Below are 144,179 nucleotides of genomic sequence, written 5' to 3' on the forward strand. Positions count from 1 at the left end.
TTTCTACGTGCAGGAAGCCTAAGCCTGAATTTGCAGTGCACGTGGCTTTTCCCTGGTCCTGGCTTCTACAAACATCTGTGGAACACAAAATTTCACCATCTTCCATGGGACAAGAGACACAGGGTGAGGGTGCTCCACGCTATCTTGTGTAGGCAGACACAAAGGAATTTCATTCCTTCTCCCCCTCCTCAGTACCTCTAAATAAATGCAAGTAGACAACCACTCGTTTTCTTTGATCCAGAAAGTGTCAGTCACTACATTAAAAGGCTTCCTATTTGGGGGTGCCTATTGTGAGAATTCTTCTTCAAAAAAAGAATGAAAGAATAAAATGCAACTGAAATTTAAACTAGGCTCCGTAATTAAGCACTTTAAATCTGCTCAAGATAATTTTCAAGCATTTACATGCTAACAGAAAACGTCTTAAAAAATATGAATAGACAAGAAAATCAGACCCAAGGTTCATAACTGATATAACAGGAAAAAATTTTATTGTAGAACTAGTAAAGGCCAATGACTAAAAAAAGGAAAGAAAACCATCATGCAGATTAAAAAGCTACGTTGGGTAGTTAATTGCGAAAGTGACCAGATAAACCGCACCTAAGCATACTGCAGTTATCAAGTAGGCTTAGAGGTGGAAAGCTGCCCTATATCTGATCAAACTACCTTGCCTTTTGAGAAAATCAGGGTGAAAGATAAGCATATACAAACTTGGATCTTAAAAAAAAAAAAAAAATTCTACTTACTATATTTTGCAACTATGATTTTTTAAAGTGGTGGCCTTAGGAAAATCTGCTTTGGCAAGCAACTGCAGAGGCTCCTGTGGAGAGGAAGTGAAAAGACTGGGCTTATATACAAGGGCTGCTGGCACATTCAAGGTGCAGGGGATAGTTCACAGAGTAAAATGTAGTCCTAAGTAAATGGGTTTCAGGCAATTTCAGTGTTAAGATAACATCATTAAGAGTAGAACAGATTGTGCTCAAACCCTGCTGTTTATAATTAACACGTTCCTTCCAAATACTCCAGGGTCCCTGGTAAATAGTCTTCTGCTCACATTCACCCAGACCAATCAGAGTATTTTCATCAGATTCCATGCTGGGCCAGCACCTGTCTGGACAAATCCAATAGAGCCAAAGAACTCCTCTCCCTGGCCAACTGAGTAGTTGGATGAACACAGCTTGGCTTAGTCATTGTCACAGTGTCCATATGGCTTTGAAGCTTGTTTTCACAAGAAATCATACAAGTATTTTATTATGTCAAAGTTCACCGTCCTATAAACAAAAACAGATAGTATGTTAGCATCCTCACTGCCTAGACTGCTCAGCTTTGTATGTATGATTCTGAGAATCACATGCAAAATAATTCACAACTACTGCTAAACAATCCTAAGATACTGTCAAAAGCATCATGATAGAATTGACATTATTTTTTTAAATGTCACTAGGAACAGAGTTTCTTTAAAAAGTTTTTTTCCCCAATGCATAAAGTTTGCTTTTCTAAAAAAAGGAAACGAAGTTAGAATTATCCAACATTCTGTATTTCTGTATTATACTACAGAAAGTTTGGATTTCATCTGAAAGCTATTTGCTTTTTGTCTAATAACCAGAATAAAGTAATTAGAGATGCAGAAGTATTTAAATCTTCTTTGCTTTTGAACATCGTTTATCTTCCAAAACACCTGTTTTATTATTACATAATGCATAGCTCATCTGTCCTCATTTGTAGTTTTCATTCTTTTCAGTCTTTTAACACTGGCTGACCTGCGTGTGTATTGTAACTAAATCTGTATGATCCAAGAATACGATACAACAAACAGACGATGTAAATGTATATTTTTGTACTCTGATAGCAGGCAGAATAAAATAGCAGGAGACAGAGACATATAATTATTTTCCTTTCTCTAAACTCATTCTTCACTATAAATATTCAGACTTGGAGGTTTATTATTTGAATAAATGGTCAAAATAATTAGATATAATGATCTAGCAATAAGTATAAAATTAAAGCCTTAAAGTATTCAATTCTGCAAAAATAATCATCCATGTGAGAACAGCCTTTAAAGATGCACTAATTGCATGCTCTTATTTATTAAACCATCATCAATTAGTGTTTTTGTCTATCATTTTGTAATACACTTTCTAAAAAAGTTTCTAAGCAAATGACTGACATATCAAATATTTTAAAAAATCTGGAATGGGGAACTATAGATACTGCTTATGAAAACACATTTTAAAATAGCTCAAATGAGATGCTATGGCTATTGTGGTACCTAATGATGGAATGAAGAGTACTTTAATTGTTTCATTACAATAGTGTCTCTCTGAAGAACACTAAAACTTTCCAAATTGTATAAAAACACTGCCAAAACAATTCTGTTATCATTAGCAGTAATAAAACAACTAAAAATAGTTACTAAAATAAAAACTTATCTCAGGCATAAAGACACAAAAGGTATGGTTATTATATCATAAAGCTGTTTATTTTTATGTGCTTTTCTTTCATTCAACTCTAGAGCCCCACCAAACTTACTAGTAACAAGGTACCACTAACAAACCATTTTAAAAAAAATCATGAAAAGATTTTTCATGATTGGTTGAAAAGATCTTTTTTAGAGGATTTTAGAAGGAAACAGAGATAGTAGGCTATTTTTAATCATAGGCAAAAAGGAAGGTTGAATTTGTGTATCTCTCCAGGCACATCTCCCCACAATGATGTTGGGTCTTAAGGTTATAAACCTAAAGTGACAAGGTAAAGTGAACTTAATGTTAAGTTTTATTGTCTTTTGGATTTTTTTCTTTCTTTCTTTTTTTTTTTTTGCACTGAGTGGAAAAGAAAAAGTTTAGAAGAAGCTAAGATGAAAACAAAATTCCCACACTATGGGACTAGAAGGCATTATTTGATAGACTATTACAAAGCCATACAAAATGATCAATATGAAGCCATAACTACAATATTAAGAGAGGTAAGGAGAAAAGAGAATTGCAACTATGTTGTGATAGCTACAGAGAAATGTTTGTATAATGGACTAGTACTAGAACATAAACAAATGAAAATACTGTGATTTGTTAGTGGTAGGACTCCTTCATCTTATCTAATAATCTATTTAACACTGCAGCATAGTTTATGCACTAAATTTTTCTTTTTAGAATGAATGGACTGACTTAAAAACACTAAGCAATTTACACTAAAAACACTTAAACACTTAAAAACACTAAGCATTTATAAAAGGTTCACTACATTCCATTTCTCTGCTTTGCCACTGGGAAGCACTCAAGCAAACTGAATCATACAGTTAAGATTTTTGGACTTAAAAAAAAACTAAATTAATTGTGAAATGAATATGTAAGATCATTCCTCTAAGAAACATTTACTGCCCAAGATGTATGACTACCTTTCTCTATCATCCCTCCACCCCCCAGTATAAACAGGTGACTTACCCAACTGATCCCCACATATATTATTTTAAGACACAGCAGAATTTGATAGAATAACCACAGGGCAACATCAAAACTTAAATCACACATCCCAAAGATAGTTTTTAAATACTACAGGAGATTCTCTCTCTCATAGAACACAAATAATTATTTTCTAAAGTAAGCATCTAGAAAGAAATAGGATAAACAAAAATAATGTTGGTGGCACTCTGCCTAGGAGTAATTCTTAAATCAGAATTTAGAATACTTTAATACGAGTTAATTACATGGCATATATCTAAGGATTTAATTTTGCCTTTATCCTTTTATTTCACTTTGTTGATGCTTTTACTACATTGAAATACTTTTTTTCTCATGGGATACTATTTTATTTCCTTTTACTTTTGTAGGCAGTTTGAGTTTTTCATTTTTAGCTTGGTCCTTCCGACAATTTGCAATCATACAACTTTAAGTTGCAATCTAAGTTATTTTGTAGCGTCTACCCACTGACTGTGGAGGGAAAAAATTAGAAACTTTAACTACCGTTAACATTAAGAACGACCCAGGGACAATATTTAATACGCTTCTTGGCATCTGTCCTCTCCCATACTCTACACCTCCATATTCTGTGCTCCTTTCTGGAACCAGCCTCCTACTGCTTCTCTGTCCAAATCTTTCCACTGTTCCTCGGTCAAGAACATTCTCTATGTCCTCTACCTCTTCCATGAATGAATGGTTTTTTTTCTCTTCCAGGCTTAACTGAACGTTGGCTCCCCCTGAAGGACCAAGCCTCTTCTTCAGATCTTTCCAATGAGGTTAGACTCTACTGTAGCCCAGGCAGTCCTGTCAGGTGGGCTTGGTGTCCCTGTGCAAAAAGCTCTGCTCCTCTGAGTCTCAGACCATTCCACTAGCCACCCTTTATCCCCCTGTCACCACCTCTTAGTCAGCTAATAATGCAGCACCCAGTTCAGTCTTCCTCTCCATCCCAAGATCTGCCTCAGCTTTAGTGACTTCACTGCACACTATCCCTCTCTCTTACCTCCAGAGGAGACAACTAGTTCACAAACCTCTCTTCGCTTTCTCCTGATCTACAAATAATTACTGAGTATTATGTGCCAGGCACTGAACTATTAGCCCTCTACTGGCTTTACTTCCTTCCTTCCCTTCCTAGCTTAGACTCCATAGTTTGTCACTTCAAGCATTCATTTGCTAGCATCCACTGAATTCACCTGGCAAAACCCCAATCCTATGTGATTTCAATTACAGCCCTTTGCTGTCCCAGTACCTGGCATATGGAATGCCGTTGGAGAAGATCACAAGTTTCACAGATTGCTGCCACTGTAAATTCAAGGTCAAGAACCTCAACTGGGCCCTCAACACTAGCATCAAGTTGCTTTCCTTGTCAGCACTTTCTCCCATTCCCCACAGCAGCTATTTCAAATATCCATATTCCTCTCAAACTGCTAGTACTTCTGTCCTTAGTCTCAATATTGCCTCCTCCTTTACAGGCAAAACAGAAGGCGTCAGATCAGACCTCCTTCAACTTCTTGCCACCAAATCTCCCAATTCAGCTCCATCTGAATCCATCTTTTCCTCTTGTTATAATGCAAAGGGATTCCCCTCTCTCATCTAGGCCTATTTCTTTAATGTTTCTAAATCCCATGTTCTACACCTTTTCAAGGACTTTGTGCTTTAAATTAATACCTCTCTTTTGTATCATTAACTCTCCTTCTCTATGAGTTCTTTCCTATCAGCATTTAAATATGCTCAAATCTTTAAAAAATAATTACCTGCTCACAACCCCACAAACTGTTTAGTAGGTAATAATCCTCTCTTCCTCTTTATAGCAAAAATATTCTAGAATGTAGGCACATGAGGACAGGATACAAATCTGTTATACTTCTTGCTATATCCCCAAAACCTAGCATAGGGATTATAATGGACAACACAATAAATCTTAAGTGAATAAAAAGCATTCTATTTGTTGCATCAACTTTCTTATAAATACTACTTAAATGCCCTATAACCTGACTTCTACCCCACTGTATCCCTGAAAGTGTTCTTGATAAAGTTACAAACGACTGCTTTACCATTAAATTGCATAGACTCGGCCTGATTTCTTGGCAGCAACTGACAATTTTGACCATTACTCCCTTGCCTTAGGGTTTTCTGCCTTTCTTGTATAATATACAACTTTTTATATCACTGTTTTATCCACTTAAGCTTGTATTATGAGTATTTTCCTGTGTTTTTATCCTTCAAAATTATGATTTTAAATAACCACACAATGGTTTTTTTGTAAGAATATATAATAAATAACCGATCCATCCCCTTACTTTGGATATTTAGGTTGTGTCCTGTGATCTAATTGTTCATTCTCTGCCACGGGTGTCTGGAACTAGGGCTACCTACTTCATCTTTGTTAACTATCCTTGGGATCTCCGATCTCCACCAAACCTCAATTTCGAATGAAACTCTGCCTCCTTAGTAGCTCCCTTCTTCTTGCTGCCCCCAGAGTCAAGACCACAATTGTTCCCTTTCATCTGAAATTTTACTGCTAATCGTGATTTTTAAGAAACATGCAATACTTTGGACATTTGGCATATATTAAGTTTAAAGTCTTGTGCTGGGTTTGAGTAAGGCAATGACTGACGCAGTCTCTGCTCTGAGTTTCATGGACTTATACTGTAGGGAGGAAGTTCTAATTACTGAATTAATTATTTATGTAAAATAATGGTAAGTCTGAGAAGATAAGGGGACCTGTATAACTGTTTATAGTGTGTGTGTGCAGGCGTGAGCGATGGGAGGTCATTGTATGTTTGAGATGGCTTCTTCAAGGAAGAGACATTTAAACTGAAATCTAAAGGTTACGCAGCAGTTAGCTAGATTAAGGAGAGGAGGAGTTGGGAAGTGCTGCATATGCAATGAATGGTGTATATGAAGAACTGAAAACAGCCAGAGCGGTTAAAGTGCAAATACCTAGGGGAGAAGATGTGCGTGGCAGGTGTGGCTGGGCATAAAGGCCGGGGCCAGGTCACTGGGGCCTCGCCGGCTATTTTAAACATTCTGTCTTTTATCCTAAGAGTTATGGGAAACTATTGATATTAAAGACTTTTAAGTAGGAAGGTGATATTAAATTTTTATAAGATCATTCTGGCAATAGTGTGGACAACAAATTATAAGGGAATAAGAGTAGACAGAAGACCAATTAGGAAGCTACCAGAGAAGAGATGATGGTGGCCTGGTCTAGAGGGCTAACAGAACAAATGACAAAAGTGAATGAATTTGAGATACAATAGGAGGGACTCAACAGGCTCAAAAGGACTAATGCTTGGATACTGGGAGTGTGGGAGTGAGAAATGTCAAAAATAACTCTCAGGTTTCAGGCCTGTGTAACATGGCAGACTGCAGTGCTAGTCACTGAACCAGGGAACCCTGGAGGAAAGCTGCATCACTCCTTTTTTGTTGGCAGGCAGAAGTAGAGGTAGGAATTCCTGAGTTCAGTTTTGGAAATACATTGATATAGGTGGGAAACATCCAATAAAGGTCAAGAATATTAGAAAAAAGGTCTGGCCTTTAAAAACTGGGGAGTAAGATCAGTGCACAGATAGATGTTGAAGCAGGGGTAAAGCTAAAATTACCTAGGAAAAAATATAATATGAAAAGAAAAAAGCACTCAAGGACCAGCTACATTTAAAGGTCAGGTGGATAGGATACGCTGGCAAATGAGCTTTAGAAGAAACAGCCAAAGAATAAATATGAAAACCAGAAGACTGGAATCATGGGCTCTAGAAGAAGAGAGTTTTGAGAGACACAGAGAGAGAGAGAGAGAGGTCAACCGTGTTGGGTGCCTGAAAGAACAGAACAGAGAGTCTGAGGACTGCAAAAGGTTCTGGGGAAAGGGAGGAGATGGAATTCAGAGCAGAAGTGGAAGAAGCCACCTTAGACAGTAAGAGGATCCCAACCTACTGATAAAGGAAAGACAGAAGATGGGCACCAATGTAGGTAGCTGAAGAAGTTCTCAACTGATAGTCTCGATTTAGTTCTGTGAAACTGAATGCTGAACAGAGTGAATACAGACATTAGGACTTGCGGTTTGAATAAAAGAAACCTATGAACCACGTGCTCTACTGTTCAATACATGAGGTGGAATGGCTGGGAGGCTGGTAGAAGATAATCAGTCATAAGGAGAAGAGGAAAATAGAGCCAGACTGCAAGAGTCTCAAACAAACCCACATTTTCACAAGAAACTGGGGGAAAGTAACAATCTAGAAATGGCAACAAGAAAAAAGGAGAGCACTTAACGAGCATCCAACCCTGAGGGACTGGGGTTTGAGAACGTAAGAAGCTACCACTAGAGATAACTCTAGGGAAAGTAGTATCTCCAGGTAAGAATCAGGTTTTCATTAAGGCAGTGACGAAGAATATTAGGGAAAGAGAGAAGGATGGGGGAGGGAGGGAAAAAATGGCAGGTTAAATCATCAGAAAAGAAGTACAAAAACATCACTGGGATGGGAGGGGGGATGAGGGCAGATGTGGAAAGAGGGAGGTGACTATTCTTTGGACACTGCCCATGGAAAGTAAGAAAGAGTAAACACATGTAACAAAGCAAGTTAGAGTTCCCAAGTTCTACGGCAAAATTCCAGGTCTACAATTCCTGCTCCCTTCTGAGGCTGTAAATGGAAGTGCACTTCTCTGGATGTGTTTATTATCAGTGATGCTGTGGATTAAGCAACACACAGTTCAGTTCGGTTCACTGCATATTCATCATATGGGGCACTCACAAATCTGTCCTGTACATGATTATGATGGGGCACAACTCAACACATACACAGTCATGACAAAATCCCTGAAGTAAACATTCAGCATTCAAAAGTTATGCCTTTGACAGAGGCTCTTAGGATACAGAGTTTTAAATACCATTGTTTAGAAACAGAACGTTCCTGCTTTATGGTCATGTGGAATGAACTCCAAAAAAGTTTCTGCTCAATTTCCTCAGTGTAAAAGTTTGCCCAGTTTTATCCTAACAACACATTTCAAAACCCTCATTTCAAGTTTCAGAGTCTACATGTCATCAAAATGTCTCAATACCTGCTTCATAGTATCACAGAACTTTTAATTCAGAAGAGACTTCGGGGCAGAGGCTGCCAACCTGTGGACGTCAGAAACTTCAAGAAACTGTAAAATTCATTAGAGGAGATCTGCAAATCCATACCTATGTCAAGCACTGGTTTTAGGCTGAATAATGTTCCATGCCTATATATTATTAATTTTGAAATATACATAAATACTTCCATGATTAATTTTAAAAGGATTTTAAAATGGAATCATCATATTCAAAAAGGTTGGGAAGACACTGCATTATGGCTTGTCTTGTTCCACCTACCAGACTACCCACACACTACCTCTTCTACTACAAGTCCTGACAAACTGTTATCCAGTTGCAACCATAATGGCTATCACATTTTGCCTAACAGCAAGTACACCTCTTCATGAGGAAACGCGTTACATTTTTAGATAGCTTTCATTTTGACAGACATACTTTCTTCCCTTGAATTTCTAATGCTCTAGAATTATCGAGAATTAGTTTCATCCATTTTGCACATGACAGCCTCTGAAATCTAGAGGTGGTTACCATATCCTTCCTAAGCCTTTTCTCTCACACCTTGCCCCTCACTCAGGGATGTGACATGGTTCCTCATTCTACTACTCTCCTCCTGCCCCCTCAGCATGTACCCATTCATTAATGCCCCCTTTTAAAACTCCAAGCACACCATAGCATACCACATTTGATCTGCCTATGGCAACACATAGTAGACCTATTATATCCCTTGAACAAGACACCAAGACTTTTAAAACCCTGTAGTCATCTAAAATACTTAGAACTTAAGCCAGGTCTCTTCCATCTTGTTTTAGTACCTATGAGGTTTTTTGTTTTTTTAATTGAGGTAACAATGGTTTATAACATTATATAAGTTTCATGTGTAACTGTATTTCGACTTCTGTATACACTACAGTACATACTAGTTTTTTGTAGTCAACTGCCCATTAAATCCTACCTTGCTACTATGTGACCATTATTCCAGTCTGTTAAGGTCTCTCAGAATCTTGATTTTTTGCCATATAACGTGTTAGCTAATTCTCCCAATTTTATGTCATTTGTAAATTTGATGAGTGGGTTCATTCTACAGTGAAACTTATGCATTCTTGGCACTAAAATGACCTTTTCTTGCTTAAATGACTAATGACATTACACTAGAAAGAAGATTAATTTTTATATTTAGTGTATCATTTACATAATTCAAGACATTTAACAATTATTCTACACTTACCTAGCAATAGCTCTGATGAAGTCTAGAGATACTGTGCATTTGTATTTTGGTCCATCAAGCTGATCATCATGGCCAACCAGGGTTAATAGCTGAAGAGTCACTAAAGAGGTAATCTAAAAATAAGAAAGCATTTTTATGAGAAAATGGTTTAATCAGATTACATGATGCCCTTGCTTCTGAAACATTTTATACTTTGATAAAGATATATAACTGAATTCAGAAGAACATCTGCAAAGAATATGACTACTTCGAAATTTGTATATACAAATTTGTACATATGCTTAAAGTCTTAGTTAAACCAATGATCAACCTTTAAGGACTCCACTAGAGATAAATTTATTTCATTTAATGACACACACATGACTGCTAACCTTTAAAAACTATAAACAAAGGACATTCCTTCTCTCCATAAAAAACTTATGAAGTTTCTATCTAAATAGCTCAGAATAGCAAATCTGTACTCCCTTGAGAATTGCGCAGCTAAAATGTGAAAGTGGGCCTTTTTCAGAGTTGGGTAGCTGGTTAGATGAGATAAGAAATACATCCTTCAGACCGGGACTTAGTCTTCTTTTAAAACTGATCACCAACTAGGTAGTCAGGAAAACACCGGGTGGATTAATACTGGCAAAAGCAAAAGTGTATTTTGACAGGTCAAAATCAAAATAACTTCACATGCATAATGCCAACAAAAGTGTTAAATGCTCTGAAACCCAAGAAAGCAAGCTGACCCAAGAGCTGAAATTCTTTGAGTAGCCCATTCTCTTCTCCCAATTTTTTATTCTCATCTCCTGCAGGCTAACAGAAAAAAGAAGCCAGCAATGGCAAGAAGATCTGGAGACTTGGTGACCTGTAACTGTCTGTGGCAATATAAGGCATAAGAGTTATACTATCCGTAATACCTAATCATGTGTCTTAGGAATAAAAAAATGCTCACTTAACTTGAGATCAATACCTTGAGATGCAGTAAACATTCTGAGTAATAAAAACAGTAATAGTAGTAGTGATTTGCTTGGTACCAAGTACCTCTACACAGCATCTCATTTATTCCTCTTGACACTACAAGGTGGAAGCTATTGTACTCATTTTATAAACGAGCCTTAGAGATGTTAAGTAACTTTCCTCAGATCCCAGAACTGGAGGTGGCTTAGCAAGAATTCAAATCTAGAGTCCTTGCTCACCGTATTACGCTGCAAAGACTCCACTATGTTTCCCATTACAATTTTATTTTTTATTTTATTATTATTATTTTTGTTTTGGCTGCACCACGCAGCTTGCAGGATCTCAGTTCCCTGACCAGGGATCGAACCCGGGCACAGCAGTGAAAGCGCCAAATCCTAACCACGAGACCACCAGGGAACTCCCTCCCATTACAATTTCAAAGGGAAAACTGTTATGCAGTGTTCAGTCAGCTGTCATTACTTTATTAACAATTTTTTAAATGAACATATGGATAGATTACCACAGTATTTTATGTATAGAAAATACTACATTTAGCAAATATAAAACATTTTTTCAATTAGAAAAACATTTTGTATCAATACATTGAAATATGAAGCTCTGCATTCAAAAGGCTAAGACTTTAATTTCTAATATTACAAATTAGATTATGTCTTGAAACATTTTTTTCTTTAAATAAATTTATTTATTTTTGGCTGCACTGGGTCTTCGTTGTAGCGCACAGGCTTTCTCTAGTTGCTGCAAGCGGGGGCTACTCTTCATTGCAGTGAGCAGGCTTCTCATTGCGGTGGCTTCTCTTGTTGCAGAGCACGGGCTCTAGGTGCGTGGGCTTCAGTAGTCATGGTTCGTGGGCTCTAGAGCAAAGGCTCAGTGGTTGTGGTGCACGGGCTTAGTTGCTCCACGGCATGTGGGATCTTCTTGGACCAGGGCTTGAACCCATGTCCCCTGCACTGGCAGGCGGATTCTTAACTACTGCACCACCAGGGAAGTCCCAAAACATTTTTTATAGATGTTCTATGTGTTGAAAAGAATATGTATTTTGAAGCTGTTACACTCTCCATTCTAAATATATTTATTAGATCAAGCTTGTTTGTGTTGTTGAAATCTTATAATTTTTTATCTACTTTTATCTATATTTTTTTATCTACTTGAGAGAGGTACTAAAATTCTCCCCTTATAATAAGAAGTTTGTCCTTTTCTCTCCATAATTGTTAGTTTTTGCTTTGTATTTCTGAATCTGTTATTTGGTGCATACATTTAAAATTATCATGTTTTGCTGGCAAATTAAACCTTTTCATTATTATCTAATGGTCCTTTTTTTCAAAAGTAATGGCTTTGCCTTAAAGTGCGTTTTTTTTTCTAATATTAATATACCTATATCAGCATTCTTTTAGGTGCTAATCTTTTTTCCTATGTACTTTTCATCATTTTACTTTCAGGTTTTGTATTTTCTTAACTTTAGATAGTGCTCACATAAACAACATATAGTGTGACTTTTTTTTTTTTTAATTTTATTTATTTATTTATTTATTATTTTTGGCTGTGTTGGGTCTTCATTTCTGTGCGAGGGCTTTCTCTAGTTGTGGCAAGCGGGGGCCACTCTTCATCGCGGTGCGCGGGCCTCTCATTATCGCGGCCTCTCTTGTTGCGGAGCACAGGCTCCAGACGCGCAGGCTCAGTAGTTGTGGCTCACGGGCCTAGCTGCTCCGCGGCATGTGGGATCTTCCCAGACCAGGGCTCGAACCCGTGTCCCCTGCATTGGCAGGCAGATTCTCAACCACTGCACCACCAGGGAAGCCCGTGACTTTCTTTTTATAGTCAGTCTAACAACAGTCCTTTTGGCTGGACTATATACTCCATTTGCTTTCACTGTAAAGATATTCTAAAATTTTATTTCTACCATTATGTCAAGCTTTCTATTTCTCCTTCTTCTATGTGTCTTTCTTATTCCTTTCTTGCCTTTTATTGAACTGAATTATAATATTTTGAGGACTGCCCTGGTGGTCCAGTGGTTAAGACTCTGTACTTCCAACGCAGGGGGCGTGGGTTTGATCCCTGGTGGGGGAACTAATGTCACACATGCCATGGGGTGCGGCTAAAAAAAAAATTAATCCCCACTGAGGTGTAGACATTCGAGAAAACACTTGAAAGAGATGGAAAAAAGATATGAATTATAATATTTTTTCATTCTATTGTTTTACTCTATTACCTTGGAAATAGTTTTATACTCTAATTTCCATTTTATTTTTTTCTTTGGCCCCCAAGCTATTTTAGAATTCTTCTTTAATTTTCAACTCATAAAGTTCCTCTAGTATTTTCTGATTTTTTTTAAAGGGGGGGATATCACAGAATGTGGTCTGTATACTACCAAAACTTTGAAATTTGATGAGAAAGCTGGATTCTTCAGGGGGAAAGAAGAGGGCACAGGGACACAAATGCCACTGTGGCAAAGAGTGAAACTGACCACAGTGGTCACTCTGCCTGTCATGCCTGCCAAGCCCCTTCCCTCTTTGTCCCAAGAATGTCTTCAGCTGATGGCAAATGAGTGAAAAATATGCCCACAAAATGGGATGACCCCATCATAGGCAAACAAGGTGGAGTGAGACAAGAGTTTTCTCTCTTACTTATACACATACTTATATCCTATCCTCCATTTTGCCTCTTGGACTGCAAAGCCTAAAATATTTACTATGTGGACCTTTTACTGAAAAAGTATGCCAACCTCAGCATTAAAAAAATTGCTATATTCAGATAATTAACTTAACCAATGTAGAAATCGAGATGTTCAGTGACTTGTCCGAAGTGATAACGACTAGATAATGACAGAAACTTACTTGACTAGGATTTAGGTCTCCTAACTACAACTCCAAAACTTATGAAAAGTATGACTAAAATGCGATCATAGCTGAGAGAGCTTACTTCTAATAAGCTGTATTATAATCTTGCCTGAATAAAGAATGAGGATGATCTGTAAAAAAGGGAGTGTTCAAGAGAACAGACCTGTCAGTGTGCCTCCAGCCAACAGGACCAAGGGATCCTTACCCATTAACTTGGAAATCTGGTATGTGCTGTAAGTTATGTGCTCACCGTAGAGGTGTAGTTGTCCAGCTGTCATTCTGTTAATGATTTTCTTAGTAATATTTTATATGCACATATGAGTAAAGTTGATGAAAAGGTAAAAAAATGTCAAGTTACTCAACATTTTTATAAATGTGCTCCCATTTACCTAGTTTAGGAGTTAAGTTAAATGAAACAGAAAATTAAGTTGGTTGTTAAAAATGTGTGAAATAGTGTTGTGCTCATTAAATGAGGTCATCTGTAAAGCAACTTAACACAGTGCTTGTAACACAGTTAGTATTCAATAATATGAGCTACTATTTATATTATTACCATGTATTAGCACTATTTTTTAATTTCAAATTTAATGAATAGCTTTCTTTTCTAATAGCCCATTAATTTAGTAAAAACTCACTATATTTTATTTGAAAACAGTTTCACATATATATATATCTTATAGCTTTCTGAATAATACGCCATGCTTGTTTAGAAAATAAAAAATAAAACTATCTGCAGATTTAAAATATCTTTACGAGATTTATAAATATTGACAACAAACTATTGGTTACCTGTGGGGAGAGAGAAGAGGGGAGGGACAAGAGTAGGGAATTAAAAAGTAAAAACTACTATGTATAAAATAAATAAACTACAGGATATATTGTAGAGCACAAGGAATACAGCCAATATTTTATAATAACTTTAAATGGAGTATAACGCCCCAAAATATTAAATCACCATGTTCTACACCTGAAACTAACATAATATTACAAACCAACAATATTTTAATTAAAAAAATACTTCTGAGGGGCTTCCCTGGTGGCACAGTGGTTGAGAGTCTGCCTGCCAGTGCAGGGCACACGGGTTCGGGCCCTGGTCTGGGAGGATCCCACATGCCGCGGAGCAATTAGGCCCGTGGGCCACAGCTACTGAGCCTGCGCGTCTGGAGCCTGTGCTCCGCAACAACAGAGGCCGCGGTGGTGAGGGGCCTGCGCACCGCGATGAGGAGTGGCCCCCGCTTGCCACAGCTGGAGAGGGCCCTCGCACAGAAACGAAGACCCAACACAGCCATAAATAAAATAAATAAATATATATATATTTAAAAAAAAAACAAAACTTCTGAACAGGTCAAGAAAAGTAATGTGCACATATATAAATTACTTAGGGAGAAACACTCAATGTGTCAATTTCACCAGGAAATGAAATAGATTAAAAAAATGAATTGACAGAAAAAACCTGTATGAAAATATAACAAATTAAAAATTATATGGTAGATTAGACCCTGATGTAGAGAAAATTAAGCAATATGAGGATAGTTCTGAAGAAATGATACAGAATGCAAACTAAAGAGGTTAAAAAAAGAGAAAATAGAGTCATCTCTACCCACCACCAGAGCCTCCCATCAAGCCTCTTAGATAGCCTCAACCACCAGAGGGCAGACAACAGAAGCAAGAAAAACTACAATCCTGCAGCCTGTGGACCAAAAACCACAGTTACAGAAAGACAGAGAAGATGAAAAGGCAGAGGGCTATGTACCAGATGAAGGAACAAGAAAAAACCCCAGAAAAACAACTAAATGAAGTGGAGATAGGCAACCTTCCAGAAAAAGAATTCAGAATAATGATAGTGAAGATGATCCAGGACCTCGGAATAAGAATGGAGGCAAAGATTGAGAAGATGCAAGAAATGATTAACAAAGACCTAGAAGAATTAAAGAACAAACAAACAGAGATGACCAATACAATAACTGAAATGAAAACTACACTAGAAGGAATCAATAGCAGAATAACTGAGGCAGAAGAACGGATAAGTGACCTGGAAGACAGAATGGTGGAATTCACTGCTGCGGAACAGACTAAAGAAAAAAGAATAAAAAGAAATGAACACAGCCTAAGAGACCTCTGGGACAACATTAAACGCAACAACATTCGCATTATAGGGGTCCCAGAAGGAGAAGAGAGAGAGAAAGGACCAGAGAAAATATTTGAAGAGATTATAATCGAAAACTTCCCTAACATGGGAAAGGAAATAGCCACCCAAGTCCAGGAAGCGCAGAGAGTCCCATACAGAATAAACCCAAGGAGAAACACGCCGAGACACATAGTAATCAAAGTGGCAAAAATTAAAGACAAAGAAAAATTATTGAAAGCAGCAAGGGAAAAACAACAAATAACATACAAGGGAACCCCCATAAGGTTAACAGCTGATTTCTCAGCAGAAACTCTGCAAGCCAGAAGGGAGTGGCATGAAATACTTAAAGTGATGAAAGGGAAGAACCTACAACCAAGATTACTCTACCCAGCAAGGATCTCATTCAGATTCGATGGAGAAATCAAAAGCTTTACAGACAAGCAAAAGCTAAGAGAATTCAGCACCACCAAACCAGCTCTACAACAAATGCTAAAGGAACTTCTCTAAGTGGGAAACACAAGAGAAGAAAAGGACCTACAATAACAAACCCATAACAATTAAGAAAATCGTCATACGAACATACATATCGATAATTACCTTAAACGTGAATGGATTAAATGCTCCAACCAAAAGACACAGGCTCGCTGAATGGATACAAAAACAAGACCCATATATACGCTGTCTACAGGAGACCCACTTCAGACCTAGGGACACATACAGACTGAAAGTGAGGGGATGGAAAAAGATATTCCATGCAAATGGAAATCAAAAGAAAGCTGGAGTAGCTATACTCATATCAGATAAAATAGACTTTAAAATAAAGAATGTTACAAGAGACAAGGAAGGACACTACATAATGATCCAGGGATCAATCCAAGAAGAAGATATAACAATTATAAATATATATGCACCCAACATAGGAGCACCTCAATACATAAGGCAACTGCTAACAGCTATAAAAGAGGAAATCGACAGTAACACAATAATAGTGGGGGACTTTAACACCTCACTTACACCAATGGACAGATCATCCAAAATGAAAATAAATAAGGAAACAGAAGCTTTAAATGACACAATAGACCAGACAGATTTAATTGATATATATAGGACATTCCATCCAAAAACGGCAGATTACACGTTCTTCTCAAGTGCACACGGAACATTCTCCAGGATAGATCACATCTTGGGTCACAAATCAAGCCTCAGTAAATTTAAGAAAATTGAAATCATATCAAGCATCTTTTCTGACCACAACGCTATGAGATTAGAAATGAATTACAGGGAAAAAAACGTAAAAAAGACAAACACATGGAGGCTAAACAATACGTTACTAAATAACCAAGAGATCACTGAAGAAATCAAACAGGAAATAAAAAAATACCTAGAGACAAATGACAATGAAAACACGATGACCCAAAACCTATGGGATGCAGCAAAAGCGGTTCTAAGAGGGAAGTTTATAGCTATAGAAGCCTACCTAAAGAAACAAGAAAAATCTCAAGTAAACAATCTAACTTTACACCTAAAGAAACTAGAGAAAGAAGAACAAACAAAACCCAAAGTTAGCAGAAGGAAAGAAATCATAAAGATCAGAGCAGAAATAAATGAAATAGAAACAAAGAAAACAATAGCAAAGATCAATAAAACTAAAAGTTGGTTCTTTGAGAAGATAAACAAAATTGATAAGCCATTAGCCAGACTCATCAAGAAAAAGAGGGAGAGGACTCAAATCAATAAAATCAGAAATGAAAAAGGAGAAGTTACAACAGACACCACAGAAATACAAAACACCCTAAGAGACTACTACAAGCAACTTTATGCCAATAAAATGGACAACCTGGAAGAAATGGACAAATTCTTAGAAAGGTATAACCTTCCAAGACTGAATCAGGAAGAAACAGAAAATATCAACAGACCAATCACAAGTAATGAAATTGAAACTGTGATTAAAAATCTTCCAACAAACAAAAGTCCAGGACCAGATGGCTTCACAGGTGAATTCTATCAAACATTTAGAGAAGAGCTAACACCCATCCTTCTCAAACTCTTCCAAAAAATTGCAGAGGAAGGAACTCTCCCAAACTCATTCTATGAGGCCACCATCACCCTGATACCAAAACCAGACAAAGACACTACAAAAAAAGAAAATTACAGACCAATATCACTGATGAATATAGATGCAAAAATCCTCAACAAAATACTAGCAAACAGAATCCAACAACACATTAAAAGGATCATACACCACGATCAAGTGGGATTTATCCCAGGGATGCAAGGATTCTTCAATATACGCAAATCAATCAATGTGATACACCATATTAACAAATTGAAGAAGAAAAACCATATGATCATCTCAATAGATGCAGAAAAAGCTTTTGACAAAATTCAACACCCATTTCTGATAAAAACTCTCCAGAAAGTGGGCATAGAGGGAACCTACCTCAACATAATAAAGGCCATATATGACAAACCCACAGCAAACATCATTCTCAATGGTGAAAAACTGAAAGCATTTCCTCTAAGATCAGGAACGAGACAAGGATGTCCACTCTCACCACTATTATTCAACATAGTTCTGGAAGTCCTAGCCACGGCAATCAGAGAAGAAAACGAAATAAAAGGAATACAAATTGGAAAAGAACAAGTAAAACTGTCACTGTTTGCGGATGACATGATACTATACATAGAGAATCCTAAAACTGCCACCAGAAAACTGCTAGAGCTAATTAATGAATATGGTAAAGTTGCAGGTTACAAAATTAATGCACAGAAATCTCTTGCATTCCTATACACTAATGATAAAAAATCTGAAAGAGAAATTATGGAAACACTCCCATTTACCATTGCAACAAAAAGAATAAAATACCTAGGAATAAACCTACCTAAGGAGACAAAAGACCTGTATGCAGAAAACTATAAGACACTGATGAAAGAAATTAAAGATGATACCAACAGATGGAGAGATATACCATGTTCTTGGATTGGAAGAATCAACATTTTGAAAATGAGTATACTACCCAAAGCAATCTACAGATTCAATGCAATCCCTATCAAATTACCAATGGCATTTTTTACGGAGCTAGAACAAATCATCTTAAAATTTGTATGGAGACACAAAAGACCCCGAATAGCCAAAGCAGTCTTGAGGCAAAAAAATGGAGCTGGAGGAATCAGACTCCCTGACTTCAGACTATACTACAAAGCTACAGTAATCAAGACAATATGGTACTGGCACAAAAACAGAAACATAGATCAATGGAACAAGATAGAAAGCCCAGAGATTAACCCACGCACCTATGGTCAACTAATCTATGACAAAGGAGGCAAAGATATACAATGGAGAAAAGACAGTCTCTTCAATAAGTGGTGCTGGGAAAACTGGACAGCCACATGTAAAAGAATGAAATTAGAATACTCCCTAACACCATACACAAAAATAAACTCAAAATGGATTAGAGACCTAAATATAAGACTGGACACTATAAAACTCTTAGAGGAAAACATAGGAAGAACACTCTTTGACATAAATCACAGCAAGATCTTTTTCGATCCACCTCCTAGAGTAATGGAAATAAAAACAAAAATAAACAAGTGGGACCTAATGAAACTTCAAAGCTTTTGCACAGCAAAGGAAACCATAAACAAGACGAAAAGACAACCCTCAGAATGGGAGAAAATATTTGCAAATGAATCAACGGACAAAGGATTAATCTCCAAAATATATAAACAGCTCATTCAGCTCAATATCAAAGAAACAAACACCCCAATCCAAAAATGGGCAGAAGACCTAAATAGACATTTCTCCAAAGAAGACATACAGATGGCCACGAAGCACATGAAAAGATGCTCAACATCACTAATTATTAGAGAAATGCAAATCAAAACTACAATGAGGTATCACCTCACTCCTGTTAGAATGGGCATCATCAGAAAATCTACAAACAACAAATGCTGGAGAGGGTGTGGAGAAAAGGGAACCCTCTTGCACTGTTGGTGGGAATGTAAATTGATACAGCCACTATGGAGAACAATATGGAGGTTCCTTAAAAAACTAAAAATAGAATTACCATATGACCCAGCAATCCCACTACTGGGCATATACCCAGAGAAAACCGTAATTCAAAAAGACACGTGCACCCGAATGTTCATTGCAGCACTATTTACAATAGCCAGGTCATGGAAGCAACCTAAATGCCCATCAACAGACGAATGGATAAAGAAGTTGTGGTACATATATACGATGGAATATTATTCAGCCATAAAAAGGAACGAAATTGAGTCATTTGTTGAGACGTGGATGGATCTAGAGACTGTCATACAGAGTGAAGTAAGTCAGAAAGAGAAAAACAAATATCGTATGTTAATGCATGTATGTGGAACGTAGAAAAATGGTACAGATGAGCCAGTTTGCAGGGCAGAAGTTGAGACACAGATGTAGAGAATGGACATATGGACACCAAGGGGGGAAAACTGCGATGAGGTGGGGATGGTGATGTGCTGAATTGGGCGATTGGGATTGACATGTATACACTGATGTGTATAAAACTGATGCCTAATAAGAACCTGCAGTATAAAAAAACAAACAAAACAACTAATACTAAACTTTCATTGGGTTATTTGTATGGAAATATGTTAATATAAATGTTTCAGACATTACATGAAATTTCTAAAAATCTTATATTTGTATTTGTATGGAAATATGTATGGAAATATGTTAATATAAATGTTTCAGACATTACATGAAATTTCTAAAAATCTTATATTTGTATTTGTATGGAAATATGTATGGAAATATGTTAATATAAATGTTTCAGACATTACAGGAAACTTCTAAAAATCTTATATGTTCTGGTATAATGTTATAAGTAATAATCCTAGTTATTACTTTAAAATGTATATCTCAGAAATAACTAATTTTCTTGTCAACTGCATTATTATGAACTTTCATCAAATCTTTAACCATGGTCATTTTTAAGTCTTTTGTCATTTACAGACAGTTCTGGGTGTACTCTGATGATTTTGCAAATATGTTCCTATAAAAGAGTTTCATCTTCAAGAAATTCATGGAAAAGACTCTGACAAGTACAGGTTTCTGGTAACTGACTGTACTGCTGAACTGAATGAATAAGCATTTTCAGAACTCTAATGAAAAACTGATGAACTCATAAAAGTGCTAACAAAAGATCAAGATGAAAAAAAAGAAATTAATTACATGGGACTGAGTGAACTGATGAGGATGAGTATAATTTTTGTGACTTTCTGTCTGAATTAAAAAAAAAAATCCCACAAGGACTCAGAGGAAAAGAATATACAAATCAATTTTCACTGCAAAGTAAAGGAGCTGTTACAGTGGAGGATTACTGGACTGAATGTCAATGTTATGACATAGTATAAGTGTGTTTCATGTTTGGTAATTGCAATCATTGTTGCTTTTGTTGTGGTCATCCATGTACAATGCTTGGTGTAAAAAAAAAAAAAAAAAAAGAGAAAATATGAAAGAGGTTAAAAAATAGAAAAGACAAGTGAGAAGATCCAACATATTTCTAATCAAAGATCGAGAAGGAAAACAGAGATGGAAAGAATAGGGCAGAAGTAATATCTGAAAAGACAATGGATGAAAATTCATTCAAAAAGATTAAAAACACCAAATTACAGAATTAAAGGACCAAATAAGTCCAAACAAGGAGAAATAAAAAGAAATCCATACCTAGACACATCATAGTGAAAGTATGAAACACCAAAGATAAAAAGTTCTTAAAAGTAGCTAGAAAAGGAAAAACAGATTATCTTCACAGGACTGGCAACTGGACTGACAGCTGTTTTAAGAACAATGATGACAGATGGTAATTGAGAAGCTAATTAAAAAAAAAAAAAATGGTGCCAGGTACCACAACAGTAACAGAATTTGCTGTTTTCTCAGGTTTTGTTTTTTACCTTTTTTTTTTTTTTTTTAATGGAGTGTGCTGGATGTCTCTATAATTTTGTTCAGATGACTGCAGAACCTGGAAAAGCTGTTGCTGCTATCGATGTAAAACATACTGCTATTGGTCTTTTTATATAAATAAATAAATCTATCTATCTATACACACACACACACACACACACACACACACATATATAATTTGAATTTTTGGAAACTTTAGCTGTGCTGTCAACTTTGGAGAAGTATCCCAGTTGTACTGTGTTGGGTTGGCATTGTACAGAAATCAACAGCCATATTGGTCTAGAAACGTTAAACATAATTTTTTCCATTTGTACAGGGGTAACACACTGTATTAAATATGTAAGGTCTTATCTACATGGGTTTGATTACAGAAACTAATAAAGTATTCTCTAAAAAAAAAAGAACAACAATGAAAGACATAAAACAGTGGTGTATTTTCAACATACTGAAGAAAGTAACTGTTAACTCAGAACCATATGGCCAGAAAAAACAATCGTTCAAGACTGAGAATGAAATAAAAGGCACATTTCCAAACTAAGAACAACCAGAGGTTTGCTATCAAAAGATCCTTATTCGGGCTTCACTGGTGGCACAGTGGTTGAGAATCTGCCTGCTAATGCAGGGGACAGGGGTTCGAGCCCTGGTCTGGGAAGATCCCACATGCCATGGAGCAACTAAGCCCTTGAGCCACAACTACTGAGCCTGTGCGTCTGGAGCCTGTGCTCCGCAACAAGAGAGGCCACGATAGTGAGAGGCCCGCGCACCGCGATGAAGAGTGGCCCCCGCTTGCCGCAACTAGAGAAAGCCCTTGCACAGAAATGAAGACCCAACACAGCCAAAAATAAATAAGTAAATAAATAAAATTAAAAAAAAAAAAAGATCCTTATTCACGCAAATTCCTAAAAGGTACCTCCGGGTGAAAGTAAAGGAATCCAAGTTGGAAGGTCTGAAGTGCAAGAAGGAATGAAGAGTGAAGAAACTGGTAAATGTGATGGTAAATCTAAATTAATTTGCCTGTTTAGGTGATAACAATACTCTATTATGGGTTTAAATATAGGATTAAAGTGCACAACACCAGTAATACATAAATTGGGAGTGGACAAAATGAAGTTAAAATGTCCAAGGTCCTATGGTATCTGAGAGAATAGAAGTACTCACTAAATTTTGACTTTGATAAGTATGAATGTTATAATATTTATAGTAACAACTAAGAGAACAGAAACAAGTGTATGTACTTCTAAATTAGAAGGGGAAACCTGAACTAGAAAATTGCAAAAGAAAGTAAGAAGAAGAAACAAAAATAGGTAAGACAAATATAAAGTATAAAACAAGATAATAGATATAAACAAAATTACATTAGTAATTATATTAAAAGTTAACTAACTTTTGCAAATAAAAGGCAAAGATTAAGTGACTGAAAAAATAAATCCAACTATATACTGTTTAGGAGAGATACATCTAAAACAGAAGAATATGGGAAGGTTAAAAGTCAAAGGACAAAATGAGATACATGAAGCAAACTAAAGAGAAAGTAAAATGATGAAGGTGTCTTCACGCAGACAAAAGAGAATTAAAAAGAGATTTAAAGAAGGGCTCACTTAGTAATGACAGAATGCAGGCCCTGAGCTCCTATCTCTCACAAGAGGAGTGGCTTGAGACCCTCACTATGAAGGGATGAGACACAGAACAGGATGAGCAGCCAGGGAATAATGGGATCTTTGGGGGAAAGTGAGTACTGCTTAAAGTCAGGACAAACTCATTTTCCTTCCCAGTTTAGAAACAGGTAGGGATCATGATGAGAAAGTAGGTCTGAAAGTTTAATGAATGGGAGGCTACATAGAAAAGAGCTGACACCGTCTCCTATGGCAAAATATACTCATTAACTTCATTCCTTTCTATTTTTCTACAAGGAATTCATTTGCTAAAGTAGGTTAGTAATAGACATTTGAAACTCACAGATTAATCTCCCTTTATTATTAAAAATAGATTTCTTTAGTAGTTCTTTTTCTTTTAATATATAAGACATTACTTACATTTTACCTTCCCACTGGCATTTCCTTATACTATTTCTTATAACTTCTACTTTCCTATGATTCAAATACTCTCACATATTTAATTCAATTCTTTAATCCAAACTGTATGCTATATTTACTCTTCTTCCATTTTCTTCATAAATACAAAATCTGTCTTTAATCTAGTTAAGTTAGAATTTCAAGAATATTTTCAGGTATCTCACTGTCTTATTACTTTTACCATATTAGTTACAGCAAATTACCAAAGGCAATTAAGTTGAAACAGATAGTCCCTCAAATCACTTTCAGTTCTACCAAGATTCCATAAAAAATGAATCATATAAATTACACAAAGGATATAGTACCACTTTAAGATGTAGCAGTCAAAAAACATTTCCAAAATATTAGTAAGATGACTGCTCAATTTGTTGGGGGGTGGGAGGGTAGGGTCTCATTTAGGAGAAGCTAATACACAAAAAATCTAAACCAAAGTGAAAACAATTAAATTGTAATGTGATTTTTCACATTAAATAACACTAATTTCAGAGATCTTTTACTCCTTGAACTTACCATATGAACAAAACCAACATACAAATACATAATTTAGGAGAACGTTACATAAAGCAGTGTACAAATACCAACAACTTAAAAGTACTTTGCCAGTTTATGAAAATAATGCTGAGTAAAACTGAAAAAATCAATTATGAAGATTAACTTATGGGTTCAACATTTTGAATCTCAAACATATTAATTTATGCCTAGATGAAAAATTCTTTAAAAAATACACGAAACTTTTGGAAAATTATTTCTATACATGTATAAGTACAAGAATACCCACCTTCCTCTCCATTATTGAATCCTTAAAATTATCTAATTTTTATTTCCCACTGCGTATCCATGAAACTCTTGGGGACTTGGTCTAGGTACTGTGCATTCAAAGATGAATACGATCATGGAAAATACTAATTTACTTCCTTGCCCAACGTTAAATGTTCATGACAAAATGATGAGGTCGCATCTGCAGGCTGGCATTAATGCCTAAATATTTTGATATGGTCAGTAGGAATATGGCAAAAGTCTGTAGACAGTAAGGGTACTCAGGACCTGACTCAGTTTTGTATGTGAGCATGTGCAAACATAAGACAGAGGTGGAATCAGAGTCTTTCTCATCTGCTGCAGCAGCCGAGGATTTAGTAACAAAGAAAACAGACACACAAGAGTCACTACTTTTGTTAAGACCCCAAATGAAGGAAGTGATTTAGTTCCAGCAAATAAGAATTAACTGGAATGTTTTGCAGGCTATAAAATTGATGTCTTAGAAAGATTTAATCTTTGTTGGGGAAAAGCTCTCTAAATAATGGCAAAATATATTTGAATATTTTGAAATCTTTTTTAGCACTGTTCAACTTACAGAAAGCTTTTCATCCAATTGAGCTAAAATAACCCTAAAACATATTTCATAAACAAATACTAAAAACAAGCCTAGCCAGAAGAAAATATATTTTAAAAAAAATATATAGGAGGACTTCTGGTCCAGATAACATGGCACAGATTCATATTTACAGTTCTTCCCTGCTAAGTGCAACTATAAACCCTGGAAATAACCTAAACAGCAACCAAAGGACTCTGAAAGGTGGAAAGAGGAAGGCAGACTGCTTAAGGACCCAGGAATGGAGGAATAATGTAGAGGCTGGAAGTCTGACGAATCCCCACACAACAGCACAAGGTGACCCAGGCTCAGCATCTCCTGACACCCAATCCAGAACAGAAAGCTACCCAGGTAGGCTTATTTCTCTCCTGGACTGAACAGGAGTCCTGCCCAAAGGCTGGCAGTTGTATGTTCTGTATCTGGCAAAACTATCCCTCGTGAATGAAGTGGAAATAAAGACATTCTCAAATGAGGGAAAACTAAAGAATCTGTCACTAGTAGACCTACCTTTGAAGCATGGCTAAATGGAGTTCTTTAAACTAAAGGGAAATAAAAAAAAGAAGGAACCTTGCACATCAAGACAGAATAAAGAACAACGGAAAGAGCAGAAATATGGATAAAGTAGACTATCTCCTCATGAGTTTTCTAAATCATATTTGATTAAAAACTGACACCATCTAATAATCAAGACAATGATATTTAAAAAGTGGGAAAGTTAAAATAACCTAAACGTAAGTAAGGTTATCGTATTTCACTGGAAGTAGTAAAACATTGATACCACTTATAGAACTAAACATGCAATTACCATATTACACAGAAATTGCACCCTTTGGGCATGTTCACACAAAAACCTGTATATGAACATTCATAGTAGTTTTATTTGTGACAGCCAAAAACTGGAAAGAACCCAGATATCCTTCAATGGGTGAACGGTTAAACTGTGTATTCCATATCATGGAATACAACTCAGCAGTAAAAAAGAATGAACTATTGGTACATGCAACAATTTGGATGACTCTCAAAGGAATTAATTATGCTGAGTGAAAAAAAAGCCAAACTCAAATGTACATACTGTATGACTCCATTTATACAAACTCTTGAAATGACAAAAATTTTAGAGGTGGAGATTAGTGGTTGCCAGGGATTAGGGGAACAGGCAAGAGACAGGTGGGTGTGGTTATAAAAGGAGGGGTCCTTGTGATGGTAGAACTGATATATCGACTGTGGAGAGAGATACACAGACCTACACATGGAATAAAATTTCAAATAACCAAATATGCACAGATATACACAAAAATGAATACATGTAGAAGTGGAAAATTTGATTAAGATCAGTAGATCACATCAATGGCCATTTCCTGGTTGTGAAACTGGGTAAAGGGCATGCAGCAAGAAAGAGCCCTTATTATTTCTTTCCACTGCACATGCATCTACAGCAACTCAAAAAAAATTTTTAATTAAAAAATAACAACACTGATAAAATACACAAAATATAGAGGGCTTTGAGAAAGACCTTATAAACTGCCAGAAGGCATTTTATCTCAAAATATTTAAGTACCTATGAAGTAGATACTTAAACCTACTCATAGAAATAAAAACATTTTTTGACCTTTATTTACAGGGATTTTAAAGAAACTACTTGATAAAATATTGCTCAAAGTGGGTAAGTTTGAGAATATTATTTCAATATTGATAGGTCACTGGAGTGAGGCTATATGGGTTTTTAAAAGTTTATAGATTACAGATTTTGCCACTGAAAGCCAGATAATTAGTTGTGACTTGTGGTTCAGCCACAAGGAGAATTTGTAGCTGCTCGTTTCATGCTGTGAGCCCATAAAAATATCACAGAGTTGCTCCAAACCTGTGGCTAGTACAACTTATCACCTCCTCTAAAGCATAGAAGGATTAGAACAAAACTGCTATTATGTAAATCCCAACCTCAGTGTTCTACATTTCCCCAAATTCTACCTTTTATTTCTATTTTTTTCAATGGTGAAAGTTTTGTTTTTGTTTGTTTGGAGGCTATAGCAACCAAATGAACTTCAAACTTATTAAATACTAGTGTTCCACTATAAAAATTATTATGAAATAAAATTATGAGCTAGCTCACCAGGACTGGAATCCTTGGAGATCAATGCCTCGTTTCACAGATGAGAAAACAGACATCATAAAAGGATGACTGGCATTATCAGCCCCTAGTCAGTCACCCCTAACAAATTAATATGTTGGACATGTTAGCAGATGTTTCAAATTATTAATCCAAAAGTCCCAATGAAAAAGAATATAACATATATACCATGCAAGAGGTTTACTAGAAAACATTTTAGAGTTGTGACAAATTTTAAATTAAGTACTTAATCCTAAGAATATTTAACGTATTAAAAATGCTTAGCCAAAATAATGCTTCATTTTGGGTGTTCATGAATATTAGAAGGTGGTCTGCCAAGACTATGACTACTGTAGTAAAGACCCCAGTCAGTGCTTTTATCTTTTCTTCTACTGCTCTTCAAAGTTCCTGAGAATGACACATATGTAACTGGCATTCACTCCTGATTGGTCAGTTCTACTGAATATCAGTGACCATGGGTAATTAGTAGTATAGGGAGTGGAACTTGTTATTGAGTCCAGGCTCTATAGATTAGATACAGACATCGACAGATCTGTATCTACAGGCTATAGATACAGGCATTGTACTAAGCACTTTAATTCCTTCAGTCCTCACAACAGCACAGCCATGAGTTAGGTACTATAAATAAAGCTCTTTTTTCGAGAAGAGGAAACATCTTCAGAGAGGTTAGTAAATATTCAAGATCACTGAGGCAATAGTGGTAAGAGCTACACTGGGTTTGAATACCATCTGAATTCAAAGCTTATACTCCTTACACTACCCCAAAGGGAGATGCAGAATATAGGGAAGAGATCATCATATTGAGACAGACTAAGGAAAGCTTTACAGAAGAAGGCACCAGTAAGGAAAAGTGAGTAAAAAGACAACTCTGAAAGCATTCCACAATGAAAGGGGATACTGTGAGTCTGCTGGAGGTTAGAAACCCAGCAGCAAAGGCACTGCAGATAAAACAGAGGAAAAAATTTAAATGAAATTGTAGCAAAAAGGATAAAGAAGTATCTCAACATAGGCAAATGTCCTGCCCCAGGGATACAGGTAATAGCCTTAAGAATTAACAATCAATAACCCTGTGAACAAAATTATCAGATATGAGAGGTTTGATATTACCAAAGTAATATTAATGTGGAATTTATTAACCTTATGACATTTAAACTTCTCATAAATCAAATTGCATATTATATTAGACATAAAATTACTGTTTTTTTTTTAAACTCTAATCTGTCTCCCTGTTTCTAATCTTTTTTATTTTTTATTCATTTATTTATTTAATTTTATTTATTATTTATTTATTTATTTTTGGCTGTGTTGGGTCTTCGTTTCTGTGCGAGGGCTTTCTCTAGTTGCAGCAAGCGGGGGCCACTCTTCATCGCGGTGCGCGGGCCTCTATCGCGGCCTCTCTTGCTGCGGAGCACAGGCTCCAGACGCGCAGGCTCAGTAGTTGTGGCTCACGGGCCTAGTTGCTCCGCGGCATGTGGGACCTTCCCAGACCAGGGCTCGAACCCGTGTCCCCTGCATTAGCAGTCGGACTCCCAACCACTGCGCCACCAGGGAAGCCCAAAATTACTGTTTTTAAGGTTTAATTTTAAAAGGTAAATTAAGGTGGAGGAAAAAGCACAATTTCTTAAAATCTGAAATTATTAAACACTGAAAATGGTATCCCAAAGCAAAACTTCCTACACATTTGTGGATTAAAGATAATTTACCAAAAAATTCATGACTATAAATCATACAAAATATATAATAGTTGAATAAATTAAAAGTTAGGATACACATAGAAAATTTTAAAGCAAATATATAAAATGGTCTTTCCTGAAACACTGGAATAATTTTCAAGAAATACCATTTTAATTACCTAAGTAAATTTAAATTTCTGTAGGGAAATTATTACTCCCCTTCTTGGTTTCTATTACCTATGAAGACATATTCCTTTGCCAATAATTTTCAGATTTTAGGGAAGTATACACTGTTTTCCACAGCTGTTTTTGTTGTCTATTGTATCAAGCTCAAATTCAAATGAATGAAATTCAACTGAAAAAAAAATTAGTCTACAAAATGGGTTTTCTTTTTCAAAGTGAAGATTTAGATTTTGTGCTAGGAAATACAGAATAAAGTTTAAAAAGAAACTTGTACAAAAAGTCAGTCACTTTACCTCTAAGTTTTAGCCATGTTTACATTGATGTTTCTCCTCAAAATATAAATTCTGGTTTTTTTTTTTTTTTTTTTTTTTATTTATTTATTTATTTATTTATTTTTGGCTGTGCTGGGTCTTTGGTTCGTGCGAGGGCTTTCTCCAGTTGCGGCAAGTGGGGGCCACTCTTCATCGCGGTGCGGGGACCGCTCTTCATCGCGGTGCGCGGGCCTTTCACTATCGCGGCCCCTCCCGTCGCGGGGCACAGGCTCCAGAAGCGCAGGCTCAGCAGCCGTGGCTCACGGGCCCAGCCGCTCCGCGGCATGTGGGATCCTCCCAGACCAGGGCTCGAACCCGTGTCTCCTGCATTAGCAGGCAGATTCTCAACCACTGCGCCACCAGGGAAGCCCTAAATTCTGGTTTTTACTCCTTGGTTTAAAAATAAACAAAACTAAAAATCTGAAGCATCTTACTATCAAAGAGAATAGTATTTCCGTAGTCTTTATACACACACACACACACACACACACACACATATATATACATATATATATGTAACATATTGACACTAATTAAAGGATTTTATTTTACTTTAGCTTAAAATAATCAGTCTACCTAATTCAAAAGCCAAAATATTTATTTTTTTCCCTCCGACTAGCACCTATGTCATGACTGAGGCATTCACAAAGAAAAATAAAAACTAAAAACCTCCTTAAACATAAAATGTTTTAAACTTTACATCTTTGATGGGGTTGTACAATATTTGCTTAGTTAATCTTTGCTCTGTGTACTATTATGTTCTTTGTTCTCATCCATCTAGGGGATGAGCTGATTATTTATATCTTAACAATAGGAGTTCATGTACCACAGGGAGGATTTTTTTTCTTAATCCGAGAGGCAGTCACTAACAAGCTTCAGCTGGAAGTGCTTGATGTTAAAACAGTGTGAACCTGTTCCTGGGCTAATAAACTATGTTCTTTCTGCCAACAAAAGGAAATCAATTTACAACTGTAATTAAATTTTAACATGCTCATTATTTTTATACTTTCATAGGCTGTCAACTGATTTGTGAAATATCCTATCCTGCTTGTTTTGGAAGAGCTTTACAATCTGAAACATTAAATTATTTAAATAAAAAAACTTAACATGTCAGCGTATGAGGTCCACACAACCCAACAAGCAACACATTTGATCTGATTTCAGGCAATGTGATAATTCATGAACATATGGCATATATCAAGAAGAGTTCAACCGACATTTTTATGCATACAAAGGAGAGGTGGTGAGTGCAGCAATGGAAGGGAGGGAAATACTCTCTAAGTTAATTCATCTTAAAATCATCACAGTGGGGCTTCCCTGGTGGCGCAGTGGTTAAGAAACCACCTGCCAATGCAGGGGACACGGTTCGAGCCCTGGTCTGAGAAGATCCCACATGCCGCAGAGCAACTAAGCCCGTGAGCCACAACTAGTGAGCCCATGTGCCACAACTACTGAAGCCCACGCACCTAGAGCCATGCTCTGCAACGAGAAGCCACCACAATGAGAAACACGCACAACGCAACGAAGAGTAGACCCCGCTCGCCATAACTAGAGAAAGCCTGCCTGCAGCAACGAAGACCTAATGCAGTCAAAAATAAATAAGTAAATAAATTTATTAAAAAAACCCATCATCGAGAATTTGTATTAAAAAAAAAAAGGCAGGGAATGGACTGTTACTCTTCAAAACACTCAGATAAACAAAAAGTGGCATGAATGTTTATACCTAGAGGAACTAAAGATAGCACCTCTAATCTCTGGAACTTTTTAGCATACAGATGACTGCAGGTCTTTACTATCCAGGAAGACCCTAACTTCATGCTTAGAAGAATGGGAAATCATTCATTCAACGAGTGAATCCCATGTTCAAGGCACGGTGCAAGAGACACAAAAATGAAGACAAAGTCTGTGCCCCCAAAGAATTCAGGGTATCAGGGGAGACAAACATACAATACAATGGCAATAACACAATACGAGTGCTATGCTAGTGATATGGATAAATCCAATTACCTGACTTTAGAAAAGGTAATGACTAATAGGAAGGGAGGCAAAATGTGAATTCAGTGAGAAATGGCATTTGGGGGGTGGACCACAAAACGTAAAAGAGAGCTCAACAGTGGGGAGGACAGCACATGTAACAACACAACAAGGAAAACGGGTGTGCTTTCAGCGAGGAAACACCTTACTGTGAATGGTGTACAAGATGAATAAAGACAGTGGCAGAAAATAGTGCCAGTCTCCAAAGGGCCTCACAAGAAATGCTATGAAATGTAGACTTGGTTCTGTAGATAATGCAACTCACTAAAAAAGCGTAAGCAGAAAAATAAGACCATATTTATTTTTTAAGATCTTTGCTGATGACTGTATGCAAAATGAATTTGAAGATGTCAGTGTCAGGGAGACCAGTTAGGACAGTGTTGCAATGGTCTAACTAAGAAATAATGAAGCTGGGGATTTAAGGCAATGGCAGTGGAGGTGGGAAGATAGGAATAAGATTGAGACATCTGTGTTTAGGAAGAAAAACAGACTGGGCTTGTTGAACAACTAGGTGAAGTGAAAACAAAAGAGGGTTCAGAGACAATTTTTCCATTTAACTAAACTAAACACTAGAAACTGTATTATCCTTGTTTTTCTAGTACTTAACATCGTGCATGCCACGAAGTATGTGCTTAGTAAAGGATGAACAAGTAAATGACAAGTTTTGAAACTTAGGTAAGGCGGAAAAACTCACAGGAAAAGGTTTAGGGAGTACTTTGGTTGTGGATACATCAGGTGTTGGTAAATATGGCACATTCAGGTCTGACTGTTCTGGTGGCAGTCTGGGTCCAGAGATAGAGGAAAAGGACTAGAAATAGAGAATTCAAAAGTTATCAGCATAGGGCTTCCCTGGTGGTCCAGTGGTTAAGAATTGGTCTTGCAATGCAGGGGATGCCGGTTCGATCCCTGGTCGGGGAACTAAGATCCCACATGCCACGGGGCAACTGAGCCCGCGCACTGCAACTACTGAGCCCGCATGCTCTGGAGCCAGTGTGCCACAACTAGAGAGCCCACGCACCACAACTAGAGAGAAGCCCACACACCGCAACAAAGAGCCCGGGTACCGCAACGAAAGATTCGGCGTGCCGCAACTAAGACTCAACACGACCAAAAAAATAAATCAGTAAATAAATATTAAAAAAAAAAAAAGTTATCAGCATACACATAGCATTTGAAGCCAAGGGAATAAATAAGACACTCCCAGATAAACCTAGTTCCCTTTCTTATTCCTAATTATTGGAAATTCAGCTCTCCACCACTATTCAGAGTGGCCAAGGTGAGAGAACACCTTAGGTTCTAGAGGTGACTTGGGAACAAGGACCTTAATTTCTCATCTAGGGGAAAGGACAAGGACTTGGTGTAGCACCAGCTCATGAAAAATGTCTACTATGGGCAGATGAGGCCTATATCCTCCAAAGGACTCGGATTAGTTGTGAGCTGACAAGGAATCAGGACAATTTCTCATTGGAAACCCCCTTAAGCATCAACATTTCTTTTAATCAACTTTTTACAGAGTATTTTAAAATGTAGCACACATTTCCATAATGTAGATTTTTTCCAAATCATTTAACTCCTAAATTGTTCTTATTAAAACTCCTATCCTCATTAAAACAATCCAGTCATAAAGCTCTAAGGTATGCATTTGCCTATATAGTCTCTGTATTAACAGATTTACTTGAATAGGCATGTATAAGCACATATCCATATAAACTTTTTTGTGCATGCTTTCAGCAAAATATTTGCAAAGTCAAATAAAATTTATTGGTGTTCAATATTTTTCCCCAAAAATTGTGAATAAAGGATATACATTTGCTATTTATTAGAAAGGTAGTCATAAAATATTGCCTACAAAAGTAAGGTTCCAAGATATTATTTTATTCAACAGTTGAAAGCATAATTTATGCAATATTTCTACCCCTTAGGCAGTATTTTACACGTCACCCTTAAGCAATGGTTCCATTTCTCTAGAGTTCAGTAAACATGCCTACTCCTGGGCTGATATATTCACAAAGGCAAAGTGGTTACACTGAAGAAGTTTAACACCAGATTTAGGGAAGACTGGAGAAAGGTAGGGGTAAACACAGTCCTTTTACAAATGAAAATGAGAAAGATTTTATCCCTGGGCCACAGAGTAAAATATACTTGTGTTTTTTATTACCCTTGGTTATACTGAGTATTCCTTACAACAGTGCAGCTGGTGAAAATCTTAGTTCAACTTTACTCTTTCCAAATATGAAGCACGACAAAACGGTTTTTAAAAAGTCTCCTGAAATAGACACCTACTACAGAGTGGTCTGATAGGCAGAATGGTAATACATCCACACCAAGGGTAGTAGGAGATTTCAGAATCTAATTTACTGCACCAGTGGAGACAGAGCATCACGATGCTAAGGCTCTTCCCTGCTAGAGAAGAGCCCGCCTCTATCAAACAGCACCCCTGCTGACCTATTCATCAGCAAAGTAGGCATTAAGTAAGGCTCTTGCACTATCTATGGAATGGAATGCCTCACAATTTCAGTTGTGGTTAAGAAAAAAACATAGTAAGATTACTAGAAAATGTTAGCATTTGGGATATTTCCTGTGATTTACATAATTAACCTTAATGACATCAAGCATTTCAGTTGTATACTATAGAGACACAGGAATGCTGGTACAAGTCAAATGGAACACAGAAAAATTGACAAAGAAGAGCTTTTCACATTTTCTAATACTCTAGTAACCAGGGAATTTGTTTTTAGGAAAACTGCCCCTTTTGTTCACCAACTTCATTATCTATAAAATAATTCGAATACTTAAATCACTTCATATGAATATCTTATACAGCTAGATTTTAGGATATTACGTTTTATGTTTACAAGGTTCAAATTCTTATCTAAGCAATATATGCAAAGGATAGTATTTCATCAACTATGATTTCTGAGGTTCTGTGATTATCATTTGATAAATATAATTATCTTTTAAAAAATATAAATCAAACAACTATAGTTTATATAATACACTAATTTTTTAAGATAAAGAGGTTTTATAAGTCTACAAAATGAGTTTTTTTGGTTAAAAATCTATAAAAGTAGTTTGAAATACTGCATATAAAAGTGACATAATGAGTATAACTTTTAATCATAAGGTATCTGAAATGTAGCTACGTAACTTTAAGAAAAGCCACTTAAGCAACAGTCAGCTCTACCCACCACCAGAGCCTCCCATCAAGCCTCTTAGCCTCAACCACAAGAGGGCAGACAACAGAAGCAAGAAAAACTACAATCCTGCAGCCTGTGGACCAAAAACCACAGTTACAGAAAGACAGAGAAGATGAAAAGGCAGAGGGCTATGTACCAGATGAAGGAACAAGAAAAAACCGCAGAAAAACAACTAAATGAAGTGGAGATAGGCAACCTTCCAGAAAAAGAATTCAGAATAATGATAGTGAAGATGATCCAGGACCTCGGAATAAGAATGGAGGCAAAGATTGAGAAGATGCAAGAAATGATTAACAAAGACCTAGAAGAATTAAAGAACAAACAAACAGAGATGACCAATACAATAACTGAAATGAAAACTACACTAGAAGGAATCAATAGCAGAATAACTGAGGCAGAAGAACGGATAAGTGACCTGGAAGACAGAATGGTGGAATTCACTGCTGCAGAAGAGAATAAAGAAAAAGGAATGAAAAGAAATGAAGAGCACTTAAGAGACCTCTGGGACAACATTAAATGCAACAACATTCACATTATAGGGGTCCCAGAAGGAGAAGAGAGAGAGAAAGGACCAAAGAAAATATTTGAAGAGATTATAGTTGAAAACTTCCCTAACATGGGAAAGGAAATAGCCACCGAAGTCCAGGTAGTGCAGAGAGTCCCATACAGGAAAAACCCAAGGAGAAACACGCCGAGACACATAGTAATCATATTGGCAAAAATTAAAGACAAAGAAAAATTACTGAAAGCAGCAAGGGAAAAACGACAAATAACATACAAGGGAACCCCCATAAGGTTAACAGCTGATTTCTCAGCAGAAACTCTGCAAGCCAGAAGGGAGTGGCATGATATACTTAAAGTGATGAAAGGGAAGAACCTACAACCAAGATTACTCTACCCAGCAAGGATCTCATTTAGATTTGATGGAGAAATCAAAAGCTTTACAGACAAGCAAAAGCTAAGAGAATTCAGCACCACCAAACCAGCTCTACAACAAATGCTAAAGGAACTTCTCTAAGTGGGAAACACAAGAGAAGAAAAGGACCTACAAAAACAAACCCAAAACAATTAAGAAAATGGTCATAGGAACATACATATCGATAATTACCTTAAACGTGAATGGATTAAATGCCCCAACCAAAAGACATAGACTGGCTGAATGGATACAAAAACAAGACCCATATATATGCTGTCTACAAGAGACCCACTTCAGACCTAGGGACACATACAGACTGAAAGTGAGGGGATGGAAAAAGATATTCCATGCAAATGGAAATCAAAAGAAAGCTGGAGTAGCTATACTCATATCAGATAAAATAGACTTTAAAATAAAGAATGTTACAAGCGGGCTTCCCTGGTGGCGCAGTGGTTGAGAATCTGCCTGCTAATGCAGGGGACACGGGTTCGAGCCCTGGTCTGGGAAGATCCCACATGCCACGGAGCAGCTGGGCCCGTGAGCCACAATTGCTGAGCCTGCGCGTCTGGAGCCTGTGCCCCGCGACGGGAGGGGCCGCGATAGAGAAAGGCCCGCGCACCGCGATGAAGAGCGGTCCCCGCACCGCGATGAAGAGTGGCCCCCGCTTGCCGCAACTGGAGAAAGCCCTCGCACGAACCGAAGACCCAACACAGCCAAAAATAATAAATAAATAAATAAATAAATAAATAAATAAGAAAATCCTTTAAAAAAAAAAAAAAAAAAAAAAAAAAGAATGTTACAAGAGACAAGGAAGGACACTACATAATGATCCAGGGATCAATCCAAGAAGAAGATATAACAATTATAAATATATATGCACCCAACATAGGAGCACCTCAATACATAAGGCAACTGCTAACAGCTATAAAAGAGGAAATCGACAGTAACACAATAATAGTGGGGGACTTTAACACCTCACTTACGCCAATGGACAGATCATCCAAAATGAAAATAAATATGGAAACAGAAGCTTTAAATGACACAATAGACCAGATAGATTTAATTGATATATATAGGACATTCCATCCAAAAACGGCAGATTACACGTTCTTCTCAAGTGCACACGGAACATTCTCCAGGATAGATCACATCTTGGGTCACAAATCAAGCCTCAGTAAATTTAAGAAAATTGAAATCATATCAAGCATCTTTTCTGACCACAACGCTATGAGATTAGAAATGAATTACAGGGAAAAAAACGTAAAAAAGACAAACACATGGAGGCTAAACAATACGTTACTAAATAACCAAGAGATCACTGAAGAAATCAAACAGGAAATTTAAAAATACCTAGAGACAAATGACAATGAAAACACGACGACCCAAAACCTATGGGATGCAGCAAAAGCGGTTCTAAGAGGGAAGTTTTATAGCTATACAAGCCTACCTAAAGAAACAAGAAAAATCTCAAGTAAACAATCTAACCTTACACCTAAAGAAACTAGAGAAAGAAGAACAAACAAAACCCAAAGTTAGCAGAAGGAAAGAAATCATAAAGATCAGAGCAGAAATAAATGAAATAGAAACAAAGAAAACAATAGCAAAGATCAATAAAACTAAAAGTTGGTTCTTTGAGAAGATAAACAAAATTGATAAGCCATTAGCCAGACTCATCAAGAAAAAGAGGGAGAGGACTCAAATCAATAAAATCAGAAATGAAAAAGGAGAAGTTACAACAGACACCGCAGAAATACAAAACATCCTAAGAGACTACTACAAGCAACTTTATGCCAATAAAATGGACAACCTGGAAGAAATGGACAAATTCTTAGAAAGGTATAACCTTCCAAGACTGAATCAGGAAGAAACAGAAAATATCAACAGACCAATCACAAGTAATGAAATTGAAACTGTGATTAAAAATCTTCCAACAAACAAAAGTCCAGGACCAGATGGCTTCACAGGTGAATTCTATCAAACATTTAGAGAAGAGCTAACACCCATCCTTCTCAAACTCTTCCAAAAAATTGCAGAGGAAGGAACTCTCCCAAACTCATTCTATGAGGCCACCATCACCCTGATACCAAAACCAGACAAAGACACTACAAAAAAAGAAAATTACAGACCAATATCACTGATGAATATAGATGCAAAAATCCTCAACAAAATACTAGCAAACAGAATCCAACAACACATTAAAAGGATCATACACCACGATCAAGTGGGATTTATCCCAGGGATGCAAGGATTCTTCAATATACGCAAATCAATCAATGTGATACACCATATTAACAAATTGAAGAAGAAAAACCATATGATCATCTCAATAGATGCAGAAAAAGCTTTTGACAAAATTCAACACCCATTTCTGATAAAAACTCTCCAGAAAGTGGGCATAGAGGGAACCTACCTCAACATAATAAAGGCCATATATGACAAACCCACAGCAAACATCATTCTCAATGGTGAAAAACTGAAAGCATTTCCTCTAAGATCAGGAACGAGACAAGGATGTCCACTCTCACCACTATTATTCAACATAGTTCTGGAAGTCCTAGCCACGGCAATCAGAGAAGAAAACGAAATAAAAGGAATACAAATTGGAAAAGAACAAGTAAAACTGTCACTGTTTGCGGATGACATGATACTATACATAGAGAATCCTAAAACTGCCACCAGAAAACTGCTAGAGCTAATTAATGAATATGGTAAAGTTGCAGGTTACAAAATTAATGCACAGAAATCTCTTGCATTCCTATACACTAATGATGAAAAATCTGAAAGAGAAATTATGGAAACACTCCCATTTACCATTGCAACAAAAAGAATAAAATACCTAGGAATAAACCTACCTAGGGAGACAAAAGACCTGTATGCAGAAAACTGTAAGACACTGATGAAAGAAATTAAAGATGATACCAACAGATGGAGAGATATACCATGTTCTTGGATTGGAAGAATCAACATTGTGAAAATGAGTATACTACCCAAAGCAATCTACAGATTCAATGCAATCCCTATCAAATTACCAATGGCATTTTTTACGGAGCTAGAACAAATCATCTTAAAATTTGTATGGAGACACAAAAGACCCCGAATAGCCAAAGCAGTCTTGAGGCAAAAAAATGGAGCTGGAGGAATCAGACTCCCTGACTTCAGACTATACTACAAAGCTACAGTAATCAAGACAATATGGTACTGGCACAAAAACAGAAACATAGATCAATGGAACAAGATAGAAAGCCCAGAGATTAACCCACGCACCTATGGTCAACTAATCTATGACAAAGGAGGCAAAGATATACAATGGAGAAAAGACAGTCTCTTCAATAAGTGGTGCTGGGAAAACTGGACAGCCACATGTAAAAGAATGAAATTAGAATACTCCCTAACACCATACACAAAAATAAACTCAAAATGGATTAGAGACCTAAATGTAAGACTGGACACTATAAAACTCTTAGAGGAAAACATAGGAAGAACACTCTTTGACATAAATCACAGCAAGATCTTTTTCGATCCACCTCCTAGAGTAATGGAAATAAAAACAGAAATAAACAAGTAGGACCTAATGAAACTTCAAAGCTTTTGCACAGCAAAGGAAACCATAAACAAGACGAAAAGACAACCCTCAGAATGGGAGAAAATATTTGCAAATGAATCAACGGACAAAGGATTAATCTCCAAAATATATAAACAGCTCATTCAGCTCAATATCAAAGAAACAAACACCCCAATCCAAAAATGGGCAGAAGACCGAAATAGACATTTCTCCAAAGAAGACATACAGACGGCCACGAAGCACATGAAAAGATGCTCAACATCACTAATTATTAGAGAAATGCAAATCAAAACTACAATGAGGTATCACCTCACTCCTGTTAGAATGGGCATCATCAGAAAATCTACAAACAACAAATGCTGGAGAGGGTGTGGAGAAAAGGGAACCCTCTTGCACTGTTGGTGGGAATGTAAATTGATACAGCCACTATGGAGAACAATATGGAGGTTCCTTAAAAAACTAAAAATAGAATTACCATATGACCCAGCAATCCCACTACTGGGCATATACCCAGAGAAAACCGTAATTCAAAAAGACACGTGCACCCGAATGTTCATTGCAGCACTATTTACAATAGCCAGGTCATGGAAGCAACCTAAATGCCCATCAACAGACGAATGGATAAAGAAGTTGTGGTACATATATACAATGGAATATTACTCAGCCATAAAAAGGAACGAAATTGAGCCATTTGTTGAGAAGTGGATGGATCTAGAGACTGTCATACAGAGTGAAGTAAGTCAGAAAGAGAAAAACAAATATCGTATATTAATGCATGTATGTGGAACCTAGAAAAATGGTACAGATGAGCCAGATTGCAGGGCAGAAGTTGAGACACAGATGTAGAGAATGGACATATGGACACCAAGGGGGGAAAACTGCGATGAGGTGGGGATGGCGGTGTGCTGAATTGGGCGATTGGGATTGACATGTATACACTGATGTGTATAAAACTGATGCCTAATAAGAACCTGCAGTATAAAAAAACAAACAAAACAACTAATACTTAACTTTCATTGGGTTATTTGTATGGAAATATGTTAATATAAATGTTTCAGACATTACATGAAATTTCTAAAAATCTTATATTTGTATTTGTATGGAAATATGTATGGAAATATGTTAATATAAATGTTTCAGACATTACATGAAATTTCTAAAAATCTTATATTTGTATTTGTATGGAAATATGTATGGAAATATGTTAATATAAATGTTTCAGACATTACATGAAATTTCTAAAAAAAAAAAAAAAAAAAAAAAGAAAAGCCACTTAGTTTATAACATGCTATGCATAATACACTACTTACTGTCCATAACTTAAGTTTCAACTGATTGTTTGATACCAATGTCATAATTTAATTATTAACAAAATTTAGCTATGACATAGGCATCAAACAATTGTGCTCCATAACACTAAGTTCAAGGAATGTCAGAATGAAAATTTCAACAAATAGGATTGTTATTTTACTTGGAAGAAGACATTTAAATATCTATATTATCAAATATCATGGACTACTGAACTGAAAAATCCTATTTTTATATATTCACTTTACAAATTTAACTATTAGTTTTCATTTCAAGTATTTAAGTATTAGTTCCTTCAGCACGAATTAACTCTTGTATAATCTGGCAGTTGCACACAATACTAATGAAGGGCAGAGGAAGCCACAGACTGACCATAAGGTCCTTGAGGGCAAGAACTGCATTTTCTTGACTTTTGTATTCTCTTTACATAACACAGAGCATGGAACATAATAGGCCCTTAATAAACATGTTAAATGAAATTTTAAGCAGACAAAGAAAACTTTAATTCCAACTACAGGAAAAACGATCAATACTGACTTTGAATTTGAAGCTTGAATTAAATTACATTTAAACATTTTTAATTAAATAAATATGGACAAAATCCCTTCACCTTAAAAAAAACTGAAAATTACATAAATGTTCTATACATCTATCTATAGCTGAAGAAAAATGCCAAATCTGTTTTTGGTTGAATAAATAAATGTAACCTGCCCTAAAATTTATAGCAAAAACATCTTCCTACAGCTATAGTAAACTAGAGATTAAGCATCGGCTTCAAAAACTCCCACACGTAAAATAACTAAATCATTTTGCTTTCTGATTAATGATAAATTCATTTCAAAAATACCAAAATAGGGCTTCCCTGGTGGCGCAGTGGTTAAGAATCCACCTGCCAATGCAGGGGACACAGGTTCAAGCCCTGGTCTGGGAAGATCCCACATGCCGCGGAGAAGCTAAGCCCATGCGCCACAACTACTGAGCCTGTGCTCTAGAGCCCGCAAGCCACACTACTAAAGCCCACACACTCTAGGGCCCGTGCTCCGCAACAAGAGAAGCCACCGCAATGAGAAGCCTGCGCACCACAATGAAGAATAGTCCCTGCTCGCCGCAACTAGAGAAAGCCCGCGTGCAGTAACAAAGACCCAACACAACCAGCCAAACAAACAAACAAATAAAATTTAAAAACCCCAAAATAATTAGTTTAAATATATCCTTATCATAAACCAACACTTAAATGAGCAAAAAGCATAAGGTTAGCTAAATGCTACTACAATTAATGCAACACTTGTGGGAAAAGATCAAGTTGATTTATGACTAAAAAATTAAACTGACATAACAAACATAAGTCCAAATATATTCTAATATATAGTATAATGATGTGAGTTCAAAAGAAAATGGAAATGTGTATTTGAAAAAATATATATATTACTACACTTTGCTCCATAATGTTTTATTTACTCTTGAAAATAAATTTAAAAGGACATTTTAACTTAAATGTTTTTCTTATTAATATGCACAACTAAATAGGAAACGATTCAGAAATTAAATATTAATTACTGAAAAATACAACTTGTCAATTTGGTACACAGAACTAAAGAACTATGCTCCTTTTCTCATTTTTCAGTTGTTTCTTGAAATTAATTCAGAGTGCACTGTTTCTTATAATAAAAAAAAAACTTATTATTTTAAACCTCCCAAACTGTAGAATTACAGTGAACTACCTTCAAAAGTAATTTCTCAAAATGTTAACTGATCAAATAAGATCAATAATAATATGTGATATGTGTAATTGAATGTCCTTAACTTTTTAAAGATAATTTTCCTTTTAAAAGTCACTTTAGAAACCTGTACCAATAATTTCAGAAATAAACTCTTCAGCAATTTTATCCTCTGGGAAAATATAAAGCAATATGGCTTAATATTTTATTTTATTATTTTTTAATTTACTTATTTTTGGCTGCGTTGGGTCTTCATTGCTGTGCGCGGGCTTTCTCTAGTTGCGGCGAGTGGGGGCTACTCTTTTTTTTTTTTTTTTTTTTTTTTAAATTTATTTATTTTTGGCTGTGTTGGGTCTTCGTTTCTGTGCGAGAGCTTTCTCTAGTTGTGGCAAGCGGGGGCCACTCTTCATCGCGGTGCGCGGGCCTCTCACTGTCGCGGCCTCTCTTGTTGTGGAGCACAGGCTCCAGACGCGCAGGCTCAGTAGTTGTGGCTCACGGGCCCAGTTGCTCCGTGGCATGTGGGATCTTCCCAGACCAGGGCCCGAACCCGTGTCCCCTGCATTAGCAGGCAGATTCTCAACCACTGCGCCACCAGGGAAGCCCGGGGGCTACTCTTCGTTGCGGTGCACGGGCTTCTCATTGCAGTGGTTTCTCGTTGCAGAGCACGAGCTCTAGGTGCGCGGGCTTCAGTAGTTGTGGTGCATGGGCTTAGTTGCTCCGCAGCACGTGGGATCTTCCTGGACCAGGGCTTGAACCCATGTCCCCTGCATTGGCAGGCGGATTCTTAACCACTGCGCCACCAGGGAAGTCCCAGTATTTTAAAATAAATGATATATCTGACAATCTTAAAGAACTGTTCTCCTACTGCCTTCACCTAACTACAAGAGTATGGAGGGGCACCTAACTACAAGAATATGGAGGGGGTAGGCAAGGTTGAGTAAGAGAAGCTACAAAAATATCAAAACAATGAAATAAATCATTCAAAAGTTTCCAAACAATTTATCATTTTTCTTCAAGACAAAAAAAGATAAATTAAAAGCATAACCTGGTTTTAATATACTTTTGAAAAAAAGGCAATTCAATCTTTTAAAGATAATAAATGGTCTTCAAAAATGTATCTCATAACTAACTTCTGAAGGTAATACCTACACAAATTACCATTTCTTGCTTATAAATAAATGGTATTCTATTTATATTCTACCACTTATAAATAAATGGTATTCTATTTACATTCTATTCATGCTGACAGCAGAAAAGAATGAAAACACCAGAATTAATGATTCATCATTCATGAAGTTTAGGTATATATAGAAAGGTTACATTTATTTTATTTGAATGAATTTTTTAAAATGACCCATGATCATGAATGTAAAATTGTATAAGGATTTGGATAAGATGAAATTATCTTAAAGGTCTATGAAAAATTTAAAAACTATATTTCAGTTCAATAAATTTGAGCATTAACCTATTGTAAAATGTTAAATGTGCTATTATTCCTCTACTTTTTTATGAGACTAAAAAGTTAATGAGTAGAATTTTATCTAAAATTTAATAAAGAATAAATAAATTGAGAAGAATGCCAACTACAATACACTACTATTACTCAACTATTATGAATTTGACTATTAGTCTCAATTGGACTTTTAATAATATTAGAGATCCCTTAAGCTACTATTTTTATAACTTTATGACAGAATAGATTTAAATAGATTTAAATGAATGTGATGGAAATAAACTTTTGCTTCAAAAGGATTTTGAATGTATATACCACATTTAATCAATTTATTATATGTGAAAAATTATAAATAATTATGTAACTGGTAAATGAAGCTATAAAATAACACATTACTGTAAAGCAAATCCTTAAAACAGTTGCAGTTAGACAAAATGAATAGAAAAATAATACTTTACCATCTCATATAGACATATTATAACCAATAAAAAGCAATTTGGTTCCAGGTGGAAAATATTCATGCAAAACAATTCCTTACCAATTTTATTTACATTTTCATGAAACTGTAAAAGTGTGAGCATGTGCATATAACATTAAATATCTTCAGGCAAATTTGTTTTGCAAATAAACTAATGTGTTAAATTAACAAACAGCCCTCTCTAAATATCAAAGACAATATTAACAAAGCTAGGTTTTCCTGCTCATTTTAAAGCTAGAATGCAACAATACTGCCATCTAGTGTTCATATCAAGTACTTCCAATACAAATGTAGTCATATTTTTGTTTTGCACTTAAAAAATTGTGTACAGGTTAAATACAAAATTGTCATTCCTATGGGTAAGAGTACAGTTTTGATGGATAAATTAAAGGAGAAAAATAGAAAAAGTCACTAAGAGATAATGGGAAGAAAAAATATAAGGCACGTGGGAGAAATACCTTTCTTTTGGATGCAATTTCTGCCACATTTTGTTCTTAAAACATGGTATGTTATCTGATTTTCTCTGGTACTCTACTGACCAAACAAAAGTAAAGGTAAACTTCCTAGGGCTAGTTATACAGTCACCCCTCGGTATCTGCTGGGGATTGGTTCCAAGATACCACGCACCACCCCTCCATACCAAAACCCGAGGATGCTCAAGTTCCTTATATAAAACAGCACAGTATTTGCACATAACCTATGCACATCCTCCCATACACTTAAACCTTCTCTAGATTACCTATAGTACCTACGACAATGTAAATGCTATGTAAATAGTTGTAAATGCTATGTAAATAGTTGCCAGTGAGGCAAACTCAAGTTTTGCTTTTTTAAACTTTCTGGATTTTTTTTCCTGAATATTTTCAATCTGTGGTTGGTTGAATCTGTGGATGCAGAACCTACGGACATGGAGGGATGACTGCAACTATCCCTTTGTACCCCCCCCCACCCGCCGCCCCACCTTTGCATCCCAAATGAAATCACTGAGATCAAGTCCTAAATGATTTCTCATCAAATAAACATAAGTTCATTTAAAGCAGTGTTTTAAATATACAAAATTTATCATTTTGATTACTGCTAGTTAGAAGAGATAAAGAATAAAAAGACTGAGGTTGTTAACGTTGAAAAGAATTTAGCTTCATCAAAACATAAAGATACATTTGGGGCTAAATTGTTTAATTACAACATTATAGGCATTATTGAAAACAAAGACTGGTTACATTGTTCATCTATAATCAAAGCCTCAGAGTAGCTAGTAGATCTCTAAATCAGCAGCCTATCATTATTTTTGATTGTTCATCCCTATAAACCTAGACCTGCTGCTAGAAAATGCTCTACCAATGTTAGGTACAATATGTAGGGTGTGACGTGTGGTGGTGGCAGTATTAGTACTAGATCAGAACTACAATGACTGCTACCACTGCTACAGTATAACCCCGCTTACTTTCAACTAATCTGGTGTGACACTTCACAACCGTGTCTTGCTTTTTTTCCTAGTCCCACACCTTTGGTCATATTATCCTCCCTCTTAGAGCTCTATAAATTCTTTCCATTGGAAACAAGGTGTCAGCTAATTTTACTATTATTTTTCCTTTTTTATTTACTCATTTTTGTACAACAAACATGTTGTATGTAAATTAGAAATATTTAAAGAAAAAAATCCTACTGATTCTCTATAGCCCGGCCCCATTTTTCACCTTTTCTGTGATACCTTCAAGTTCTCTCCTCTTGTCCAATCCAGAAGTGATCTCTTTCTACTCTAAACTTCTCAGCAGCACTATCTAGCATTCACTTACAGCCTTACAATATTACTTTTATATACATGTTTTTTTATCTGCCCCCCAGAATAAATTATAAGCTCTCTGGAAGAAAGAAATGCACATTTATTATCCTTCTTTGTGTCTCCCACAACGTAATTTTTGGGCACCCAAGAAATATTAATCACATGTGATACAAACACCTTTCTGTTCTGTTTAGAAGCACTGTCTCCTCCACTTCCCTAGGCTTTAATTCTCAAAGATTTACTCATTTTGTCATAGTGGGAAAATCACTTAAACTCTCTGAGGCTCAATTCCTTACAATAAAGATCATAATACCTGGTGTCTATTTCACAGTTATTGCAACAGCAAAAACAAAACAAAAACCTCACATACTATATGTAGAAAGCTACTAATAAAATGTACAGTTTGACTAAAAATTAATTTCAGACAAAAGCATTTAAATATTTAAATACATTTAAATACACATGCATACACACACACACACGGCAAAAAAATCCCTGTAATACAGATTAAAACTGAATTAGATTTTTAAAACTATCAGCATTAGGGCTACCATCCACCTACCCATCTAGCTAGTTATTTACATAACCTAATAACTCACTAGACTACCATTCTTCAAAAATGTAATAAATGTAGACACGATCTTCTATAAAGTTGACTTACATAAAAATTATCTAACTTTAATGTTGAGCACATTGAGGACATAGCTATTTTTGGTCCCCAAAGACTTCTTTAAATGAAGAATCAAAAGTTACTATCACGCATTAGATTACAAAGTCTAATATCCATTCAGGAACCAAATTTATTTGAAGTGAATTAAAATGTAAATGCTATTATTTACATGTTTTTCAACCTAAAAACATATACATAAAATAAAATGCTCATTGAAACATGAGGTGACTTTGCTTTTCAATAAATATTAGTTACACCATGTGGTTTTTCTTCTATCCATTCATACCATGTGCTAAGTGCTGTTTTTCTGGACCATTTAAGAAATCTACTGTGACTGTATTTTTAACAAATAGGTTTTTCTTAAATGTCACTGAAAAAAAGAACCTTAGTTACTTTATAAATGTCATATTTCCTATTTTTATGCTACTGCTGCCATCTAGTGAAAATTTTAAGAACTTAATCATTTTGGAAAATATCAATATATCATTTCTTTAAAAAAGCATACTGTCAACCTGCAAAGTATATATATGAGGCATAAGAATATTATGGATTATTTTCTTATAAATACATTTCTAAATTTTTTCATTAAATTATATTTCTATATTATAATTCATCAATTTAATCATGAAGCCACTTTTTTAATCAGCAAGATAATTATAATCATTTAAAAATTCCTTTATTGAAAAAAGAAAAAGACCAGAGACATCAAGTTGTTTCTGTCATCAAATTATACCTTTAAATATATGCAAATTCAGTAACACCTTCGAAAATTGTATATCTGGAATTTCAATTACTTACCAAGGATGTTGTTCATTATATAGCTTAATTAGTAACATATGCTGACCAAAAATCTAAATGCCTGGAACTCTACTGATCACATTACCTGAAGAATTCCATAAAGGTAAAGATGATACATAATAACCGATCATTAACATTACCTGGGAGAAGATATTTGCTGTTGGAGCAACTCTGCTATCCACAATACTATATAATATTGCTAATAATCTGTCTAGTGGAAACGGTTTTGGTCCGAGGAGATGATTGCTTGTCTATAAGAAAAAAAGATCATGGGTTTTCTTCTTACAGCAGAACACTCACTTTCTGTACTATAAATTCCAATAACAACATATTTACATTGTATACAGTTCCCCAAAGAGGCTAATAAATCTAACTTGCAATCTCTAAGTTAAAACTTTACCTGATATGATCATGATTTATCTTTCAACATTTTCTTCAAGATGTTCTGATTTAGCATCAACAAATATTAAAGAACTAACAAGTTACCCAGTCTAGGCCCGAACATCACCCCTATTTTGCTGTTGTAACCAGATGTTAAGTGACTTAGCCAAGTCATTTGTCAAGACAGTGTACAACCAAAACAAGGGTCTAGGCCCTAACCCCTAGACTAGAACTTACTACTAACTCCTCACCATTCCTCTTTGTGCCACTGCCTGAAAAATGTATCTGTTCAAAATTAATAGTTCTAAAAAGATCAGTTATAATAAATACTAGCTTAGAAAATGAATGCAGTGTTTCATAGTATGTGGATAAGCTGCCAGTCGGAAACAATGTAAAATTTATTAAAAATTTTTAAGATTGTAAAATGTTCATACTTGTCTACAAAGTCAATGGTACAATTACTTGCCATTAGAAAACTGCAGCGCTCAAGGGTCTATAGATAATTAGATAACTCTATTAGATAATTTCAGTAGCAATGTAATAATTTAAGTACTCTATATGAGCAAGGGCAAATAAAATGAGAAGCTTTATTTACAAGCATGGGAATAACTATTTCTTTAAAAGAATGACTGTAAGTAAAAAAAACCTACTCAGAATTACAAAATGAAGTATTTACCTCAGCTATTTATATCTAAAACATAGTTTAGAAATCATTTTCCAGGTCTTAAAGTTTATATGCTTTCTTATTAAATACTTCAAACATTTAGAAAAGAGATTCATAAATACCAATGCAACCACCCAATTTTATCACATCCAAACATTATGCAATTTGTGCAAAAAAAGCATTAGATCACATTACAAACTGAAGCCCCCTTGCATCCCTCCCACATACCACTCTCCCCTTCCCTCCCTAGAAGGAACCACCATCCAGAATTTGGTGTTTTTATCATTTTCATGACAATTTCTAAACTACTACTGCTATATATGTATCCATAAACCATATACAGCGTTGTTTGCATAATCTAGTATCTCAAATAAATGATATCATTTTGGACATAGCACTCTACCAAACTGCTTTTTTCCTTCAACATTATGTTTTTGAGATTTATTCATTTTGATACATGTAGCTCTAGTCCATTTTTAAATTACCCTACAGAATTCCATTTCATGACAAATCACTGTCTACCCTAAAAAATTAATCCCTATAATTCATCACAAAGAATACTGTGATGGCCAACCGTGTACATTTCTCCTTGCACACATGTGTGAACTTCTCTGTGGGATTGCTCAATTAAAGTAGGGGGCAGAGAATGCTATGTGTTCATCAACACTGCTTCTCCTTGGGCACGTAGAAGACTACATGTCTCAGTCTCTCCTGCAGTTAGATGGACGCCATCTGGTTTGAGTTCTGGCCAACAGAATACAGGTGGCAGCGATGTGAGCTGCTACCAAACCTGGCCTTTCAAACCACTGGATCCTTTAGTCTTCTTTACCTTTGGTGACAACTTAAGAGGCCACCATGTTTCACTTGACATCACTATACCACCATGAAGAAGGCCCACATAACTCATATCCAACTGTGTCGTGAGCAATATGGATATACATATGAGCAATACATAACTTTTATGTTAAGCCACTGAGGGTTAGGGAGTTTGTTTTTCACTACACCACTGTCCAACCTATCCTGACCAATGTAAAGTACATTCACATATTAACTTTATTAGATATGACCAACCTGCAGACCACGCAGGCTCTTATTCTTCCATATTATCACCAACACTTGGAATCATCAGACATTTTTTTAGTTTTGCCAATCTTAGAGTGTAAAATAATACCTCAGTGGTGTTTAAAGTTGCATTTCTCCCATTAGTGAATGAGGGTGATAATCATGTTACGTTTGTTAGACATTTCCAGTTCCTTTTTGTATCGTTTACCCATTTATCTACTGGATTTTTGCCTTCTTCTTATTAGTTTGTATGAGCTTTAAAAATCCTAGATACTAATCATTATCAGGTGTATGAGTTCAAGAACAGTGGTTAAACATCATGATAGGCTTTGGATTCAGAAAGTCCTGGAATTGGATGCTGGTTCTACCATATTAACTATGTATTCTTGGGCAAGTTACTAAATTTCTCTTTAATATTCAGTTTCCCCATCTAGAAAATGAGGATAATGATAGCAACTACATTTATTATGTCATTGTGAGAATTAAGTACGATCATATGTGGCACTTAACGGTGTTTGGCTTATACTGATCAACAGCTTTTATTATTATCATCATGATACACTTGTTTATACGTATTTTCTTTTCTACACAAATGCCTTGAAAACAGGTGATGTTTTATTTACCTCTTTCATCCCTGGCACTTGGGACTGTTAGTTAAATAAATGAACGGATGAAAGGATAATGAATGAAATGGTATTAGAGGGAAGAAAGAAAAAAATAAAGGTAAATGTTGAGCTATCTAAATGGAACTGGTGTCCCTGTCCTCATTAACACTTAGAAGTGACTTGAGGTTAGTAAAAATTACCAAATTCCTGAAGTGTTGGGAATAAAGTGGGAGGCAATTCAGGCTAAAAATCACACTGTGAAATGCTGCTGACACTTTTCTGATTTTCACTTTTTATTTTGTGATTAGAAAACACATTTCCAATTTAAAATTAAAGTGTTCTAGTGCCATGGAGGGCACATGACATTTATCCTCCTCACAGAACTGACTTTGTATGCTATAAATGCAAACTGGCTTCCTACCTAGAGAGAAAGTCAAAGTGTGAGAAATACCTCACTAGATTCACTATAGCTTATTAGACAGAATGAAAGTCTGTACGAATGGAAGAAATAAGTGAAAAAAGAAACCAAATAAATGAGATAAAATGGAATGAAAACTGGTATCAAGTCAAACCAAGAAAAACAGTGATGGGAAAATAAACTTAGAGTTATAGATATTTATACCAGAAAAACTAAAACTAGGAACAATTAAAAGAAGTTTAATTGTGGGGAATGGGACTATGAGTGAGGAGAGGAAAAAATGCTGCTTTTTCACATAAACTAAGTGGCAGATAACCTGGTATCACATACATGCATTAGGTGAACTGAAAAGCAAAATCTTAAAAAATGAGTGTCAATGGAGGACATACACAGAAAAAGAATTATACAACTGAAGATACACAACAGATTTAAAACAATTGTTATGATTATTATTCGTGTGGTTTGCTTTTAATGTTTGATGCCCTGATTAAATTGAGAGCTTCATGAGAGCAGAGACAATGGTTATTTTGTTCTCCACTATGTCCACAGCATCTAGTAGAGTGCATGGCATAGAGTAAGCATTCAGTAAGATTTCAAAAACAGAGGGAACAAAAATACAAAGAAACTACTAAGTGTACATAGATTTTAGTAACTAAGCTCAGATTTTAAAATGACATGAACCAAAGACAAAAGAGGCTAACACAAAAGTCAAATCTATAAGAATAACATCAGAAGAACTAGAGCTCACCTAGAACTAAAGACAACTTCACAGTGTCTTTGCTCATATGGTTCCCTCTGTCAATACTGTCTTCCTAGACTTGTACAAATCCACTCATTCCACAAGGATGGTCTAAAGTGCCAGCTCTTTCACAGTCCTCACTGATCAGCACTCATATATCTCCCTCTTCAACATTCTTAAATAATTTTCTCTGTCTAAAGAATAAGGCCTAAAATTCTTAGCTTTATGTTCATTCTCTGATTTCCTTCTTTCATTCATTCAATTTATTCATTTGCGCAATAAACACCCACCAATTACCACCAAGTGCCGAGATTACAGAGGTGAAGAGATGGGCTTTCTTCCCTTAACTGGTGAGTAAGGAAATTCTTCCACAGTTTGGCCTCAATTGATTTTTGTCTCAAACTCACCATACACTCCAGCCAATTTTATTTCATTATTTCTTGTATATACCCTATACTATCTTACCTCTGTTTCTTGGCTCAAATCATTTCCTCAACTAAAATTTCTCCTCCCATCTTTGCATATCTAATCCTCGCCATTCCTGAGTGCCCACTCAAAATGCAAGCCCTACTACACATCCTTCCTTCCCTACCTCAGCCAGAAGTACTCTCTCCTCCTACCCATCCTTTATGACCCAAAGCAGCTACATACATAAGAAAGAGGGTACAAAATCAATGATCTGCCTATAGTGGAGAGCCTAATCAGAGATGTCTCAGTGAAAGGGCATAATGGAAAAGTCTTTCCATGCCAAGCAAATGGATTTGGTGAGGAAATCTGCCTGCCAAACTCTAGCTCTGTGTGAATGCAAGAAAAAAGGCTTCTCTGAGACTTTTAACTAGAAGCCAGAGCTAATGCTGATGTGGGGGCAGAATGCACAATAGCTTTGGGGTCTGCAAGTCCCCAGGTTGAGAACTGAATTTCAAATGATCCCAGGTTACCGGTGTTCATAAGTGCTTGCAGAGAAGTACGTGTAAAACCTTTCTAAAGGAAAACATCTCAGGCCTCAAAAATTCCAAAGATTAAGTTCAGCCAACAATTAAAAACAATAAAATGTTCAGGAAACAGGACATTATGTGCACAAGTCAGCAAAAATAGAAAACGTGGAATTAGACTAACAAGGACTTCTAACACTGAAATATAAGACACAGAATATTAAATAGGTTTTTTTATGTTAAAGAAAAATATGACTAGGAAAAATATTAAAGTGATCAGATAGACTTGAAATGAACCAGTAAAAACTTCTGAAGATTACATATAACATTACTGAAATTACAAAATTGATGTAAATAGCAGATCAGACAAAGGTGAAGAGAAAACAAGAACAGAGAACTGAAGAAATTACCCAGAACATAGCACACAGAGATGAAAGGGAATGAAGAATATGGAAGACTTAAGAAACACAGATGGTAGAGTTAAAAGGTCTGTCGTAAGCCTAACCAGTGTCTCAGGAAAACATGTAAGAGAGAATGGAGGAGAGGCAATATTTGAAAAGTTAATGACTGAGAATTTGCCAGAATTAAATAAAGGCATCATTATTCAAATTTAGGAAGCAAAACTAATGCCAAGTAAAAAGAAATTCAATCCCAGATACACTACAGTGAAACTGTAAGGAGACTAAAGTAAAAGGAGAAGAGAACTTGAAAGCAGCCAGAGAAAACAGGAATAACACAGGAATAAGACACTCACAGCAGTTTTTTTTTAGCAGTAATAAAGCCAGAAGACAGTAAAACAATGTCCTCAATTCAGAAGTGTACACTGAGCAAAACTGCTTTTAACAATGAGAGTGAGAAACAAAACTCACAGCTTCTGTAGTGCAAAGTCTACAGTTCTAACTTCCCTATCTTCTGCCAGGAGAAACCACAGTGGTTAAGATGTACAAGAGAGTTGAACAGTCTAAATGCTCCTTTTGCCAATTTCAACTTGCCCCACACCCCTACCTTCAAAGTTGCTTAGTGCTTCTAATTCCTAAGCTTTTCCAGATTCCTTGGGTCAAATCAGCTTGTTTTGGGGGTTAGGTTTCAGCCTTCTCTGATGTGCTTAGTCACTGGCATATCTACCTACTAGTCAATTCCAAATTGTATAGATCTCTCATCTGCTTAGTCCTTGTTAGTTTAACCTTTTTCATTTCTTCAATGCCATCTTTGTGGTGTTTCGAAGGGGAAAAGAGGAAACTATGCTATATTTAATTTAAAATTCCAGGGTGACCTTTTTCATCTATTAATTCACCAGAAAAATTTTGTCAACTCCCTTTTATCTCTAGAACCAGCTCACCTGAATTGTGCCTCCCCAATCACTGTATCCAACATAACAAAATACTACTATAGCATTATGATGGTACCATATCAATACAAGTAACTTCTTACATCCAAATGACTATGTAAATGCATACAATTATGCATTTACCTACTTCCTATAATAGTCTAAATTTGTAAGTTTTTCCCATTAAAGAAATTACAACATAAATACCTTTTCGTGTTTCTTTAGAAAGTTGGTTTTCTTAATTTTCCCATGATGCTGCAATTAAGCAAAATAATTTTTAAGATGAAAGATAGTACTCCACAAAACCAGAAAGCATAATTTGTTTAAAACATGATACACATAAGACTAACTTATGTATCTTAGGCTTTTTTATTTTATTCTATTTATCACCTAAAACATCACTTTAAAATACCAACATATTTTAGGCTTTTTAAATCAATTTTGATTGTACACAAGATTACTTGTGCATGTAAAGAGGTTTCAAAATAAAAGTGACATTTCCTAAAAGAACTTATATTGATTTATTACAGCACATTTATTTCTATAAAAACAAAACTTCCAAAGATAAACGGGTTTTCAATTCATTCTGTAAGGCAGGCTGTCAATTCGCATAAAATTGAGAGCATTTAGTTAAGCACTTGGGATTCAATAGTAGGGAAAAAATACAGATGCAGTCCTTGCCCTCTTGAAACCAAAGACTAGTGGTAGAGATAGGCAAAAAATAAAGAGACAAAAATGTATTATATTTAATAATAAATCAAACTGCATATTATTTGTTTTCAACAAGAAAATTCTAAAATGAGATTTCTCCAACTAATATACATGCAGAGATCCTCCTGAATGTTCTGGATAATGATGTATGGAGTGCATGATACTATAGTAGGAGCTTTAGAACAATAAAGGAGTTAAGACCCTTAAAATCATTCCCATCTCTCATATTTTTAACAAAACCTTATTTACATTTTTTTAAATGTAGAATTATTACCTAAGTTATACCTGAACTCTTCTGTGAAACTATCTACTTCACCCATTTGGGCTGTGATCTTAAAGTGAGAAGTCAAGAATAAATGATTAAAGGGGGAGAAAAAAAAAAATAGGTGGAATTTAAGCATGTAGAGATGGGAGAGGAAGGAATTCTAGATGGAGAAACCAATGTAAACAAGAGCTCGGGGAGTTAGGAGGAAAAACAGCTAAGTTCTGGAAACAGAAAAGTTCAGTTTGATTTTTTTTTATTAATCAGCTTGTAATTGGACTTGCTTAGGATGTGTAGCAAAATGTATCTGGCTGCAAGGATAATTTTCACCCACTTGACATAATGCCTTGGTAAGAGAGAGCGAGTGGTTATAGGGAGAAGACCACACAGAGCACCCGTTCATTCTGGAGAAGGAGAGTTGGTGTTTGCTTAGGTGGAAGGTGACTGAGGTAATGGCTCACACATCCCAAAGAAACCCTCTTGGGAAGTTTAATTGTGAGGAATGCTCCATTGATGGAGAAAGTTCTGAGGGCCTCTAGATTTTATTATCAACATTCATTTCAGGAATATTGTTTTTTGCTGTCATTTTCAGACTAACTTCTGTTTGTCTTTCAAAATTCAGCAAGCAATGCTACCCCCTCCATGAAGCCTTCTTTGCTCAACACTTCCCTGCAAGTTGTTTATCATATCATGTTTACTAGACACTAATACCACCTCTTTTTTAGCCTGTCTGCTCCGCGACTGTCCCCACCCCAAAAGTGGCACTCACTCACCCCCAATATCCTAAAGAAAGTTCTCAAATAACATTGTTGACTGGCAAAGGTAAAGTGAGAAATAAAGAATAAATGATTAAAGGAAAATAAATAAATAAAATCTTTAAAGAATGAGTCCTAAATACATATTTAGGAATCTCTTATTCTAATCTCTATCCCTTACAAATTTACAGGTGTTGAGGAATTTCAAAATATTCCCTAGATCTCCAAAAATAAAGTGAAAAAGAAATAATGATTACCTTAAGGAAAAACCTTCTGTCAGTTCTTGCTGGATTATAAGAAGCGAGGTATGCAGCAATGAGAATAAACTTAGAGTAATATGGAAGTTCCACCTGAGTATATGCCGAGAGACCTAGACAACAAAATACTTTTATGAAGGTACCTAACAGGCTACCATTAGATTTTAAGTGTCTCTTACCTTTTCTCACTTATCTTTTGACTTTCATATGGTACCCTCTAGTCAAAAGATTTTAAAGTGCCCTGAGCTTAAAGTGCCATGATAATGATGGTGGTGGGGGAAACATTATTATTAATGATATGCTCTGCTCATTCTGTTATTTTTGTTTGGCTCCACCTCTTCTAAAGTCCTGCCCTTCAAAGCCGCACTCTCCATTAAACCTTCCCTGATGCTCCCCTACCACACCAAAAGAGAAAATCTGTCTCTACTGTGAATTCCTACTTCGTGTATTTTACTTACGGTCCACATAACTTTATACCTTATATAAAGAATTAATTAAACTAAGTGATATTTCTTACTAAGCTACAGTGTTCACTGAAGAAGCCAAGTCTAATGCTTTTTTGTATCCCTACAGTACCTTGTACAAAGGAAATAACTGAATGAATGGATAAATAAAACAATAGAGTCAGTCAAGCAGCAATGATTTTTATGGGAAGGGAAAAAGGAATCTGATATTTACTGAAATATCTAGTATGTGTAAGACACTGTGCTAGGTGCTTTCCTTAAGCATCTCTGAATCTCTGCAGTAACTTAAAAGTAGATATTCTTTCCATTTTAGATAGACACTGAGTTGGGCTCAAGGCCACACAGGCAGCAGAGCAAATTACTGCAGATTTTTTTAAACTCTAGTATCTATTTCTTTCCATTACAACACACAACTGAAAATCACTTGTACGGTACTTCAAGCATTTAAAAACCAAAACAGGGACTTCCCTGGTGGTCCAGTGGTAAAGAATCTGCCTTACAATGCAGGCGAGACGGGTTCGATCCCTGGTCATGGAACTAAGATCCCACATGCCGCAGGGCAACTAGCCTGCGCACCACAACTACTGAGCTGGCGCGCCTCAACTAGAGAGCCTGCGTGCCGCAAACTACAGAGCCCATGCACTCTGGAACCCAAGCGCCACAACTAGAGAGAGAAAGCCCGCGCGCCGCAATGAAAGATCCCGCATACCACAACTAAGACCTGGCACTGCCAAAAATAAATAAAATAAACAATAAATAAATCTTTAAAAATAAATTAATTAATTAATTAAATTAAAAAATAAAAACCAAAACGGAATCTCAATACCACTTCATTTTATACCACTTCCCCCACCACTGGCTACTGACTCAACTTTTAAATAAGAGTATTTTAGATAGTTGCTTTACTGTTTTTTAAAGTAAAAGTAAAGTTGACCCATACGGGGTAGGGGAATGTTAGGGGCACAGACACCACTCTCCTACACAGTAGAAAATCTGCAATCTGCATATAACTTTTGACTCCCTAAAAACGTAACTAGTAATAGCCTACTGCTGACTGGAAGCCTACTGATAACAAACAGTCAATTAACACATATTTTGTATGTTATATGTATACCTACATATATATTATGCATTCATGGCATACCTAACTTTTTCTTAATTTTTTTGATATTTCTAGGCTATGCAGTTCGTCTGCCAGTTTTTTCAAATTGTTGTATATCTCCAAAAAATTTTGCAGTACATTTATTGAAAAAAAATCCATGTATAAGTGGACCTATGCAGTTCAAATCTGTGTTGTTCAAGGGTCAGCTGTAGTTCTGTTGGGAAAAACCAAAGTAATAGTTTCTTTAAAGAAAACAAAAGCACAAAACTTTCAAAATATAACCAAATGAAATGCATCCCCTAAACTACATTAACATAAAATTGAATTTTATTCCATAACTCATGAAATACATATATACTGAGATAAAATTAGGTATACAATTGATTGTTTTAACACAAGCATTTAAAGAAATATAAACTGCTTGGTTTTCACATGATATAACCCAACATGTAGAAACTGGTATTCAAACTTCATTTCTTCCTATTACATTGGTGTGTTGCTTAAAAGAAAATCATTAATCAAAATATCATGGTAGGGAATTCCCTGGTGGTCCAGTGGTTAGGACTTGATGTTTTCACTGCTGGGGCCCAGGTTCAATCCCTGGTCGGGGAACTAAGATCCTGCAAGCTGCGTGGTGCAGGAAAAAAAAAAAAAAATCATGGTAGCTTGTAAATTATCTTTTATAACACTACTGACTGATGCTATCTTTAGTGTTAACTTTAGTATCTTGATTATTAGTAATCAATTAAAGAAGTGTCTCTGGTAATTGTCTCAACACTTCCTTTGATACCTTTCAGTTGTCCTGGATCTGTGTCATCTTTCTGTAGCTTTTCCCACTGTGAACTGAAAAAACAATGAAAGAGCAATGATGGACTGCAAACATATAAAATCAATGTACTGTACTTAAAACAAAGCCGTAGAAAAACTAAAACTATTTTATTTGACATAATACATTTAATTTCCTTATAAATAAGACAAATAACATATACATGTTGGTACCTCTACAAAATCATTTAGTGTATATTAGAACAATATAAACTTATATATCAATGCCCAGATGTTAAATTTTTTAAAATCTCTTTTCCTCTGATCATAATTATAAAGCTATCAAAAAGCACCAACAAATAAATAACATCACCTACCATACAACAGAACTCCCAATATTCCAGTTATCATATTAAATACAATTGTTATACACCATTTCTAAACTCTGTAACAATTTCTTAAAGTAAGTATCATTACATCAGAAAACTGAGGCCCACAGGTTAAGTTGTCCAGGGACACTCAGCCAGTCAATAACACAAACTCTGCAGGCATTCTACAAGGATTCAGCTCTTAGTTCCACTACCAGGGAACAAGGTTGGAGACTTTTTCATAATTTGTCCAAATTGCTTATAAAAGCTATAAAACCAACATATATTCCCAATAACAGTTTGTTAAGTGAGCATCTAACCTTCTATAGCTTTATTCTCCTTTTCTTTATTCTGCTTATCCCAATTATTTAATCTCAATTAGAAAATATGAAATATGTGATGATTATTATTCTTTAATTTAGTAAAAATTTTATTATACACGGGTGAATGGAGGTTGGGGGTAGCAGGGAAAACAGCTGAGTCATTTACTGTGAAGAAATTTCAAACGGACCAGGAGATATCACCAGGCTTAGAATGCCATTTCTCTACTACACTATTGGAGAGTCTCACTGGTCCTTTATTGCACAGTGTGACAGAAAGGTAACCAAGGGCATTATATATGCTATTATTATAAAGGAACAAAAACGCAAAGTGCCCTAAATACCAAAATTTTTTTTCAAAAAGACAAAGAAAATAACCACATAGGAAATTCTGCAAATTAATACAACAGTTAATAAAACATATATATTTCCTATCAATAAATATAAATGGGTGTACCCCATTAAAGAAAAAGGTTTTCAGAATGCCTCGGTAAGGCAGGAGGTCAAATTAGCAATGCTTATTTCTGTGTTCTATACCTTTTTGTGAAAGAAACATACTACAGATTATATATTAATTGCATATATAAAGATGTTATGTTATATATGCATACTTGTAAAAGAAGATGAGTACAAATCAGAAATTATATATGTGGTTAGGAAAGGAATGAAAGGAATAATGGGATGTGAGACTTCTTTGAGTACTTTTTTTAATAGTTTTAGGTTCTGAATTATTCTGACGCCCTCTTTTACCTGTACAGCAAACAGTGAGTTTATTCTTTGCCCTTTCTCTTTCTCTTCTTTTCCCATTTTTTAACTTTGTAACTGTGTTATTCCCATCCCGTCAAAGTATGTAACATATACATAGTGTTCTTCTACCCTCATTCCCATCTTTTAGTTTTGAGCTAAAATTAATCAAATTTGGTGCTCATCATTCCTTTTGCTGGTTTCCCCAGTCATCTCCATTGCACCAACACTGTCACTAGCAGACTCTTGAGGAAGTATTTATGAGTATAGTGTTCCCTGAGTTCTCACATGTTTAAAACTGGTTTTCTATAGCCATGATACCTGAATGACAGGTTGGCTAGATATAAAATTCCTTGGCTTACACATCCTCTCTCCTTAAGCTTCTTGAAAATGTTGCTCACTTGTTGTCTTGCTTTATTACAGATTCACTTTCCTTTGTAAGTGACATATTTTTGCCTTAATTTCCACCCCTTGCTTCATTCTTCACCACCAAGCCTCCAGGAGATGCCATGTCCTTCCAAATCACCTCTCCGTCTCCCCTCAAAAACAGTACTTTCCCAAATCTGCCTTGTTAATTCTTATCTACATACTCTTGAAACACTTCCTTTTGATTCTTCAGTAGCCGGTGCTCTAATCCTTCAGGTCTCACTTGTTCTCAGTATTATCCCACTCAGGGTTGGACTCTCTCTCTGGAGGTGATTCATTTGTATTTCATCACTACAAGTCGACGCCATCCCCTGTCCCCACTGTCCTCTCCTCTTTTCCTTAAAGCCTTTGCTTAACTTTTCACTTCAGCATAAGCCCCAGTTGGCTCTGCTGGCTTCAGTTATTTATTTCACTATTTACATATAAACTGAAGTTTACAGTCAGCTCTGTAGACTCCTAGTCATACTGCAGGCAAGGGTTATGAGTGATTTTATTTGCTTTCCTTACTGACCTTGTGGAGAGAACTTGATTGTTGGCTTAATGGCCAACATTATCCTATGGGAAACTAGAAGTCCTTGTATTACTATGTAGGAGTCACTTTAACAAGCATCCAAATTTTTCTGCCTTTAAAAGATCAGATCACAAGCTTTTCTATTCTGTGACTTCCAAAAATTCTCATCAATTATTAAAAAGAGGAATAATAATATCTTTGTAATGTTTCTACTTATTCAGAAACTATTACATTCTTAAAATCAGCTAATTAAATCAAGCACAAAGTAAAGTAGTTATAGAATAAGGTATTCATGAAATAAAAATGATAACAAAATTGATTAGAAAGTGAAAAAAGACAAAAAGCGTTGACGTTTTAAAATTTCCTATGTTGCTTTGTAACGTAGGCTAAACCTAACACCTATAAGGCACTTATTATTCACAAATCATCTTCACATATATTATTGAAATCTTCTAAGGATTGTTAGAAGAGGGATCCAAGGTCTAGAGGTTTTAGGTGAATTGCTAAGACCCCATAAGGCAGAAAATGGCTAAGCTGGAAATCAAAACTATGTTCTTCTCACTACTCTGTGCAACCATGTCTCCTAAGCAGTTTCATTACTATGAAAGTCTAACAACAGACAAATGTACATTTATGACTTGACTTATACATTTCTTTAATAATCAATTTTTATTATATCATTCAAATATCTAACATAAATATAAAAAACAAAGCTGAAACTGATTTTCCTATAGCTTTCCAGATTTAAAAAAATTAGCAATTATTAGAAATATGCCTTGTGTAACATATTGGCTAAAAATTGTTTGTCCTTCCCAAAATAATAAGAAATGATTCAAATCACAAGAGTTTTTTCCCAATGTGAAGAAGGTAAAGGAAAACATGTACACTTTAGTGAATATCCCAAATATAGAAAAAATTACATATACTAAATAGAAAATTACCTTGATATTTCCCTGAGATAAACAGTCTGCATGGCTTTTTTCAAATGAGGTTCAATATTTCTCCAGAGTTTGCGAGTATCACGTTCACTTGCTACTCCAAAGAGAGAAAATTTCAATAATTTAGATATTATAGAAACTTTTTTCAAAAGAAATATTATTATAGTAAAATTATAGTTACCTTCTCCTTTAACAACAGGCTCACAATATTTAGGAAAATTAAGTACTGCCTATAAACAAAGAAAAAAAAAAGAGAAAAAAGCACTTATCTACCACAATTAGATACTATTTTTCAAGTAAAAATTTTATTAGAATTCAGGCAATTTTATTTCAATATAATTGCTCAAGTAAAATGTTATTATAGTTTATTACTACAACAATAAAACCACAATTATCAATAACAACAGTAAAACAATATGTAAAATATTCCTTAACTGGCTAAATCCTGCCTAATGTATCAGCCTCTAGATATAAAGAAATATAACAATTCCCAAAGCAAATTTAAAAGCACATACATAGGGGCTTCCCTGGTGGCACAGTGGTTAAGAACCTGCCTGCCAATGCAGGGGACACCGGTTCGAGCCCTGGTCCAGGAAGATCCCACATGCCACGGAGCAAGTAAGCTTGTGTGCCACAACTACTGAGCCTGCACTCTAGAGCCCGCAAGCCACTACTGAGCCCACACGCCTAGAGCCTGTGCTCCGCAACAAGAGAAGCCACCGCAATGAGAGGCCCGTGCACCGCAACAAAGAGGAGGCCCCGCTCCCCACAACTAGAGAAAGCCTGCGTGCAGCAACGAAGACCCAACGCAGCCAAAAAGAAATAAATAAATAAATTATATTAAAAAAAAAGCACATACATAGAAAACATGCCTAAAAAGAATATCCTGCAGATGATTTATTAAACTCTTAATATGCCACTTACAAACTTTAAAACAAATAAACCATTTGAAGGAAAAAGGACAACATATATTTATTTTCCTATGTTCTACATACTCAGAAAAACAGAACACTATACTATTATTTCTCCAATGCTTAAAGATCATTTCTTATATTTATTAGTATTACTAGTAAAACCATACTTCAAGCTTCAAGTTTATGAATATGATGTAACAATAACATAAAAAGCTGTAACCTCATCCCTAAATAAAATCATTCCTCAGTGAAACCCAAAGGACTTTATAAAAACCATGTTTAAATTTCACATTTTCTTTTCCTACTAATAGTTTCTCTAAATAATTCCTCCTTCTTGTACTTTATAATCTACTTTGAAATGGCTGCCAGCATAGATTCCCACAGGATTCAAGGACATCAGTGCTACGGAGTAGAAGCTACAAGTTATTTCCCAGGAAGGACAATGGATGAGTATTTGCTCCTGACTCCATCTCACGCTGAGACCGTGCACTGACCCTCTCTCCTCTCTGTAAGCCCCCCTGTCGTCATTTCCCTTGGGCACCAGGAGTCCCAGACATTCAACTTCCAGAGAGATGTTAGTGATGAGCTTGAACTAGAACAGCTTGTCTTCTGTTTTTTTCCCTACTCAGAAGATGCTCGAAACGTACAACTAAATCAGAAGAGGCCTAAAGTTTAAAAGTTCCAAAAACATACTAAATGTGAACACAATTTTAAATGGTCATTTTCTCCTATATTCTATCTCAAATACACACGGAATCCCTCTAAGTAACACTTTTCAGAGCAAAGAAAAGAGCAAAGCAAAGAAAATGTACCAAGAGATATAGAATCTGTTCCTTTGAAAGTAACTGTTTTCTAGCCTTAGATATATTATCATTTTCTGTTACATGGAGATAAGACCTTAAGTATTAATAAAAGGTTCTAAAAGTGAAACCAGATATTCTTGCCTCCTCCTTTTCAGATCCCCACAACTAAAGCAGAAAGGTAAAAATTAAATTAAATATGAAAATTAAAGTAAATACAACTATTTTCCAAACTGCCTAAGTATAAACAGCTATTCTAATGTTTTTAAAAACTTTTTAAAGTAATCTTTTATATAAATATTCAAAGTAATCCTTTAATATGTATAACTGATTCACTTTGTTATAAAGCAGAAACTTACACACCATTGTAAAGCAATTATACTCCAATAAAGATGTTAAAAAAAAAAAAGTAATCCTTTATATAAAGATTACTAACTCAAGGTCAGTGGCTAATGAAAGACCTATATAAAGCTTCTGACCATATTCAAATTCATCTAGATTCCAGACCACTATCAATACATACATAAACCTGAAAAAATCTGTTACAAAAAATTAACAAAAAGATATAAAATTGCTTAAGTTTTCACACCACCTTTCTGTTAATCTTCATTTTAATTTTAATAAAGTTAAACATTTTCTGCAATTAGAGAAAAGAGAAAGGAGGAAATTAAAAAACACTCCTAAGGATGTATTAAAAGAAACAACTAAAAATGACTGAAAGGTTTCTGATCAGGTCAAAGTTTGTACTAACCCACAGACTTCCACCTTCTTATGGTGTATTTGCTCCCAAAGGCCATATCCAAATTTCCAGAATAAATTTTCAGCTTCTAGCCTATCTCACACCCTTTCTTCATGGAAAAATATTAAAAGATGTACATTTTTTCTTTAAAGCAAAATGAGCACGGACCAGATGCCGGAGCTCTTTCAAATCTCGACAGACGGTGTAGAAGACTCCAAGAAGAATGTTAATGTAGGCAGCATAGAAATCAGCCGAATACTCTGGAGGATGATCATGGGATAGGATCTTTTGAAGGTTACCTGTTCAAAGGACACAAATGAACAGAAATGACTGACCCATCACACTAGTTATATCTTCTAGCATTTTATAACAAAGGTTTAAACAATAAATACACAGGCTCAGCAATTATTAGGAACAATGAAACAGTTACAAGATTAGAATGCAAAAGTAATACAAGTTTTAAAACTGAGGTAAAAGAATTATGAACCTAACGTTCTAAAAAAAATTACTAAATTTTACTTAAGACAAATACGAAGCAATGACATCTAAAGAAAATCACAAGAACCTTATAACAGGCAACATCAATATCAAGGGCAAAAAAATAATATGGATTCCACTTATTTTTCTACCAATTAAGTAAATCAACTAGATAAAAATAAGGGAGACTACATAAACTACCACCAAACTGGAAAATGCTCATTTTTTGTAAAGTGAAAAGAACTCATGATTTTTTTAATGAAAATCTTCATCTTTACTTTGTCATTCCCTTTCTTTATAAAATGTGTTTTCTTCCTACAACTTTGGTGTCTTTATTTCTCTTCTACCTTAAACTCCTTATACAGTATCACATGTTTAGAGTCCTAAACTTGTATTTTATCCTGCTAGAAATATCATATTGTAGAAGCACAGTTAAAACTAAAAAGAAATGACCTATTATTCAAAATTTCCCAGTTATAGCACATAAATCAGTCATTCATTCATTCCTTATTGCAATTCCCTCTGACTTCTTGATGCAATGGTCTCTTCAGACTTCTCAGTTAAGAGCTCTTTGAACATGACTAGTACTTTAAGCCTACTTCCACAGGATTCAAGACTTTCACAATACTTACAAGTGAAAATTCTCATGGGATGTTCTGATCATGTCAATTTCCTTTTGTCTAAGAATCCCTGTGAGTAATTTTACCATGGATACTTTCCCATTTACCATCAGCCTTTGATTTTAACTACTGTCTTATTCCTCACAGTCAGTTACATATAGGTACATAACAATATATATGGCCTATCAATACATACTAATATACAGAAATTTAGAAATAGCTATATTAATGGGATCTTTCAAACAGGGCAGTTGGCCAATACAAAAAAAACAAACAAAAGCCCAAAAAACATTTCAAAGCCTATTCTCATGCCTAGAATGTTATCCTGAAGGAATTCCAGATAGAGACTGTTACTAGATCTGTATTTTAATATCACAACCACTGAAAAAAAATACACAAAGTGCAAAACTTGACTTTGGAGTCTATGTATTTTTACATGTAATAGTTTTAAATTTAATGTTACTAAGCTTTTTAAAACAAATATTTGATACACTAAAAATTTCTAAAGGTGCCTTAAAACTTGGAGATAAAGATATTTATATATTGTGTTGGCCAAAAAGTTTGTTTGGGTTTTTCCGTAACATGTTACGGAAAAACCCGGAAAACCCCGAGAGAACTTTTTGGCCAACCCAATAAAAGCTGACAAATAACTGGATAGATGAAAGAAAGAAAGAAAGAAAGAAAGAAAGAAAGAAAGGAGGGAGGGAGGAAAGGAAGAAAGGGATCAACGGTCAGACAGACAAACATACATAGGCAAAAAGGTGGTCTCTAAATGCATGGATGAGGAAACCTGGAAAACAGTTAAGTCTCCAGCTTAGACTGCACTCCTAAGCTCCTCCTGACTCTCTTCTGGATATCCCTTACAGGTGACACTCAGTACCTCATAAGAAAGTTGATTATATATGACCACTGGCCCATTTCAGTTCTGACTAAAGTCTTCTAAGAATTAGAACTTTCACTGGGTTGCAACAAAAGTAGACCAGCTGCTTAGTTATACAGGCTACAGACAAATTCTCAGAGTACAACTCAACATTAAGGAAGCCATACCAGCTCTAACAGTCAAACTTACTAAAAATCCCATCTCTAACAGAAAGCTGAAAGCAGTGTACTAGCAGGTAATAAATAAAGGGAAGGAGAAATCACTTGATGGGTCCCCTGCTGTATTAAAATTTCACTATCAAAATATGGTCTAACACACCAAGAACAACCATTTCTAACATGGAGAGGGACTTCTGCTGCCAGTCATAAGGAAGTAAGAGGGTCCAGAAATACTCTCCTATAAATAACTAAAAACTGGACAAAATATAGAAAACAATTTTCAGACATCAAACAATAGGCAACAAAGGACATGAGAAAAGTGAAATGAGGTGAGTTTTACCATCAGCCAGGCTTTCTAACTAGAGGTAATTTTAGAACGGTGGTACAGGAGAGTTCCAAAGGGAGCCCATTAATCTCAGTGAGTTGATAAGACAGAGATCAGAGAAGAGAGACCTAAGGTAGCTAGAATGTGCAGGGTAGAATACATGAGAAAAGGAAGCTATGCAGAGAAAGAGCCCCAGAAATCTGCCTAGATGTTGCCCTTGATTCTTAGCTGAATACCAGTACTTATATGCATAGAGTAAAACCTCAAAAGGACAAGCAAGAACAACTTCTGGGGAAAAAACAATTACTAGAGAGCTGTAAGTCAAACAATTTCCAGAGTTCAGACAGGGCTATAAACTGTTCATTTTGCCACCAGTAAGAATGGAGAAACCATACTAAATACATGGGACATTCAGCAGAGAACCCAAAAGGGCTATATCTTAGAAGTGGAGCTAAAGTTAGCCCTGGAATAAAGGCTGCTCTAGACCCTCTCTCTAAAAGAGCTTAAAAATAACCTCAAAAGGGTCACATGTATCTTCAAGTAATTTAAATGCTTAACCAGAAAAAAGTCCAACATGCAACAAAAAATTTAATACCTATCATTCAATCGAAAATTACTAAACACATGTGAAAGCATAATGGATACTCATAATAGAGAAAAATTAGTCAATAGAAACATCCCCACAATGAAAGAGGTAATGGAATTAGTAGACAAGAAGATTAAAGCAACTATTATAAACATGCTCATATGCTCAAGAATATAAAGGAAAACAAAAGCATAATGAGGTCAGTAGTGAAAAATTCCACTGGCTTGGATTAATTGCAAATTAGACACTTGTAGATAAAAAGATCAGTGAACTTGAAGACATAGAAACAAAAGCTATCCCAAATAAAACACAGAGGACAAAAAAAGATGTAAAATTTAAATAAATAAATAAGAGATTCAGCAGGACAATATCACGAGGTCTAACATTCATGTAACATGGTCCCAGAAAAAGGTGTGGGGAGCAGGGTAGGGGGGAACGACAGGACACAGATAAAATATTTTTAGAAATAATGGCTGAAACTTTTCCAAAGTTAAAACTATACACTCACATATCCAAAAAGCTCAACAAATCTCCAGCAGGATAAACAATAAAAGATATTTTCCACCTTGCCTTTTTATTTCTGTAAAGCCCAAATAGTAATATATTATAAGGTTTATAATAAATGTGTATGTAAAATGTAGGACAAAAATAGCACAAAGGTTGTGAGGTGGGAAATTATAAGTCATTGAGATTTTCAGACTGTTAACTAGAGAATAACTTAACTTATTCTGATTGATTCAATAACTAAACCAAAAACCTGATCAACTGCACTATAATCCACCTGAAGGAAAAAACAAAAACAAAAAAACACAAAGCATTACCAAAAGATGAGCAGTCTACGTGTGGGAGAGAGAAAACAAGAAATCCAAATTAGGGCCCTAGTGATACTGCTAAGAGGAAAGTGTCCTGAACATCAGATACCATATTTCTACAGATGACATATGTATCAAGTTATGATTGGACGACTTAGACACTAAGATTATCCTTTTGCCCTGGTTCCATGCTTACTTGTTCTGACTATAATTTGGCTTATCAATTAATGTTTCCTTTTTGAACTTTTTTTGTATGATTATGATGCTTTTGAATTATAAAAAAAACCTAATATTTTTTTTGTTTTTTTTCTTGTTTGTTTTTTTCTAGTCCAATAAAACTTTATTTACAAAAAGGTAGGCAGCCTGTATTTCAATAAAACTTTATTCACGAAAAAGGTGGGCTGCCCACAGCACCATAATTTACCAACGCCTGCCATAGAAAGGCGGGCATAAGCACAAATGTGAAGGCTAAAGGGTGAGTCTAAAAACATTGCAGCCTAGGTGAGAATTACTTACACCTCATGCAGTGTGTCCATAAATAAAATACGGTTGTCTTCAGGTTTTAAAACTTTATATAAATGGTTTCATAGAATAAATGGCTTCCTTTGTTAAAGGCTCTAAAATTTAATAATCAGATGAACTTCGCTCCACATTATACATTTTTCAAAAATCTATTAGCTTAGGGCTTCCCTGGTGGCTCAGTGGTTAAGAATCCGCCTGCCAGTGCAGGGGACATGGGTTCAAGCCCTGGTCGGGGAAGATCCCACATGCTGCGGAGCAACGAAGCCCGTGCACCACAACTACTGAGCCTGCGTTCTACAGCCACGAGCCACAACTACTAAGCCTGCACGCCACAACTACCGAAGCCCATGCACCGCAACGAAGAGTAGCCCCCACTTGCCGCAACTAGAGAAAGCCTGCGCACAGCAACAAAGAAAACACCGCCAAAAATAAATAAATAAATTTATTTTTTAAAAAAATCTATTAGCTTACACTTTCTAAAATTAGCAAGGTCACTTTAATTATTTAATTATGTCCTCAAATTCTCTCCATCTCTGCAGCTTTGTATCCTTATTTTTTATAAAATTTAATCAAATTCTACAATTCATTATAGCATACTTTAATTTCAACTTCACTAGAAAACCAGCATTTTAAAATAATTTTTCACTAAAATGGGTCATGAAAAACTTTAACATCTAACGGTCATGACATAAGTAAAAAGAAATTCTTTTTATGAAATCCTTTGATTTATTCATTTTCTTCCTACCCTTTTCTCTTCTCCTTGTGATTTTTCATAGAAGAGGAGCTATGAAAAATTTAAGGGTTCCCTTCATCTATTTTGGGTTCCTTTTTGTTATCTCAGTTAATTATCAAAGGCAGGAGGTGTTATCTGATCACTGTTCTTGTGAAAACAGGCAAAAATGTGTTGATCTTAATAATGAATGTTTGTAGCTGATTAGTTCACAGGGATAGTGTTTTGAGGCCAAGGTCAAGGAATGTTATTTTTTCATAGCCTCTAACCATCTTATGCTTCAGTTATAATCTTTGAATCAGAAGTATCATATTTGCACAGTAACAGCATAGTATTAATCTACAAAGCTACTCAGCAACAAAAAAGCTATTGTATTATTCCAAAGATAAAAATTATTAGGATCTATGAAATTTAAGATTAAACACAAACCAAAAAGAAATAAGAAACACAAGGGCTAGGACAGTTGCTACTGTAAGAGTTACAGTAATGAAAAATGAGATTTACAAAATCAAAAGATACATTCCACATAGTACTTAACTCAAGTACATGGTATATAAAGATTTCAGTACAATTTTAATGTGCTTTGCCAATCTAAACATCTCACTTGTATGGATGTAATAATCCCACTTATATATACATCTTATTGTACTAAAAAAATGTGAAAATACACCTTTATTTACAAATATGTGAGAACTGCTCTTTCGAAAAACGTTAGTAGTTATGCAAGAACAACCTCTGTAAGTGCAGAAATATAAATAACATTTTATTTGAGATTGGCAGCAAACCATAATAGATCAAAACGTCAAAGTATTCCCATTTGAACATGTTAGCTTAATCTTTCAAACAACAAAAACTATTTTACTGAATATCAAAACAATGTTTTCAAATTTACCTATGCTATAATCAGGGAAATACAAGACAAATGGCTCAAAGCATCCAGTATTTGGACGAAACTTTTCCCAAACAATCTCGCTGAGAAAGATAACAGTCACATTTCTGTCAGTCTGTAAAAGAGAGAAAAATAAAAGTAAATTTGCACTAAAAAATCTTAAACAGAACAGTAATTCCATTTGAATTTTTCTTTCAAAAGAAATCCAGCAAAGTTCCAACATATAACAAATTATTTGCATATTAATAAGCCATATTTAGAAAACCCAATCAAGGAGCTCATCCTTGTATGCAAATTTTCAAACATAATTACTTAGAATTTCCATAAAACTTTTAGGTTAATCGACAATTCAATTACCCATGAATGCTAGGACAGTCACACAATGACTAATTTTATAGAAATTAAGAAACACATCTGCTTGAATGATTAAGACAAGAACTTTTTATGGGAATTTTCAAAGAAATCACACGCTTTACATCAATAAACCAAAAAAGACAAAACTTAACATCTTTCATTATTAAAATGGCTATAGTACCCAGAGAAAAGAAAATATCAGTTGCATATTTTAATGTATATTCAAGAAGATGTTGAGTATACATTAAAAACACAAACAAGTGTTGAGTATCCAAAATACCAATGTTAAGTAAACAGACATCTTTTGAAATATATGTAGAAATTATAATTAGTATTCCAAAAATAACATTAAGAGAACAAGCTCAATGTGTATGTTATCCTTCTACAGAGTGGCCACAAATGCTAATTCTAATGCTAGAATCTATCTATAGACACCTGGCATTCTGAACACAAATTTTAATGCTTCCCATGTTCTTTTGGACGTCTCCCAAGTTGACAAAACAGACGTATTTGTTTCGTTCTATAACTATTCTTAGGACCCAATGTCATACATAAATTACACTATACTTTGATGGTGATTTACTATTTATTGATTTCTAACTTATGTGTAACCTTATATTCCAATTTTCATTATTTAGAGAAATATACTTCTGGCTAACAAAGACAGCTGAGTTCAATAATTAGTAACTCCACAGAAAATGTAGCATCTTTATGAAAGAAAGGAAAAGATTTTTACATTCAAATGCTCTTTTTTGTCTTATTAATTTTTAAGAATCCTTGAATTCATTTCCATAGGGATAAAAAAGCATGCTCTAAACACAATCTTGATTACAAAGCATTGAGTTGTTTTTGCTTTAAAATATGATTACTCAGAAGAATTTTATAAAGTCAGTTAAAAAAATACTGAGAGGTTAAAAAAAATAGAGGTATTTATCAGTCTAAAAGGATTTTAAGGACTTCCCTGGTGGCGCATTGGTTAAGAATCCACCTGTAGAGGACACGGGTTTGATCCCTGGTCCAGGAAGATCCCACATGTCGCTGAGCAACTAAGCCTGTGTGCCACAACTACTGAGCCTGCGCTCTAGAACCTGCGAGCCACAACTACTGAGCCCGCACGCTGCAACTACTGAGCCCACGTGCTGCAACTACTGAAGCCCACGCACGTAGAGCCCATGCCCCGCAACAAGAGAAGCCACCACAATGAGAAGCACACACACCGCAACGAAGAGTAGCCCCCGCTCGCCACAACTAGAGAAAGCCCACACGCAGCCACAAAGACCCAACACAGCCAAAAAAACAAAAATAAGTATATTAATAATAAATTTAAATATATGTATTATAAAATAAATAAATAAAAGGATTTTAAGTTTGGTAATGTTCTCATCTGTTCATCTGAAAGTGCTTTCAATGTACAGTGATATCTATCATAATTTAAACTTCATTTTACTCTGATAAGTATTTAATATAAAAAAGTGTGAAATGCTTTTGCTATATTTCTCTTAAATGAAATACACATTTAAAAATCAAGCATGTTTTCAGAAACATCAAAACAACAATTTTCTTTTCTGATGGAGTTGAGCTTACTATGAACTTTTCATTTTCTTCAAATAACTTCCATAATTAAAACTAAGAAAAAGTGAAAGGCCTAAGTACTATGACAGGATGCATGATCAAAGGTCTAAGTACTGTGACAAGATAAAAATAGTGGGGTAAGCTTTACTGGAAGGGCGAGAGGACAGCAAGAATGCACTCTGGCTACCAGAGAGGGAGTCCTTGAGCAAAACAATGGGAAATAGTGGATGGATAAATGCAAACAAACCACAACAAAAAATAAATAAAAAGAAAGAGAGAGGGCTTCCCGGGTGGCACAGTGGTTGAGAATCTGCCTGCTAATGCAGGGGACACGGGGTCGAGCCCTGGTCTGGGAAGATCCCACATGCCGCAGAGCAACTAGGCCCGTGAGCCACAACTACTGAGCCTGCGCGTCTGGAGCCTGTGCTCCGCAACAAGAGAGGCCATGATAGTGAGAGGCCCGCGCACCGCGATGAAGAGTGGCCCCCACTTGCCGCAACTGGAGAAAGCCCTCGCACAGAAACGAAGACCCAACACAGCCACAAATAAATAAATAAATAAATAAATAATTTAAAAAAAAGAAAGAGAGAAAGAGACCTTTACTCAATGAGGATGGGTCCCTGGTGTCAGTAGTAAAATGCCAAGAGTTAACCAATCTGGGAAAGGCTAGACTTCATGAGGAAACTTCCAGGATAAGTCACCAAGAGCTACACTTACTCTTCTCTTGTCCTCGCCACATCTTCCCCTCAAGACTATTACTAAAAGAGGATTTTAGGAGTCAGCCTTAGGCACACAATGATTTCAGTGGCAATCAGCTGAGAACTTCTAGCAGTTTCTCAAATTTGAGTAATATATTTAACTTTTCGAAGGTGGAAATGCTCTAGGCACTGTCTCCCCAAATATTTACTTAATTTTTATTATAATGTTCCTTAATACTTAAATAATACAGACATAAAACTAAGTAGGTATAAACTATTTATGCTCAAGGTACTTATAAAATTATAAAACCAAATATTTTTATTTATAAGTTAAATATAAAACTATAAAACTAGTAAAATTTAAATTAACATTATTTGAATATGATGAACATTACTGTTTTGCCTATACTAAATCTTTGCTCACTTCATGAATATGGTACTAACAGGAAACAGCCACAGTCCTTTTGAGTTTAGCATTCCTATAGCAACTAGTATTAGTAAAAACTGAATTCTCTCACCAATTTCCTTTATTCAAATTACTACAAACTACTGCCTGTTGTTGCCATCATATTACTATTTGGCTTTCACCTGACATTTACATAGTAAGTCTCTCCCTGTTCTTTTCTTATTAGGCCATGACAATCACAGTAGAATTAGTGTTATTCAGTACCAACACAATTTTAAGTTGAAACACAAAGCTCGTTCCAAAATCTGAGTGGCCATGAGACAGAACATCAGATGATCCAGAACAGACTTATCATTCGTTTTTTAGATTACTGAAATGAAAATTTTAAAATTCTTGCAGAGTTCAAAGTCTAGCCCACCCCCACCATTTACTCTAGCAACCACCTAAAATCTTTTAATAGAAAGCAGTGTTAGCCACTTCACAATCAAAAATAAAAGCTAAAATAGTTGAAGAATAAGTCTTATCAAATCACAAATTGTTTTAACTTTGAAAAAATGCTCAACTTCACACATAATAGAGAAATGCATATCAACTTTATATTAAGAGATTATTTCTCACCTATCAAATTGGCAAAATGAAAAAATGTGACAATACAGTTCTACTGATTAGGTCATAGGGGAAAAAGATTCATTCATCACTTACCAATTCTTGTAACCTAAGAAATCCAGGTAAAAGATATGCTTCCATATCTCTTAGATACTCTGCTTTATCAAGAACCTTATGGAAAAAAAGAAAAGCAGTGTCAAAATTGATTTAAAAAGCCCTTTAGCAAAACATTTACATAATATAATGCACAATTCAAGATCTGAACTTCCCATGTTAAAAAAAAATGGAACTTATGAATTAATTTTTTAAACAGTATTTACATTTGTGGAAGACATTTCAAATAGGTCAAATAAGTTAAAAAATGAACTACTAACATGTTTCAACCCAGATTTTAGAGAATGGGTCATAGTTATACTAAAAAAGGTTTGTTTTAAAGATATACCATCAAGGGCTTCCCAGGTGGCGCAGTGGTTGAGAATCTGCCTGCTAATGCAGGGGACAGGGGTTCGAGCCCTGGTCTGGGAAGATCCCACATGCCGCGGAGCGGCTGGGCCCGTGAGCCACAACTACTGAGCCTGCGCGTCTGGAGCCTGTGCTCCGCAACAGGAGAGGCCGCGATAGTGAGAGGCCCGCGCACCGCGATGAAGAGTGGCCCCCGCTTGCCGCAACTAGAGAAAGCCCTCACACAGAAACGAAGACCCAACACAGCCATAAATAAATAAATAAATAAATAAAAGAATTATTAAAAAAAAAAAAAAAAAAAAGATATACCATCAAAAAGATAATGAATTAAGATGCTCTAAGGACCTTTTCTTATAGGTATACAAGAAATAAAACTAATAAAACTATGTGCATTTTTAATTACATTTAGTAAAAGATAAATGTCTACCACATACCAATAATTACAAAGCTTTCTGACCTGACAGAAGAAAATTCTGAATTTCATCATGTAAAACTTTTCTTGCTTGAACTTTGTAACTCGATACTAAACCCTGTTTAACTAGAAAACTGATCATGTTAAGAAAGATAAAATTTTTGTTCAGTGTTATGAAAATGCTACTGGGATTATGTTGCAAATTATAATCATTTAAATTAGGAATAAAATTAAAATGCAGGGAATATAATATTATTTCCCTGAATAGTCCAAATTGTTTTGTATCTGTTTTATTGATTAATAGACAGCTTGAAACAATGTATGAGAGTAATCAACTTAAGATATTTCATTCTTAATTCATTTAGACAAAATAAAGCTAAAATTATTTACCACTAAAAAGATACAAATTAGTTTCTCCACTATGTATTCACAATTGCAATTTTCCCATCAATTTCCATTTAAAAACTCTCTAATACAGAACACAGATTAATTCAAATAAACTGGCCCATTTGTATGCCCATTTTAATGCAAAACACAAAGCTGAAGCAGTAAGTTAATAGTTCATTCTTCTGACTGGATACAATTAACACACTGTAATTAATGGTTTTATGGTATTTTAATAAATGATCCTTCTTCAAAAGCAATTATCAGTGCCTGCTTCAGCAGCACATATACTAAAATTGAACGATACAGAGAAGATTAGCACGGCCCCTGTGCAAGGATGACACGCAAATTCGTGAAGCGTTCCATATTTTTGCTGATTCACTTTGTCATACAGCAGAAACTAATACACCATTGTAAAGCAATTATACCCCAATAAAGATGTTTAAAAAAAAGCAATTATCAAATAACTAATATTTGAAGAAGTTAAAATTTTAATTCAGATTCAAACATTTTTAAAATAATTTACCTGAAGGTATTCTAATAGACTCTTGATTTGTAAGCTTGTTTACTGACTAGAAAACATTCTCAGACATCTTTCTGCATTATTTCCCAAGTGCTGAAACTTACCAATTCATATATTAGATAGGTGAACATTCTACGATTTACTCTAAATAATGTTCTATGCTAAACACCTGCAAACTTTTCCACCCTAATATTTAGTCATCTAACAAATAACTTATTGAATGCCTACTTTGATACACTGGGCCTGAAAAGTGAGTTGGGTCCTACTTATTCCTCATGGCTCTTTGCAGAATATTGATTCTCCCTCTTCCCTAAAGACACAACTTTGAAACTCTACTTGTTGGAGTCATCCAACACTCTGGGGTCATTCCTCCTTGGTCTTTAAATATTATAGTTTCTGACTATCACATCTCTAATATAACTCCTGTATATTTTGGATATCTCAAAATCCACATAAATGACCTTCTGATATGGTAGACTCATTTCCTTAAACCCCTCTCTCCACCAGTGATCTTGTTGCCTACCCTACCCAGTGAAAGATCAACTTATTTCCTACATCACTGGTTTTTGAAGTGTAGTCTGTGGCCCCCTGTGAGGTGAGGGCAGGGGGGCGTGCTGTTTCTGATACTCTTTCAGGAAGTTGGTGAGGTCAAAACTATTTTCATAATAATACCAAAAATTTACATGCCTTTTTCATCATGGTGACATTTGCACTAATGGTGCAAAAGCAATGGTGGGTTAAACTAGAGTCGCCTTAGCATAAATCAAGGTAACAGTGCCAAACTATACTAGCAGTTATTAATTCTTCACTATGTACCTGCTCTTAAGAAAAAAAAAAAATTAGACTTTTGCTTCTAAGATGGAGTAGATGTACTTTCCTCTTCCTCCTAAGTAAAACTAAGAATCTTGAGTATTACATATAAAACAAATGGGGCTCTGAAAGGTGGAAAGAAGAAGGCAGACCAGCTAGGGACCTCAGGACCAGAAGAATGACAACTCACTTCAGAGGGTGCATTGTCTAAGTTGTCTTTTTGCCTCACATATCCCATTTGTGAAGCTGAAGAAGCCGGCAACACAGGAAGGCCAAGCAGCACGGACCAAAAGAGCCCCAACAAAAACCTTACTTCCTCTAGCCAAAGGACCAGGAGAGGGGCAGCTCAGAGAGACTTCCAGGACTATGCACTCTCCAAGTTTTCTTTGTATAGGACATCAGTACATCACTGATTTCTTGTCTCCTCATTTCTTCATCCCCTAAACACTGGAGCACTAGAATACTCGGTCACTGGCCTCACCTCTTTTGTAACTCACTCACTCTCTCGGTGACCTAATCCTGTCTCACAGCTTTAAGTACTACTACTATATGCTCAGAAGTCCAAAATGGTATCTCCATGTTGAACCTCTCCTGACCTCAGGCTCAAGCATCCAACTGCCAACTGAACATCTCTACTTGGACTTAACATGCCCCAAACCAAATTCCTCATCACTCCTTCTCCCCCAGCAAGACCCCACCTGCGGCAGTTTTCTCCACTCGGATAATGACAACCTTATCCCTTCAAGTGCACAAAAACTTTTTTTTTTGAGTCATGCTTGACTTCTTTTTCTCCTCCTCCACACTCACTCTATCAGAAAATTCTGTCAACCCTACCTTCAAAATATATCCAGTCCATATCTTACCACATCCATTGCTACTACCCCAGTCTAAGCCAACATGTTGTTTGCCTAGATTAATACAAATGCTTCATAACTAGTTGTATTAGTTTCCTAGGGCTACCATAACAAAGCACCACAAACAGGGTGGCTTAACCAACAGAAATTTATTATCTCACAGTTCTGGAAGCTAAAAGTCCAAGATCAAGTTATTGGCAGGGCCATGCTTCCCATGAAGGTTCTAGAGAAGGATCTGTATCAGGTCCCTCTCCTAGCTCCTGGTAATCCCCTGCCTTGTGGCAGCATAACTCCAATCTTCATGTGGCATTTTCTCTATGTGCGTGTCTGTCTCTAAATTTCTTCTTTTTATTAGGACATCAGTCATATTGGATGAGGGGCCCAATCTACTCTAGTATGACCTCAACTTAACTAATTAGAACTGCAACAACCCCATTTACAAATAAGGTCATATTCTGAGGTAGTAGGGGTTAGAATTTCAACATACGAATTTTTGGAGGAAACAAATCAACCCATAACACTAGCCTGCACTAGTGTACTCTTGTACTCTTCGTTTGATTCTCAAATGAAGAATCAAATGTACCTGTACTCTTCATTTGATTCTCAACATTACCCCTCTCCCCCTTACTTAAACTATATTCCAGCCAAACTGGCCTCCTTCATATTCTTTGAATACACAGGCATGCTCCAGTCTCCTCTGTACGCTCACGTAAATCTCTTTGCTTGGAATACTCTTTTTTCAGATATTTTCATGACCTGCCCCTCGCTTCCTTCAGGTTTCAGCTCAGTTATCATCATCTCAGTAAGATCTTCTCTGCCTTCCCCACTTAGAAAAATAACTAGCCTCCCCTGCCCAGTGGATTCTCCCTTATGCAAGAATGCATAAGATGTGGTCCCTTTGGTGAGTATAAACTTAGCCATTATGAGAAGGTACTATATTAAAATTTAATTTCAATTCCAGAGAGAATCATTTTTTAAAATAAGGTTACGGTGTTATAAATTCTCACTAATGTAAAACACATTATATATTTTCAGTTGTCTGCTAGTTATTTTCACATTGATGTAACAACTAAAACTTAAACTTAGCCAACCTAAAATCAAACAATTCATCTTTCCCAGACCTACCCCATACATAATTGACAAGTTTGACCTTTGCTGTCTCTTCCATTTATTCTTTTCTGCATCTTCTGCCCCAACTCTAGTCCAGGCCCAAATTTCCTCTAATGGAAACAGTTACAAGAGCCTCAAAACCATCTAGCCTACGTCTTTCAATCTCCTCAAATTCACCTATTCAACATGCCTTCATAGCAATCTTCCTAAAGCATGTTTGTTGCTCTAGTCTTCACTATGTCCTTGCCTCTCACTGCCTAGGAAATGAAATAAAGCTCGTTAGTATGGTTTTCAAGACACTCCCTGATCTACCCCCACCCACCTTTCTACTCTTCTTTTTCTTCCTTCATACTTTAAACCCACTAAGACCAGACTATTTGGCATTCCCTGGCCTCCATTCCCATCTGCATGCCTTTGCCTAATTCCCTCCATAGGAAATTCCTCTTCTTCAGTTTCTTCCTAATGATACCCGAATCATTCTTTTAGATCTATCTCAAATGTTATCACCTTATGAAGCTGTACCAGATGTGCCTGAATCAGTGCTTTGCATATCATGGTTATTACTAATCACATTCTACATGTAGTCATATTTGAGTACGTCACGTCATAGCTCTTCCACTAAACTGAAGCTCCCTTTAGATTAGAACTACATCCACAGACTCATAGGTAAGAGAACAAACTAGTGGTCACCAAAGGGGAGAGGGAAGGAAGGAGGGGCAACATAAGGGTAGGGAATTAAGAGGTACAAACTACTACATATAAAATAAATAAGCTACAAGGATACATTGTACAGCACAGGGAATATAGCCAATATTTTATAATAGCTATAAATGGAATATAACCTTTAAAAATTGTGAATCACTATGTTGTACACCTGAAATTTATCTAATGTTGTACATCAACTATACATACCTCAATTAAAAAACCATACCTCAGTTAAAAAAAGAAATATATCTAAAACATTTTTATATTGCATAAGCACCTTGTACAATGCACTGTACATAATAAGTCTCAAAAGAAAAATATGGAAATTGATCTAATAAATCAGTTTTCAAATAAGAGATGATACTTACAATATATACAGTCTGATCCTTGAGACTTTCAGCTTTGGTTATTTGTTTAAATAAGCGAACGAAGTCATTAAATGTTTCACAGGTTATTTGAGTAGAACATTCACCCTCTGAAGAACTAAGATGATTCAGCTTGTTTAAAATTTGTTCCAAAAGCAGCCTCAAGGTAAAGCATTCAACACAATTCACAAAGACATGTGGAAGCTGAAAACAAAAACCAAAAAAGTGTAAATAGAAAACACATATACACAACAATGGCTCTGCTGGATATCCACCATTTGCCCTCCTAAATATATACCCCACCGTTCTCCAAACTGTTCTGGAGTTTGGAGAATGCCCCAGGAGGCTGACCACTACAGACTGCATCGCCCAGATTCTTATTTTCTGGCTCTGGCTGGATTCAGCCAATGGGAAGAACCAGGAGACAGAAGCAAAGTGGTAAGAGAAAGAAGTTGAATATTCATTCCCTTGACTCCCACCCCCATCCCACAGCTTGACAGTGGCTGCATCTTCTACCAAAGGCTACAGGTCGAGCTGGGCGGCCCCTCATCAAAGGCTACACCTCTTGCTGGGGCCTGATTACAGCTCCTTCCTGTGCCATTCAGGTCTGAGGGAGGTAAAGGCTCTCAGCACATCACCATCCCTTATTGGTTCCCTTAACATTTCTTCAACCTTTGTAAAATATTATAGTCCCTCCATTAAACTCACTTTAATTATTTGAGTTTTCATTTGTTTCCTACAGGGATTGAAAGCAAACCTGTATTTCCCGCTAAAGAATTCTTACAAAGAAACCCAAAAACATGGGAATGTTAAAATTCTTAGTGGGAATTTCTTACTTATAATTTTAAGATAATATTTTTAATCATGGACACACCTAAACCAAAAAAACATTTTTAAGAGTTAAAAACCAGAGTAATCCCCCTATGAGGACTTAGAACTAGCTCTTCATTTAGAGAACTATCAAAATGGAGCTAATTCCAGAAGTAACAAGGAAAAAAAAGATTTATAAATATAGTCTGTTCTCAAAATGAAATCACAAAAGCAGTACTGATCACTCAGAGGAGGACAGCTTGTGGCATCTGGCACAAATAATGGAACCTATAACTATTTTTAGCGACATTCTATAAATCTCACCCAATAAAGAGGTTTTTTTTTCTCAGAGTAGCAGTGTAACTAAGGCTACATTATATTTACTTAGGCACAATTTCACCAGCATTTTCTGACTTCCTTTACCCCCACTCCTTTATAAACGAGAGTCCACAATAGGTCTGTTAAGACTGTCTTGTTTACTGCTACCTGTGTGCTATCCATGACCTTTAATGGCAGCATATTCTAAATGTCTCTTTGTGTACCTATACCAAAAGTGGTGATAATTATCATTACAGTGTTTAAGTAGCAGCAAAAATCAAGATACATTAAAAAATGAAATACAGACCTTAAATATGGAACTTCCATATTCAGTTTTCATGCTTTTATCCAATATAGATATTTTTGGACACTTCATGCAGGGAGTTCCAAATGCAAATGCCTGAGCCAGGACCTTGTACACTCAGGTTCTGAAGCCTGGTATGAACCTCAGGCATCTGTATTTTAAAATGCACAGGCAATCTTCAGGATCAAAGGCTAAAATCCCTAAGTTGATATATGCCAAGAACTGTGCTGGGAATAATCTCAAGAAACTCACAGTTTCAAGCCAGGGAAACACAAACATTTATCACAGCTGAAAGGGATAAATATTATGACAGAATTAAGCCCAGAGCGCTGAGGCTGCACAACAGAGGGGCATCTAACACAGCCCAGAGAGTCAAAAAAGGCTACCCAAAGTGTAAACACAAGAAAACCTAGCAAAATAAATAAGCATTTGCCAAATAATAGGGTAGAAGAGTTGGAGTGAACGAGTACAAGAAAGCCATTCCAAGAAGTATGTGCCAAGGGTTGAAAGTAAGAGACAGCAAGAACTGTAAATAGTTCAGTATGCCACACAAAACACGCATACTCTGAGCTAGAGTTAGGACCAGGGGTAGCAAGCTACAGCCTTTGGGTTAGCAATCTGTTTTGATATATACAGCCATACCCATTTAGATAGATACTGTCCATGGCTGCTTCCACACTGAGGAGGAGTTGAGTGGTTGTAATATAAAGTACCTGGCCCGCAAGCCTGAAATATTTACTATCTGGCCCATAAGAAAAAGTTTGCCCATCCCTGGCTTAGGATATGAAAGAGGGTGTGGCAATAATCACGAACAAGAGCAGCTAAACTTTATCGAGTGCTTACTATATACTAAGTATTGTGGTAAGCACTTTTCATGTATTAACTCACTGAATTCTCACAACAATTCCAAATGTTGTCACTATTAGCCCTACTTTTCAGATGCGAAAGCACTAAGGGGTGAACCCTGAAGAAGAACATGAGTCTGCCAGACTCTATCTCAAATTCTCAGGCATTATGTTGAGAAAGATAAACTGAACTCAGCTTACGAAGGGTCTTATATATCAGGCAAGACACCCGAACATTTTCCTAAAGATCTTATTTAAGATTTTCATGGACTAGCTGCAGGGTGGAGAACAGACTGCACTTAGGAAACCGTTGTGGAAATAAATGAAAGAAATAATGGTAAATGAAACTGAGGTAGCAGCAATGGCTACGATTCAAGCTACATGGAGTCAAGACATTAATGATACAGAATCAGCAGGATGTGTTTACTGTTCAATTTACTGAGAGAGTGAGGATAAAGAAAGTAAAGAGCAAGTTTAGACAACTGTGTGAATGGTGAAATTCACTGTTAGAGGCAATACGGGAAGAAGGGCAGGGTAAAGGTGACATATTTAGTTTTGTACTTGTGGAGATTCAGACTTATCACTATCAATATTACAAATATGTACAATAAGGGAGAAGAAACAGATTTTAGTATTTTTAAAGAATTTATTATTATGTGTGTTTTCCCCCAAATATTATCATCCAATGAAAGTTAGAGAGAGGAATCTGGCTCAACTTAAAAAGTACATTCTAACATCAAGGCTCAAGTTATTTAACAATGCCTTCTGAAGCTTACAGTCTTTGAAGGTCTTCAACCAAAAGTTGGTCAGAAATGTTTTATGTAGAAGATATTCCTTCAGAGAAAGGTAAACTAAACATCTCCCAGATCCCTTCTATTTCTAGGAGTCTATGAATAAAAATCAATTAACAATGAGTTTGGGATATTCTTACCTCTAGAGTTTTCAACAAAGTTTGTGTTACATAGGTCTTTCCACTGGCAGTATGTCCATAAATAAAAATGGATGGAAAGCTGAAATGATGTCTCTAGCAGAGAAAAGACAAATATCAGTCTGCACATACAAAACAGAAAATAAACATTCATCAACTTGTGACAAACTTTTCCATGATAAAGTAAATTATTCACTCCAAATGATTTCTACAGTGAGCATTTAGTGGATTCATCATTACACCTTAAACCTACTTGAATTCAACTCTACTCTTTCTCAAAATTTCTGGAAAATCACATTTGGCCTATTTATTATATATGATATATTACTATACATATATATATTCAACCCTTTTATTATTATACAGGTTTATATATATAAATGTTTGTATTTTCAAATTTATGAGAGATTTAACAGAATTTTCAAGAATAATTTTGACCATACTTCAATTTTTTCTTAACCTTTTTTTATAGAATCTAAGCCCACAGGCTGCAACTTCAGTCTACATTCTAAGGTTTGAAACTAAGCATATGTAATCACAGGGCTAGAAAGAATTTCAAGAGTCCTCTGTTCTAAGGAAAACTTACAGGATACTTCTGAATTATGCATACTACATTTACCTTGGCCTAAATGTGTACATTTCATCATTGTTTTCAATGATCAAATCTACACAGCATATATTTCAAAATACATATTCCCAAGATTCTCCTGAAGTACATTGAGTCAGCAGCCTAGAGAAAAGTAAAAATTGTCAAACACCCCTATATTGGTCTGGTCAATACTACAAATATGTTTCATTCATTCAATGAACATTTATTACACAGCTACTAAATGCTGAAAACCATGATGCACTAAAGAGTACAAAAATCAGTTAGAGATAAAACCTGCTTTGGAGGAATTCACATACACTTAAAAAATAATTATAAGAAAATTGGATGATGCAATTTTCATGAAAAAGTAGAGTCTCTATGATCATCATCTACCACTACAATAGTACAGTTGACGCTTGAACAACACACGTTTTGAACTGCTTGGGTTCATCTATACATGGATTTTTTTCAATAAACATATTCGAAACAATTCTGGAGATTTGCAACAATTTGAAAAAACTCACAGATGAACCACGTAGCCTAAACACATAGGAAAAATTAAGTATGCCATGAAGCATAAAATATATGTAGATAATAGTATATCCTTACAAAGGCATAAGGTGAATGATATTTAATATAAAATTAATAATGTGTTAGTTTTCTGTTTTATAACTTTGCTTCCAAAGGATTACATTACCATACATACCATATGGTATGTCTGTGCCTCCCAGCCTCTCCCCTCTTTCTCTTTCTCTCCCTCTCCGTTCCTCCCTTCTTCCTACCCCTCCTTCCTTCCTATAATTGGAGAAACTGTGTATTAGCCTATCATCACAGGTAAGTGGTTTTTCAAAAAATGTAACCATGTGTTTACAATACTGTATTATGAATATGACTGGAATACTGTACGCCATGAAACTTTATAAGGGTTCATTCATTAGTATATAGGTAGGCTACCATGAAGGAATTCTATCCATAGCAGAAGGCTACCATAAAGCAATCATATCGCTGCTTCTTTGTTATCAATGTATGAATCATTATACCTGTAAATAGATATGAATTTCTTTTTCACATTATCTTTTCATTTTTAATGTCTAGTTAGTAATATGTATAACATGCCCAGTGTTTTGTATTATTAAGACAATATTGATATATTGACAGATGATTCATCTTATAAACAATGTAAACTTACAGTATTGATAAATACAGTATAGTACTATAAATTATTTCTCTTCCTTATGATTTTCTTAATAACATTTCCTTTCCTCTAGCTTACTTTATTGTAAGAGTACAGAATATAATACATATAACATACAAAATATGTGTAAATTGACTGTTTCTCGGTAAGGCTATTAGCAGTTAAGTTTGGGGTGAGTCAAAAGTTACACACTGATTTTCAACTCCACAGGGGGTCAGCACCCCCAATTCCCACATTGTTCAAAGGCCAACTGTAGTCACAAACATTTATTACATTCTAGCCACCAAGTTACAAATTTCCTTTTTGCAAGACAAATCAGGAACTCAGATTTATACAGGAAAATACTTTCTAAGGGCAAATGCCTATGGCAAGAGCAGCCCAACAGATTAAAAATGGATGTTTCATACAGGGATTCTTAAGTTTATACATAACACTCTTTTAAATTAACTAGCTCAAAAATTCTGTAACAAGAATTAAACGCATGCTTGCTGAGCATCTCTGCTAATACAATACTATATTTCACCTTGAAAGAGAAGCACAAGATATTCTTCAGGACTCTTTTCCAAGCTACACTAAAACTCGCCTTTCCTGGAATCCTGCCACACTTATCTGCATCCATTATTTGGTGCTTAATAATATTCCACCTTACATCATCTTTTCTACTGTTAACTAGAATTGTATTGAACTCTTGCACTGTTATTTAAACTTTCACCTTCATAAACCTAACATAAACTGTAATAAGCCAGGATCTGGCACAGTGCCTGGAACAGAGAAGGTGCTTACTAAATATTTATTTGCTGAATACATAAATGAATCTGCTAAGAAATATGAACCAGTTTTTTATAGATCTTTGCATCTCCTACATGAACAGCACCTTACAGAAAAGTGCTATTAAAATTGTTAAATATGATTTCTTTCTGTGATCTACAGCAAATCGAGACCACTCATCTCTATTTGCCAACATTCATTTTCAGGAGGACCACTTGTTTGTAGTGATCTGGGTTTGTCTACTCCAGGAAAGGAATGCATAAGGTATAACTAAGAAAATGTTTCAGTGATAATATAGATAACTACAATTAAAAAGCATTATAACTGGGCTTCCCTGGTGGTGCAGTGGTTTAGAATCCGCCTACCAATGCAGGGGACACGGGTTCAAGCCCTGGTCCAGGAAGATCCCACATGCTGCGGAGCAACTAAGCGGCCCGTGTGCCACAACTACTGAGTCTGCGCTCTAGAGCCTTCGTGCCACAACTACTGAAGCCCGCGCACCTAGAGCCCCTGCTCTGCAACAAGAGAAGCCACCGCAATGAGAAGCCCCGCACCGCAACGAAGAGTAGCGCCACCTCGCCGCAACTAGAGAAAGCCCGCGCACAGCAACGAAGACCCAACGCAGCCAAAAATAAATAAATAAAGTTAAAAAAAAAAAGACCCAATGCCTTTTTTTAAAAAAAAAAAATCTGACGTTAAAAAAAAAAGCGTTATAACTAGAATACTGAGGGTGCAGTCCCTGGTCTTAGTTCCCTAACTACTGTGCCCCTTTAGAAGGAGGGTGGTACTTTTCCACTAATACTTTACAGGCCACCCCAGACTGCCACCCGGGTAGTTGGATGAAAGCAGTACTTATGAAAGCAAACCAGAGGTGTGAGGGGAGAACGTGAGTGTGACCCTAAACCCTCATTTACTCTCCTTACAGATGAGATCCAAGTGCGATCAATTCCAAGTCTAATTAATGAGTCTGAAGCAAAAGGCTCACTAAAGGCCACCAGAATATAATCAAAAACAGATTAAGTATGGAATTGATGAATGCTACCTCCTATGGAAAGGACTCCGTAGCAGTGTTCATCCAGAGGAAACATTTAACCTCTTCTCTTAGGCAACACCTGAACTGCTAGTCAAGAAGCCTAGACTAGACCTCTTCTGTGCTTTATCAACGCTGGAAAAGCCGCTGAAGTTTTAAACCTGAAGCACCGCGTTGGCCCTCACTGGTCTTGACAACTACCCATCCACACAGGACTTACACTTACTACCTCACTGAAACGTGGGGACTCACTTTTGAATAAGTAACACTGGGCAAACACACCTGTTGTATAAAATCCTGTTCAGCTGGGGTAAGAAGCAACTTCGAGTAGCTACTCTGGACTAACACCCCCTCAAAACCGTGGCGTGTGTAAAAGATGACGTCCTGGGCCAACGAGCCCTAGTGCAGGCCGGTCCTTCCCGTGCAGTTTAAGAGACCGCTCACAAGTTACTTTGGGTGAGGAGTGGGAGAAACCTATAACACCCCCTACCTCAACGCAAAAGACGGTCTACGGCCCCTCAATCCGAACGAAAATTTAAAAATTGGAACATGTCGCAAGACCACGGAATTGTTTGCCTTCGGGATTTGGAAGAGAAAAGATAGCTGGACCACAATACCTCTCCAAACAGGGACTGCAAGGTGGACACTTGGGACTCGCGACAAAGCACCATGTTTTCCAGGTGAGGCATCCTGGCGGGTACCAGAGGACAGAGAAGGCCGCGACCAGCTCCGCGCCCACAACCGCAACCTCACCCACGCTCGGATCTCCACGCTCCCGCCGGAAACCGGACTCTCGGGCTTGTGGGAGGAGCCGGCGTGGCCGTGCGTCAGCGTGACGTCAGCGCGCAAGAGGAGCGTCGGACCCGCCCTAGTCTTCCACAGCCTGAAGCGGTAGGGCTCTAGGCGCCGTAGAGGGGTTAGCGGAGCCTGCTTTGTGCGGTAGGGCGTCTCGGGCTGCGGCCTTTGCCGCCCAAAGGGCGAGAGGGGGGTGCAGGGATTGGCGAACAGAGAAAGCACTTGAAGGAGCTAAGGGGGCCCTGTGGGCTCCACTAAGTCGAGAACCTGTGGCTTCGGTTTTCCCGCCTAAAGGCCCCAAATTTAGAAACCGTAAGTGCTGGGGAGCTTTGTCGTGTAGCCCCACCCAGGAGGGGGAGGCGGTCGTGGAGCCGAGGCCCGCCTCCTTACAGGGACCTGAGGAAAGCGGGCTCAGATAACCAATATTCTGAAAAGCTGCGGGGTTTTTTCCTGAGGAGGGTGTGGAAAATTGGCGTCCGGTGCAAAAAAAAGACAGATGGAGTCAACAAACAACTTGGAATTACTAGTCTTACTGCAAGCCTGAAAACAGATCTGGAAATACGTCTCCCTCCTAATGGGAAGAAGTTCTAGTGTGAGTTGCTGAGGGCAACAAGAGTGAAAAATAATGCTACCTTTAGCATAAGGCTTTGCGTTTATTTGTTCGCGGAACACCTGCTAGAAACCAGACGCTAGAAGATTCTGGCAATAGATATAGGAGTAGACAGAAATGTATGGTGAAAAGAGGGTTTGGGATCCTGAAGCTGCTGGGTTGGGGCCATTGACTCAACAGAGAGACCTTGGAAGAATCGTTGAACCATTCATTTTGAACTTTAACTTCTTTGTCTATACAAGAGAGATAATAGCTGGGTTATTGCTAGGGATAAAAGATCATATACTTAGTGCCTGATGTACATAGATTTAAGTCATGGATATCAGAATCAGAATCTTGTATTTGTGATAGCCAAAAGGATCTCTTGGTAATCGTGGTCTCCTATAACTTATCCGCTAGTCAAAATCATATATTGAAAGCAATTCGAGTGCAATTGCCTAAGTACTTTAAGAAAGAATTAAAAAGGGTACAATGGCACCATTCATCAAATCTTTTAGTGTTTCTTCCTAAGGGAAGCTAGCCGTTGACCACCCTCTCAAGACGGGGTTATACATTCCCATAACACTGTATCTCTATAGCATTCAACAAAATTATAAGTAAATTATCTAAATGTTAGTCTCTGTCTCTAGCTGCTTTGTGAGGGCAGGAAACCTTGTCTTCTTCACAGCTCCATTTTCAGTGTATACTATACTGGCTGGTACATACCTAATAAGCAGTCAGTACGTAACTGTTGACCTGGGAGGAAGTGCCTTACTGCCTGGACAGGTGTAGGGAAGTTTCTCAGAGGAGGGAACTGGGATGCTGAGACTTAAGAATAAGGGTTCACCTGTGAGACCAACAAAGCAATTCTAAGCAAAAGAACAAAAAGACAAGCTAAAGACAGAGAACGGACAAGTAGGCAATGATATGCCAGGGACTAGCAAGTAATTTTTAAGAATAAACCTAGAGTGGCAGGAGGTCACGCTGGGGCAAGTGTATGTTATGCTAAGAGGATTGGACCTCATATAGGCCACAGGGAGCCAATGAAGAATTTTAGGCAAAAAAGCAAATGACAAGAGTTGACTTTTAAGAAGCTCCTTTTGGCTACGGCATGGAAAATAGAATCAATTTGTCTTGTTAAAAAAACTGTTGCAGAGTTCTAAACAATAAATGATAATGTCCTAAACTAAAGCAATGGGAAACAAGGTGACAGGGAATGGCAATTAAGGTTTATTAAACGTAATGTGGCAGGCACTGTGATAGATATATTATCCCATTTAAACTTTGCAGTATAATAGATTTGCAAATGGAAAAACTAGCTGAAATTTATCTTACAAGTAGTGTATACTCGAACCTAGGTCTGCTTCACTCCAAAGTCCTTAATCTTTCTACTACATCATACTGGGAAGAAGCTGAATCTGAGAGAGATTTAGAAGTACATTTAATAGAAATCAGTGGCTGCTTAAATGAGATGGAGGGGGAAGTCTTTGAGAGTAACGTTTAGGTTTCTGATTTAGCTGATTTTCGGCTTTGCCACTAATAAAATCAAAAATAAAGTAGGAGCAGGCTTATAGATTTGGTGATATCTATACGGGATTTAGTTTTATCTTTAGGACCAAAGTGAGTTTCTCACATTAAATTTGAAGTGTCTACAGGATAACCAGATAGAGAGGTCCAGTAGAAATAGAATCTGAAGCTCCCAAAGAGAGTGGCCTAGAGAAGGAGACACAGAAGTTATCACCACATAGGTAGTTGAGCCAGTCCTCTGGATAAGATTACACACAGAGAATACATGTTTGTTACACATTAAACCTGCAAATAATCCTTCAAAAAAATGTAATAGTAGTAGATGAAAGTTGGTGCTCAAGTACTGTAAATTATTTTTTCCACAGAAAGAATGTGTCTTCAAAAAAGATCCCAATAGTAAAAAGCTCACTGAAATCCCTTACAGCATATTTAATAGCTGTAGTTTGGGGCCAGCTGTATTAGAATTCAAATTTTAGTTGATGGAAAAAATCAGGAGAACCTACAATCACAAGTAGATTGTTTCACTAGGTTTTCCACTTATCAGAATTAGTTTTATAAACCAAAAATTTGGGTAATACATACAGCGCTAGTTTAAGGAGTATGAGAAGATAATGTGGGAACGGTTTCCTATAGAAAAGAAAAAGTGAACACATCACAAGCCATGCATCACCAATAGTTATGCACGAGGGATGTTTTAAAGAGGCCTGAAAATTGCCAAGTCTATCAATATGTAAACATAAGGAGCAAAAAGTATAGTTTTTATGTGTTAAAAGGGTCTTCAACCATAATTTTAATCTTTTAAAGTTAAAACATTAAGCAAATAACATGAAACAACAGGAAAATTTATTTTTCAAAACAAAGCTCAAATAACTTGTTTATAAGTGTTTATGAGCCCAAAACAGGAACCTAATGAAGCTAACTTTACTATCTTTAATTTTTTTAACAATACCTCTGTGCTCTTTTAATCTTTGGTTACTTATTCTGTAATTTTTAACTTAATGATTTGTTTACTAAACAAACATAGAAACTTTAATCCTAAAATACTCGGTGATAAAATGGGCTTTCAAGTTAATTGTCTTTCAATGCCATTTTGAAAGCCTGGTTTACGTTGTGATGTACTGGCATTCCAAGCCTAATAAAATATAAATTAATTGTTTAAAAAGTAATCAAACAGAAAGAAAATCTTTAATAATGGTTGTGGAACTTAGTCATGGCATCACATAAACTACCAGTAAACCCAAATATAGATGGAAAATTTCAAGAAGATTTTATTTTAGCAAATTAATCTAATTCTATGAAAGTAATTCCGGTTCATCCCCCTGCTCAAATCCTTCTCATTTCCCCTGCCAGCCAGACCCTCACAATGTACAAGACCCCATAAAACCTGCTCCCCGCCTCACCCTTTACTTTGCTCACCTCATGTTTTGCTTCTCCTCCTTAAGCTTGTTCTCTTTCAGCCACACTGGCCTCCTTGCATTCTCTGGACTATGCTGGGCATGCTCCAGCTTCTTGTGACTCTCCTCTTGCAATTCCTCTTGAAATCCTTTTCTCAATCTTAATTCGCATGGCTCACTCCTTATCTCCTTTAATCTCTGCTCAAATGTCACCTTACTAAAGGAGCCTTCTTTGACCACTTAAGTCTGTGCCGTCCCCCATTCCCCTTTTTTTCTTTATTTTGATTCATGATACTTATTCACAGTACTTATCATCTACATATTTTACTTGTTATTGTCAGTCTCTCACACTAAAATGTAAGGCCTGTGAGGAGCTCTATCAAAAAAAGTTCCTGGTACATAGTAGGCACTCAATAAATATTTATTGAATTAATTAATGACTTCGCTTATCCCAAATGACTAACGTGAGCTCTGATACAGAGTACGTGTTTAACCACATTTGGTTAATGAAATGAATTACTAAGGAAAAACTACTGAAAAATTAAAACACCAAAAAAAACCCCAAAAGTTCTAGTTTTAGTTGCAATGATGATTGTTTTCTGTGTCTTTAAATATGGCATCCCATCCTTATTCAGCAGTCTGATTATTGTAGTTTTAGCCACTTTGAAGACTACCCTAAACCCAAAAGAAAGAATGAAATGGTTGTTGTGCAAAAAATAAATAAGCATATAAATAAATAAAATTGGGTTAAAATCCAGGCAGTTTACTCTGAAATGAAATTAACTTTAGGTCTTTTGGACATTTACTCTTAAGGAAGTTTGAATGTGAAGGACCAGCATGGTCTTCAGAAATTAGATAGTGTATCCTCAGTACCATGTTAGACGTTTGTGAAAGTCCCCCCAGGTGGATGAGGACATTGTTTAGGGTATTATCTGAAAATACACCAAATACTGACTTTTCTAAATTAAACATATTTTAATAACATATAAATACTGATTAAATAATAATTATCTATGTTCACATATTCATATTAGGAGAAAACATCAAGCAGATCTGAAAGCAATGTCATACTTGGACAGATTGCTGTGTTATTTTATGTACCTTCTCTAACCTTAACTTACTCTAATTCAATCTAAGCATGATGTCCACCTTTCCTGCTCCCTCCATTTACCACCTGTGATAGTCAGAATAATGGCTTCCCAAAGATAGCCACGACCTAATTCCAGGACATGTGAATATGTTAGATTACATGGCCAAGGGGAATTAGGTTGCAGATGGGAGGAGGTTATCAGCTGACTCTGAGATGGGGAGATTAGACAGTACTTATCCAGGTGGGCCCAGTGCAATTACAGGCATCGTTACTAGTGAAAGAGGGAGGCAGAAGAAGAACCAGAGAGATGGCAGTGTGAGACTTGGTCTGAACTTGCTGGCTTAGAAGTGAGAGGAATGGGGACAGGAGCCAAGGAATGCAGGCAGCCTCTAGAAGCTGGAAAAGGGAAAGAAATGGATTCTTCCCCAGAGCCTGCAGAAAGGAATGCAGCCCTGCTGAAACCTCGAAATGAGTGAGACTCATTTCAGACTTCTGACCTCCAGAACTCTAAGAAAATAAGTTTGTGTTGTTTTAAGTGAATAAGTGTGTGGTGATTTGTTACAGCAGCAAAAGAAAACTAACCCTACCTATTACATGAGAGTTCATTCTGATCTTTTTGCTAGGATAAAAATTTATATGTACTCCAGTGATTAGAACATTTGGCCCTCTGGATCTGCAGGTTCCACATCTGTGGATTCAAGCAAGCTCAGATTGAAATTGAAAATATTCCAAAAAAAAAGAATTTCAGAAATTTCCAATAAGCAAAACTTGAATTTGCCAGTCTCTGGCAGCTATTTACACAGCGTTTACATTGTGTTAGATATTACAAGTAATCTAGAGGTAACTCAAAATATATGGGAGGATGTGTATCGGTTATATGCAAATACCATGCCATTTTATATAAGAGACTTGAGCATCTGTGGAACTAATCCCATGAATACTGAGGGACTACTGTACTCGTATTGATTAGTTTCCATAGTAATCATGTTTGGAAACAACCCAGGGATATTAAGTGACTAAAATGGATACTTAATCTCTTTCATCAAGAGTGAGGGCCATAATACAATATACTCTGAAGTATAACTTTTTTATTGCATCAAAATTATGGAACAACTCTATTAAAATTACACCAAAATATAAAATGCAAAAAATGGTGGAAATTCAAGGAAAAGTTGACAAATCCACTACTACAGCAGGAGATTTCAACAGTCTCTCTCTAAATTACTGTTAGGTTAAGAAGACAAAAATTGTAAGGATATAGGAGATTTGAAAAAAATAATAGGCTTGATTTACCACATAGACACCTTTTTTTTAAAATTAATTTATTTTTATTTTATTATTTTTGGCTGTGTTGGGTCTTCGTTTCTGTGCGAGGGCTTTCTCTAGTTGCGGCAAGCGGGGGCCACTCTTCATGGCGGTGCGCGGGCCTCTCACTATCGCGGCCTCTCTTGTTGCGGAGCACAGGCTCCAGACGCGCAGGCTCAGTAGTTGTGGCTCACGGACCCAGTTGCTCCACAGCATGTGGGATCTTCCCAGACCAGGGCTTGAACCCGTGTCCCCTGCATTGGCAGGCAGATTCTCAACCACTGCGCCACCAGGGAAGCCCCCTCTGTGATCTTAGCTCTCTGATGGGTTACAGAAAAATTATTATTTTTTTAGTTTATCCTGCCTTTTTTGTTGTTAGGGTCTTTCCATATGTTATGCTCTTTCTGTAATTTTACAGTCTACATAGTATAGTGGAACTCAACTAGTTATTTTTAAAATCCAAGCTCACGTATGTTCTCTCATCTCATTTTCCTTTTAACTCACCCTTTCTGCCCTTGGTTTGAACCTTCCATCTGAAAGCACTTTCATCATTGACTTAGGCTGTGTTTTCTAGGAAACCAAACCTAACACATCTGCCTATCTTAAGTGCAACCCCCAATGCTATGAAACTCCCCCAATTTTCTCAACAAAATTTTCTAATCTGTCAAGTCTTAAAGGATTTATCATTTACACTTGTTATAGCCCCTAAAACTTTCAACCTTGTATTATGAATATTTGTGCCTATGGTTTTTCAGGCACCAATGGAATGAAAATACCCAGATTCATTTATTAATTCCTTCATTCATTAGTCTAGCATTTATTGAGGACCTATCATGCCGGAGTTCTGGGGGAATGAAGTGTGACCAAAAGAGACATTGTACCCATCCTTGTGAAAATTGGAATCTAGCAGGGAAGACAGGCAGTGAAGATGTATTCGGCTGGCCAAAAAGTTCCTTTGGGTTTTCAGTAAAAATAAAAGACACATTTTTCATTTTCACCAAGAACTTTATTATTTTTTTTTAAAGGATTTTCTTATTTATTTATTTATTTATTTATTTATTTATTTATTTATTTATTTATTTTTGGCTGTGTTGGGTCTTCGGTTCGTGCGAGGGCTTTCTCCAGTTGCGGCAAGCGGGGGCCGCTCTTCATCGCGGTGCGCGGGCCTTTCTCTATCGCGGCCCCTCCCGTCGCGGGGCACAGGCTCCAGACGCGCAGGCTCAGCAATTGTGGCTCACGGGCCCAGCTGCTCCGTGGCATGTGGGATCTTCCCAGACCAGGGCTCGAACCCGTGTCCCCTGCATTAGCAGGCAGATTCTCAACCACTGCGCCACCAGGGAAGCCCCCAAGAACTTTATTGAACAACTTATTCATGGTTTTGTTCCACTACCTTCAGCCATTTTTCAGGCTACTTCATAATTCCATCTTCCCAAAACTTTTTTCTTTAAATTAATTAATTAATTTTTAGCTGCATTGGGTCTTAATTGCTGCGCATGGGCTTTCTAGTTGCGGTGAGTGGGGGCTACTCTTCGTTGCGGTGCACGGGCTTCTCATTGCAGTGGCTTCCCTTTGTTGTGGAGCACGGGCTCTAGGTACACGGGCTTCAGTAGTCGTGGCACGCAGGCTCAGTAGTTGTGGCGCACAGGCTTAGCTGCTCTGCAGCATGTGGGATCTTCCTGGACCAGGGCTCGAATCTGTGTCCCCTGCACTGGCAGGTGGATTTCTAACCACTGCGCCACCAGGGAAGTCCCTTCCCAAAACTTTTAATCTTTTTGAGCAAAGAACTGTTCCAGGTGCCTTTTACAGTCTTCCAGGGAAAGTTTTTCCATTAAGAGAATTTTGTAAAGGCCGAAATAAATGGAAATCCGAAGGTTCATTGTCTGGTGAATATGGAGGATGAATCAGAACTTCCCAACAAAGCTATAAGAGTTTTTGCCTGGTCGTCAGAGAAACATGTGGTCTTGCGTTATCCTGATGGAAGATTATGCATTTTCTGTTGACTAATTACGGACGCTATTTTTCAAGTGCTGCTTTCAGTTCGTCACACTGGGAGCAGTACTTGTTGGAATTAATTGTTTGGTTTTCCGGAAGGACCTCTTAATAGAGGATTCCCTTCCAATCCCGCCATATACACAACACCACCTTCTTTGGAAGACCGGCCTTTGGTGTGGTTGGTGATGGTTCATTTAACTTGCCCCACATTCTGTCCCGTTCCACATTATTGTACAGCATCCACTTTTCATGGCCCATCACAATTTGTTTAAAAAAAAACAACGTTTTCATCACTTTTAAGTAGAGAATCGCATGCAGAAATACCGTCAAGAAGGTTTTTTTCGCTTAACTTATGTGGAACCCAAACTTCAAAGCAATTAACATAACCAAGCTGGTGCAAATGATTTTCAGTGCTTCATTTGGATACTTTACATATGTCGGCTATCTCCCGCGTGGTACAACGTTGATTGTTCTCAATTAATGTCTCGATTTGATGGCTATCAACTTCAACTGGTCTACCAGACTGTGGAGCATCATCCAGTGAGAAATCTCCAGCAAGAAACTTCGCAAACCACTTCTGACACATTCGATCAGTCATAGCACTTTCTCCGTACACTGCACAACTTTTTTTTGCGTTTCAGTTGCGTTTTTACCTTTCTTAAAATAATCATAATATGCCGAAAATGTTGCTTTTTTCTTCCGTCTTCAATATTAAAATGGCTACACAAAAATTCACCAATTTTGATAAGTTCTTTTAAAATGCACACTGTCACATGACAGCTGTCACAATACAATCTAACAAAATTGTTTTCAATGATGTTAAAGACAACTAAGCGCAACTAGAGCCATCTTATGGAAAAACCGAACGAACTTGTTGGCCAGCACAATAATTAGACGCTTACTGCATGCTACAAATGCCATCTCATTAAATAACAATATTAATATAAATACTTACAAAATGAATAAATGTGTTAGTATAATCCCATCACAATTTTTTCCCTCTTCTTTATATTACATTTAGCCTAAAATATAATATTTCTTATGGTCCCTGTCACATTATTGAGAATTTCACTGTATATAGCCCCAGGGAATATTTTTCACAAAACTTTTTCTTTGATAAATGGTCAAAAAGTACCTCTTTTTTTAAGTGTTGGGTTTTCATTACAGGACCACAGTTTTCAGTGCTTCATACTATCTGAGAGCTACTAACATATATTAGAGGTCTTTTTTAATGTTCCACTGAATAGGACAAATATTTTGAAATTCACATTTACTCAAATTCATTTCAATGACATAATTTTTAAAATTATGCCACAAAGGAAAAAGAAAGTAATAAGGATATGTAATGAAACTATATTCAAAAGTAATTTATGTCATGAAATATAAGAAAATCCAATATCAGCGTGAAATTAAATCAATATTAAATTGAAAAAGCAATTCAGTTAACTTTTCCACTGCAATAGCCAGATCCGTTATTTTTACATCACTTTTTTTTAAACTTTCAGTACTGCATTTCTGAGGAAAATTTATTGGACAGGCTAATTTAACACTTCTTAAAAGACATTATATTCACTTTTACTAGTGAATATTCATGATTACATTCTTATTCACAAGCATAGGCTCTAGAATTAAACAGGCTTGAGTTAGCATCTTGGCTCCAACACTTGTTAACTGTGACCTTATGCATATTACTTTTCTAAGCCTTTTTTTCTCTCATCTGTAAAGTGGGGGGAAATAAAACCTTCCTTACAAGGTTGACATCTCTGTATCTCCAGGATGAGTTGATCCCCGCTCATATTGAATTTCCCCAACAGCCTGACTGTCCTTCATTACAATGCAAGCACCACAATGTAAGGCAGAGATGTTGCTGGCTTTGTTCAATAGGTGGTATCTCCAGCTCCTAGAATAATGACTAGCATGTATAAGGTGCTCAGCTAATGTTTATCAATTAAATGCATGTGATGTGTTTAACACAGTGCCAAGCACATGGCAAATACCCAATAAATATCATTATGACTGTAATTATTTTGTTGATTAATTAGCCTGACCAAAACCACATTTATCTTCTTGCCCTGCTGCTCCCACAGTTGTGCCATCTCAGTAAATCGGCATTACATTTTTTCGGTTGCTTAGGCCAACAATTTTGAAGTCATATTTATTTTTCTTTTTTCTTAATACCTCACAAATCCATCATAAATCTTGGCTCTATCTTCAAAATATTGTTGGGAGTCACTCCATGGGTCTCTCAAATTTCTGCATGTCTTATGAGCAAGACACTGACTGCCCTTTTTTCAGGACTATCTCCTCCAGGATGTTTAGCCAGTAAACAGCTTTGGAAGATATAGTGTCTCTCTCTGGAGCAAAGGGGCAGCCAAGCTTTCTGTCCAGTATAATAAAGATAATACCTCTCTCAGGAGTAAAGTGCAGGCATGTTTACTACCCATTATAAAAGATCCCAGGTTCCCCAAGCTCAGGGTTCCCTTTCATGTAACAAAACCCACTGCATGTGCAGGTGTTATCTGGTCTGTGGAAATTGGGGCTTGGGCCACTCACACAAAAATGCTGGGATTAGGACATAGACTCAAAAGTGGACATCATAGAAGGCTTCCTAGAGAAAATGACATGATATAAATACTGAAATATAAGTAGGAGTTAGCCAGGTGGATTAGAAGAACGTGTAAAGGTCCAGTGCTAGAAAGAGCATGAAAACATTAGAAAAGCCGCAGATGTTGCAGCAGAGCCAGAGTGTTGTGTACAAGGTAGAGAGAAGGAAATGGAGGAGGAAGGCTAGGGGAGCATATAAAAAAAATTTGAAGAGGTAAGAGTGTCCTGGGTATAAAAGGTCACGTATGCCTTAACATGGAGTTTAGACATAATCTTGAAGATTATAGGGAACCATTGAAGGATTTTGAGCATGGATCTTTGCATCTTGGAAAGATCACAGTGCCAGCAGTATTGAGAACATTAAACAGGCAAGATTGGAAACAGACCTTTTAAATCTCTGATTTAATAAACTGGCTTAGAGTTTTTGCGAAATTCAAATGGGGAATGGCAGAAGCAGGGTCAGATAAAGATTCAAATCTTGCAAAAGTTGTGATGTTTTCAAGTTTCCCCCTGTGTATTTCAAAGAAAAGCTATATTAAACCATAAAAATATTTGCAAGGAAATTCAATTATGTTCTGATATTGTCTCATGTTGAATATAATCTTTTTTTGATATATCAAATATTCTTTTTCTAATTTTTTTCCTTTTAGAAAATATTCCAGGTGTTTTAGAGAAATTATTGGTCAAATATCAAGGGAGACTTCCTCCTACTTGTCAGGATGTAAATTAATTACCTGGTTTGAAAGGCTCAGAACATTGTGACAGAAATCAAAGAGTTCTTTTAAAAAGGCTTTTTTCATTTCTCTTTAACATTTTCATTAAATAATAACCATGTATTATCTACACACTGGTTTCTCAGTTCTCTACTGGTGAGATTTCTCTCTTGGAACTGTCTCATAGTTTTATTAATGAATGCCTCTCCTGTCACAGAAATAGCTGATAAAATGATGCCCATTTACAGTTAAACTCTGGACCTGATCTGGTCACTGATTCCCTGGGTTGGGGCAGGTGTATTCAAATTAAGTGCCTCTCTCTTTTATATCTGTGATGATTGACAGTGAAAATGTCTGAGTACAACTTTCCTTTCTTAATTTGGAGCACTGAGAGGTGGGCTTCCTCTATTGTTTACTAAAAATATTACAAAGTAACAAGTATGTAAAAATTCCCATGGCTGAGAAAGATAAGATTTTGAAGAGCATCTAATATTTTAATATCTTCCCCTTGCAGTAACATATCAATTGTTTCTTGGGAACAGGACAGGGCAGATCTTTGTCTTCTGGTGTCCATTCATCAAGTTCATCTTTTTCTCAGATGAGGGTAGAATTCTTAAATGACAAATAGCCAAGAGTCTTGGCTGGCAAGGTGGGAGTTTCTGAGTGCTCCCTGGGACCCCATACTCTGCTAGTGCCCTGATCATGCGATGAAGTTAGATAATCCAACATCAGGAAGAGGATATGAAGAGAAATACAGATTAGAGAGCTATTCAGATGGTAGAATTGACAGGTTGGTTTGGTTAAAGAGAGGGAAAAGACAACAATGACTGTCAGGATGCAGGTAGTGGCCATCACTGAGGTGAGAAATACTGGGGGAAGGGGTTTGGGGAGGAGAGAGAAGATGAGTTCTGTTCTGGGCAGGCAGAGTTTGAGGAGCCTGAAAGACATCCAGATGGTCATGCCCAGTTGGCTAAATGGTTCTGGAGTTTAGAAAGCCACTTGAGCTAAACACTCAGATTTGAGAGTTATTAACATCTAAATGGCAGTTAAATTCATGTATTAAGTGAAGTCATTCAAGGAGCATGGATAGAATAAGATGAAAGAAGGGGAACATGTATATCTAAAAAATATCTACATTCAGAAGTGAGCAAACAGAACAGATTAACAGATTGAGAAGGCAGCCAGAGAGAGCATAGGAAAATTAGGAGTGAGGAAAGAGGTGTCATGAAACTAAGAAAGGTTCACAAAAGAGAATAATCAGCAGTGCCAAATGCTCCAGAGGTCAAATGAAATACACACTGGGATCATATCATATATGCTGCTCTGTAGACTACTTTTTTCCTTACAAGATATTGCCAAGATTTTTTTTTCATTTCAATAACTGAAGATGTGCACTGTAAATTTAAATAGCTACATGTAGCTGCTACATAGAATTCAATTGTATGGGTGCACCATAATTTAGCCAATCACCAACTGAACCTTAAAATTATTCCCAATTTTTGCTTTTATAAAAATTTTTATGAATACCTTTGTATAGAGATCTTGACATGCGTTCACATATTTCCCTAGGTTAAAATCCTAGAATTGGAATTATTAGGTTGTCACCCATACCAGCCCCTGAGAGCTGATCCTTGCCTTGATTTATCTGTTACAAAAGCACCTGGTATTTGACAGAGATGTTTTGCAGCTGTGCTTTAAGAGATAGGCATGGTCAACCGCCCTGAACCGGCTCTGGCTTGACCACTGGAAAGTGCTTGCGGAAAGCAGACCTAGGTGTGGCTAAAGGTTACCTATGCTTCATTACTATGCTAAGATTTCTGCCCAACAGGGGGATTTGTACTCTGCTAGGCCTTAAGAAGTGTGTGCAAAGAAGCATGTAGGACTGCAAATGCCCCAGCTGCTCCTGGAAATGTCCACCCCTTTCCTAGAGCCCTTACGACATCTTCCTCCCTTAAAATTCCCTTACTCCCTTCCGTCCCAGGAGAAGGTGTTTTTAGAGCACAAGCTCTCCCTTCTCCATTCCTTAATCAATGAATAAAGTTACTGCTGTGCTATGCCAAACCTGGTTTCATTTGATTGGCATTTGCAACTCCAGGCAAAGAATCCATTGAGGGGTCACCGACCCCTTGGGGATCAGTAACACAGTCAAAATATCTACAGATTATTTACCAAATTGCCTTCCAGTAATTTGCTCCAATTAGCTAAACTTAGGATTTCTGAATTAAACCAGGGAGACTGGAAAAGGGTGGGTGGTCACAAGCTAGTAATGCCACCTGATTCTGGGCAGAAGGAAATGAACATCCTCTCCAGAGAAAAGCGCCTATGGACAGAGTCTCCAAGGGTGAAGATCTACCAATCCTAGGGCCTGCTACTGCAGGATAAATTGCTGCACTGACCAAATAGGAGGCAGCAGGCATGCCCTCCCTATTCTTGAACAGTATTCGGGAAGCTGAGGCACGTTCTCCGAGCCTGAGGCTGCACCATCTGGAGTCAGCATGCCAATTTAGGAAAATCCCTCATTTGAGCGGCCAGATTGTCAAGGAATGGTGTGTTTCTGGCTCTGGGCAGGGTATTTGCAGGCAGCTGCAGCTGTAGGGTAGAGAAGAAAGCCAGAAGACTGATAGAAAAACAAGTTGCCCTGGAGCTGGGTAAATGGGAAAGAGAAAAAATAGAGCAGTTTTTAGGGAAAGAAGCCCTCCTAGAAGGTCAGCAAAGAAGGAAGAAAGCCTTGAAGAAGACAATGAGGTAGAAGGCCCTGGGGATGGGAAATTTGATTCCCTCTAGGGATCAGGGCCTTTGAACTTGCCATCCAAATTCACAGCCTCCCAGTCAAAGAAGGTGAGGGTGACCAACCCACGCCTCTACCCAACCACCCACCCAGCTCTAGGGCCGCCCTGCAAATCCGGGCCAGTCCAGAGCCAGAGGATCACCTTGCTGGTTCGGACTGTTAGGACTAAAGGAGGATGAGGGTGGGGCTTGGTCATCTATGCCCTCCCACCCCGACCCCCGGGGTTGCTGATGCTGAGGGTAAGGGGGCAGGTAGTACTCCACTTACTGCACTTAGTTTGCAGACTTTTTGCTAAACCATGAGAGTTCATCACATTGCCCCGCTGACGGCTTTTACAATGGAGGGCCAAGTCTAACCAGAATGCAGTCCGAAATGGGCAAGAGTGGGTCGGACATTATGCGAGCAGTCTCTGCCCTTGGCCACTCTGCCCTGGCAGGAACCCCGGTTACCGGGGAAAGAGGGCCACAGAGGATGGCTGGAAGGACGATTCAGATACCAATGGCTTCAGCTAGCTCTGCAGCTACTCTTCTCTGCCTCTAGATGTCGCCCTTGGAGTCAGAATAATAACTCCTGGATTCCCTGAGAATGTAGGACTCCAACAATAGGACATGGAATCTATTGTACTTTGCTCCTCAGGGGGGATGAGAAACCCTGACTGATTGAACTTAGAGACACATCCCACCCCGAAACTGAAGGGCTGCAAGGTGGGAGTGAGGGGCAAATAACTGCTCGCTCTCTCTTCCTGTGTCAGATATGTAGGAGACCAGAGGTTAGCGGCTGGAATTATGCTACAGCAACTGAATCATCAGAGACAGACTTCTGAGACTCCAGAAGTCTCTTTGTTGCCTGGACAATAAACTAGTTTGGGTCAGGAGCTACCTCCAATCCCCAAAGAAGGTGCTGCAACTTCTTATTGGCCCCAAGACCTCCAAGGTGCTGGACAGCTGAGTTTCCCAGAAAACTCTCTCTAAATAGCTGATACCTGCATCATCACTTCCTGGAAACTAAGTCATCTGTGTTTGCCCCACTGAGATTATTCTCATGCTTGCTCAATAAAAAAAGGAGAGGGGATGAAGGGGGTGTCTCTTCACTGCAACTTGGTTGTATGGCCCACAGAGATGTAGATCTCTGTGGGGTGAAGGAAGAATTGAGACACTCAGGTCCTTGCTTGGTATCCTTGGCTTGTGAGTGTCCCCCGAGTAAAGGCTGTTTCTTACCACGTGATACTGCAAAATTCACCATTATCTACTTTACCACACTGTGGAAAAGCAAAAACAAACAAAAGATCATAAAAACAGCCGGAGAGAAAAGTCTAACAAGAAATCACAAATAGACTGACAGTAGACTTGCTACTCAACAGTGAATACCAGGAAAGGAAGAATATTTCTGAGAGCTGAGAGAAAATATCTACCTCAAATTGTGTGCCAAGAAAACCTTCTTTCACGAATGAGAGAAAAATAAATTTCTCTTGATAAGTAGACACGTAGAGAGATTGTCACCAATGGATCTATACTTAAATTACACGTAAAAGCTATACTTCAAAAAGAAGGAAAATTATATCAGAAGGAAGGTCTGAAAATGCAAGGAGCAATGGTGAGGAAAGAAAGTGGTAAACATAGCTGAATCTAAAACATTGTCTGCAAAAAAATAATGATGATAATAGGAATAGTAATAATGTCTAATTTAAGGGTATTTGAAAAAGACAGAACTAAAACATGGGGCAAGAATGGCATGCAAGGTGGCAGGAAGTTGACAGGAGTCTAAGTGTTCCAAAGACCTTTTCCAGAGGGGAGTAAAGTTAACATATTAACTTTAGACTTTAACATATGTTGTTCTTTAAATATATTGCTTTGTATAAATCATGTCTTAACTAAACTTCTTTCCATTAACTAAACTTCTTTCCAAAAGGAAAAATAAAATGTACATCTGAAAACTTAGGAAGTGTATAAAGTGAAAATGTCTCCTTAATTCTGTCATTTATGCTCTCCACATGGAATTTTTTGATTACACATGCACACAAGCATAATCAATTTTTTATTTTATTTTTTATTGAGGTGTAGTTAACTTACAATATTATATTAGTTTCAGGTGCACAGCATAGTGATTCAAAATTTTTATAGATTATACTCCATTCATAGTTATTATAAAATATTGGCTATATTCCCTGTGCTATAAGATATAACCTTGTAGCTTATATATTGTATACATAATAGTTTATACCTCTTAATCCCCTACCCCATCTTGTCTCTCCCTCCTTCCCTCTACCCACAGTAATCACTAGTTTGTTCTCTATATCTGTAAGTCTCTTTCTTTTTTGTTATATTCACTAGTTTTGTTTTTTTAGATTCCCACATATAAGGGATAACATACAGTATTTGTCTTTATCTGACTTATTTCCCTAAGCATAATATCCTCCAGGTCTATCCATATTTTTGCAAATGACAAAATTTCATTCATTTTTATGGCTGAGTAATATTCCATTGTGTGTGTGTGTGTGTGTGTGTGTGTGTGTGTGTGTGTGTGTGTATGTATATACACATGTTCTTATCCATTCATCTGTTGGTGGACACGGGTTGCTTCCATTTCTTGGCTGTTGTAAATAATAATGCTATGAACAATGGGGTGCATGTATCTTTTCAAATCAGTGTTTTCATTTTCTTCCCAGGAGAGGGTATATATCAAATCAGTGTATAAAGAACAGATGAGCATAATGATCAGTGACCAGTCACATCACTACTTTCAAAGTCTGTCTGTAATTTGTCACTGTGCATCTGTTACTAAGTTCAAATACAGACAGCAAAGTATGTAGTTGTGCTGCCTTCTTGTCTCTCAGTGATACCCCAACCCACATGACATGACATTTTACAAAAATGAATACTCAAAAGAGGGAATTGGTCACCAAAGATGAAAGTGCAGCAAAGAAATGAAAAGTGATAGCGTTGGAAGAGAAATTTGAATCACTATGAATAGAGTTATATAAGAAATAGCTGTGGATATGTTGACAATGCCACCATTTGAGAAACTCTTGACATACAACAGAGGAACTTTGTGAAGGTGAATGCATTGACATAAATAAGGAAAGTGGTTGTAATGAGAAAAAAAAATGAAGATGTCCCAGAGAAAGTGACACTGGCAAAGATCTTCACCTTAAAGGAATGCTCAGGAATATTTCACAACATCGATAGCACAAAGGATGAAAGTCAATAACATTTTTACACACTAGTAATAAACAGTATAAAATGTAATTTAAAAAATTATTTGCCAAAACAACAATAAGTTCCTAGCAATAAATCTTAAAAAATAAGCAAGACTTTTAAGGAACTGTGAGCTTATCACTCTAAAAACATATAGTACATGTATGAAAACTTTGAACTATTTGGTCCCACCTGGAGTCGCTTGGGAGCAACACCAGGAAAATCCTCAGGGCCGCTTGCAGGAAGACCTAGGGGTTGGGGAAGCAGGATGCTGAAAAGGCCTGATATGAAGCTGGATGTATGTCCAATCAGGGAAGCCCTCAACCGGGTGTTGTTCCTCTTTCACAACACCTCCCAGCCAGACAACGATGGAATGATATCTGAAGAGTCTACTGGTGGCTTCTTCATATGGGACATACTACGACATCTTGGGAAGCCCTTCCTAAATCCTAAACACTCTTAATATATGATTACTGACGTTCATCCTTCACCTGTTTTTTTCTCAAAGACATAACACTGTTGAATGGTGCCAGTCATGGAGTATAATCGCAGTTATGGAAGACTTTGTTCAAGGCACTTTGTACGTATTTATACTGCTATTTGCTGTCAGCCCAGCAGCAAAGAACACAGATCTACTAAGTGTTCAAAGCCTTCCCACTCCCGCATCTAGTTCCTGCTCCAACATTCCAGCCCAAGCCAAGAGGACACAGACGGGTCAAGGGTCTCAGGTAGAAACAAATGTAATTGAATCGTTTGTTTTGAGTTACATGGAGCCACACTCAGGCTCTCACCTCTACCCCATGTCCTACCTCTATTTTTGTCCTACTGGGTCATCCCAGAATTTTCTGAGAGGAGATTCTTCCTCATCAAGAAAAGAGGAGAATAAAATGGTTGGGTAAGGAAGAAATATGGAGAAGTGAAAAATGTCAAATATAAAGCATAAAAAATATAAATCAAACCATAGGTATCAGGCGTGAGATAGCAATATATCTAAAAAAGCAGCCAAGAAATAAGAAAGAGAGAGAGAGAGTTATTGGAAAATTAATGATGGCAAATATGAATCCACACCCTCAGATATACAAAATATTTACCTGACTTTATTTTTAAAAATCTAATTTAGTATGAGTTTGGTCCCAAGTCCCATGACCAGGTTGACAGAAAGCTCAATCTCAATCATATTGGAACACCCTAACCCCACCCCAATCTTATGAAGTACTCCAGGGAACTTACAAAATATTATGAGTGGCACTTCCCATCTTCAGTCTACCCTGGTTACTATTAATATTCATATTATCCTTGCTAGACCTTTGAAAAACTCTTCTACTTCTTGAGCATGTGAATATCTTTGACCTCTGATCAAAATCAGAATGCTAGGTGGTGACTGTCTTATCTTGGGCTGCTATAACAAAATACCATAGACCGGGTAGGTAAAGAACAAAAATTTATTTCTCAGAGTTCTGGAGGCTGAAAAGTCCAAGATCAAGCTTGGAAGATTTGGACCCTCCTCTTGGCTTACAGATAGCTGCCTTCTTGCTGTGTCCTCACATGAAAGAGAGAGAGAGAGAGAGAGGGCTCTGGTCTCTCTTCTTCTAAGGACACCAGTCTCATCATGGGGCCTCACTCTCATGACCTCATCTAAACCTGATCAGCTCCCAAAGGCTCTACCTCCAAATACCATCACACCGGGGGTTAGGGCTTCAACATACGGGTTTGGGAGGGGGACACAAACTTTCAGTCCACAACAGTGATCATGCAGTCAACCTCCGACCCAAGTTCTGCCACCTTTCCCATTCATCCTTAGGTCCCCACTCCCTGTGGAGCCTGCTGACCTCCAAATCCTTCCAAGTCTTTAGAAAATCCACTTTCTCTCTTTCTGTCTCTCACTCCTCAAAATCATTCACTTCTCTCCATTTCTTCCAAATGTCGTCTCCTCAAAGATTTCAGCCTTTTGGGAAACAAATGTCAGAAAAGGAGGTTGCCTATCCAGAGGCAAAGGAACATAGAGGATCTGGGGGATTGGGGAAAATGCTGAGAGAAAAACACAAATTAATATCTCAACAAATTATCCTTTCACATTCAAAGTCAAAGAAACCTTGTGTAATCTCAGCCAGGCTCAGCACCTTTATTAGGCAACAAACAGACCACATAGGAATGGGTGCCTGCACTTCCCAGACTTAAGAGAAAAGCAGTAATGAGTGGAGACCTCTAATCAAAATCCCCAATTCACAGTGTTCACAATGCAACAACCTCAGCAGGTGACTGGCCAATCTTAGATAAATAGCCAGGTTCTGCAGTTGGTACCCAATGCATTACATATTAGCTATTGTCTACAATACATGTCTAAAATCTACAAAGCTTGGAAAACTGAAAGTTTTTTGGTAATCATTTGGAAACAATATCTGGCCTGATATGACCTAAAACTCTTCATAGTCTTCATTTGCCTTATTTCATGTGAGTAGTCACATGTTTTGCTGGTAAGGTAATAATGTGCTAGATAATAGGGTGTTGTCTCAGACTTGCAGGGGATATTAAGTAGTATATGATGACCCATGCACCATATTTTCTTTATCAAATCAGAAACACTCTGAATTCCAAAATATTAAGCCACAAGGGTTTTAGAAAAATAATTGTGGAACTTGTATACTTTGATCTTACTGGCTCATGCACAGAACTGTTCCACAACAGACTCCTAAAGTCACTTATTTCCAACCATAGGGACATATAAGATTGAGCAGATGTGCAGGGTAATCACACTTGAGGTTGATTAACCTGAAGGCCTGGTCTCTCCTGAGGGCAGACAGGGAGCAATGAATCATGAGGAGAGGTAGCATGTGGCCAGGGCTCCCTGGCTCTCTGTGTGGTGTGTAAGTGTGCTGGGCAAGGGAGCAATAAATCCAGGATAGTAATAACTCCCTCTCTGTGGCTGGGCTTTATTTGCACACTGGGAACTAAATTGGAAGCTGAAGCTTTGTTCTATGTCCTTGAGATGGAAGTGAAGCGTAGGAAGAGACAGGAGTGGTCCATTGCTGTTAACCCAGACTGAAGCTTGTTAGCAGAAAGGGAGCTTTGGGGGAACATAAATCTAGGTCTTGCGACTTATCAAGGGGTTTTACCAGGTAGAGACCACATGCTTATTAGACCTCAGTTTTATATGACAAAGAAGATGTAGCTGGGGAAAAGAAAGCAGTAAGGAAAATGAAATAGGAAGGCACTTCAATAGGAAATGGTTTATTCCTTTACACGAGGAGACCAGGGGTAATACACAAAGAGGAAATTCTCTAAGAGGTAAAGATGCAGGCAAGAATCCAAGAAAATCAAGAAGAAAAGTACTTTCAACCTTCATGGGCCTCCTTGCAGCTACTTCACAGTATGAAAAGACATCCAGGAGTTATTTTCACAGTTTGAGGAAGCATCCATAATGTGAAGTCTTTTTCATATAATAAGGCATAAATATGAGCTGGTTCAAATGCTTTGGTAAACAGAAGAGGTGTAAGTAAGTAAATAAACAAGTATAATTTAAAGTTATCTGCCACAACATGTAAGGATCTGGATTCACATTATTTTTGTTGACTGGCCTGAGATGAACGGTGCCATGTAAATGGTAACAATGACTAATAAAGATGTGCTATCACTCTTCCTAGTTAGCCTTATAGAGGAGTAACACTCACCAATGCATCAATCAAATTTTCTGGGTGCAGACACCCACAGTATGGTCTGCCGTCATACCAGACTCTTCTTCCTGAAAAGTCAAGGCTCAAGGGGAGGAGTGTGGACGTTTAAAAAAATAAATAAGTGCAAGACAGTCAGATGATTAAATTTGCTTTGTGTCATTACAAACAGTTCCGGTATCCTGAAGTGTCACATTTCAGTTCTTTCCTGTGTCAGAGCACAAATGTAAATTAGAGCTGTTAGACAAGTGATAATACAATGGCCTCAGTGATCTTTCTTAAGTAATTGTTTCTTGGCCTAAAGATTTCATTCTGTACAGAAAAGGCATATGTCTCTCATTAATAAAAAACCAACGGAGATAAGTCTCATTACCCCTGCAGATTTTTGTCTACCTTCCTCTTTAATATGCTTCAGGATAATTCATTAGTTTGTTCATTGTTTTTCACAGGAACACTAACGAGACTAGCAGACTCAAGATCCTTTGTCTAGGAGACTGATGTCTCGGTAAGTTTTCATTATGCTCCGATCACTCCCACCCTTTGGTGGAAATTGCAGTGAGTTATGGGAGAGCTGCAGAGATGTTGTATACAAGGCCTTCAAATGCATATATTCAATTCATTGTTCTGGGGGCTCCAGGGCAGTGGCCACAGAGGGGAGAAATACGCGTAGCATCTGTTCTCAAATGATTGATGAAGACCTTTGGGGAGGGATGCGTGGGTACAACCAAGGAGGCAGAATAGGGGAGGCAAAATAGCAGACAATTTTACACCCAAGAAAATAACTATTTTTGAAATGTTAGAGTAGCCTGTCAGCCTTGACATTTTTTTTTTTTTAGATTTGGAGGAAACTGGGGTGAGTAGTTACAGGCAGTGACTGTCCTTGTCAAGATATTTCTGTAATTAGAGAAATACACAGTATGTCTCATTTAGAGACACCTCAAATAGAGCCATGGGGGCAGCCATCAGTTGGAAAAGGTTCATAAATTCGGAACAGTCAGACAACAGTGCTGAAGCTGAAAGCTGGCAATGTCCGTGACAGGAGAGGACATTCTGTCATCCTAAAGCATGGACCCTGCTTGAAAGCAAATCTGGACAGAGCAATCTGGAAAGAGAAATGGCTCTTGGAATCTGCAGTCAAATTGAAGGGAGGGCACAGAGGAAAGGCCTACTAAACTTCTGTGCATTAAATAGTCATTTTAAAATCCTATTTGCTTTAAGTTAATGGAATAAAAAGTAGTTTGGAGAGGAGGAGAAAGATTCTTTCTTTAGACTCATAACACAGTTGGAATCCATTTTTGCTCAAGTGTAAATCTAATGACATGGTTGAAGCGAGGCAGCTCGCTGTCTAAGCAGCCAGCGCTTTTATAGGCATCAAGCTGAAATCTTAACTGCCACACAATTTGGAAAAACGAGAAAACTTCACCCATGAAAGATTGTAGGAAACAGATATGTATGAATTAAGGTGCTAGTTGGAGGGACATAATCTTCATCGTTTAATTTCATAAATAGAGAAGCAGTTGGATGCAGCTGCCCCCTGGCATCTGGTCCAGATTTATGGGTGCCCAAACAGGCATCCTGAATTCTAATGAAGACATGTGGTCAGAATAACTGATTGCACAATCTTGTTACATGTGGGTTTGTTTGTTTGTTTGTTTATTTGTTTGTTTGTTTATTTATTTATTTATGGCTGTGTTGGATCTTCGTTTCTGTGCGAGGGCTTTCTCTAGTTGCGGCAAGTGGGGGCCACTCTTCATCGCGGTGCGCGGGCCTCTTATTATCGCAGCCTCTTTTGTTGCGGAGCACAGACTCCAGATGCGCAGGCTCAGTAATTGTGGCTCAAGGGCCTAGTCGCTCCGTGGCATGTGGGATCTTCCCAGACCAGGGCTCGAACCCGTGTCCCCTGCATTGGCAGGCAGATTCTCAACCACTGCGCCACCAGGGAAGCCCCTACATGTGGCTTTTGTTTTGCTTTTTTAATTTAGAAATATCCCTCTTATTCTTACCACACCAATGAAAGGAGCTTAAGGAAAAAACATATATTTATATTTTTATGTAATCACATGCTCTAACAGATTTTCAGAATATACGAGAAGTCTAAGGAAGTTTGTTTCCTCTAAAACCAGGTAACATAGTCTTCCTTCCTCCTTCTCCGCTTCCTTTTTTCCACTCTCCTTTCCTTTGCATTTTATATTTAGGATATGAAATCTCTGTAAGTGAAATGTGAGAACTATGTGAAAATTAGGCTAAAATGGAAAGCTTTATTTATTTTGTTTAAGAAGCTTTATTCATCAGCCACAAATAGATGTGATTTTTAAATACTAGCACCATATCTTAGTCCAGATGTAAGAATAACTTTTAAAATTAATTTATTTATTTTTATTTTTTTTGTTGCTGCACGCGGGCTTTATCTAGTTGCTGCGAGCGGGGGCTACTCTTCATTGCAGTGCACGGGCTTCTCATTGTGGTGGCTTCCCCTATTGCAGAGTACGGGCTCTAGGCACGCCGGCTTCAGTAGTTGCAGCATGCGGGCTCAGTAGTTGTGGTTCGCGGGCTCTAGAGCGCAGGCTCAGTAGTTGTGGCACATGGGCTTAGTTGCTCCGTGACATGTGTGATCTTCGCGGACCAGGGCTCGAACCCGTGTCCCCTGCATTGGCAGGCGGATTCCTAACCACTGCACCACCAGGAAAGTCCCCGGATGTAAGAATAATTTTAAAAGTCGTGTCTAAAATGGAAAACCAAAGTATTAAGATGTCAATTGACTACATTGGAGTGAAAGTATCTGCCCACATGTGTAAATTTTCCCCTTCTTATTTAATGTTCAGTGTAATGGGGTCCAGTTTTCATTCCAGCTTGAGCCAATGATATAACCAGCACTCAGTACTTGAGCATGGAGAATGTTACTTGATTACTTCTCGTGTACTGGGTTTGAAGAGGGACAGACTAGAGGCCAAGAGATCCATTTAGCATCTCACTCAGCTCAGTTTTTGAAAGTCTGGCTCCCACTCCCATAGGCGATGAAAATGCACTTCGGAGCAACATTTCAGGATACAGGTGGCACATGTGTATTTCTGGTTTGCTGTCTAGCTCCTCTCACCTATCATGCCAAAGGACTATCTTATATCAACCAGGGTGCTCATGGACAAGTACTAATCACTGAGCCCCACTCTGCATGCCAGGCAGTGCTTTAAGGATGGGTGGCCTTAAGAGGCTATGTTTACTGGCCTATGTTTAAGCACAGTAATTAAGGAGGTCAGGGCTCAGAATTCTGGCTCTAGACGAGAGGTCATATTCAGCATTATACACTGTTACACACATGCTTTTCTAAAAGGCCAGACTCCACAGGGAGCCTTCCTCAGAGACCAGTTGCTATACTGATAAACATCTTAGATGAGCTCACCAGAATAATAAGTACAACTTCACCCAGGCAGATAGGAGTAGACTGTAATCTCAGTTTCCTTATCTGTAAAATAAGCATAGTAACTGCTCTCCAGGCTGCCTGACAGTTTCTTGTTCTAGCTAAATGAAAACATATGAGTTCGCTTCATAAAAACTAAAGCAATAAACCAGTGATTTCAGCCACGTAGCCCAGAGACATGTTTGGTTTGATAGAAGAATGTGTTTCATGTTGTCTAATTTGGGTGCCTTCAGATGAATGATAGTCCCCAACAGGTTTAACAGCTGGTATAACATTAATTTATATAAACTGCCTGACCCTAAAGGCTTTTGACTTTGTAATTTTGCTTATGCAAATCTAAGATATTATTAACAATGCTTTAAGAGAAACTTCTACTATTACAATGGTGACTACATCAATGTCTAATAAATTATAAATAAATCTCTTTCTACATCAACTGTAAATGCATCCTATCTGACTGTGAACTCACCGAGGAGAAATGTAATATCTTATTCATTATTATATCTCCGAAACCTAAGATAGTGTCTGGGCATTGTAAACGCTCATTAAGTATTTATTGGGCCTAATTGAGCCAGATGGTGGGGAAACTGGGTCATTGTAATAGGGTAGATGTTAAGGAGGAGCAGGATATGGAAATGCAAAAAAAGAAAAAAAGTTCTAGAAGTATAAAAAGTGTGGAAATAAGTGGTCAAGTAGAAATTGGGCTTCACTCCTTTAAAGAGAAAAGAGCAATACTAAAACAACAAATATTGAGCACCAAGGGGACACTGGGACACATGCAGGATAGTTTAGACTCCAGAATATGAGGTCCCGAGAAGGGGAAATGGAGTAGGTATTTTAAAGACAAAAAAACAGAGCAAGGTCTGTCACATAGTAGGAAAGCCCATCTGAGTGTTGCTTCTTGGTGGGCAATACCTGAGCTTGTTGGCTAGGCAGGTACTAGCCTGGCTGGAGGTGGCCTGCTGCATATGTGGGGATTAGGATTTGGATTAGGATTTAGGATTATGACGTCAGATGCCTCTGCCACCCACGTAAAATACGTGTCTTTGATCTGTATGCAAAGTGCCCAAGTTGGGGTTTTGTCACACAGTCCCATCTGTGCAAGTGGCCAGGTCATGGTTTATCAGCCTGCAATCTTTCTCCTTCCTTCAGCTTCACATCAGCAATTCACGAAGATCTTTGCTCTCCCTCACTAGCGTAATAAGCTACAGCGGGGACTAGAGTAGACCTTACATGTGCCATTCCCTGGACCATTGGTCTAGATGCATTTTGGCTTCCAGACTGCAACTTCTTCCTGCCTCAACTCTTATTACATTGGGTCTGTCTCTCCCTTAGATCCCCTGCTTGTTTTTCAAACTGAATTAAAATGTCAACTCCAAAGACTCATGCTCATCTTCCCATGGAAACCTCCTGCTTCATTCATTCATGCCTACCCATGCCCTTTCTTCCATCAGGCTGTTCCTCATACCCTCATATTCTTAGTGAGTCGAGGCCTATTCTGTTTTTCATTTGCAATGGTTTCCCCACTTTTCTTTACCGATCATTCGTAGTTTTAATTTAAATTAAATATTTTACTTTTGCAATGTGGGCTTCTGTGTGGTTTCATGGAAGTTCTGGCATAGGAATGCATTAACTCAAAAAGTCATTGCCCCAAGCATGGCCTACTTATCTGGAAAAATGGCCTTGTCATTTTGGAAAGGACACACATCCTATGGTGAGAAAGGAAAGGGATTCCTGTTTTGGCCATCTGTAAGAGGGTAGATGTAGCAAAATTGCCTCACCTGAAGCAGAGGTCAGTGAACCAGGGCCTGTTGGTCATGTTCAGCCTGCTGCCTCTTCTCGTAAATGAGGCTTTACTGTAACACAGCGACATCCATTCTTTCACATATTGTCCATGGCTGCTTTCATCCTGCAATGGCTGAGTTGAGTAGTTGTAACAGAGACCATACGGGCTGCAAAACCTAAAATTAAAATTCAGTATCCAGTCATTTACAGATTGTTTGCTGACACGTGACCTCGAGTTTTCTTGATAATCTTAGCTTGTCTGGTCCCCTCCATTACATTGCAGCCTGCTTAAGCCCATACCTGTTTCCCTTGCTGCAACTTGTAATACATTCCACACAAGGAAAGAGTTGAATTTCTGATTGAATGACAAGCATTCATGGAAGAAACATTTTTTTTTAACATCTTTATTGGAGTATAATTGCTTTACAATGGTGTGTTACTTTCTGCTATATAACAAAGTGAATCAGCTATACATACACATATATCCCCATATCTCCTCCGTCTTGCTTCTCCCTCCCACCCTCCCTATCCCACCCCTCTAGGTGGTCACAAAGCACCCAGCTGATCTCCCTGTACTATGTGGCTGCTTCCCACTAGCTATCTATTTTACATTTGGTAGTGTATATATAAGTCCATGCCACTCTCTCACTTCGTCCCAGCTTACCCTTCCCCATCCTTGTGTCCTCAAGTCCATTCTCTATGTCTGCATCTTTATTCCTGTCCTGTGCCTAAGTTCTTCAGAACCTTTTTTTTTTTTTTTTTTTAGATTCCATATATATGTGTTAGCATACGGTATTTGTTTTTCTCTTTCTGACTTAACTTCGCCCTGTATGACAGTCTCTAGGTCCGTCCACCTCACTACAAATAACTCAGTTTCGTTTCTTTTTATGGCTGACATCTAAGAAACATTTTTAAGTGCACCAAATGAGCAGGAAAATCCAGAGATTATTTATATTTTATGTAGTGGAAAGGCTATTTCCATGCCTTTTCTTCTCAATACATTGATTCTTTTAAGTTTTGCTCCACAGGGGCACCATGATAAAAGCATCTCAAACTCTGTTGAAAAGTTTTCAGGAGACATAGCCTCTTTGAGGAAGGGGACTCTGGTTCACTGCACCAGTCCCTGTCCTACTGCAGTGCTTGGCACAGAGGAGATGCTTGACAGATAGTAGTCAAATGAGTGATGAATACATGAGCTTCCTCTTCTGCAAATAACTTTAAAATATGTTGTTTGAAAACATATGTAAACTTGAATTTCACAATGTTCATAGCTAGACAGTTAATTAACTAACACGCAAGCATATGTTTGTTTGGAGAATGCCAACATATTTTACAGGGAGATCATCTAAAAAGCAAGCACTGGTAAAAGAAGCCCATCAGGCCAATTCTCTGTGTTATGAAGACCCCTCCAAATAACAGTATGATGATCAAAATGAACATTGGCAGCCTCCATTTAAAAAACAGATTGTGTTTCAGAATTACATTTGTAAGTCAAGACTTTGACTTACATTTCCTCATAGAAACAATCTTATAAGGAATGGCTAGATTCTAGTCCAAAGAAACCATTGTGGCAAGCAGGCTTTGTTTGGAGGAAAACAAACCTGGGTTCAATCAATCCTGGCCATGTCACTAAACAGCTGACTTGGGCAAGTTATTCTCCGTTACTGAGCTTCCAGTCTTTGTTTTTGCTTTTGCTTTTGTTTTTGCTTTTGTTTTTCAATCTGTAAAGTGGGAAAAAATAACACAAGGATTTTGGGGAGAATTAAGTGTCATAATAATATACATGAGTTGACTTTCACAATTCCTGGCACATATTAAATATTTTAAAAATTTAGTTTCTCTTTTGCTAGGTAGTAGTGAAATTTATATTTGAAACCCTTCCTTCCTTTTGGCACTCCTCTTTCACCTCTAGTACCCTCACCCCCCTAGAGATCAGTGATTTAAATCCTTCTCCAGGTCTATCTCAGTTCCCAAAGTACTCTAAGCTCCAGAATAATTAAAAGTCTCTTTTTCCTAATGCATCTGATCTTGCGCAGGTGTTAGAAAGAAAGCAATCTGAGTGAATTTCCTTACTAAACACTCAAGTTCTGATTGTCTTCACCACAGGAATCTGAGAACTCTTAGTGACTGAGCAAGGGGATGGCAGGCAGGATATGAATAGCACTGGCTATTTTCTCCATAGGAATTTTTTAAGACATTATTTTTCCTTATAAAAGTGAATTCTCACTAAAGACAATTTAGAAATTAAGGAAAAATGGAAAGAAAAAACAGGAGAAAAGCACTTGTTCTAAGCATATGTGCAAATTACTAGCTGTGTGATTAGCTTAGTTTCTTCACTTATTATTCTAGAATTTTTACTTAGTTTATTTTTTTCAGAACTCATAAAGCATTTATTTATTGAATGCAGAAGAACATCGCATTATAAAACATGATGTGGTAGAGATTTCATATACTATTCAGAATTAGTGTATTTTTTCCAGCTTTACTGAGGTATTATTGACAAGTAAAAATTGTGTATATTTAAGGTGTACAACATAATGATTTGATATACATATACATTGTGAAATGATTACCACAAACAAGCTAATTAACACATCCATTACCTCACATAACACCAACATCATATGGTTGTCATTTATGGATAAAATACAGTTCTGGCACATGATTGGCACCAATAAATATTAGTTATTTTGTTATTCTCATGCCTGGGTTTCATTATCTCTAAAATCGAGATAGGGACTTCCTTCCCTGGTGGTCCAGTGGTTAAGACTCTGTGCTTCCACTGCAAGAGTCACAGGTTCGATCCCTGGTCAGGGAACTAAGATCCCACATGCTGCGTGGCATGGCCAAAATTAATAAATAAATAAAAATTTAAAAATTAAAAAAAAATCTAGTTAATGATAACTACATTTCAGCTATTGTGGAGATTAAAGATAATCTGTATAACACTTGACACATAGCTATTATTATTTTGGTTATTAGTATCATTATTATAACTCTTTTTTTTTTTTTTTTTAAAGAAATTCACGTTCTTTTATTTATTTATTTATGACTGTGTTGAGTCTTCGTTTCTGTGCGAGGGCTTTCTCCAGTTGCGGCGAGTGGGGACCACTCTTCATCGCGGTGCGCGGGCCTCTCACTGTCGCGGCCTCTCTTGTTGCGGAGCACAGGCTCCAGACGCGCAGGCTCAGTAATTGTGGCTCACGGGCCCAGTTGCTCCGTGGCATGTGGGATCTTCCCAGACCGGGGCTCGAACCCGTGTCCCCTGCATTGGCAGGCAGATTCTCAACCACTGCGCCACCAGGGAAGCCCCCAATTATTATAACTCTTTATAACTATAACTTTAATACCAGCTCAATATCCCATTGATATGAAGGCACCGTCTTTCACTTAACCACTCCTCCATAGCCGGCATGTAGGTCTGGAAACATCCTTGGTCCTTTTGCAGGGAGAGGGGGCAGCAGCTATATATAATTTTGCATTTAGGCTTATTTTCTTAGTATATAGTCCTAGAAGTGAAAAGTAGTGTTCAAAGTACTTTATTTTTAAAGGTGATCTTATTTAAAGTTATTTTAAAGTATATTCATATTTTAATGATTTACTATATGTTGCCAAATTAGTTTTCAAAATTGTATGATATCACTTATATGTGAAATCTAAAAAATAATACAAATGAATGTATATGCAAAGTAGATGCAGACTCACAGATATAGAAAACAACCAAAGGGAAGAGGGAAGGGGGAGGGGGAAATTAGGGGTATAGATTAAGAGGGTCAAAAACCCCAAAACTGTTACAACAATTTGCCACTGCCAGCAATGTATAAAAGATCTACTTCACATCATCTCACCAGCAACAAATACTGCTTTTAAGAATAATTTCTCTTAATCTGATAGGAAAAATGGTATCTTGTAGTTATTTTAATTTGTAATTGCCACTTATTGGTAACAGAATTTTTTTCTTACCCATTTGTTGACCACCTTCAGTTATTCTTTTGTAAATTGTTTAAATGCTTTGTTCACGCATTTAATATGGTCTTAATGTTTTTATTATCAACCTCTACATCAATTTTCTTATTTTTAAGAGATTTGTCAGTTTAATAGATTAACCCAAAGAAAATCATAATGTAATCACACTTCTGTAGGTGCAGAAAAAGCATTTGCTAATAATTAGTACCCAGTCGTAGTTTTTGTTTTTATTTTTAATTTTTTACTATATTTACATAGTAAGAATTAGGCGTTTGTTTTGTTTGGTTAATATTTTACCCCTACTTCTTATTTATCTTTTAAGTCTAATGGAGTGGATTTTTTAAAATAAATTTATTTATTTTATTTTATTATTTTTGGCAGTGTTAGGTCTTCGTTGCTGCGCGCGGGTTTTTCCCTAGTTGTGGCGAGCGGGGGCCCCTCTTTGGTGCAGTGTGCATGCTTCTCGTTGCGGTGGCCTCTCTTGTTGTGGAGCACGGGCTCTAGGCACGTGGGCTTCAGTAGTTGTGGCTCAAGGGCTCTAGAGCGCAGGCTCAGTAGTTGTGGCTCACGGGCTTAGTTGCTCCGCGGCATGTGGGATCTTCCCGGACCAGGGCTCGAACCTGTGTGCCCTGCATTGGCAGGCGGATTCTTAACCACTGTACCACTAGGGAAGCCCTAGAGTGGATTTTTTAATGGCCAAAGTAATTTTTTTTTTATGTAGGAGGGTTCTGAAAATAAAATTTTATTTCTAGAGATCCCAAATGCAACTACCTGCAGGGATAGGCAGGTAACATGAAACATAAGGTGACTGTGACTATGGGGTCTGGAGCAAAGCACAGACTTCCTGCCCTTCCTAAAGACATTCAGATTCAAAATGCTGGATTTGTCACTTTCCTTTTCAAGTGAAAAATGAGAAGAGAGAACCTTCCTATCTCACTTGCAATGTTTAGGCATATTTTATACTGAAAAGTAAAGAAAACTATACGTTTAGAGATAATGAGTTGAAATTAAGGGTTTTCTTAGACTCTTAGTCTTAGAGATGTTCAGGATTTTACCTTATACAAGGTCACAAAAATGTTCTAACTGAGAACCTGAGCTGACTGAAGCGTCTTCAGGCCTCTGGGACTTGCCACCCCTATCTGACACCCACCAATCCACCAAATTTTCTGGAGTCTGTGATCGGGAAGCCAAGAAGACTGGGTATGAAGTTATCCATTTTCCATGTGGCCAACCCTGAGCCACATTTCTCCTGGGCCTGTGTCACCTGGCAAGCTGTACTCAGTCACGAAGGGCAAATCTCCATCCTGATCAAACTGGCCTATGTATCAGACCTGAGATAAAAGAGAGGGGCTTGCCATGGCTTTACAAAGGACAAGTCATTCTACGTTGCATAAAATGTGGAGAGTGCCAGGGGAAACCTCCAGAGGAAAAACAACTTCAAACGGAAAGACCAAAAACTAGAAGGAAAACCACCTGAAAAAATAACTCTGTTGTCTTGCTGATATTGGAGGATTAGGGGAAGGAACATATTTACCTGATTGGAAGGCTTAAGCAGGTTCCTTTATTCATTCATTCATTCATTCAACAATTATTTCTTGAGCTGCAACAACTGTCCTCGCCTGTGGTATGGGAGGTAACAGGAGAGAGTATCTAAATTTTTTTCTTTAGGTGGTAAAAATGTAACTGGAAGATTGACAATTCACAATATAGTGATTGTTTTATAAGGAGTATCTCAAGGTTTGATGCGAGTTAGAAGAGGAACATCTAAGTCTGGCTGGGAAATAATGGAAGCTTTTTTAGAGGATGATGCTTCTGTGCTAGTACTTGAATAGAAAAGAGATTGTCATCACTGACTTTCCAGGGCTTTATCTATTTGAAACTAGGTGCCAATTATTAGCATGGAGGGACTATTTCCTCTCCCAAACCCCAAATAATCAATACTTTAGTGAATTTCATTTTGCTTATGTATTATTTTCTTTGGACTGTTTTATTTTAAATCAGAATGTATATCATATAGGAGTCACTTCAGCTGCATATAACAACCAAACCAAATTAGCAACATATCAAATTTTAAAAATCATATGGGGGAGGGATGGATTGGGAGTTTGGGATTAGTAGATACAAACTATTGTATATATATTCTTTTTCATATTCTTTTCCATTATGGTTTATTATAGGATAATGAATATAGTTCCCTGTGCTATACAGTAGGATCTTGTTATTTATCCATTCTATATAATATATATAGAATGGATAAACATATATATATATATACATATCACTTTGCTGTACAGCAGAAATGAACACATTGTAAATCAACTATACTTCAATAAAATAAATTTTTAAAAATCATAAAAGTGGCTTAAACAAAATAGGAGTATATATCTTTGTACTTCTTTCTCTTGTAAGGAAGTCTGGAGGTTGGAAGGTTAGGGTTGATATGGCAGCTACACAGTTGCCAGGGGTCTTGGTTTCTTCTGTTTTGCTGCTATATCATCCTTGGTGTGCTGTTTCATGGTTCAAGATAGCTGTCAGAGTTCCAGCTCTCACACTTCAGCCAGCAGGAAGAAGGAAGGGAGATGGAAAGAGAGCTCTCTCTCCCTTTTAAGGATATTTGGTTAAATTCCATAGATAATGCAGTTTACATCTCCTTGGCCAGAACTTCGTCACAAGGTTAGAACACGTGGCAAGGGAGGCTGGGAAATGTTGTCTTTTATCTAGCTAACAATGTGTCAAACTAAAAATTGAGCTTGTTACTAAGGAAGAAGGGGTGAGTTGATATTGGGAGGCAACCAGCAGTATCTGCCACAGATTGTCAATTCATCTGGACTTGAACACATACTACCTGAAGACCACATCACAGTCTCCCATAGCCCCAGAGGGAAAGCCTGGTGGAGCAAGGCCAGTAGAGTAAAAGTTTTGTGAAAAGTGGATTCTGTAGAAAATAAGTTTGGGAAAAACTGTGTTACAAAGTTAAACAGATTTCTTTATTGCAGGATTTCTCAGAATCATTTATTTGCTAATGTGCATTAGGCATCTCTAAAGGGTCCCAGGGGAGCTCTATAACAAATTTCCCAAATATATTTAACAAGTAAACAATTTATTTTAAAAAATCATTTCTTCCCAGGAGTTTTTAATGGGCTTAATGTTCCACAGGACATATTTTGAGTAATGCTGATCTAGTGGCAAGATTAGGGCTTTGCAGCCAAACTAAGATATAGTAAATCCCTGCTCTTTTGCTTACTAGTAGTGTATCTCTTGCAGGTTGCCTTTGAATATAAAATAAAGTAACATTAGAATTAATCCAAGTTTAGTGCTGGCAAATAGCATGCATGGTTTTTTTTTTTATAAATAGACTTTAATTTTTAGAACGGTTTTATTTTTTTTAATTTATTTATTTTTTTATAAATTTATTTTGTTTATTTACTTATTTTGGCCTCGTTGGGTCTTTGTTGCTGCACACAGGCTTTCTCTAGTTGCGGTGACCGGGGACTACTCTTCGTTGCAGTGCACGGGCTTTTGATTGCGGTGGCTTCCCTTGTTGCCGACCACGGGCTCTAGGTGTGCGGGCTTCAGTAGTTGTGGCACGCAGGCTCAGTAGTTGTGTCTTGCGGGCTCTAGAGCACAGGCTCGGTAGTTGTGGCACACAGGCTTAGTTGCTCCTAGGCACGTGGGATCTTCCCGGACCAGGGCTCGAACTCGTGTCCCCTGCATTGACAGGTGGATTCCTAACCACTGCGCCACCAGGGAAGCCCAATAGAATGGTTTTAGATTTACAGAAAAATTGAGCAGCTAGTGCAGGGAGTTCCCATATATCTTCTTTATCAAGTTTCTCCTGTTAGTAACTACATTAGTATGGTACAGTTGTTATACTTAATGAACTAATATTGATGCATTAGTATTAACTAAAATCTATCATTTACTCAGGTTTCCTTAGTTTTTACCTAATATCCCTTTTCTGTTCCAGGATCCCATCTAGAATACCACATTACATTTAGCTGTCACACCTCCTTAGGCTCCTCTTAGCTGTGGCAGTTTCTAAGATGTTCTTTGTAAAAACAAAGAGTTTTAAGGAGTTCTGGTCAAGTGCATTGCAGGATGCCCCACTATTGGAACTTATCTGATGTTTTTCTCACGATTACATTGGGGTTATGAGTTTGGGGGAGGAAGATGACAAAGGTAAAGTCCATTTTCATCATACTATGTGAAGGGTACATGCAATCAATATGATTTTTTAAATTAATTAATTTATTTGTTTTTATTTTGAACTGCGTTGGGTCTTCGTTGCTGTGCGCGGGCTTTTTCTAGTTGCGGTGAGTGGGGGTTACTCTTCTTTGGGGCGCGTGGGCTTCTCATTGTCGTGGCTTCTCTTGTTGCGGAGCACGGGCTCTAGGCACACAGGCTTCAGTAGTTGTGGCTTGTGGGCTCTAGAGCACAGGCTCAGTAGTTGTGGCGCACGGGTTTAGTCACTCCACGGCATGTGGGATCTTCCCGGGCCAGGGATCGAACCCGTGTCCCCTGCATTGGCAGGCAGATACTTAACCACTGCGCCACCAGGGAAGCCCAATCAATATGATTTTTGAGTGGTGATGTTGACTGTGATCACCTGGCTGAAGTAGTGTTTGTCAGGTTTCTGCATTGTAAAGTTACCCTCTTTCCCCCCACTTTTCATATTGTACTCTTTAGGAGGAACATCTCTAAGTGAGCCCACACATAAGGGGTGGAGCTATTCTCCCCCTCCTTTGTGGTGAAGAAGCTACATAACTTATTTGGACTCCTCCTGCATGGGGGATTTGTCCCTTCTCACCAGTTTGTTAGTTTATTTATTCACTCATTGATTTATATCAGCATGGACTCACAAATACTCATTTAAACTTTGGGTTATAATCCAACACTATTTTGTTGCTCAAATTGGTCCCGCTTTGGCCATTAGGAGCTCTCTTACTTGGATCCCCTGCCCCTTTGACATAACCCCATTAATATGGGTTGTTTTGTTTTACGAATTCCCTTACTTTCTGGCACTACAAGATGCTTTAGGCTTATCTTCTAATATTTCCTGCCCCAGTTCTAGAAGTCCAGTCCTTGAAGCTATCTCTTCAGGGGTCTCTGTTCCGTTTATCGGAGAATGGTATTAGAAATCCACACTGAGTGCTAGACGTGCCCGTTGCTGTAGGAGTGTCATTTCCTCAAGTTTCTGTCAGCTGACAGACCAAAGAAATACATATGTGCATACTAACCCACGTATATACACATATCTGTAAATATTTCTATATGTAGCCATCTTAAGTATATGAAGTTAAACATGAGTTCTTAATGATGTTTCCAACTCTACTCCATCACCACAGGATCATTCTCGCTTTCTCCCCTTGCTAATCTGTAAATTTCTACATCAGCAGTAAGAAATCTGGCTCCCACCATCTGCCATTCATTTACTTAATTGTCTAATTCCAGTAAACATGTATAGTAATCTTTGAATTGTTAACCCATACTCCTGAGGGAAACAACTTTATAGACTAGAGTACATTATTTATGCATGGTTCCTTTTGCCTTTCATCTTACATTCATTTCCACAGTTACTGAGGTCAGTACCTTTCCCTGGACTCCCTGCAGTGAGGTTGTTTCATGCATTTGTAATACAATTAGATTCTCTTGTCACAGTCTGCATTTTTCCTGGGATCTTCCAAACTCCTAAATGATTTTTTTTTAATTTGTCTACATCAAAAGTCACTCTTTGTATTGTAGAATTCTGTGGGCTGTGACAAATGCATAACGTTGTGTATCCACTATTACAGTACCACACAGAATAGTTTCACCACCCTAAAATTCTCCTGTGCTTCATCTCTTCATTCCTTCTGTTCTCCCCTGAACCTCTAACAACCACTGATCTTTTTTGTTGTCTCTATACTTTTACCTTTTCCAGAACATCATATAATTGGAATATAATTACAGAAAATCATATAATTAGAATCATAAGATCTGTTCATACTCATGTCTTTCACTTAGAAATATGCCTTTAAGATTCCTCCACATCTTTCTGTGGCTTGATAGCTCATTTCTTTTTATTGCTGAGTAATATTCCATTGCTTGGATGTACCACAGTTTGTTTACTCTTCGCCTATTGAAGGACCTCTTAGTTGCTTCTACGTTTTGGCAATTATGAATAAAGCTGCTATAAATATCCCTGTGTGAGTTTTTGTGTGGACATATGTTTTCAACATGATTGGGTAAATACCTAGGAACACAATTACTGGATCATACGCCAAGACTATGTTTAGCTTTGTAAGAAACTGCCAAACTGTCTTCCAAAGTTGTTATGCCATTTTGCATTCCTACCAATGATGAGTGAGTGTTCCTGTTGCTTCACATCTTTGCCAGTTTAGGGTTGTTTAGTATTGTCATTTTCTTTTAAAATTTCACCCATGCTAATAGATGTGTAGTGGTATTTCATTGTTGTTTTAATCTGCAATTCTCTAATGACAAATGATGTTGAGCATCTTTTCATATGCTTATGTGCCATATGTATACATTCTCAGGTGAAGTGTCTGTTTACATCTTTTGCCCAATTTTTTATTGGGTGGTTAGTTTTCTTACTGTTGAGCTTTAAGAGTTCTTAGTATACTTTTTTTTTTAATTTTTATTTTATGTTGGAGTAGAGTTGATTAACAATGTGGTGTTAGTTTCAGGTGTACAGCAAAGTGATTCAGTTATACATATTCATGTTTCTATTCTTTAAGAGTTCTTAGTATACTTTTGACAAAAGTTTTTTTGCCAAAAGAGTATAGTCATAGTTGGGATGTATTCTTTTTATATACAGTTAATACTGTAAAGAATTCTCACTAAGTATTGTTGACTAGTATTGTTCAAGCAGATCATACATAGCTATTGACTTTTTTTTTTTTTTTTTTAAAGAATTTCACTTTTTTATCTATTTATTCATTTATTTTTGGCTGTGTTGGGTCTTCATTTCTGTGCGAGGGCTTTCTCCAGTCGCGGCAAGCAGGGGCCACTCTTCATCGCGGTGCGCGGGCCTCTCACCGTCGCGGCCTCTCTTGTTGCGGAGCACAGGCTCCAGACGCGCAGGCTCAGTAGTTGTGGCTCACGGGCTTAGTTGCTCCGCGGCATGTGGGATCTTCCCAGACCAGGGCTCGAACCCGTGTCCCCTTGCATTGGCAGGCAGATTCTCAACCGCTGCGCCACCAGGGAAGCCCTATTGACTTTTAACATAATTATTTTATTCTGAAATTTACCTAATTATCCAGGCTTTTCTGATTAATTTCTTTTAAGTATTAACTCTTCCATTCACTAAAGTTTTTTTTTTCTTCCTGTAGAACAGCTAGAAAATAATATAATCTATGTGTAAGGATGAAGACTGGCTGAAATTGTATGAGTAATAGAAGGGTGAAATTGTATGAGTAATAGAAGGGTAAAATCAGACCTCCACCTCCAAAATAATCTACTTCTACAATATTCGGTCATTAAAAATAGGAAGATAGAATTAGAGTAATCCAAAAGATTCAAAAAGGCATTTAAAAAAATTGCTTTGCACAGATAATAATAATTTCACTATAGAGCCTTCATTGTAAAGTCAAAGGAATAGAGAATAAATGGTAAAAGTCCAGGAACAGTTGATAGTGGCAATTAATATTCATAACAACCATCATATAGCTATAAAATATTACTGGTTGTTATAGCTAGTATATAAAATCCAATTGACTTCCTCAGAATTAGCGTAGTAATGTCATTATAGTCTGAAATCATGTTATAAAACTGTAATCATGCTGGCCTAAGTAAAATGAGAATTTGCACCAGAAAAATTCATCCATTTACTTAACATTTTACATTTGACTTAACTCAAATGCCTCCTATCTAAATTGTACATCACATAGTCCTATCAGTACAAGCTTAGTAAGAAATGGAAGCATCAACCAAGGTGCCATCTACAGGATATCATAGAAAATGCAAAGATTATCTATTGTGGGAATATCTGGTTAACAAGAAACAATCCTATAGGCTACTTTCTGGGATGGGGGACATGTAGGATCAAGGTCTCATAAGGCAAAGCAAAATACAGAATCAAAGGAGTTAATTACTTCTTTTGAGTTGACTAGATGGAGTAAACTGTATGGTTCAAGTAATGCATTAGCATTCTCATTTGTACATGACTTTATAGTTTTCTATGCACCAAATCAAATGAAAAAAAATGTTGAAATAAAGGCTCTCAAAACAAGGAATTAAGAGATTTGGCTCCAAATCCAAATGCCACTTACTAGTTGTGTAAACTTGGATTATAATGTTTAAAATTGTGGGCTCTGGAGGCCAGCTCTCTGATTTGAATTTTCTACATTTCTTTCTCCCCCAGTTCTTCTCCCTTCCCTCAAGTCTACCTGCCTTCTAGTTTCTTTCCTATCAACATGTCCTTTAACTTCTTTCCTCTCCCTCCTGTTTCTCTCTCTTTCATCTCTGCCCTCCTTTTTTCTCCTTTTTTTTCCCTCTTAGTCACTGTTCTCCTCTGTCTTTCTCCTTTCATTTCTGAAATATATTCACAAGTTACCCTTTTCAACCATTCACCAAATGTTAATAAAATAGTTAAGTATACACAGTTTCAGGTCTTTCGTTAATGTTTTTGTTTTTCTTCCTTACTGCTAAAATCTCATGTTACAGAAGGCAATTATGGAAGTGGCTACAGACAGCAGAATCTCAGAAAAATGGAGAAAATCTGGAATGGGTTATCTGAACTCATTGGACCTAGCTCCTAAAATCCAGCTAATAACAATAGGTAGATTCTGGCATCACACAGCACACACATAGTGGCAAAAGAGCTAATTAAGTTAGGTAATAACAATTAACACCTACAGCCACATGGAATAAAATGCCCGTTGAAGGCAATACTTTGAGTGACCATGTAGCTGCTACCATAGAAAAAAATAGGAAGGTTGTGAGGGATTTAAGGGCTGTAGGATAAGATGTTTGCTTCTAATTGCACTGGGTAGCTTAAAGAAAGAGAATAAAAGCCTCAACTTATTAAATTCCCAGCTCACAGAAAACCATGGAATGTCCATAGTTAAGACATAAAAGTCTCTAATCAAAAGTAATTACAGATTATTCAACATAGTACTGGAAGTCCTAGCCACGGCAATCAGAGAAGAAAAAGAAATAAAAGGAATACAAGTTTGAAAAGAAGTAGTAAAACTCACTGTTTGCTGATGACATGATCCTATACTTAGAAAACTGTAAAGATGCCACCAGAAAACTATTAGAACTAATCAATGAATTTGGTAAGGTTGCAGGATACAAAATTAATGCACAGAAATCTGTTGTATTCCTATACACTAACAATGAAAGATCAGAAAGAGAAATTAAGGAAACAATCCCACTTACCATTGCAACAAAAAGCATAAAATAGCTAGGAATAAACTTACCTAAGGAGGCAAAAGGACTGTACTCAGAAAACTATAAAACACTGATGAAAGAAATCAAAGATGACATACACAGATGGAGAGATATACCATGCTCCTGGATTGGAAAAATCAATATTGTGAGAATGACTATACTACCCAAAGCAATCTACAGGTTCAATGCAATCCCTATCAAATTACCAATGGCATTCTTCACAGAATTAGAACAAAAAATTTCACAATTTGTATGGAAACACAAAAGACTCTGAATAGCCAAAGCAATCTTAAGGAAGAAAAATGGAGCTGGAGGAATCAGGCTCCCCAACTTCAGACTATGATACAAAGCTTCAGTAATCAAGACAGTCTGGTACTGGCACAAAAACAGAAATATAGATCAATGGAACAGGATAGAAAGCCCAGAGATAAACCCACACACCTATGGTCACCTAATCTATTACAAAGGAGGCAAGAATATACAATGGAGACAAGACAGCCTCTTCAATAAATGGTGCAGGGAAAACTGGACAGCTACATGTAAAAGAATGAAATTAGAACACTCCCTAACACCATACACAAAAATAAACTCAAAATGGATTAAAGGCCTAAATTTAAGACAGGACACTATAAAACTCTTAGAGGAAAACACAGGAAAAACGCTCTTTGGCATAAATCACAGCAAGTCTTTTATGACCCACCTCCTAGAGTAATGAATATAAAAACAAATATAAGCAAATGGGACCTAATTAACTTAAAATTTTTGCACAGCAAAGGAAACCATAAACAAAACGAAAAGACAACCCTCAGAATGGGAGAAAATATTTGCAAACGAAACAACAGACAAAGGATTAATCTCCAAAATATACAAACATCTCATGCAGCTCAATATCAAAAAAACAAACAACCCAATCAAAAAATGGGCAGAAGGTCTAAATAGACATTTCTCCAAAGAAGACATACAGATGGCCAAGAGGCACATGAAAAGATGCTCAACATCACTAATTATCAGAGAAATGCAGATCAAAACTACAATGAGGTATCACCTCATACCAGTCAGAATGGCCATCATCAGAAAATCTACAAACAATAAATGCTGGAGAGGGTGTGGAGAAAAGGGAACCCTCTTGCACTGTTGGCGGGAATGTAAATTGATACAGCCACTGTGGAGAACAGTATGGAGGTTTCTTAAAAAACTAAAAACAGAACTACCATATGACCCAGCAATCCCACTACTGAGCATACACCCAGAGAAAACACATGTATCCCAACGTTCATTGCAGCACTATTTACAATAGCCAGGACATGGAAACAACCTAAATGTCCATAGACAGATGAATGGATAAAGAAGATGTGGTACATATATATATAATGGAATATTACTCAGCCATAAAAAGAAATGAAATTGGGTCATTCGTAGAGATGTGAATGGACCTAGAGTCTGTCATACAGAGTGAAGTAAGTCAGAAAGAGAAAAACAAATATCCTATATTAACACATATATGTGTAATCTAGAAAAATGGTATAGATGAAACTATTTGCAAGGCAGGAATAGAAAGGCAGATGTAGAGAATGGACGTGTGGACACAGTGGGGGAAGGGGAGGGTGGGATGAACTAGGAGATTAAGTTTGACATAAATACACTACCATGTGTAAAATAGATAGCTAGTGGGAACCTGCTATATAGCTCAGGAAGCTCAGCTCAGTGCTATGTGATGGCCTAGTTGGGTGGGATGGAGGGGGGAGAAAGGTCCAAGAGGGAGGGGATGTGTGTATACGTATAGCTGATTCACTTCGCTGTGTGGCAGAAACTAACACAACATTGTAAAGCAATTATACTCCCAATTTAAAAAAAAAAAAAAAAGACTATCCAAAGCAGAAAATAAATAAATCAATCCTGTGACTTTCAAAAAAAAAGTAATTACAGGATCACATACTAGAAAAATCAAACTCAAAATCTGATTCTCTGGATAGTTTTTTTATAACAGTTGAATTCATGACCAAGCCTATTCTCTTATAAGAACGTTAAGGGAAAGAATGAGACCCCAAGAATGGGAATTTATGGGAAGATTTGAGTGACTCAGAGTCCTCCAGAATCCCAGACTGCCCCGAGGCTCCTCAAGGAGAAGCACCACCTGCTCCTCTGCCTGAGGCTCCTCCTGCCTCATGTGAAGATCCTATGATTATCTCACCTCAGTTTCCTTGCAAGGCGAAGGTGATTCTCCTTCTGCCACTTGTACCATCTCCCATTGTCTCCAGACCTTTTACCTGTTCCCAGTGAGCCCAAATATAAAGTCAAACCCAAGAGTCAAAGACTCACACATCAAAAGAATTGCCAGGGTTTGCTAATTTGTGTTGATGAATGAAAGGAAGAAAGGAAGGAAGGATGGACGGAAGAGGGAAGAGAATATGTATAGTAATAGATTCTAAGAGATAGAAAAAAGTAGGGGGGATAAATAATTCTAGATTGGGCTAAATTGATCAATATGAGTGCACTTAACAGAGCTTCTGGATTAATGTTTGAGAGAATTACATGGGTATTATTTGCTTGGTTGGTTGACTAACACCTAGGCTCAGCAGTGGCTACTGTGAATGCTCACCAAATCCCCCTGTGATGGCCCCTGGACCAGCAGGTAGACAAGATGACCAACCTGAGGCTGTCAGACAACTTACTTCCTCTTTCAATCCAAGGCTTACTCATTGGGCTCATGGAAAACATAACTAACTCAGCCAGGGTCAGATTCTGTTGCTTGCAAAGGAAAAATCTAATATGACATTTATCTTTGATTTAAAAAATTAAACACCAGGTGTATTAGTGAGGGTTGTCTAGAAATCAGAACCATTAGGATATCATACTATTATGGAGGATGGCAAGTCCAAAATCTGCAGGGTGGGCTGAGAAGCCGGAGACTCGGGAAAAGCCAATGATAGCTTTCAAGTTCGAAAGCTTTCTGCCACAGAATTCCTTCTTACTCAGGGAGGTCAGTCTTGTTTTATTCAGGATTTCAATTGATTGGAGGAATCGCATCCAATGGAGGCCACTCTGCTTTACTCGAAGTCCACTGTCATAAATAAAAAGTTTAAAAAAATGTTAATCTCATCCAAAACATTCTCACAGAAATATCCAGAATAATGTTTAACCACGAACATGGGCACTGTGGCCCAGCCAAACTGACACAAAATTAACCATCACACCAGAAAAATAAAACTCTTTATCAGAATACTGAGAATCTGTATTTTAAATTAAGAATTATTTCTATAGATGTAACCCAAAAAGTGAACGACTAAGGGCAATGTAATTTGAATCCAGTTTAAAACGTTGAATTTAAATGCACCAGAATTCCCCACTATGCACTTTTCTAAATTGCTTGTTCCAATGATTAGTGGTTAGAATTGGAGGGCACCAGTCTATCATGCTTACTCCCAATTCTTTTTTCTCGATCAGTATGCTTTATTCAGAGATTGCAAGCAGGTAAACTTGGTATTCATGGCACACATCTAAATAGAAGCCTGTGAAAGATAATGGGTAAACATTAAGATTCCAAAGTTCTGATCCATAGGGTCATCAGGCTATTGATCTTGCTTGTTTATTTTTGTCTTGCCAATTGAAATCCTAAGATATGTCACCTCAATGTGTATTACTAGACAATAACTGCAAAATCACAGAATAGATCATCTACTTCAGTGAAAGGCAAACAGATAAAAATGATTGAGATTTAGAGAACGTTTTTTCCCCTGACAAATGGAGACTTAACAGTGAAAGCATATTCTTTTTATTTAATTCAGTCAAGATTACTTTTTCATGATATTAAGGTGATAGAGCCTCCACAGATAATACTCTCATAAAATTTCTGTACCAAATATATATACTCAAATGAGATATAAAAAGAATCAGTGAATTATTCTGTGGAAAGCAACATTTTTATAATAAAAATCTGCAGAAAAAGATAAATTAACTCTATGCATTATTATGTAATTATTTCACCTCCCTTGAACTGAGAATTTCAAGGACTCTGAGAGCCAGACGAAAAGCTATTTAGTTTCACTGAAGGTTTTATAAGTCTCCCCTTTAAATCAAGCATGGATTTCATGTTCAAGATGGTTATTACTTAGTGACTCACAACAGGAGGCTCTGAGCCACTAACAGAAGTGGTATACTAAACACTAGTCACATACCAGGCTTCCCATGTCAGAACCTACAAATCCTCCCCAATCCTGCCTTTCCACAAGCCTGACTATTCTAGAAAGTGTCATAGAAGTGCATATATAAATTTATCTTTCCTGGTACAACACCTAAGAAAACCAATAACTTGTTTATTATTTCAAATCATCTCAACAGTTAAATGATAGAGCTGGGTAAGGCACAGCCAAACATCTGTATCTACTTTCGGTTTGTAAAATGCCTATGCAATTTGTGGCTCGTGCAGTAGATGGCAGTGTTTTAAAACGTCCTCCATTTGCAAATCAGGACGATTGGATGATTACCTTTAATCAGGCTATTTATATTATATGTAGATGAGGCTCTGCAAAACAGTCATGCTTTGATCCTCACATTTATTATTTCCTGGGCAAATGCTAAAAAGCAATGAAACTTGAATTAACAAACATTTTCTGTGTACTTTAGAGGTGCCAGGTGTTACTTGAGGAGTGCATGGAATTCCCTGTGCCTCAGGAACAGGAAAAGTCAGGGCTAAATTATGTTAATAACGGTCATCAGCAGAGACTAATCGAGCCCAGATAACATTAAATGTGTTTTTAAAAGAACCTAATACTGAAATAAGAGTTTATATCTTAAATATTGGGCATTCAATAACCCCAGGAAAGGAGAAATTATTCTCTCCATTGAAAAATATTTCTGACACTCAGATTTGCATTGGAAATCTTTAGAAAATGCTTTTGGCTGAGTATTGTGCGCATCAGTAATATGTCTGTTATTTATTTTCATTGACTATTATAGACTTGTCTGTCCCTGGCTTAAAACTTCACCTAGAAGCAGTTATTTAAGCTTTGCTTTTTATTTTTTTTAATCACTCTGTTTACCATATAGCTACAATGGAAATAAAATTTTCTCCATTTTCCCCCAAAATAAGTGGAGGTTCCTATATTTGGAGGGAAATAGTTTCTGAAAGGCTAGTAATAAACCAACATATCTCCTAATAAACGAAGCATTTTGTGGAATCCACTCTTCTCCAACTTCATATTTTATTGTCCTCCAACACTTCCTGAAAGCAGAATATTCAACACTTCAGCAGCCAATTATGGGGAGTGATTCCGGAAACTCTGCTTCCTAAACACCCAGTATGTGTTTTTCCCATTTTAGATCAATCCCTGTGTCATGCTCTTGGCTCCACTTCCTCCTGCTTTCTGAGGAGTTTTGTTCCATTAATTATCTATTTTACCTTCTGTATCCTCAACCTTTCCTTTTTCACTGGCTTCCTCCCCTAAGCCTAGAAACATGCTCAACCTTGTCCATCCTAAAAAAAATTAAAACTAAAAGGCTTTCCCTTGATCCAGAACCTCATTTTGGTTATTGCCTGTATCAGTCAGCTCAGAATGCCATAACAAAATACAATAGACTGGGTGGCTTACGCAACAGAAATATATTTTCTCACAATTCTGGAAGCTGGAAGTCTAAGATCAGGGTGCCAGCAGGGTTAGGTTCTGGTGAGAGCCCTCTTTCTGGTGGCTTGCAATGGCTGCCTTCTCTCTGTGTCCTCGCATGGCAGAGAGAGATACCTCTTCTTATAAGGCCACTAATCCCATGATGAGGGCTCTGCTCTCATGGTCTCGTCTAACCCTAATTACCTCCCAAAGACCTCATCTCCAAATACCATTGCACTGGGGTTTGGTCTTCAACATGTGAATTGGGCATGGGGGGACACGAACATTCAGTCCATACCATTGCCCCATTGTCCTTCCTTTGCAACTTTTCAGATAGCATTTTGGAAAGAACAACTTTGGCTATCTGCTGCTCTTCCTCATTTCTCATTTTCCCACAACTCTCCATAATTTGGCTTCTGTCCTCATAATGTGACTGAAATCACTTAGATCACCAGTGACCTGCCTATTAAATCCAAATATTCCTCTTCAGTTCTTATCTTACTTGATCTCTCTTGAGTTGTTCAATGCTGGTGATCATTTTATTTCTTCTTGGCTTCTTCCTCTGGTTTCTGTAAAATGATGCTGTTTTCTGTCTCCTAACACTCGAGTTTCTTCTACTCAGTCTCCTGTGGATTGTCTTCCTCAGGGACCCCCAATGTCAGGGTTCCATCCTTGGTGTGCTCCCCTTCATAATCTATATCTCTCCTTCTACTTACTCCCGTGTCTTAAATATTGACTCTGTGGACCTCTCTGCCATGATGCAAAGGGAGCGCCTTGCCTTGCCAGGCAACATGTATCATTGACCTAGTTAATTAAATAAGTATTTTCTCAGGAATTGAAATCTGCCTCCTTACCGATTCTGGGGGGTTTTGTTGTTGTTGTAGTTGTTGTTGCAGCAACAATATAAAACAAATGTGTCCTCTCACTTGTCCAGGAAAACTCTTAAAATATATTTCAAAAGCTTTATGATGGACTTTCTTAGTTTCCTCTTATCAACACTAAGTAGTATATTACCTTCCATTGTTCCTCAATAGGTTTGGTTTCCAGGAGGCTTCAGTCACCTCTGGATACTTCACTGTTTGTCAACGTCTTTCTTAAAATGTGCCACTAAAAAAAAATCAAATATAATACTCCGTAAGTTAAGGAACTGATAGTCTCATGATCTGGACATTATTCTTTTTAAGATAGGATGATGTTCTATGAGATGTTTTCATGAAAAACAACCTGTCTCCAAACCACACTTCCAAAGCAAACTTTTTTTTTTAATGAAAAAATACATGAATTATCACTTATTTCTATTAAATTTCACTCTACAGATTTTTAATCCAATATTCTAGCTGCTAGAAATAATAAATTGTAATATGGAATCTATTGTGTAGTTTCTTTCTGTTCAATAAATCATCATTCCTAATTTTACATTCTGAAATTTGGATAATCTTTCTTTCTGGGAATTTATCCAAGTCACTGAGATTGTTGAACAGGATGTAGTCAAGGAAGAGCTTCTAACACGTTATTGAAGATGCTGCCTCACTGGTAGCGCTGTGTGATTTACTCAGGATTTGCTCTGGAAGAGGGCTGACCCACACGCTGTCATTCATAAGCACCAGCTGTGTTTGTGCAAGCCGCCATAACTCACCAACCATGCTGTCCTGTCAACAACCCATCCATGAAGCTGTTGTGGAAATCTTCATCAAATGTGTATTGAAACTTGAGATACGTTAAATGTCTATGATGTTTCTGTTTTCCACCAAACCGTAAGTCTTATGCAAAAAGGAAAAGATTAGTTTAATATTACTGTCTCACTGAACTCATTTTTATAGCCAATGATCACTACACTTTCCATTAAATACTCTTTTATCATATATCCAAAACTTTTCGCTTGTTCTTGATTTTTATTTCAATTTTCAAACAAATTTTAATTTCCCTTTCCCTTTCCTTTCCCATGTGTATACTTGCCTTGCGTAGTCAGGACAGGTCACTGGCCAGAGAGAATTCCTCTGTTAGAAATTGCTTCATTGTTCCGGGTATTTTGCTGACACATTCCGCATCATGGTTCATTACAGTGATGGGAAACTCTCTATAGCCTAAAAAATATGGATTTCTCCTCTGAAGTAAGTCTTACCATTGTGTCACTGGAGAGTCTCTGAAGATATAAAAAACTATGCTTTTCTATCGTCCCTTGCATATGAGAGCCTCCCAAGTATGTTAGTGAGATTCAAAGTGTGATTTTCATTCAGTATTTTAATCCCAGACACATGAATATAACATATTTCAGGAAACTCTGATTAGCTATATCATGGGTTTATTTCACACTCTGTTACAAACATTCCAAACACTTTGACTGGAGTATAAATCCTTAGCCTCAAGATTTTTCCACATTCCAAAATATTGCCTCAAAATTGATGGTTGAGGAGTCATTCCTCTCAATTGTCACAGCTTTCCAGAAACATCTTAGCCAAGCATATGCACATGTATAAATGCCATCACCTTTCTGTTTTGCCTCTTCTTGACTTCCCCTGATCTACTTGTCATTAGGGCCTTACCCAGCAGGGCAAAACTACTCTAGCCTCTCTCTCTCAGCCTTCTGAACACCTACTACCAGGCTGCATTTCCCCTGGAGTTTCTCTTTTACTGTGTCTTGCTCATCACTAACAACCCCCCATCCTCACTGTTGCTGGTCCATCTTTTATCTTCCCAAGCCTACATAATCAAACGCCATAAGCAGCATTTGCAGTTAGATTGAACCTCATCTACTCCGAAATTTAAATCTTCCAGGTGTTTGCCCTTGATTTCTAGCTGTGAAATGAGACACTTTGATTCCTGTGAAAAGAATTTCAGGTCAGCAAGTAGAAGTAGGTTTTGCTTTGGGTGGGGGAGTTATTTTCTTCTGCTTCTGAATCAGATTATGTCTAAGGTTGGCCCCGAAGTCATTTATTTAGGGTGCCTGAGATAAAGGAGAGCTTTGTCAGAATGGGCAGTAAGTCTAGGCCAATCTCTTAAGACAATGATTTCAAGAAAACTACAAAGCAAAAGTTTAGGGAAGAAAAATAAGCACATTATCCCCCCTCCCCAAATCTGGTCATATGTAGCAATTAATTTGAACAGTTATGTGATTCTTAGATTGACAGTTACCTTAATCTACAGAGAGGTCCAACACAAGGAATCACAAAAGATCTCTAGGGTAGAGTGAAAACTGAAGTTACCATTCAACATCTAGAATATCCCAAAGGGAATCAAACAACACATACTTCTTTTATAATTTGGGGGACTGTAATTAAGTCCCTTAAGAACACAATAACTGCATTGAATTATACATTTGTTTCACAAATCTCAGGAATTAAGAGTTATTCAATAGCATAGTGAGCAACACTTGACTACAGTTGATTCTATATGTCTGATGGAAGCACAAGTCCCACAGGAGGTCAATGGTAATTTCTGATAAAATGATTAAGTTATAGCTCTCAGCAAGATTGGCTGAGACAGAAAAATATTGGTCCCTCTGACAGGTAGCCATGTTGAAGATCAAAAGATGACTCTTCCAACTAAAAATTAGGGTTCTACTGTAGCAGTCTACATAATGAGAAACCATTGGTGATTCCCCATACAAGACCGATCTTATTCAGGAAAGAGAAAGGCCAGGAACTATGAAAACAATCTTTCTTTTATAAAAAATTAGTCTACCTCTCAAATTGATTCATCATGATAAATGCAGTGTCTCATCTGGAAAAATCAAATCTGAACTTTCGGCATTTTAAAGAGGTGGTACATCAGTCAGGCTGACATTAGTGGAAGCAGAATTAGTTGGTTGCTCAGATGTAAAACGAAAGGAAAGAAGGCCATATAAAGTATTAATATAGATTTTCATAGGCACAGTGAGGATCCATGATTATTACATATAATGTACAGGGAAGGCTAGTAACTTGAAGTACACTACACTATTATGATATAGGGATAACTAGGAACTTCATATTTGTTTGGTTTATTCATTTTTGGAAAAGGAAATAAAACCTACATTGCTGGAATTTCTGTAGATCTCACAAAAATTTTCTGCTTAGATATTTTGAGCAAATATTTTCTAGAAATAGCCTTCCCTAGAATGGTAGTGAGGAGCTGCACCCGTAGATATATTTATCTTCATTCATTTACATTGGCATATTTTCAAGGAAATTGCAACTGGAAAAAAGTATGAAATCCATTATATAAATACACAAGTCCAGTTTCAGTGAAACTGGTATTCTGTCAGAAGGTAGGAAATTGTCTAGTGATCAAATAGAAATGAATGGATCACTTGTGGACATATCTAATTCCACTTACTTAAAGCAGATGGCCTTCTCAGCTCCCCCACGATCACTCAGTATCTTCCTCCTCCCCAACTAGGGTTAATATCCATAGATTTTAGAAGGTGATGGCCTACTTAAACTGTTTCTGTTGCTATGGTGTTAACGTTTGCACTGTCTTTTTCAGAAGTGGTCCAGGAGTTGGAATGTAGAGGTTCTTTAGACCTAAACCTCATGGGAACTTCAGGATAAGTAACTTGGCATCTCCAACCTAGCATTAACATCAGATAGTGCTGATCTTACTTAAGAATTTACATTGTCTTCAAACCAAAGCTGTGGCTTATTGGGAAACAGCAGCAGGGACCACAAATTGAGTGGCAATCAGAGGCTGTTGAAAGTTTTTAGTAAAGGAAGACCATGAGGCAAGGAGCACATATTTTATAAGATTCAAACTCTGCAAGTGGCAGTCTTCCCTAGGGTGTTCCTCTGTCCTGTGGGGAAAGAAGAGCTGATCACAAACGGATGTTTTGTGTCCACTTGTGATCACACAAATCAGATGGGCTCATGCACTCAGGAAGTAGCAATAGCAGAAGCAGTAGCCGCAGCAGTAACATGAATGTACAGATTTGAATGCTGGTGTCTGTGTGGTACTTTACGTAAACTTACTAAAGAGGTACATCTCAAGTTGTGTGTGAAGTTTATTCATTTAAGAAAGTGGCATCACAGGAGTATTTTATCTTTCAGTAATCTGTGCTCTCTTCCGATTTAAAAACAACCTAATGTTCTCAGTAAAAATCCTGTATTTGCATAGGAAAAAGCCCTATTTGCATTGGGTAAGTGTTCAAATATGGAATATCATGGCAGATGACGAGCAGAATAGACAAGGTTGATCCATAATTCCCATAGGCATGGAATCAATATTTGCACCTCTTGAAAGGATAAAAGGAAAAGGAAAAAATATATTTAGCAATGTCCTGGCATTTGCCATTAATTGTAACTTAACCCAGTTGCATATTTAAGAGCAGTTACAGTCCTTCAAGATTTATGTAACACAGCAGTATGATTTATTTACAAAGAGCTCCTTTGATGTGCTCTTTGAAACAGTCCAGTAAAGTCATATCTCTTCCATCCAAATAATGTTTGATTTGAATTCCAAATTCAGTCCTGGAAAGGAATACAGGGAGTCAAGTGCATTTTCTTTGGATATGAGCCATGTGCAGATCCCAGGCCTCTCAGAACTGATGTCAGATCCTCTGTTCCCTCTGGGCCCAGCAGGTCTCCTGAGGCTGCCTTCTTTATCAGCATGGTACCCTGCATGGTGTGGACACTGTGATTTTCCACGGTCCAGCATCCAATCCCTATCCTGTCATTTGTGTCCCAGTTTTGCTCCGTAGAATTATATTCTCACCTTCACTGGATATAGACTTGATGGGTATAACAATCAAGACATACTGCCATCCCCTGGTCAAGGGGTAAGACTGTGACCCAAATTAGGTCATCAGAAGTTTTCTTCTGGGATTTTGACTCTTTTTTTTTTTTTTTAACATCTTTATTGGAGTATAATTGCTTTACAATGGTGTGTTAGTTTCTGCTTTATAACAAAGTGAAACAGCTATACATATACATATATCCCCATATCTCCTCCCTCTTGCGTCTCCCTCCCACCCTCCCTATCCCACCCCTCTAGGTGGTCACAAAGCACCGAGATAATCTCCCTGTGCTATGCGACTGCTTCCCACTAGCTATTTTACATTTGGTAGCATACGTAAGTCCATGCCACTCTCTCACTTCGTCCCAGCTTACCCTTCCCCCTCCCCGTGTCCTCAAGTCCATTCTCTAGTAGGTCTACGTCTTTATTCCTGTCCTGCCCCTAGGTTCTTCATAACCATTTTGTTTTTTATTCCATATGTATGTGTTAGCGCACGGTATTTGTTTTTCTCTTTCTGACTTACTTCACTCTGTATGACACACTCTAGGTCCATCCACCTCACTACAAATAACTCAATTTCGTTTCTTTTTACGGCTGAGTAATATTCCATTGTATATATGTGCCACATCTTCTTTATCCATTCATCTGTCGATGGACACTTAGATTACTTCCATGTCCTGGCGATTGTAAATACTGCTGCACTGAATATTGTGGTACATGTCTCTTTTTGAATTATGGTTTTCTCAGGGTATATGCCCAGTAGTGGGCTTGCTGGGTCGTATGGTGCTTCTATTTTTAGTTTTTTTTTTTTTTTTTTGGCTGTGTTGGGTCTTCGTTTCTGTGCCAGGGCTTTCTCTAGTTGCAGAGAGCTGGGGCCACTCTTCATCGCGGTGCGCGGGCCTCTCACTATCGCAGCCTCTCTTATTGTGGAGCACAGGCTCCAGACGTGCAGGCTCAGTAATTGTGGTTCACGGGCCCAGTTGTTCTGCGGCATGTGAGATCTTCCCAGACCAGGGCTCGAACCCGTGTCCCCTGCATTGGCAGGCGGATTCTCAACCACTGCACCACCAGGGAAGCCATATTTTTAGTTTTTTAAGGAACCTCCATACTGTTCTCCATAGTGGCTGTATCAATTTACATTCCTACCAACAGTGCAAGAGGGTTCCCTCTTCTCCACACCCTCTCCAGCATTTATTGTTTGTAGATTTTTTAATGATGGCCATTCTGACTGGTGTGAGATGATATCTCACTGTAGTTTTGATCTGCATTTCTCTGATGATTACTGATGTTGAGTATCTTTTCATGTGCCTCTTGGCCATTTGTATGTCTTCTTTGGGGAAATGTCTATTTAGACCTTGTGCCCATTTTTTGATTGGGTTGTTTGTTTTTTTGATATTGAGCTGCATGAGCGGCTTGTAAATTTTGGAGATTAATCCTTTGTCAGTTGCTTCATTTACAAATATTTTCTCCCATTCTGAGGGTTGTCTTTTGGTCTTGTTTATGGTTTCCTTGCTGTGCAAAAGCTTTTAAGTTTCATCAGGTCCCATTTGTTTATTTTTGTTTTTATTGCCATTTCTCTAGGAGGTGGGTCAAGAAGGATCTTGCTGTGATTTATGTCATAGAGTGTTCTGCCTATGTTTTCCTCTAAGAGTTTGATAGTGTCTGGCCTTACATTTAGGTCTTTAATCCATTTTGAGTTTATTTTTGTGTATATTGTTAGGGAATGTTCTGATTTCATTCTTTTACATGTAGCTGTCCAGTTTTCCCAGCACCACTTATTGAAGAGGCTGTCTTTTCTCCATTGTATATTCTTGCCTCCTATGTAAAAAGTAAGGTGACCATATGTGCATGGGTTTATCTCTGGGCTTTCTATCCTGTTCCATTGATCTATATTTCTGTTTTTGTGCCAGTACCAGACTGTCTTGATTACTGTAGGTTTGTAGTATAGTCTGAAGTCTGGGAGCCTGATTCCTCCAGCTCCATTTTTCTCTCTCAAGATTGCTTTGGCTATTCGGGGTCTTTTGTGTTTCCACACAAATTGTGTAATTTTTTGTTCTAGTTCTGTGAAAAATGCCAGTGGTAGTTTGATAGGGATTGCATTGAATCTGTAGATTGCTTTGGGTAGTAGAGTCATTTTCACAATGTTGATTCTTCCAATCCAAGAACATGGTATATCTCTCCATCTGTTTGTATCATCTTTAATTCCTTGCATCAGTGTCTTATAGTTTTCTGCATACAGGTCTTTTGTCTCCTTAGGTAGGTTTATTCCTAGGTATTTTATTCTTTTTGTTGCAGTGGTAAATGGGAGTGTTTCCTTAATTTCTCTTTCAGATTTTTCATCATTAGTGTATAGGAATGCAAGAGATTTCTGTGCATTAATTTTGTATCCTGCTACTTTACCAAATTCATTGATTAGCTCTAGTAGTTTTCTGGTAGCATCTTTAGGATTCTCTATGTATGGTATCATGTCATCTGCAAACAGTGACAGCTTTACTTTTTCTTTTCCAATTTGGATTCCTTTTATTTCTTTATCTTCTCTGATTGCTGTGGCTAAAACTTCCAAAACAATGTTGAATAATAGTGGTGAGAGTGCACAACCTTGTCTTGTTCCTGATCTTAGTGGAAATGGTTTCTGTTTTTCACCGTCGAGAACGATGTTGGCTGTGGGTTTGTCATATATGGCCTTTATTATTATGTTGAAATAAGTTCCCTCTGTGCCTACTTTCTGGCAGGTTTTTATCATAAACGGGTGTTAAATTTTGTCAAAAGCTTTTTCTGCATCTATTGAGATGATCATATGCTTTTTCTTCTTCAATTTTTTAATATGGTGTATCACATTGATTCATTTGCGTATACTGAAGAATCCTTGCATTCCTGGGATAAACCCTGCTTGATCATGTTGTATGCTCCTTTTAATGTGCTGTTGGATTCTGTTTGCTAGTATTTTGTTGAGGAGTTTTGCATCTATGTTCATCAGTGATATTGGCCTGTAGTTTTCTTTCTTTGTGACATCTTTGTCTGGTTTTGGTATCAGGGTGATGGTGGCCTTTGGGATTTTGACTCTTGAACTGAGACTGATACAAGGAACTGGCCCATTCCAGTGATGACACTCTGAAAAGATTATCCTTTGGTTCTTGTTACTGAGGTCCCCAGACTGCTCTGGCCCCTGTCCTCACTGCATATTTGCTGACTTGAATTTGCAAGTCACCCCAACAACACTCTTTCTTTTCTTTTTTCTTTCTTTCTTTCTTGCTTGCTTAAATTAACTTTTTTTTTTTTTGCCTCTAGCCTGCAAACAAAGACCCCTACCCACTGAAGTATGCCTCTCAGCCTGTAAAATCTTTCCCTTTGGGATATCTGTCCCCAAGGCCAATCTTCTCCATTTACTCCGCTCTCCTCACAATCTCTAATTGACACCTGGTGAGTGTCCCAAGGACTGCAAAGTGGAGATTCTTCAAGAGAATATAGTAAGGAGAGGAAATGAGATGAATAAGAATTTTAGTTACACATATTTAGTATTTTAGATGTCAGATTCCTTTTTTTCTAAGATTGGAGGTACTTCCTTACACATCTGAACCACTGATATACCAAAATTGGATCCTACTTCATCAGCAATTCAAATAAAGATGTTCATCATCAACCATCAGCAATTCAAATAAGCACCTGGCACCCCTCCAGAGAATTCTACACATCCTACTGTTCTCAGGAATGGTTCCTGCTTATTTCTCTCTAGCAAATTGTGTAAAAGGAGGCTTAGGTGGGAGACTTCCTTCAGGGATTTCCTGGAAACCACCTTGGTGAGAGCCAACTGTACCCCCTCAAAGCTTTCTCTTTTCCCACCCTTTGTCCTATACTTTCTTGTCCTTCAAAATCTTCCAGCTCCAGTTCCATATTATTAACTTTTCTTAACATCAAGACTTCTGATTTAGGGTACAGAGGGCTCTTGGAGTCTTTTTCCAGAGACATTGTTTTCCATTAATTTCTAAGTTTACTTCTTTTTCCTTGTCTTCTTCATCAACCTCTTTGACATTCCAATATGTTTTCCAACGATGTTGGAACATAGTAAAACTTCTCTATCATATTGAAAATAAAGAATATATAAGTCCTCATTACAAATCTTAAAAAAATGTTCTTTAAACTATTGATCAAAATTCATTTGTAGGTTATAAAATCAATTTAGTAGATTGTGTCCAAGATTTTTTAAAAATAAAATTGTATAGAATAAAGTAGAACTGAACAGAAAATATCACAGTACTTCACTCATAATAATACTTTTTTAAATGAAAGTTTTATTTCCACAATGCATAATTCATAGTCTGGTCTCTTTGTACTAGGTCAGGACCCAATTGGGATGTCTGATTGACACTATCTCCTCTCCTCTTCCACTCTTTGAGAAGACTAGCATCTCTGCCACAACCTCCACCTTACCTTGAAACCTACTGAAAGACGCAGTATATCACTTACAAGATGGTATAACATTATGAGCTTTGTCCTCCAAGCTCAGTAGAAAATTTGCCAATATAGAGGATGAGGGGATTTGGGAAATCCTCTTTCAAGACAAAAATCTGGTTAGCAAAGGTATAGTCTTGCTGTCTAATCCTATTTTGCATGTCAGAAGCTGAATCTCACAGTGTTATCATGTTCTTACTCTGCATTCTTTCTTTGAAGTTCCTAATTTCTCAAACATACTCTTTCACCCACATTTGGATATCCAGGCTCAATGGAGTGAAGGTTAAGTACCCAGGAAGGCAAAAGAGAAAAACACATTCATTTAAGAACTATTATTAGGTTATACATATAAATGCTTTATGCAGTACCAAGCTCATAATAAGTGTTACCATGCATCTCTGAATGACAGTTTTGACTTGATGGCCTCTAAGTTCCTATATAACACAAGATTCTCTCATTCTAAGAACATCTGTACCATTTCCTCTTGGAACTCCCCCACCTGTCACCCTCTCCACCTTCCCAAGGGCCAAGTGCCCTTCTGGTGTTTCAGTTGAGGTTTCTTTCTTTGGTCAATGTCCCATCTACTGCTCTTTGAGAAAATGTCCTAAATAACTTTCCCTCTGTGCATTGATCTCTGCTTCCAAAGGCCCCAGCAGCTAATGGGATAAACTCATCTATGCTAACCTCACCTCAGTTTTCCTGCTTTGGTGATTCCCCTTAGCTATTCTTCACTCTCTTTTCCTAACCCTTACCCAATCCTCAGTCTCCCTAAGTTCATTAGGAAACCTTTCCTCCTACTTCATTGAGGTTCCTCCCTTCTAACTCAAAAGATTGAAATAACCAAGGTCCTTCTTGCTACTTCTGCCCCTCTTTCTTCTAAAGGCTGAGCCCTCTACCTAGACTCAAAGTCTCCTGCCACCGCTCTCCTCTGTATGCTCATTTTCTTCCTCTCTAGTCATTTCTTTCTCTGTAGACATACTAATAATGACTTTCTAGAAAACTGTCCTCTACAACTACCCTCTCTTTTCTCCACTTCCAAATTTCTTGGCATTCTGCATTTTATGTTTTCTTCTCTATCAATTCCTTCTCAATTTGTCTATTTTTTAAAAATTTAAATAAAATTATATATTTTAAGGTGTACAACATGATGATTTGTTATACATAGACATAGTGAAATTATTACTACAGTCAAGCTAATTAACGTTTCCTCACATAGTTACTGTTTGTTTTTTTTTAAATGAGAACACTTGAAATCTACTCTAGTAACAAATTTCCAGTATTCAGTACAGAATTATTAACTATAGTTATCATGCTATGCATTAGAGCTCTAGACTTATTAATCCTACATAACCTCAACTTTGTATCCTTTGGCCAACATCTCCCCACTTCCGCCACTGCCCACACCTGGTAACCACTGTTGTACTCTTTTCTTCTGTGTATTCCACCGTTGTAGATTCCACATATAAGTGAGATCATTCAGGTTTTTTCTGTCTGTGGTTGGCTTATTTCACTTAGCATCATGTCCTTCAGGTTTATGCATGTTGTAAATGGCAGAATCTCCTTTTTAAAGGCTGAATAATATTCCATTGTATGTATGTATGTATGTGTGTGTGTGTGTGTGTGTATATATATATATATATATATATATATATATAAATATATATATATGTAACACAGTTTCTTTATCCATTCTTGTGTCGCTAGATGCTTAGGTTGTTTTCATATCTTAGCTATTGTGAATAATGCTGCAATGAAAATGGGAGTGTAGGTATTTCTTTGAGGTATTGATTTCATTCCTTTTGGGCATATACCCAGAAGACAGGTTGTTAGATAATATAATAGTTCATTTTTTGTTTTTTGAGGGAATTCCATTCTATTTTCCATTTAGATTATAACCCACTGAAATATGAACACTGTATACTGAAAGGTCTCGTATGACTTTTTAATTGCTGATCTTTTCAGTTCTCATTTTACCTGATCTCTTTATAGCATTTGATGCTGTTGACCACTCTTTCCTGAAACTTCCTTCTTCCCTAACAAGTTAATTAACACTTATTCATTCAGTGAATTTATTGAATATCTACTACGTGCCAGGCACTGTTCCAAAGCTGGGATAGATATCAGTGAAACACAACAACAGCAAAAACCTCTGCCCTCATGGAACTTACTTCTTAGTAGTGGCAGAAATTTTGGCTTTCTGTCTTGTATAAGTCTCCTCCAAGTTCTTTCACAGTTCTTCAGATTTTTTTCAGCTTCACATTATCTGTTCCTTCTTTACATGTTTATGCTCTCCCATGGTTCCTCCCATGGACCTCTTCTCTTAGTGCTTTGTCTGCTCTCCCAGTGTGATTTTGCCTCATCTCATAACTTCAATTTCCACCTACATAACATTAACAATCATGTTAATATCTCTATCCTGAGCATCAGGTCAAACTTCTAACTACATTGAAAATGTCTACTGGTATGTCCTACATGATCCTCAAATTCTAGTATATAAAATAAGATTAATAATCCTTCCTCCCAAAACATTTTCACTCCCCTGAACTGGTTAGTAGCAACACCATCTACATGGAGCCATTAATTAAAATTTTCAAGTCAGCTTTAATTTCTTTTCAATCAAAAATTTCCATCAATTTCATTTACTGAGGGTCATTCTCTATCTTTACTTTCACTATCTGGATTTTGGGTCTCAAATCT

General features: G+C 37.1%; 1 protein-coding gene and 1 non-coding gene across 2 annotated transcripts; one reads left to right on the plus strand and one right to left on the minus strand.

Moving 5' to 3' along the window:
• Positions 1-458: 458 nt before the first annotated feature.
• ORC5 (origin recognition complex subunit 5) lies at positions 459-86,304 on the minus strand. The gene is made up of 14 exons (XM_007177310.3): positions 86,130-86,304; positions 81,934-82,026; positions 78,729-78,929; positions 73,197-73,271; positions 69,468-69,579; positions 63,634-63,764; positions 61,194-61,242; positions 61,016-61,106; positions 57,731-57,783; positions 55,375-55,487; positions 53,597-53,644; positions 47,402-47,512; positions 9,743-9,855; positions 459-1,268 (listed from the first exon to the last, which is right to left on the minus strand). Exons 1-14 carry the CDS (start codon positions 86,199-86,201, stop codon positions 1,223-1,225), a joined length of 1,308 nt encoding a protein of 435 aa, XP_007177372.1. The 5' UTR covers positions 86,202-86,304; the 3' UTR covers positions 459-1,222.
• LOC114237077 (U6 spliceosomal RNA) lies at positions 74,625-74,730 on the plus strand. Its single transcript, XR_003622864.1, has one exon. It is a non-coding gene; the product is annotated as a U6 spliceosomal RNA (small nuclear RNA).
• Positions 86,305-144,179: the final 57,875 nt, after the last annotated feature.

This window comes from Balaenoptera acutorostrata, chromosome 7, assembly GCF_949987535.1.
Source record: "Balaenoptera acutorostrata chromosome 7, mBalAcu1.1, whole genome shotgun sequence".
Lineage (NCBI taxonomy): Eukaryota > Metazoa > Chordata > Mammalia > Artiodactyla > Balaenopteridae > Balaenoptera > Balaenoptera acutorostrata.

Excerpts from the sequence above, each read along its gene's own strand:
- ORC5 (XM_007177310.3), bottom strand. The coding sequence starts at position 86,201 with ATGCCTCACCTGGAAAACATGGTGCTTTGTCGCGAGTCCCAAGTGTCC. Across the intron at positions 82,027-86,129 it reads TGCAGTCCCTGTTTGGAGAG|AGACATCATTTCAGCTTTCC; the intron begins GTATTGTGGTCC and ends TTTCTCTGCTAG. Across the intron at positions 61,243-63,633 it reads TGAAAGAGCTCCGGCATCTG|GCAGTACTTAATTTTCCTAA; the intron begins GTCCGTGCTCAT and ends CTTTGTTTATAG.